This window comes from Mesoplodon bidens, assembly GCF_964165515.1.
Source record: "Mesoplodon bidens genome assembly, chromosome: 8".
Taxonomy (NCBI): domain Eukaryota; kingdom Metazoa; phylum Chordata; class Mammalia; order Artiodactyla; family Ziphiidae; genus Mesoplodon; species Mesoplodon bidens.
This window is the reverse complement of record NC_138165.1, coordinates 111,105,781-111,239,609: the sequence shown is the minus strand read 5'-3', so window position 1 is coordinate 111,239,609 and position 133,829 is coordinate 111,105,781. Positions and strand designations below refer to the sequence as shown.

At 52.2% G+C, this 133,829-nt stretch overlaps 4 protein-coding genes and 1 pseudogene across 12 annotated transcripts; all 5 read right to left on the bottom strand.

Annotated features, from left to right (window-relative positions):
- Positions 1-2,531: 2,531 nt before the first annotated feature.
- On the bottom strand, positions 2,532-30,033 carry ESPNL (espin like; the record flags this gene model as incomplete). Its single annotated transcript, XM_081243199.1, has 9 exons — positions 29,630-30,033; positions 28,134-28,324; positions 26,306-26,492; positions 23,203-23,385; positions 14,750-14,881; positions 8,476-8,593; positions 7,336-7,445; positions 6,258-6,452; positions 2,532-4,136 (listed from the first exon to the last, which is right to left on the bottom strand). The coding sequence occupies exons 1-9, from the start codon at positions 29,921-29,923 to the stop codon at positions 2,532-2,534; spliced, it is 3,015 nt and encodes a 1,004-aa protein (XP_081099325.1). The 5' UTR covers positions 29,924-30,033.
- Positions 30,034-30,921: 888 nt separating this feature from the next.
- On the bottom strand, positions 30,922-63,738 carry SCLY (selenocysteine lyase). Of its 6 annotated transcripts, none has more exons than XM_081242244.1 (12): positions 63,459-63,738; positions 60,544-60,656; positions 50,839-50,939; positions 46,193-46,373; positions 42,860-42,987; positions 42,515-42,679; positions 41,394-41,500; positions 37,746-37,782; positions 34,954-35,037; positions 34,386-34,485; positions 32,833-32,908; positions 30,922-31,972 (listed from the first exon to the last, which is right to left on the bottom strand). In XM_081242244.1, exons 1-12 carry the CDS (start codon positions 63,545-63,547, stop codon positions 31,819-31,821), a joined length of 1,335 nt encoding a protein of 444 aa, XP_081098370.1. In that variant the 5' UTR covers positions 63,548-63,738; the 3' UTR covers positions 30,922-31,818. The 6 variants fall into 6 exon arrangements, with proteins under 6 accessions (XP_081098370.1, XP_081098369.1, XP_081098371.1 ...); XM_081242243.1 differs by having other exon boundaries at positions 60,544-60,659; positions 63,459-63,737; XM_081242245.1 differs by lacking the exon at positions 63,459-63,738 and adding an exon at positions 60,991-61,218 and having other exon boundaries at positions 60,544-60,659.
- Positions 57,691-58,308, bottom strand: LOC308621816 (protein lin-28 homolog A-like; the record flags this gene model as incomplete). Its single annotated transcript, XM_081242556.1, has 1 exon — positions 57,691-58,308. One exon carries the CDS (start codon positions 58,306-58,308, stop codon positions 57,691-57,693), a length of 618 nt encoding a protein of 205 aa, XP_081098682.1.
- A 9,306-nt stretch (positions 63,739-73,044) lies between the features above and the next one.
- On the bottom strand, positions 73,045-128,208 carry UBE2F (ubiquitin conjugating enzyme E2 F (putative)). Of its 3 annotated transcripts, none has more exons than XM_081241663.1 (11): positions 128,073-128,208; positions 122,115-122,248; positions 112,823-112,852; positions 108,693-108,758; positions 95,313-95,380; positions 88,128-88,198; positions 84,304-84,361; positions 82,708-82,740; positions 80,401-80,463; positions 75,246-77,141; positions 73,045-74,243 (listed from the first exon to the last, which is right to left on the bottom strand). In XM_081241663.1, the coding sequence occupies exons 2-10, from the start codon at positions 122,230-122,232 to the stop codon at positions 77,091-77,093; spliced, it is 558 nt and encodes a 185-aa protein (XP_081097789.1). In that variant the 5' UTR covers positions 122,233-122,248; positions 128,073-128,208; the 3' UTR covers positions 73,045-74,243; positions 75,246-77,090. The 3 variants fall into 3 exon arrangements, with proteins under 3 accessions (XP_081097789.1, XP_081097790.1, XP_081097791.1); XM_081241664.1 differs by having other exon boundaries at positions 76,541-77,141; XM_081241665.1 differs by lacking the exons at positions 73,045-74,243; positions 108,693-108,758 and having other exon boundaries at positions 76,362-77,141.
- LOC308621346 (small ribosomal subunit protein eS19-like) lies at positions 123,629-125,711 on the bottom strand (annotated as a pseudogene). The gene is made up of 2 exons: positions 125,707-125,711; positions 123,629-124,169 (listed from the first exon to the last, which is right to left on the bottom strand). The product of its transcript is annotated as a small ribosomal subunit protein eS19-like (transcript).
- Positions 128,209-133,829: the final 5,621 nt, after the last annotated feature.

Sequence of the window (133,829 nt, the reverse complement as noted above, 5' to 3'; positions counted from 1 at the left end):
GAGTCCGCCTGCCGATGCAGGGGACACGGGTTCGTGCCCCGGTCCGGGAGGATCCCACATGCCGTGGAGCGGCTGGGCCCGTGAGCCATGGCCGCTGAGCCTGCGCGTCCGGAGCCTGTGCTCCGCAGCGGGAGAGGCCACAGCAGTGAGAGGCCCGCATACCGCAAAAAAAAAAAAAAAAAAAAAAGTTTGACTTTGCCTAAATCTATGCATTGATATGTGAACAGCTTACACTATTCCCATATTTTTCCCATACAGCTTTTTCTTCATATTTGTCCTGAACATATTTATGAGCCGGGGAGAGAGACGGGGTTCTCTTTCTCCACTACTTTCCCGACTCTTCTGGAAGCCCCTGGTTTTGCACCTTGTTTTGTGTCTGGTCACCTCACAGCTTCCGGATCCCTAGGTAGTGGCTCCAGGGTCCTCGGTGAGCTTTTGACAACTGGATGACAGGATTATAGGGTCCAAACAGGCCTTACAGCTGCACATGTGGCCTTGCCAGGGCCAGCCCTCGCCTACAGCAGGGGACACCTGCTTCCCACAGGAGAGTTGCTAGTGGGCCAGGGTTTCCCAGGTCGCTGAGCATCAGAATCACCTGGAATATCTTTAAAAAGAAACCCAGCTTTATCAGGCCCAGCCCAGGCCAAGGGACTCAGAATCCCTGGGGCTGCTCCCAGGACACCGTGGTTTTATAAGAAGGACCCCCAGGAAGCAGAGTGTCCGCAGAAGGGCATTTGGGGGGTCCCCCCGAGTGCCAAGCAGAGAAGTCCTCTCCTCCCTTCCAGGCCTCAAGCTTGGGTCTGAGCCCCCGCCTCAACCCTTGCCTGCCACTCACCTTGAGCCCAGGCCCTCCTAGACCCCAGGATACTGTGGGCTGCTCCCAGCTGGCCTTGGTCCAGTCCCTTAGCTGGGAAAGCGAGGGCATGGAGGCACTTGCCCAAGGCCATAGTGAGTAGGCAGGGACGCCTTAAGTTGGGCTGCTGGCCCCCCGCTCAGTGCTCTCCTGAGCACCCTGGCCGGCAGGTGACCTCTGGGACTGCGCTCTGTGTCTGCCGCCCACCCCCCTCCGGGCCTCCTCTGAACAACAGTGTCCTGCGGGAGGCCCACAGGGAGAGAGACATCGGAGTGCCCAGCACCTTCTGACGCCCGGCCCCCGGGCTCCCCCCACCCCCCTTGGACCTGCACCCCGCCAGCCTGGGCAGCGGAAGCACCCTGCGGACCAGCCCTTGTCTAGCTCCAAAGGTTGAGTTTTGGGTCTAAGCGCCAGGGCCTCATGACGGCAACAGCGTGTGGGATGCTCCCAGCTGCCTGGGGTTGGTGCCCTGCTTATTAGAACCTGCTCCTTAAAATACTGACACGGGATGGTGTCACTGTCACCCCAGGACAGAGACCCCCTCACACGGGACCTCAGTCCACCCTCACCAGGACGCTGGGAATGGGCGGTCGATGCCATACCCCCATTTTACAGATGAGGACGTGGAGGCTCTGTGGGGCTAAGGATGTTGCCTCTGTTGTTTCGGCCGAGCTGAGCTGAGGACTGGGGTCTCAGTGCCCACCAGGTGGGGCTCTCTCTCTCTATGGGCACAGGTGGGAAGGCCGGCCAGGAATGGATCTTTATTTAGCAAACTCACGTCCGGTGTCCGCCCTGCAGGAGGGTCTGGAGCTGGAGCCATTGCCAGCGCTGCCCCCCGCCCGGCCCTGGCAGCCCCGACTTTATATTTTCCTGATCGTCCCTCCCTGTGACAGCCTCAAGTCAGCTGGCTAGGAGGACCCTCTGTTCCATCCCACATCTTGTCTGAGCCCTCCAAGCTCTGTAGGCACGTAGGGACACCACAAGAGACCCCTATCCCAACGGGTCTGTCTGCAGGGAGGCGGCGGCCCGTAGGAGATTCCTGAAAACTCTCCCCCACACACTGCCTGCTGGGGCTGCGGCTCGGCTGCAAGACACCGCTCCCCTAAAGCCCTTGGTTTCCCTCCCTGACCCAGAGAATTCGGGAGTCTGGTCTCTTGCCCGTCGAATCCCGTTCTCTCCGACCCCCAGCGCCTCCGCCACCTCACAGGTGGGGAAAGGGGACAGAAGAGGGGGAGGGGCATGGCCCAAGGTCACCAGAAGGAACCAAGGCAGGACTCGAGGGGGGCAGGCAGAGGCTCGGGACGCGACCAGAGCCACCGGCACCAGAGGAACTGAGAGAAGGGACACCCAGGCGACTCCGGAAGGAGGACCAGTGGGAAACCCGGGCTGGAATCTCAGGTGCCTGAGGGAAGACCAGGCAGAAGCGCGCGGGCCGAGAGGGCAAGTCATCCAACTTCGGGACCGACGGGGGGACTGACTCTCGGGCCAGCAGTGAGAAGGGCTCTGAAGTGGATTCCTGCCACGGGGCAGACCTGGAGGGTGGCAACCAGCACGCTGAGGGTCCGCCGGCCTGCCCTCAAGGCTCACCTGGCCACCAGGTGGGCGAAAGGAAAAGAGAAGAGAGGACCACAACCACCCCGGAAGCCCCGCTGGGAGGAAGGCAGGCCGCCAGCCCTTCTCACTCCCCGAAGCTGAACATCTCGGCCTCTTTCTCCTTCCAGAAGGCGAAGCTCCGGTCGATGTAGCCACAGATGTCCTCGCTGTTGAAGCTGCCCTGCTGGGGGCCGGACCCCAGGCTCTGTGCCGCGGGCCCGGGGCCGCCGCTGGGCCCGGCATGGGGCGGGGGCCGGAGCGGGGTCAGGCCCGACTTGCGGCCGGGCTCTGCGCCCCAGGGGAGACTGCGGCTGGAGCCGAAAAAGCGGGCTTTGATGTCCTCGAAGCCGTCGGTCCAGGCACGGCGGCCGGCAGCCACCTCGTCCGTCACGGCCTTGTGGAAGGCGCGCGCGGCCTCCCAGCCGTGGGCGCCGAGGTGCTCGAAGACCTCGAAGCAGAGCAGGTGGCGCATCTTACGCTCCTCGGCCGACAGGTCGCACTCCAGGAGCTGGAAGTAGCCCAGCATGAAGAGGTCCAGCGTGAGGCTGCCGTAGGGCACCGGCGCCCCGTCCACGTGGGGCAGGAACTGCTCGGGGGACAGGGGGCCGCGGGGCCGCCGGCTCAGCCGCCGCAGCTGCCGGGCGGGCACGTGGGCCAGGATGGACTTCCAGTTGCCCAGCAGGTGGGCGATGATGCTGCGTTGCTGCCACAGGTGGCCCAGCCGCGGGCTCTCGCTGGGCGGCGGGGAGGGCAGCCGAGGGGCCCCCGCCGCCTCCCGGCCCCGCGGCTCCACGCGCCGGGCCTCCATGGTCCTGCAGGCCGCCGTCTTCAGGGCCGGCGTATAGGCCGACTTCTTCCAGTGGCTGAGGAAGAGCATAACGATGCGCTCCTTGCGCAGGCTGGCCAGGTCAGGGCCGGGCACGGCTCCCGCCTCCGATGGGGCCTCCTCGCAGCTGATGCCCGAGTCGCTGGCCTCCTCCGCGTCGCCCAGCCCCGGCTCCCCTCCGATCGGGCCGCCGCGGGGCTGCAAGGGGGAGGGCCAGCAGCCTCTCAGGCACGGCCCCGGGTGGGGCCCCAGCTCACAGGGGCCAGCGCTCCGGGCGCAGGGCCGGCCGGGGGCTGATTCGAAGTTGCCACGAAGTGTCTGCACCGACACCCCATACTCCTGGATCTCGCGCTGGGCCTCGCTCCTCGGAGGGCTGGCTGGGGCCTCCCTGTGGGCCTCCCTGTGGGCCTCCAGTGGGGGCCTCTCCTCGCCCTGCACCAGCCCGTTCACACCCTTCAGCAGCAGGGACAAGCTGCGCACCAGCCGGGCGACGTGGCTGCACCAGAAGGGCAGGGGCTGCGCGCCGGGTGTGGCCTGCGAAGCCCCCATGGAGCCCTCAGGCTCGACCTCGGGGCTGGGGGCTTCCTCGCCCTCCAGCCCGGGCGCGTGGGGCAGGAAATGGCTGTTGACAGTGATGCTGACGAGGGGCGCAGGCAGCAGGGCCTGTAGCTCGGCCGCCAGCCGGCCCAGCTCGCTCTCGTACTCCTGGCAGCGGCGCCGCAGCTGCAGGTCTGCGATCTGCTTCTCCAGGTACACCAGGTCGTCCTCGGTCAGCAGCTCCCCGAAGGGGCCCAGGATGGCCTGGTGAGTCTGCGAGTACCGCCAGGCCGCCTGCTCCGTGGTGCCTGCGCTCCCACCAGCGTCCTGGGCACAGGGAGGGCAGCTCAGCGGGGCCACAGCCCACATGGCGAGTTCCTGCTGGACACAAGCTCCCCTGCGTGGCCTGGGCCCGGGTACCCCTGGGAACCCCAGCCCAGCCCCTGGACACCTGCTGGCCGCTGCCTGGACTCGGAGGGCCAACGAGGTGAGCAGCCAGCCCCGTTTCCAAGTCTGAGGCTCAGGGCAGTCACCCGCCCTGGAGGGCCCAGGCTTCCCCTCAGAAGGGGTAAACCCCCACATCCTCCTCATCTCCTCAATGTTGATTTCTCTCTCCCCAGAGCCCCCCAACGCCTCCACAGAGTCTTCTGCGGTCGGACGGCGGCCCTAAGGATGGGCGGCCTCAACAGCTCTGCTCTCAGTTCTCGCAGCACGTGGCCAACTTCACCCCAAAACGCCACCCCTCGGGGCTTCCCCTGGCACCAGCATACAGCTCTGCCCCCAGCGCTCACAGTTTGCGGGGGAGACCGACACAGAGAGCCTCCGAGCTGGGCTCCCTCTGGGTGCAGCTCTGTGCCCACCTGATTACTTCTCTGAGACCCCTGATGGAGGTCCCGCGTCTGCCCCATTTCACAGGTGAGGGGACTGAGTTGCCACCTGGTTGCCAAGAGCCCCGGGATTGTCTAGTGCCAGGTGGCACTCTGCACAAGTAAGTTCTGATTCCTTGTCCCAGGAGGCCCGGGGAGGGGAGCAGGCGCTGGGGGTGGGGGGGCAGCTGCTGCCCTGGGCAGTGTCCGGCCCACAAGGGTCGGGCACAGGAACTCGCAGCCTACAGCCATGCTGTGACTGAGCCAATCCCCTCCCCCTTCAGTCTGTCCTTCCTGGTTCCCGGAGCTCTTCCCCATACCCTTGGCCCTGCCCCAGAGTCAGATTCCAAAGGGCTTCCCGGCTGTGGCAGGAGGCCCCGCCCACCCCTGCTTTGCTCCACCCTCAACCCCATGGGTGTCCATCCCGGACTTCGAGGACAGGCTGGGCCATTAGACCAGCGCCACCCAACACTTCTGAGCTGAGGGGATGGCATACCGAAACCTGTGGTGGCCATTAGCCACCTGGGGCTACGGGAGTGAAATGTGGCTAATGCAGATAACTGAGGGGCAGGGGGTTTATTTTTATTTCATTTTAATTCATTTAAATAGCCACATATGGCTGGCATTATTGTATTGACAGGGCAGCTCTAGACCAAGGGTGCAGAATACATCATTCAGACAAAATTGTATCCTTCCAGGATAAGACTCTACAACAATGGTCCATGGTAGCCAGAGGGAGCCTGCTGAAATCCAAGTCAGATCACAGCCCTTCCCTGCTCAGATTCTCAACGGTTCCCACCAAGGTAATATCTGCCTGACCCCTCTCTGACCTCACCTCTGCCCACCAGGCCTTATTCACTGCACTCCGGCAGTACCAGTAGCAGCATCCTCCTGCTCCTCCCCTGGGCCAGCCCATCCATATGCCTCAGGACCTTTGCACTTGCTGTTCCCTCTGCTCCCAATCACTTGTCCCACATTCCCATAGGGCTCCCCTCTCACTTCCTTCTGGCCCCTGCTCAAGGCCACGCCCCAGAGAGGCTGCCCCTGACCACCCGGATGGAATAGTCCCTCCCCTTTTCACTGCTTCGCTTCTCTCCTTAGCTCTTGGAACCACCCTCAGCGCAGCTGCCCAGTCACCCTGCCTTCCCTGCTGGAATATAAGCGCCAGGGGGCGGGGCTGGTCTCCTTCGCTGTTGAAGAAAGAGCTTGGCACACGGTGGGCACGGGATACAATCGTTAGATCCAAGAACATGTGGGGACCACATCGTTAGAGATGAAGGGTTACAGGTGAAGGGACACAGCCCTCTGATCTGGTTCAGCTTCATGGTCTGGCAGAAGAGGAAGCTGAGGCCACAGAGGGACACGCAGTGGGGTTCCGGGTCTCAGGACTCGAGGTGTGTGCTCAGGGAGCCCACCTTCCACGTCCACCAGCCAGTACAAAGCCTCCTGCCCCCGCCTCCGCCCTCTACGCTCTGGTCCCACCCGGGCCCCGCCCACCTCCCACAACGCCCCGCCCCTCACCCCGTCCAGCCCTGCCCTCCAAGCCAGGCCCCGCCCCCACCCTCTCCCCGCCGGGCCCCACCTGGGCCTCTGGCGCTGCAGCTGCGCCCAGGCGAGCCTGCAGCTTCCGCACCATCACCTGCCGCTTCCACTCGGGGATGGGCCGGCCGCGCTCATCCCGCGTGGGCACCAGCCCGTCGAGGTCGCCCAAGGGCAGCCCGTCCAGCTGCAGCGCGACCAGGCTGTCCGGGGCGCCCCCCGCTGCCGTCTCCGTCCCCTGTGTGGACAGGCAGGTCGTTCAAGGCCCCTATGGGCCTCTGGTCCGGGAGGGAGCGGAAGGGAGGACCGCCCGGGGCAAGCGCAGCTGAGGGAGGAGGGGCGGTGGAGGCTGACCAGGTAGGGCAGGGGAGCTGACCACTAGCGGCACCCCCAGCCTGTCTAAGTGTGAGTCTTCTGAGGGCAGGGACCCCACTGTGCCCTGTGGGACCCAGGCACGTGTTGGGAGGCTTGCTGGCTAAGAGAGGCAATCAGAGATTCCGCCCAGAGCATGCCATGTGGATGGGCAAACTCGTTTGGGGAACAGTTGCATAGACAGTCTGGTGGCCAATTCTGGACTGCAGGACTTGTCAGAGCCTTTAATGTGCTGTGTGCACTGTGACTCTACAAGGGGGCAGCGCTATGCAGCATTTCCCAAACTCAAAAAGAGCATCTCAGGGGCTGAGAGTTCCCAGGACCCATTCAGGGAAAGGGTGGGCTGGATTTAAAAGGGGCTGGTGCCCAGAAAGAGGAGAAGGAGGAGTGGGCCGCTGGGAGCCCCCCGAGGAGGAGAGCAGTGGGCGCCAGGCCCACCCTTCCCATGGACTGATGCTCCCCTGCACCGTGACAGCGGCGTCTGTCAGGATGAGGGGCTTGGGCCACTGGGAGCCCCTGGAATCAGAGCAGTGCCCCTCGTCTACTATGACGGGGAGACAGGGTGCTTCTGGCCTTGGAATCTCCATCTCCTCAGATGCCAGCCAGTCACCCCAGGGGCCTCCTGGAGGAAAGGGCCTGGCTGCCCCAGGAGTGACCTGGCTGGGGCCTATATAGGAGAACACGGTGAGAAGCCAGCCGGGCTTTGGCTGGGGTACCTTGGGAGACAGGGATATGGCGGGGGCTCTCACCATAGGGACAGCTGTGGCACCGGTGGTGACCCTCGGGGGTGCTGTGCGGGTCACGTGCTCCCTCGGAAGAGGCTGGTCAGGCTGGCCGGGCCAGGCTGGGCTGAGAGACGCTGCCACTGGAAGGAAGGGGCATCTGCAGTCAGAGAGGTCGGGGGACGGGGAGCAGGAGACCCCGGACCTGGGGCAGGACCGGCCGTCCTGAAGGACCACTGGACTTGGAGCCAAAGGCCCAAGCAGCTCCCTGCCAAGTGTCCTGGGACCTGGGCAAACTCATTCATCCCTGGAGTTCCAGAGGTGTCCTTGGAGCCCCCTCCAAGCCCTGCTGGTTGGGGACCCTGCATTTTACCCACCTCATCCCCTCCCCAGCCCCTCCTGTAGCCTACAAGGAGCCAGAAAGGGCATAGGGTTCCGTGGTCTGGGGATCTAATGCAGCCCCATCAGACCACAGACCTGTCCTTTCACTGCTCTTCTCTCCACTAAACACACACACACACACACACACACACGCACGCACTCACGCACCCCTACGTGTGACTGTATAACTACAGCCCATTCCATGAAGCGTGCTAACCTTCGCTGCACGTGGGGCCTGCTGGCATGTTTCACGCTCTTCCATGCCATTTCGTTTGGATAAGTGATGTCACAGTTCCCGAACGGGTGGTGACCTGCAGTTTGAGGACCGTTCCCCTGCCCCCTGCTGGAATCTCAGGCAACAGCAGCGGACTCGGAAGGCCCCTTCAGACACAACCTTTGATTTCCCTCTGGACAGGCTGAGGCCCAGAGAAGGGAGGAGGCTGCCCGAGATCACAGCGGCAGGAGGGTCAGGCCGCGGGGGGTTCAGGGCTCACAGAGAGATGCCCGAGGGCTGGGCAGGAGGCTGTTTAATTGTGGTTATGGAACACGTTTGTCCTCACTTGAAAAAGGCAACAGGACAATAAAGGAATCCTGGAAGAGTTGGGGTGCTGGCTCATGGGAAGGGGTGGTCCCAGCCCTGTCCTCAGTGTCCTGCGTGCCCAGCTGCCGAGTCTGCTGCCCCCCACCTCCCCCCGGCCCCTTCGAAGGGCCTCGGAGGTGAGGCCAGGAAGGCCCACTGCCAGCACCCACGGCCCAGGCCAGTCCTCCCTGGAGACGTGTACGCACCAGTGCGATCCCCGAGACCTGGGCCCCCTCTTCGTCCATCCTCCAGGGAGTGCCTTGCAGCCGACAGCGGAGGAGGGGGGAACGGCGGCGGCGGCGGGGGCGCCATCAGGAGTGGCACCTGGGGGCAGACAGGCCTGGTCACTGGGAGGCCCAGGTGGGCCTCGACTTGGGCTCCCAGGTGGGGGTGGGAGGCATCCAGCAGGCTAGCCCTGGCCCGGTCTCCCTGGGGCTGGGGCTGTGCATCTGAACCGAGCTCAGAGAGGTAAGTTTGCGGGAGAGAGGCACAGCGCCCCTAGAGGTTCTGTTCACCCCGCCACACTGGTGAGCAGGGCTCCCCAAACACACGCACGCACTTGTCTGAGGGCTGCCACCCCTCATCTCAAGGCCCGGCTCCCTCTGGAAGCAGCTTAACTCAGTGGCTCTGGGCTCTGGGTCAGGGTCTGGTGCCCCCCTTGTGCTCACTCACCACTCCTTGGCCTTACAAGAGACACGTGCACACTTGCACACACACACACACACACCCTCCCTGACTGTCCCCTGACTGTGCTGAGACACACTGCCTGGACCTGCCCCTCTCTCAGCCCTGGGCATAGGGGAGACCACAACGAACTTGCAACTCTTCTCAGCCCCGTAAACAGTGTGGCCGTGTGACCGCGCCTCAGAGCAGGGGCGCTGTGCCCAGGACCCACCATGCAGTGTCTAGGCCACTCTCCCAAGGGTCACCTGGAGACAGAGACCACCAACATTGGTCCCCGGCAGCCTGGGGTCAGGGAGATCCATCAGCCCCAGTCTGCGGCCGCAGGGGTACCCGCATTTCAACCCCATGTCTTCCCCGGGTCTGGGGCGAGGCACAGACCTGGCCTTGACCATCTCCCCTGCCCCCAAGCGCTGACTGGTGGGCAGCCGGAAAGAATCCTCGACCTGGAGGTGCCACTGCCCCCTGCATCCCCCCCAGCTGAGGCCTGCAAGGTCTCAGCTTTTGCATCTGACCGATGGGAGCTAAGAGTCGAGACTGGAGCGCGCAGGCTGCTGTGAGGCCGCAGGCGGTGACAGGAGCGGGACTGCCCTTGCCTCCCTGCTTCCGCCTGTCCCTCCCCAGGCGGCAGAGAAGTTCTCCGGGAGGACGCTGAGCTGTCCTCCAAGGACTCCAGAGCCGGGCTTGCTGCCTTTTGGTTTAAAGCTGAACGTCAAAAGGCTGGCCGGCCGTCTTTCAAATGACGTGGCTCCCGGCTGAGCCAGTGTCGCCTGGATGCCTGAGAGCACACGGCCTCCCCAGCTCGGGTCCCCAGCCGGGAGGGCCACTCACGGCGGTCCCTCTGGGCACCCACCGCTGGCCGTCAGACCGAAGCTCCTCGCACCCCTCCCTCCAGTGGGTAGCTGCGGCGGCGGAAGGTGGCCTCAGGGCTGCCAGGCGGGGCAGAGGGGCTGGTCCCAGCCCGCCGCCCCCAGGTGGGACGTGTGCTTTGGCACCGGCGCCGGCGTCACGCGTGGCTGGCTCGTGCCGCAGCTCTGCTGAAGGTTCTCCAGTCTCTGTCTTGAAATTCTTAATCAGTTGTTAACAAGAAGCCCACGTTTTCATTTTGCACTAAGCCCTGCACGTGATGTAGCTGGAGCTGTAGGGCCAAGTCCCCTGGCCACGCTGAGCGTCCCCTGGCTCACCCGTAGGTGGGCCCTGTCCCTCCCGCGGGCAAGGAGGCACAGGCATTAGGTGGCCTCCTCAGCCTGGGGGGTTCCGTCAGAAGAATCCCCGGCTCTGCAGCCACTGCCTCAGGCCCCTCAGTTGCATTCCCGTCCAGGACCCTCGGCCCGCTGGAGCCACGGGGAGGGGAACACAGCCCGAGCCCTCATCTGCCACCGCCCTGCACCTCATACCTCACTCTCTGCAGGTATCTGTGCCGAGAGCCCAGGAGCCCTGGTCCGGCAGTGTCCGCCAGCCCCCAGCAGGGAGGACCTTCAGAAGCAGGCGCTGGGCTGTGAGCACAGGAAGCTGTGGCCGGCCTGGGCCGTCGGGGGCTGTCCCAGCTGCCGCCCCCAGGAGCTGGAGGTGTCGCATTAATATTTGAAGGCTGAGGTGTCAGGTGGCCCAGCGGGCTTGGGCTGGGTGTGGGATCCCTTACCACTGTGCTTTAACCCTCCGCAGCGCAGGGGCCAGGGGAGCGGACCCTCGGGAGAGGTGGGGGAGACCTGAGATCCCTGGTCACGCAAGAAGAGACCACCCAGAGGACTCCTGCAGTACAGCCCCCCAGGCACAGATGGGGAAACCGAGACTCAGAGAGGCAAGGGGCTTTCTCAAGGGCCCACAGCTGGAACGGGGCAGAGTTGGGACCAGAATCTTACTTGAGACCCCCCTCCTTGCTCCTCCGAGGACTGAGAGCCCCTCGAATCGCTGCTCCTTTTGTCCAGGGGCATCAGCAGTGGAGGAAGAGGCAGGCAGGCGGGGTCTCATGCCCCTACCAAGGATGCAAAGCCCTGGCTGCTCTTCACCCGGCTCTTCCTCTGGGCTGCCTTTGCACAGGAGGGACCCAAAAGGAAGAGCAGGCTGCTCGCGACTGCTACAGAATACGGGCCTTCCCAGGCTCAGGGGTCCCCGCCTGTGACACAAGTGTGTGCACGCAGCAGCCACCTGGGCCCATATCTCCGACCTAGGAATCCCCTGTCTTCTTCCAGCGTCCGCAAGGCAGGAGCGAGTTGGCTTAGGAACTTTATGCAGGGTCGAGTCAGACCCCAGACCCCACGGCTGGCGCTGACAGTCTGATGGGCAAAGCAGGCTGAGTCCCAGGTCGGCCCCGGGCCCCTGTGCAGCCAGGACTGGGCTGTGAGGCTGCCACGCTCTCCCATGCCCCCTGCCCCTGCCTGGGAGCCCGCAGCCCCTCCCTGCAATTGAATCTGCTCTCGGGCTGAGGGGCAAGGGCCTCCCAGTCCCTGCAGAGTGAAGGGATCAGCTGGGGTGGCCGGGGCCCTCTCATTCCGGGGAAGATGGAAGAGGCAGGAAGTTGGTCCGGGGCCCAGGGGGATGGACTTGGCGCCAGTACAGTACCCACAGCCTGGGAGACCTTATGCCACCTGGTCCCTGAGGCTGAAGTCTGCTCCAACCCTCACCAAGGAGAAGCCTTGCAGAGTCACTCAGTGTCCCCCAGGTCTGAGTTTCTCTGCCTTTGCTGGGAAGATGAGGAGTTACTGAGGGCCCCTGGCAGGGCCTGGCACACTGTGGCACTCAGACCTCTCTACTGTTGTTAGCACAGTGGATTGATGATCTCTGCATTTCAGCCAGGACGGGAGTCGGCTGTGGTGTTTCCCAGGTGACAGGAGTATCCACATCCCGTGTCTCTCATTCAGGCCCTGGACACTAACCGAATCTACGAGGACCCGAGGGAGTGGCAGATGTTGGGTCCTGACATTTGGGGTTCTGACAGCTGGGCGTGTGCTGCCCCCAAAGGGGGCTGTTGCCCTAAGGTTGGCGGTCAGCTGGCCCTGGGCTGGTGCCCTTCCCACGGCCTGGTGTCTCCTTTTCTGTGTTTTTGATGAGATTTGAGCAGCGCCATGCCTGCCATGCATTATACATCGAGGACAGCTGTGGCGAGCCGGGTTACAGGCCTGTAATGCCACCCGGGCCGAGAAAATCATGACCCACAGATGGGCGACGGCTGAGATTCGGTTACTGGCTGCACAGCCAGGCCCCGCCCCTCCCTGGGGGAGGAGACTGCCCAGGGGAGTCCCTTGCCCTCTCTGGGCCTCAGTTTCCCCATCTGTAAAAGGAAGGGGTCCTAGGGCTCTTCTGGACCCAGGGGAGGGAAATTAGCACCCCCTGTGTGCTCAAGGCACACGTCTACTGGCCAGCAAGGCTCCTGAGTTACATTATACAGATAAGAACATCGAGGCTCACAGACGCTCAGAACTGGGGGTGCCACCCGGCTGGGGAGACTCACTCCGGCTCTGGTGAGCGCTGAGTGCCGGGCTGGGGGCAAGCTGAAGGGCTGGGCTCCCCGTCCTGGGCCCCTCCTCACTGTTGCTGCCATCCAGCGTCTCACTCTAACCTGGTCCTGCAGCCAGAAGCCCAGCTGCCCGGCCCACTCCTCGGGGGTCGGGATGCAGGGGACCCCTCTAGCCGCTGCCCCATTCAGGTCAGAGAGGCCCAAGCCCTCACTGTGCAGAGGGTTACCCCAGGCCCAGGGGGTGGCAAGACTTGGTCAAGGTCGAGGTGGTATGGCCGAGGCAGGGCCTGGCCTTCCCGAGCCTCGTGGAGGCCCTGCAATGGGCAGCGGGGGAACCCAGGCCCTGCGAAGCCTCCCAGGAAGGGGGCGCCTCCCACAGGGCAGGTCTCTGCTCCCCGTCCAGCCGTGCCCCCCAACGCTGCCTCTCTTGGGACCCACGGCTCCCTGGGGGCAGAGGCAGGTGGCCCTGTGGAGAGGAAAAAGATGGCTTTCACCACCTCCTCTGAGCCCGACACAGGGAGAGGCCGCGCGGGCGACCTCTGGATATTGTGTTTCCATCAATACTGCATCAGGCGCACAGCTGACGGCCTGCCGTCCGCGGGGCCGAGACTGCCGGTGAGGCGGGGGCTGGTGGGGAGCGACTCCAGTCAGCCCCGGACGCAGTGGATCTCAGGGAGGTGGCCCAGCCTGCCCACACTCCACCACTGCAGGCGGGGCATGTGGACGGGCTGGACACAGCGGGCCGGAAGGCCGGGAGAGGAGGCTACACAGACAGCCCAGCCCGGCTTGGGGAATCCTGAGTGGAGGGGATGCTGCCTTGTATCCTGTGGTGACACCAAGGAGACCACCAGGACCAGGCGAAACTGCAGGAAGCCTGACATGGGCTGGTTCCCAAAACCCTGGGGGCTCAGGAGAGTGCCCAGAGCCTCCACCCCCCTAGGAGAGCTGGGCACAGTGACCAGGAGGGGCTGGCAGATGTGCCAGGACCTGGGGATGGAGAGCAGGGGGCAGAGACGCTGCTTGGACAGAAGGCTCAGCCGTGGGCACCGCTATGTGGGCTGGGGACAAGCAGGGAACCCCAGCCAGAGGCCAGGCGGCACCTGCTCCCTGGCAGCCGAGCAGCTGCCCACCCCACCTCCAGGCAGGTCGGCCCCAGGGCCCACACAGAGGCTGGGGGGCCCAGGCGGCCAGGGCATCCCTGGCCGGTGGACTGCAGAGCTCTGTCTGCTACACCAGGAACCCACTGAGTTCCCGCAACTTCTGGAACCCAAGCCAGAAAGACAACCCTTATCATACAATAGCCAATCGAAGGGTTAGTGAATAATCAGTACATTGATTACTTCAAGCAGTGAGTATAGTCCTGTTTCTGAAACTAGACACCAGGACAAACCAGGGCTCCAACTCGTGTGCCCTGAAGCACCCCTGGCCTTTAACCCAAGGCCGCCTGGGTGTGTCTTTCAGGCAGTGGAGACAAGAGGCTCTCAGTGGTGGTCGGGTGAGGACCATCCCACTGGCCCAGGGCCGGGGCTCAGCCTCAGTTGGTCGCGGATGCCCCGGGGGATGCCCCGAGGGAAAAGGAAGCACAGCAGCCGCGGGTGACACCCGTTGTGGGGGGCACATCGCCCCTCTGGGCCTCGGTGCTCTCACCTGAAGGCAGGGCCAGGCGATCCCAGGGACGCCTTCCGAAGGGATGGCCACAACAGAAAACTGCGGCACGATCTGTGCAGGTTGGGACGAATTGTCGGTCGCCGCCCGGGGCCTGGAGTCGGGGGTGGAGGCGGCGCGGGAGGGCACTGGCCCTACGCTTCCCCACCACACACCCGCCCGGCCACCCTCACCTGTCCACTTGCTCACCCGCCTGTCCACTGCTCCACTCATTCAGCACACACGCGTGGCCTGTCACGTGCTGGGGGCTGGGACCCACGAGGTCCTTGCCCTTGCGGACCGAGGCCCGGCGAGGTCACGTGCCCAGATGGGAGGGCTGCACGGGGCTGGCCCGCCTCACTGGGTCACTCACCGAGGGCCCGGGGCCCTGCTCCCACCCCCGGGGTGTCTTCAGCCTGACACAGCGTCACCCAACAGCAGCCCTGGCCGGAAGCATGGATCCCAGGTCCCAAGTGTGGTTGCTGTGGCCCAGGTGGAGGGCAGACCTCGGCCGAGGTCCAGCCACAGCCCAGCCCTGGTCCCGGCTGTCACGGCCCTGGTCCCGGCACCGGCTTAGGTGTGGCCAGGACCTTTCCCCTGACGATGACACTGCGTACGCAGACGGCTCCCCAGCTACCCGCCATCAGTGCGGCAGGGGTCTGTCACCCGGCCCGGGGGATGGGGACCGCGAAGCTTACCGGCCGGCTGCTGTCGCGGAGGTACTGGGCGCAGTCGCGGTGGCCGTGGTACTCCGCCAGGTCTGCGGCCGTGTAGCCGTCCTCGTCCCGCAGGGCGGGGTCCACGCGGTGGGAGAGCAGCGTCTGGCAGCACTGCGGGGAGGGCGCACCCGTGGCCACACCGCCGCCCCCGCACCCCCAGCCCCGAGCTGGGGCACTGAGCCCGTTAAGTCTGGGGCATGGCCTGAACCCATGCCCGGACCCAGGCCACCCTGCCCGCGGGCACCGGCATGCCCCTGTCCCGGGCGGAAACCCCAGGCGCCCGCGCTCAGGAGCTCACCAAGGGCCCAGCTGGCCAGTCAGCGACTCAGCCGGATCCTAGCCAGGCAGCCTGATCCCGACTTTGTCCTTGTAACCCTTGCCTCGGGTTCAGATACGGAGCCGGTTTCCATTTTTACAGTGACCTTTGGAGGTGTGTGTCATTTTCACACGAAGAAACCGGGGTGCAGGAGGCTAAACAGCGTGGCTCCACCCCCAGGACTCCGGGCCTGTGCCCTTGCCCACCTCACCCTGCCCACTCCTTGGCCTCCTGGTCAGGCCTGGCACTCGATGAGCCCCTCTTCTTGGCCCCAAGCCTAGGCGAGCTCTGGGGGCTCCCACCCTCCTCCTCTGTGTCTCTCTGTCTGAGCACACAGCTCCACCAGCCACACGCGTGCTCCCTCCTTGGTCACGCCGGGCCTGGGCCCCCTTGTCTCCCTCCTGACTGGTCCTCTGGGCTCGTGTGAGGGGAGCTGGGAGGAGAGGAAGGCCTGGAGGCTCAGAAGCTGGGAGGAGGGGGGAGGAGGGAGGAGAGCAAAGCGAGAGGAGGTCGGGGTCTGTGAAGGGCCCTTTGTGAAGGAGGCTGCGGTGGGGTGGGGGGGAGGATACAGGGTGCTGCAGGAGCCGGCTGTGCGTCCAGAGCGTGGTGGGGGGGGGTGTCACAGTGGAAGCGGAGTGGAGCAGGGGGCACCGAGAGTGTCAGGCCTGGCCCCAGATGGGGCGGGGACAGCAGCCGGGGGAGGGAGAGGGGGAGGAGAGAACTTTCCCGCAGAATGATGGCGATTACTGCTGGCAAATGATGGTGACCCATCTGTGAGCAGAGGGTGGGTGGTTACAGATGACCAAGAGTTAGGTCTGGAAATCCATGACGTAGCCGTGCCAGCGGCAAAAACAGGTGGGCAGACGGATCCGCGTCAAGGAATAGAGAACCAGGCAGGTAACACCAATCCACTCTCCGGAGTCAACATAAAAAATGGACTAAATGTGAAAGACACCTTCCTAGAGCATCAGACAGGCAACAAGGAAGTGAGGACTTGTCAGACCAAGCTCGGGAGACAAGGAAAATCCTGAGGGATAAGCCCACCACTCAGAACAGCTTTCGCCCTAAGAGCAGGCTGATGCAGAAGAAATGGCTGTAACCAGAGCAGCTGTGTCACAGGCTCATGAGACTAGGGAGACCAGCAACAGCTCAGGGTCCACCGCAGGCTGGGCCTCCACCCTCAGAAAACGGTGAAGCAGGAGCCAGCCCGCCCTCTGCTTCCCGTCACGCGGGTGCCCCAGGAATCTCAAGCCCGGATTGTGGACTAAGATGATCCTGACCCACAGTTCCCACATGCGCCTGTCAGCCAGAAGCAAATAAGATGTCACCTAAGGCCATAAATAATGATGTGCAGCATAGAGTCAAACCAAACCAGGAGCACAAGGAAATAAGATACCAGAAACGAGAACCAGAGGACCCAACACACAAAGAAACAGACCCACCAAGTCCTGAGAAATAGCAGACGGTAACACAGCTGTGCTCACTGCTTTCAAAGAAGTAAAAACCAAGCTTGAAAATTTAGGCATGGAATTGTAAATTCTAAAAAGCAGCACAGATTTTAAACCATCAACAAAATGAAAAGACAACCTACGGAATGGGAGAAAATACTTGCAAACAATGTGACTGACAAGGGGTTAATATCCAAAATATACAAAACAGCTCATACAACTCGACATCAAAAACAACCCAATCAAAAAATGGGCAGAAGGGACTTCCTTGGTGGCGCAGTGGTTAAGACTCTGCACTCCCAATGCAGGGGGCCCGGGTTCGATATCTGGTCAGGGAACTAGATCCCACATACGGCAACTAAGAGTTCACATGCCACAACTAAGGGAGCCCTCCAGCCGCAACTAAGGAGACCACCTGCTGCAACTAAGACCTGGCGCAACCAAAAAAAAAAAAAAAAAAAGGGCAGAAGACCTAAATAGACATTTCTCCAAAGAAGACATACAGATGGGCAACAGGCACATGCAAAGATGCTCAACATCGCTAATTATTAGAGGATGCAGATCAAAACCACAATCACCTCACACTAGTCAGAATGGCCATCACCAAAAAGTCTACAAACAATAAATGCTGGAGAGGGTGTGGAGAAAAGGGAACCCTCCTGCACTGTTGGTGGGGATGTAAATTGATACAGCCACTATGGAGAACAGTATGGAGGTTCCTTAAAAAACTAACAATAGAACTACTATATTGACCCAGCAATCCCACTCCTGGGCATATATCCGGAAAAATGAAAACTCTAATTTGAAAAGATACTATCACTTTGAATTACTGGTTTCCTCATTAATTAATGAATTAAATAAAAATGTTTGACACAGGCTCATTTTATAGTTGAATGAAAGTCATGATTACCAGCACTTTAAAAAATTATCCTTTAACATGTGGAATCATTACAAATTCACAGTTAAAAATCAGACAACTGAAGACTCAAACATCAGGTTCAGCATTGCCACTGGTGATGTCATTTGCTCAAATAGTGATAATTTTTGGTAAAGTGCTAAATAAAACAAAATTCTATCTTCCCTCAATATATACAGGTGGACCATTCTTGGAAAACTCTTATGTAGGTTAAAACTATGAAGAAACATTGTTGTATGTGTACGTATATTTGAATTTAGGTTCTAAGCTTAGATAATTACATGTACTTGAGTTGGGTTCAAAGCTCAGGTAACTATGAACAGGTTTTCTACCTACATACATGTCCGATCCATTGGGAAGTTGCTTGGGGCACAAGACCCTTGCTCACTGTGCAGGAATGTTCTAGAATAGCGGGCCACCCGGCCTCCCCACAAGAGCACCCCAATCGTTGTAACAACAGAAACAGCCCGGAAATTTCCAAAACCGACCACTCATCTATTGCAGATATTCTCTGGTTCTCGAATCCTTGGTCACATACTAAGCAAGTGCTCAATAACTCTTCGCTGAATGAGTGAGTGTCTGCATGAAGGAAAGCGTGGACATGAATCGTTGACCATTAAAAACTCTAAAAAATTAGCCAGCACAGAAAGTTGACAGAGGCAATCGTCTGCTCGGAACGCCTTTTTGGGGACTCACAATACTCAGTAAAAATTCTCTCTTGAATTAGCAGCAATGTTAAGCTAGGTAGAGAACTACCAACGAGTTTTAACCGCATATCTAAACCTTGAAGGGACCTCGCTTACACCTGTCTTCTGCCGTTTCCTCTTCAACCTCATCAGCAAAGCCCCAGACCACACCCCATCTTATGGCAACTTCCCGGTCCACAGCTAGCCCTCCTCCAAACAGCAAAGAAATCATATGCCCTCTTCTCGGGATCCCACAGCAGCTCCCAAATGGCTCCTTACACAATATTAAACCTAGTTCAAGGTCTTCCACCACTGATCTCTCACTACAAGCCCCAGCTTCTACTCTCCACTCCGTCCTAGCACTCTGAGCACTTATAACCCTCTCTCCCTTGCTAGAAATCCTGCTCCTTCCGACATTCAAATCACTGCTTTAAGAATGACCGTCTTGGGCTTCCCTGGTGGCGCAGTGGTTGAGAGTCCGCCTGCCGATGCAGGGGACACGGGCTCGTGCCCCGGTCCGGGAAGATCCCACGTGCTGCGGAGCGGCTGGGCCCGTGAGCCATGGCTGCTGAGCCTGCGTGTCTGGAGCCTGTTGCTCTGCAACGGGAGAGGCCACAACAGTGAGAGGCCCGTGTACCGCAAAAAAAAAAAAAAAAAAGGGGCTTCCCTGGTGGCGCAGTGGTTGAGAGTCCGCCTGCTGATGCAGGGGACACAGGTTCGTGCCCTGGTCCGGGAAGATCCCACATGCCGCGGAGCAGCTAGGCCTGTGAGCCATGGCCGCTGAGCCTGCACGTCCGGAGCCTGTGCTCCGCAATGGGAGAGGCCACAACAGTGAGAGGCCTGTGTACCGCAAAAAAAAAAAAAGAATGACCGTCTTCCAATAAACTCTGTGTCAGTAAGTCAAAAAGAAAAGAATGACCATCTCTATGAATTCTTTCTAGATTAGCTCAGCTAACGCTACTCACATAGATGGTTCACAAATTTTATATATATTAGAGTCACCTGGGGAGCTTTAAGAAGTCCTGTTACGTGAGCTCCCCAGGACCAATTAAACCAGAATCGCTGGGGTAGGTGGAGCTCAGGTATTAGAATATTTTAAACCTGTTCTGGAGAGTTCTAGTGTGCAGCCATGTTTGAGAACCATTACACTAGTGCTATCTACCACACTTAAAATCCTAAACAAAATGTTAGCAAATTAAATTCACCTATGTATAAAAGAGATCGTTTTTCATGACCAAGTTGAGTTTACTCCAAGAATGCAAGGTTGGTTTAACATTCTAAAGAGTGATCAGAGTAGAAAGCAAGGTCTTGAAGAGATCGTTGCACACCCATGTTCATTGCAGCATTATTCACAATAGCCCAAAGGTGGAACCCAAATATCCATTGATGGATGAATGGATAAAGACAACGTGGCATAACATACTGTCGAATATTATTCAGCCTTATAAAAGAAAGAAATCCTGATACATGCCACAACATGAATGAACCTTGAGGACATTTTGCTAAGTGAAATAAGCCGGTCACAAAAAGATAAATACTGTATGATTCCACTTGTATGAGGTTCCTAGAGTAATCAAACTCATAGAGACAGAAAGGAGAATGGTGGTTGTCAGGGGCTGGGGAAGTGGGGATGGGGAGTTGTTGCTTAATGGGTACAGACTTTCCGTTTTGCAAGATAAAAGTTCTGGAGATGTGTTGTACAACAATGTGCATATATTTACACTTCTGCACTGTATACTTAGAAATGGTTAAGATGGTCAATTTTATGTTATGTATTTTTTACTCAATGAAAAAGCCAAGTAATCAGTGTACTTTGTGACATAAGAAGGACTGCGATATTATCGCAAAACAAAACACATACTAAACTGTCGCCATCCCCCATTGGGGTGCTAGGGCACCAGCCCATTATTCTGAAGTTTTGTTTTTAAAGGGTTGGCGGGGGGACTGCCACAGCTCGGGGGAGCCTAAGGAGACAAGGTGATGAGATGCCGCGTGGTGTCATGGAAGGGATCCTGGAACAGGAAAAGTACATCAGCTGAAAAGTAAGGAAACCTGAGTGAAGAATGGACTTCGGTTAGTAATATTGTATCAATTTGGGTACCTTAATTGGGACAAACATACCACGGTAATGTAACTTGTTAATAATGGGGGAAATGGACGTGAACTCTGTGAGGACTGTCTGCACTAGCGTCTCAAGTTTTCTACAAATCTAAAACTCTTCCAAACTATTCTAAACTAGAATGTATTTTAAAACGAGGTTGGGCGTGCGGTGGGAATGAAGCATTATCCTATACTTCCTGGATGAATATATTTCTGGAATTGCTAACAGATTAAGACCCAACAGACAAATCAATAATGTGCGGACTTTGCTTCCCTCCTGATTACAGCACAAGCAGGGAAATGGATATTAGATGGCTATTAGACAGACTGGACATTAGATGATATTAAGAAATTATTGGGAGCTTCCCTGGTGGCACAGTGGTTAGGAATCCACCTGCCAATGCAGGGGACACGGGCTCGAGCCCTGGTCCGGGAAGATCTCACATGCCACGGAGCAACTAAGCCAGTGCACCACAACTACTGACCCTGCGCTCTAGAGCCTGCGAGCCACAACTACTGAGCCCACATGCTGCAACTACTGAAGCCCACGTGCCTAGAGCTGGTGCTCCAGAACAAGAGAAGCCACTGCAGTGAGAAGCCCGCGCACCGCAACAGAGAATATCCCCCGCTCGCCACAACTAGAGAAAGCCCATGCTTAGCAACGAAGACCCAACGCAGGACAAAAAATTTAATTAATTATTTTCAAAAAGTAGTCTAATAAATAAATCGGGCCTCCCTGGTGGCGCAGTGGTTGAGAGTCCGCCTGCCGATGCAGGGGATACGGGTTCGTGCCCCGGTCTGGGAGGATCCCATATGCCGCGGAGCGGCTGGGCCCGTGAGCCATGGCCGCTGGGCCTGCGCATCCGGAGTCTGTGCTCCGCAACGGGAGAGGCCACAACAGTGGGAGGCCCGCATACCGCAAAAAGAAAAAAAAAAAAAAAAAAAAAGGTAGTCTAATAAATAAATAAATAAATAAATAAATAAATAAATAAATAAAAGAAATGATCATGAATTATTTTTAGGCGTGATAATGGTTTGAGGTTGTGATAAGAAACAAAGGGAGTCTTTGTCTCCTGGAGAAGTCCACTAAAGTATTTACGGATAAAAAGATGTGCCTTCTCTGACTTGATCTTAAATAATAGTGGGGTGGAGGGAATGGCCAAGAAAGGCCAACGAGCTGAGGCAGGAGGCTCGTGCTCTTGTGTGTTTAGAGTTTTCATAACAAACAGATTGAAAAGGAAAGCAGTTCTCAGCTTTGAGGCTTGAGCTATTTTATTTTCGTACTAAGGGAGGGTGAGGAGGTGGTGGTCTCTTGGCTTATCTGGTGAGCTTCTCGGGCTCCTATAGGCTATTTCACTTGAAAAAGATGATGCTGCTTAAAAATAGAGTTTTTAGAGTGCTGTTCCAGCCACCCTCCCGATTATGGAGCCGGAGGCTGGGAGACGGGCGGCTGCCTGAGCCACACTGCAATGGCTCAGGGCTCTTCAGGCCACCAACCGCCTGCGGGGACACGCCCTCCCCGCCTCCCACCCAGGGGCACCTCTGGACTCCCCATCCTGTCATCTGCTCAGCTTCTTCTTCTCTCGTGTCCAGGACAAAAGGGATGACTGTAGGGGTAACTGCAGGCTCTTCCTCTTCTCTGAGGACTGGCCTGGGCCGGACTGAGGTTCATGCCTGCCCTTCCCCTCCCTCTAGATAGGGGCAGATTGGGGGCATTGAGCCAGGGAGGGCGGAGTGGTGGCTTGCAGGGGTGAGAGGAGGGGGCTGGGGTGGAGGGGTGGAGGGGTGGAGAGCAGGAGGGGCCCTCAGGACTCCTGAGAGTCAGAGGAAGACAATTTTCAGCAGCACTGCCTTGAGCTGGATTGGGTCTCTTTCTGATTCTTCAAAAGGACCATGTGGGGTTTCCCTGGTGGCGCAGTGGTTGAGAGTCCGCCTGCCAATGCAGGGGACATGGGTTTGTGCCCCCGTCTGGGAAGATCCCACATGCCGCGGAGCGGCTGGGCCCGTGAACCATGGCCGCTGAGCCTGTGCGTCCGGAGCCTGTGCTCCGCAACAGGAGAGGCCACAACAGTGAGAGGCCCGCGTACCGCAAAAAAAAAAAAAAAAAAAGGACCATGTGCCTTCCCATGACTCTTGGTGGCTGCCCTGTGCTGCTTTTACACAACGCTGCTCAGACTGGGCCCCAGGAACACTTTGGGTTCCAGCTGGAAACAGCTGTCCAGAATGTAGGCCCAAAATGGGATACTCAGTTGCACCTCAGTGAAGCCCTCCCCCTTGACTAGCCTTTCCTGGACCAGGAGCACATTTCTCATGACTGCAGATGCAGCAGGCTGAGCCCTGGGGGCCGTGGAAATGACACAGGAAAGCCCGGGAGACGTCATGGGATGAGCTGACTCACTTCGGAGCCCTGCTGTGTGGGCCTGGGTGGGGCAGGTAGAGGAGCCGACCTGTACATTCCCCTCAGATGCAGCCTTGCCTTTACAGGAGGTCAGTGGGCAGGTGATGCCAGTGCGGGGCCAGTGGCTGATGGCCAGGTCTATTCCCAGCATTGGACCTTAAATATTTGAACACCATCCCTGCCTACTCTGGATTTCTGGATGCTGTTTCCTGGGAACTGGGCCATAGGAGCCCCCAGGTCTATCTGGATCATAGCGAAGGGGCTAACCTCACACCCCCGGCAGGGCTCTTCTCCCACGCTGCTCACATCAGGGGGCCAGCAGCCAAAAGGCCCTCCGGGGAGGACTGGCAGGAAGACCACTCCCTGAGCGGGCACCCAGGGAGTCTCTGTGCGAAGGGAGGGGCCCTCTGAGCCTCAGTTTACCTGTCTGTAAAAGGGGACTAATAACATCTATTCTACAGGGCTGTGGTGAGGGTTAAATGACTTATTCACAGGAAGCCTTCCAGCACTGCTGGCTCTCGGGGGCCCCCCAGCCCCACCATGCATCCTCCCCCGGCCCCTGCCTCACCTCCATTTGCCCATTCTCTGCTGCGTCATGGAGAGGGGTCCCACCCCAGGAGTCTCTCATGATGGGGGCGCCCATCAGCAGGAGCCGGTCTAGAATGGGCGTGTGGCCGCCTCGAGCGGCAAAGTGGAGGACGGTGGCCCCCTCGTTATCCCGCGCCGTCAGGCCGATGTCCGTGAAGGTGACCTGAGGGACGAGGAGGGGGGATGGGCCAGCTGAGGCTGGACGGGGGTGACCACTCCTACCTCGGGGCAGGAAGCCCTGGGACAGAGCTGGCTCCTCTTGGCGCGTCCCGGGCAACACGGGAGGAAGTGAGCTCGGGGATTTTGCTGGGAGGTTCCATGGTCCCCATATCTGCCCCAGCCCTGACCCTAAGCTGAACACCCCCAGGGGCTGGTTTCACATATCAAATAAAGAAATGCCTTCGGGCAGCACCTAAGGGACAGTACACAAATGTTTGCTGATGGAGGGAGGGAGGGAGGGAGAGAAAGGACATCCTGGCACCAGGCCTGTTTGTACCCTGATCACGTCTCCAGCACAAAGATGCAGGGGTGCTGGGAGGTGGGTCCTGAGCAGCCTTCCTCATGGTGGACCAAGCCTGGTCACCCTGTGGCTTGGGCCCCGTCCTGCTGGCAGCCACATGAGTGACTTCTGGCCAGCTCTCCTCACGGGCCCTCAGCTGCCCCTCTGTGAGGGCACCGGTGGGCTCTGGTCCACGGCACCCGGCCAGGCCTGTGGGCACGCAATGGACTGCGTGCAACCGGGGCAGCTGTGTAACAGTGAGACGTAAGGGGCTCTTCTTCTGCCTTCCTGATAGAAGGGGCTGGTGGATGTGGGGTCACCCCCTTTTCTCCCTCTTCCTGCCTTGAACGCGGCCAACTTTCACCATGAGAGAGAGGCCAGGAGAACAGCAGAGATGTGACCCAGTGTCAACGGCCTCTAGGTGGGAGGGACAACATTTGTGGTTTAGTGCACTGGTCACTGCAGCCAAATGCTGGCTGATCCAACATCCAAACGTGTCTGTTAGAAAAAGGACAGTGAACCGGGAACAGAGACCCTCCCATCAGCCAGCTCCCCGAAGGGAGGGGATGCCCGGCGCTGAGTGGGTGAGCCAGGCTGGACGCTGGCCCCTCCCCTCTCGGTCCATCCTGCAGGAGGCGGGGATGGGGAGTCACATCTGGAAAAGCCTTTCTGGCCCTGGGACCCCGTGGCCCCAGCTGTTTTTTCCCAGGATGAGCCCTTGTGGGGCTCCATGGGGCTTGGTGGACATTCTTCCCTCCTGCCCACCCTCCCCCTGCTCCTGGCACCCCCGCTGCTCCGAGCTGCTTCTCCTCGCCCTGCACAGCCCAGTGCCTCACTTGCACACCGTTTGCTGAGCACCTGCTGTGTTTGTGGCCCTGCAGCCAGAGATGACCAGGACTCAGGCTCCTGCAGGGCGAGGAGTCCAGGTCTGGGGACAGGCACATTTCTGGGAGGCCAAGATCTGAACTACAGTGACGGGACATAAGGACAACTCCACCCAACGGCCTGGGCGGGGCCCAAGACAGGAAAGTTAGTGCAGCAGGAGCCGCAGAGCTTTCTCCTGCGAGAGGAGCTGGCCGTGTAGGAGGGGCTGCAGCGAGGGGGCCCAGGAGGGGATGCAGCCCGGGAGGGGACGCAGCCTGTACTAAGGTGCGGCTGCCTGAGGGGCTAAGGCCAGCCTGGGAGATCCAGCAGTGAAGGGAGGCTAGAGGCAACTGCTGGCGGCCTCTGAGGCCAAGGTAAGTGGCTGGAGGCCAGATTCCTTCCCTCCTTCACTCACTCATCAAACATCTCTGGAGCCCTTACTATGTGCCAGGCACAAGGAATGCAGCAGCAGGGCTGCACCACTGCTTCCTGGAGCTGCTGGAACTTACAGCCTGGGGTGGGAATAGACAACCACCAAGATGAAGTCAAACACAACGTTTATCAATGTTGGTGCAGGAAAGACAGCAGGAGAGCAGGACGGGGTGCTGGGCCAGGTGGCTGCCATCCTGAACAGGTGGACGAGGGATGCAGTGGGGGGGAGGCACACCTGGGGCGCTGTCACCAGGCAGAGGGTGCAGCACGCGCAAAGGTCCCTGGGGCAGGGAGGCCGGCCTGCTGGAGGGAGGGCTGGAAAAGCAGGCCCAACGCGAAGGGAGGGAGGTTCCGAGTGAGGAAGGGCTCTCCCTCCTCCACCGGTGACCTGCGTGACCTTCAGAGATGCCAGCAGACGCTGGCGCTCCCAGCTCGCAGCCCTTCAGCGGCTCCCCAGTGCCCCAGGAAAGAGCCCAGGTCCTCCCGGGGCCTCGGCCTGCCTTTCCGCCTCACCCCGCCCCACGGGCTCTCCCAACTGTGACTGAGCCGGGCCCCCGCTCCTCCAGGAACCTGCTCTGGGGCCCCCACCCCCTGCCCAGCCTCAGTTCCGCCCCTTCCCAGAGAGACCTCCCCACTCTGAGACGTGGCCGGGTCTCTGTAATGGACCCTCAGAGCTCCCAGACCCCCCAGCAGGCCAGGTTTTTGGTGGCAGAGCCGGGAAGTCCTCAGCCCTGGAAGAAGTCTTGGTGGAAGGCATCCTCCCCAAGCTGGGTCACTCTGTGTTCCTTCTGGAAGGAGGCCTGGGTGACCCTTCTGTGGGTCCAGAGGGCAAGAGGGGTGGGGTCTGGCCCTGGGCTCCAAATGGCCAGGGCCAGGCACTGCCTGTGCCAGACAGAGCAGCTGGGTGCCATCGACCCTGAGAGCACCCAGGAGACCCACCAGGACTCCTGGGGGAGGGGCAGGAGAGTCCCCAGGGGGCCCTGCACACGCCCACGGTCCTGCAGGGGCTGACTTTCAGTCCGCAGCCACCTCCAGTCAAAGCTGTGGGCTCCGGGCTGCACCCCGGGGCCGAGACTGGGCCTGGCATGGGGGTGCTCCGAGCCATGGGCCGGCCCATCTACTCTCCTAATCACTGTGTGGGTCTTCGGACTTCCTGCGGGCAAACTGAGACCCAGTTTGGGTGTGCCGCGCCCACCCCAGCCGGGCGCCGCTCGCTCGAAGGCGGTTCTGCAGGCGAGGTGCCAGCCTTCCCGGCCCTCCCCTGACCGCGCCCCCGGCGGCCCCTTACCAGCCAGACGACGAGCGAGTAGTGGCCGCGGGCAGCGGCGGCGTGCAGGGCGCTCATGCCGTCGAGGGCGCGCAGGTGCACGTCGGCGCCGCAGTCCTTCACCAGGAACTGGGCCAGGTGCAGGTGGCCCTCCTGGCAGGCCAGGTAGAGCGGGGAGGCGCCGCTGCGCGTCCGCCGGTTCACGCCACTATGGGGGAGGGCGGGGTTCAGAGGGCGCTCGGCCCGGGGGTCGCGGGGAGCCGCTCCAGCCAAGGGCCCAGATTGGGAAGGGGCGTCCCGGCACCTGGCTGAGCTGTTGCGGCCACCCCGCTTCCCGGCTGAGGTGAGGGGCCCAGCCGGCCACCTGTAGCGTTGCACAGGTTGCGCATGGCGCAAGGGCACGGGGTCGAGGGTGAGGTGGGAACGGGCCGCGGGAATCCAGCTTCCTCTCCCCCACACCCCCTCTCCATCAAGATGTGCGCGCCGCCGGGGTTTGGCCGGCAGGGGGCGCTTCTTAGGGGGTGACTAGCCCAGCAGGGCCTGCAGTGGATGGGTCAGGGAACCTCCAGAGCTGGGGGCTTGCTCTGTACAAGGGGCCAGTGAGCAGGACACTAGCCCTTCTGTGGTGCCCAGCCCTGGCATCAGAATTCCAGGCCCCCACGTGGATGGACTGGGGCAGGGTCGTCAGATTTCCTGCATCCGGCTTTGCCTCTGTGGTGCTGCAGGTCCAGGAGAGTCCCCAGGGCAGCCCCCTCCCCAAACCGGACTCGCCCTGTTGACAAAGACTTCACCTCTAGGTCCTGTGGTCGGTGCCGGTGGGAATGTGGGCCCTGGGGCGGGGGACCTTCCTGTGTGCTTGTGTGTGCTTTAATGTGAAATCTTCCACTTTTCAAATGACAGAAACTGCTTCTAAAACTGCGGGTCTAAGAGACACTCTGGCCGGCCGGGCCCGGGGCAGCTGGTATGGACGCTCTGGGGAAGATCCGCAGAAGCGAGTCCCGAAGGCCTTTGCCGAGGGGTCGGGATGGGAAGGCCCAGGAACAGGAACACTGTTCCACAGCTGAGCTGTCCGGCCTCGTCCGGAAACAACCGTGGGGTGGCCAGGACAGCCAGCCGGCCAACAAGAGGCCCCGCAGAGGAGAAGGGGTGTGGTTACAGAGGCAGGTGGGTTTGGGGGACAAAGGCCAGGTCAGGTGTGGGGTGGACACAGAGTCTCACCCCCAGCCAGGGCAGTAGCCCTGAGAACAGACGGTGGGGGGCAGGCCTCGTGCACGGCACCCTAGATGGCCCGTTGTGTGCCCAGGGTATCTTCTGTGGGGGGCAAGGACCACAGCGGTGCCCACGACGGGGAAGGGGACTCCTGCTGCCCCCTGCCCCCACCTCACCATCCACCAACTCCAGGCGGTGGGACAGGGGTTCGCAGTGTCAGGAACAGGACAGTGTGGAGGGAGAATTCAGGCCGACCTGATGGGGCCCCCAAGTCCACTGCACAGCCTCTGCTCCCTTCGGGTGACTTGAGGGGGCCACCTTCCCAGCCAGGGGAAGCCGGGCCCTGAGACGCCCCCAGGCAGGGCCGGGAGCTGCCTGAGCATATAGAGCGCCTCCTGCTCTGACTGCTGTAGCAGCTTCCTCGCCGTTCTCACTGCCCCCTCCGCGCTCCGAGCCTCGCTCCGAGCCTCACCCCGAGCGCTCTCCGCCCGCGCCTTGGCTCCAGACTTGTCCCTCCACACTCCCCTCCCCCAAGGCCCGCCTCCAAGGCGGCAGCCCCTCCTCCTCCGCCCCCTCGGTGCGGCCTCCCCAGCACCTGCACCCCCCGGACTGCCCAACAGGCGGCGCTGCGGCTCCTCACCTGCCGTGGGCGGCCGTCAGGAGCTTCAGGCAGGTCAGGTCCCCGCTGACGGCGGCGTGGTGCAGCGGCAAGGCCCCCTCCAGCGTCTCCAGCGTGGCCGCGTGGCCCTCTCGCAGCAGCCACTCCACCAGCACCGGGTGTCCGAAGCGGGCGGCCAGGTGCAGCGGGGAGACGCCCGAGGAGTCTCGGTCCTACGGAGGCACGGACGGGGCGGTGAGCGGACGGCGGGCCCGGACCCAGCCCTGCCGGGCAGCACCAGCGTGGCCAGGGCCAGCCGCCCAGGACCACAGCGCCCGGGACCCCGCCGGAGAGCTTCCGCCCCGGCCCTCCCTCCGGCGTGCTCCATCGCGGGGCGTGCGGAGGGAGGTCTCTGGGACTGAGCCCGGCCACCTGCTCGAGGTCGGCGGCAGGGCCAGGATCAAGCCCAGGCCTTTTGGGTCCAACCAAGTCCCTGATCCTGAGCATCCGAGCTCCCTCCCCTTCTCTGCTCGCAGTCAGAAGGGCTTCCGCTCGCCCAGCTGCGCCCGCGCCGGGCCGGTGGCCTGCCCCGTGTCCAGGGCTGCATCTCTGGGCCTCTGCCCCACCCCCACTGAGCGCCCACCCGCCGGCCCCCGAGTCCTCTTGCGGCACCCTATCCACCGTGGGCCTCTGGCAGACCTGGGCGTTCTCCCAGCCACAGAAGTGGCCCTGCTCCCGCCCTCGGGGTTGTGGGAAGAGCCGCTGAGGATGAGGACGGCGGCTCGGAGGCTGTTGGGACACTCAGGCTGTGACCGCTGAGTCCTCCCCATCCCGGACCGAGCGGGTCACGGTGATGCCCCCCCCCCGGCTCCGGCCTCTGGGAGGACGTCCTTACACCGTCAGAGCTGGCTCACCGACCTCCCGTGGTCCTTCACCCACACACGGAGCACCCACCGGGCCGGCAGGAGAAGGGAGAGGGGGGCCGGGTAGAAACGAGCCTGACGAGACCGTCACTGAGCCCCGAGACTCTTCTCTTTACATCCAGGTTCTCGTCCCACTGCCCCCCGCAGCTGCACCTGTGCTGTCACCCACCGGGGCCCCCGGGCGTCCAGGCCGGTGCCCACAGCTCCCGAGCCCAAGTGCCCACCTTGCTTCTCTTCATACGGACCCTTTTCTAGACCCTTCGGAAACAGGCCCCACGGATCAGGCCTGAAAAGCGCCCCGTGAGGTCGCCACTGGCAAGGCCAGGCGCTCCTGGGTGGGACGCAGGGAGAAAGAACAAGGGTGGCCACTCTGCTGGGCGCTGGGGAACGCGAGGGGGTTTAGGAGGTGCCCACTTTGGGGGCGGAGGGATGTGGGGCAGAGACAGACGCCGCTGACTGTGCCATGGGGCTCGCGTGGTGACTCCCCGAGAGGAACAGCCCAGGGCCGAGGTGCCCAGGGGAGGCCGAGGGCTCCGGATCCGGCTCTCGGCTCACGCCTCCCTCGATCCCCATGAACACGGGTCCCCCCGCGGCCACCGTGCCCACTCGGCTCACCTGCAGACCGCAGCCCCCTTCGCGCACCAGCCAGCACAGCTCGGCCAGGCTGCCGGTGGCGGCGGCGTCATGCACCGGCGTGGCCCCGTTATGGGCCCGCTGGTTGCCGGGCAGCTGGGCCCGCTGCACCAGGAACTTGACGCAGGCCAGGTGGCCGGCCCGGGTGGCGTGGTGCACCAGGCCAGCCCCCAGGGCGTCGGTGATGCCCGGGCCCAGGGCGCCCGCCTCCAGCAGCCGCTCCAGGGTGGCCAGGTCCCCATCCTTAGCGGCCGCGAGCGCCCGCTGCTCCTCCATCCACCCGGCCGGCTCTCCTCGACTCGCGCACAGGCCCGGGCTTCCTGTTTCAGGCGTGGACGCAGCTCCCGGCTCCGGTTACCTGATAAGCGGCGCAGAGGGCAGATGGGAGGCGGCGGGGGGTGGGGGGACGGGCCTTGGGGACCGGGCCTCCGCAGCCCAGCCCCAGCCGCTCCTGCAGTGCCCGGAGCTGTAGTGGGCAGAGGGCGTGGGGGAAGGGCCCACACCGGGTTTGGGTTGGGGATGGGAGCTGGCCCATGCCTCCTTCTCCCGTGGAGCGAGGGCTGGGATGGACTTCCCGCGTCGAGCGGGTGTTCACAGTGACAGTGTCCTTTCCAGAAAGTGGTAGGCTCCTGAGCGTCTGCTTCCCCCAGGCTGGGGGCAGCCGCCCTGAGGGCTGTGCTGGGCCACGGGAGGCCACCTGGGAGACCCTTCTCACAGGAGGGCAGACCCATCCAAGTGGAGCCCTTCTTGGGGACCTTAAGTGTTTGGGACGTGTTGTCACCCACTGGGAGCTGGGGGCCTGCCTGGCCCCTGGGAGATCTATGCTGGATCCTGGCCTCAGCTGGCCTTGGAGGCTCCGTGAACCTCTGGACAGCAGCTGCTCCCCAGGGCTGGTGACGGGCACAGGGCCCTGACTGAGAGTCTCTGGGGCTGCAGCTAAAGGTCCCGAGTGCATTTTTCAGAGCTGCCAAGCATCTTTTTCCAGACTGTTCTCTTCCGTGGGGCTGGACACCCATGGTTCTTTGCTGGGGGAATCGGGACACCACAGCCTCTGCCTGGCGGAAGCAGGATGCTGCATGTTAGGGACCTACTTTCTAGAGCTCCCAGAGACACAGTCGCAAGCCGAGTTCCTGAAGCTAAAGCGTGATTATGCAGTGAGCAGGGGGTCTGACCCCACCCCACTGCCGGCGCAGACACACTGGTGCCCCCAAGAGAGCACCCACTAGAAGAACCACAAAATGTCCAAAACAAGCATTGGAAGCTTTTATTAGTTCATCTAATTTCTGACGGTTGTTTCCTCAGTGCCATCACGAAGTTCCTTGCACCTTTCAACCACACCTTAAAAGTGTTATTCAATTAAAAAAAAAAAAACACTCCTATGTAAATGTCTCCATAGACATGACATTTGATGTGAATCAGACACCACAATGCCTCTGTGAAGATCAAAGAATCCTCCCGCAAATACAACTGAGATGGGAGCTGAGCGAGGGATGAACGATTTTCCGCCTTGGCAATGAGCCAGCATAACGCAGGCGCTGCCCCCCGTGACTCTGATGGCTGAGCTGAAACCCTGAGTAAAATGATCGAATGGAAGGGACGGGAGGGGCCTGCGGACTGGGAGAGAGGGCGCCCAGTGGTCGATGGCCCGAGTGCCCAAGTGATCAGGAGGATGGGCAGGCCCAGGAGGCGGGGGGACGCCAAGCAGGGAGGGGGCCTGACCGCAGGGGCCCCCACCCTCTGGAAAGGGCTTGAAAAGGGCCATGAGGGTGAGGAGGGACCGACCTCTCAGCCAACAGGTGCAGAGGCCAGGACAGCAGCCAAAAACCAGGTCTCCTATTTCCATGAGAGCAGCTGACAATCAATTATAAATACTAGGATTTTACCTTTCAGATAAAAATGCCACCTTCTAGGAAGGGCGTGCTTATAACAAGCTCACCCCACTTCCCAGAGGGGACGGTGGACGCGGCTAAAGTGTTTCTAATCCAACTGGTGCCACTGGGCAGCAGTGAAAGGGACGGTCCCACGAGGGCATCTTGTCCTGGGCCCCTCAGCACCGGTGGCGTCTGTGGGTCCAGCAGACCCGCTCCCTCACTGACCAAGGGACGAGAGGGAGCCCGGAGCCCACACGCTCTGGGACAAGTGGAAGACTCCTTCTGGCACCGCCCTGGGCACTAGGCCTGGCCCTCCAGCTGGGCCACCGCCTGCTTCAGGTCCTGCACGACGAGGTCCACTTCGGCTCGGGTGGTGCTGCGGCCCACGCTGAGCCGGATGGCGTTCCTGGCCAGGTCCAAGGGGACGCCGCAGCTCAGCAGCACCGGGGATGGCCTGTGGGGCGGGGCGACGGGCCAGCCGTCACGACACAGGCTTTCCCGGGCTGCCACGTGTCCTCGGCCAGCTCCCCACTGGCCACGCACACTCTTTGGCCCACCGTCGCCAAGGGTCGGCTCAAAGCCTCCCTGCTCTCCAGCCGGGCCTGCCCCGGCACAGACCCTGACCCCGGGAGCACAGAGGTGGCCGTTGGCCCCTGCACCCGAGAGCCGGAGCCCGGGGTACAGTGGCAACTCCCGTCTCCAAGGAGCTAGCGGGCTCGGTTCCCGGAGGGGACGCAGAGCCACACGCGAGGCAGAGGGACGGCCTCCTGCAGACACTGGAGCCTGCGGCCCGCCCAAGTCAGTGCTGAGTTTAGTCCCGGTGCCCTGGCCTCGAACGGAGGCCTGTCGCTCATCACGACCACAGCTCCGCTCTCTCCAGAGCCCAGGCGGCCGCATCCAGCCCTACTCCCGCCTGCGGGGCCCCACAAGAAACCCAACCCCCTTCTCCTCCTCCAGCAGGGCTGCTCCCAACGCCCATGTCCGAGGCTCCACACCCTCCCCTCCCGCTTCCGCCTGCTCCTGGCAGGGGGCGTGATCTGAACCCAAATCTGGTCACAGCTCGCGGTTTTCTCGAGGCCGAAGTGGGCGCCCGCAGCCCGGCCCTCCTCCCCTCTCCCTGCCTCACGTGGAGCCCTGCTGCCCGTCTCCCGGTCCAGCCCGAGGCCCCTGTAGGCTGCAGCTCCCACTCGTTCCTCCCGAGGGCCTGTGCCGTCTGGTCACTGTCCACGTCCCTGCTAGGCTGCAGAGCTGCCCAAACCTAGAGCCTGGATGCGCCCTGGACACCACGGCCAAGTACGTGGAGAGCACACTCACCAGTCTCCACGGTCCGAGTGGCACGCGGCCCCCAGGCTGGCCAGCAGCGTCCGGCACTGGGCCAGCACCACGCGGCCTAGGAGACATAGCACAGGGCCCCTGAGGTGGAGGCCGGTGGGGGCTGCCTCTCTTCCCTGCTGCAAGTTTGGAGGCTCCCTCCCTCCTACCACCTGACGGAATCCCAGGGCACAGGTCCTTCTGACGGCAGGTGAGAGAAAGTACAGCAGGTCCCAGAGGAAGCGCTTCCTCTGCCCCTTGGCTGCAGAAAAGCAGATACGCTTCGGCCTCATAAGACTGGCCTTGAGAATGTGGTATCCGTCAGCTGCCTGGCAGGACACGCAGAATCTTGACGAGCTGCCTTACCGAATAACGTGTTGTCCTGGTCATAACGTCTAACCTGACGTCTCCGTTTTCTAAAGGGAGAGACACTGGGAGCTGTCCTTGTTAAGCTAGGAGGCACTTCCCTCTTCCTGCACAGGCACAGAGATTTAAAAAAATACAATGATGGGAATTCCCTGGCGGTCCAGTGGGTACGACTCTGCCCTCTCACTGCCAAGGACCCGGGTTCGATCCCTGGTCGGGGAACTAAAAATCCCACAAGCCACGTGGCGCAGCCAAAAAAACCCCAAAACATAAACAACAACAAAAAAAACCCAACACCGATGACTGCCGATTTAATTAAAACGAGCAGCCTGTCTCATTTAAATTAACACAGGTCATCACAGAATATAAAGTCTGCCCCAGAAAAAGGGGCGAAGACACTAGAGGGAGGAACTTCCCTTCCCACAGCAGGGAGATGTGGAGAGTTTGCCATGTGCTTCCCTCCCAATGAGGATGCACTGCAGCCCCGGTGACGGCCACCCCAGGGTTTCTTCATGGTCTAAACACGCTGCCCCGTTTCTCAGAGTGACCACGAGGCAACGACCTCTTCTTCTAAGAGGTGAAAACTGCCCTTCCGGTCGGCTCTCCCGTGCTCTCGGGGCCATCGTAATCTCCTCCCAGACAAACAGGACGCTCTACACCCTGGACTCAAGCCTCAGGGACTCCGGGCAGCCAAGTCCTACATGCGCATCTGGGGTACGAGTCGCCCTAAGGCTAATCCTAACGCTAACCCCAAGCCTAATCCTAACCCTAACCCTAACTTTTCCAGCTGGGAGGCAGAGATCACAGGTACTAATGAAGCCCACAGATCTGCACTTCAGCCTGACTCTGAGAGAGTTTTCAGTTGGTTGCCTCTAATTTCCCGACTCTCATAAAATGTTTTTTAAAAATAGCAAAGATGGACCAACTAGCCTAAAATTCAGTTCACTTTATCTCCGTCCCTCACATCTTTGGGGCGGGGCTAGGACCCTGTGAGAGCTGAGCGCCGCTGTGCTGTGTCCAGGGCCTTAGCACCCGGAACAGGTCAGCAGCTGTGCCCAGGGTCCCACCACCATGGGACAGTGCCTGGTGGGGTGACCCTGCCCTCGGCCAGTGCCCACACCTCCCCACAGCTCAAGCTGTGCCCAGCCCAGCCCAGCCCCCAGCCAGGGAGAGCTGGGGGCAGTCGTCACCTTGCAGCTGGGGTCCCTGGATGGAGAAGTTACAGGTGTTGGGGAGTCGCTCAGTGCCTGGAAACTGGCTGTTCAGGTGGATTCTCTCACCAAACTCAGCCTGGAAAATTAACAGAAGATGCAGTAACATCTTTGAAGCCCCCTCCCGCCAACTGTTTGAACTTCAGACTTTCTGGAAAACAAAACCTCACTCTCGGGAGTTCCCTGGCGGCCCGGTGGTTAGGACTGCACTCTCACTGCTGAGGGCCTGGGTGCAATCCCTGGTTGGGGAACTAAGATCTCGGAAGCCACACGGTGTGGCAGGAAAAAAAAACCCTCACCCTCAACACACAGAATGATTATCTTACTGATAAGCATCTACTGATAATAGTCAGGGAGACTGACTATGGACAGCAAAGGTAATTGGGAGAAACAACTTCTGAATGCATTTGGATCGTCTTCACACAACCCTTAGATATTCCGTCTCTGGTATTTCTGTCACGTGTCTGTGAGAAAGTCGCCTGGTCTGCAGCCGTCCTTGGGGGTCTCAACCCCCCTGTCCCCAGAGCTCCGGGCCACGGGCACTCACCACCAGCCTCTCCTCCAGGTAGTCGCGCACAGCCCGCATGTGGGCTTCGTAGGCCTCGCACTTCTCTGCCACCAGCTCAGCGGCCTAGGGACACAGGAGGGCCCCTCAGTTACGGTAAAACAAGGGGAGCAAGACAGCTTTAAGCAGCAGAGGTGATTCTCCCCGAAGACAGACAGGTGACATGGCCTCAAATTGCTCATTTTCTGGAACCTCCCACACACACAGCATGCGCCGACCGAGTGACCGGGGCCGGGGTAAGTGCCAAGTCCCCTCCACTTGTTAACAGGAATTTACTTTTTCAGGCTTCCGGATACCCCAGGCACTGGAGAGTCCCTAGCCGGTGACCAAAGGCAATCCCAGTCCTGAAGGCACATCCATCCCAGGGACAGACACACCAGGGAAGAGGTGACCACAGTAGACCGACGGGTGGGCGCCGTGACGGGAACTTAGGGCAGCGGGGAAGGGCATTCCAGGCAAAGGCCCTGCAGGGGGAAAGGCGAGCGCTCCTGGAACAGAGTGCGCGAGGGGGACAGCGCCCCAGAGGCCCCAGGACAGGCGGGATCTGAGCCTAAACACAAGGCAGATGCACGTGGATTCTGAGGAAGGGGTGAGCTGCTCTGATTTGTGTATTAGAACTGGATGCCACGTGGAGAATGGATGAGGCGTCCACACACAAGACGTGGGATGACCTGGCCTAGAGTCGGTACAAGAGGCAGGTCCTGGACCTCTCGTGGAGACTGGACAGGCCCGGCTGCTGCATCAGGTGCGGGGGACGGGGCAGGGCAGATCAAGGGCACCTCCTAGATTTCTCAGCTGAGAGCCTGGGTGGCAGGAGGCACCACAGGGAGAGACGCCCACGATGCAGGAGAGCAGGACACATCGTGGGCTCAGAGGACACGCTGAGGAAGCAGGTGGGACGCGGGCCTCCCAGCAGGTCAGGACCTGCCCTGAGACGTCAAGTCCAAGACCAGAGCACAGGCTGGCATCAGAGCCACGGGACAGGGTGAGCACAGTGAGAGGGAGAGGAGGCTAGGCCAGCACCCAGGAGGCTGACAGGTGAAGAGGCAGAGAAGGCACCTCGGGGGGGAGAAGCGGTCCCACAGCTGCAAGAGGTCACATGGGGACCCCCTTGACCAGCTTCTACGGAGCAGAGGTGTCTGGAGAACAGGAGGGGGTGAGAGTGCGTGCGGGCTGCTCCGCGGGGCGGAGGACGCGGGAAGAGGCCGGAGTGGCGAGGACTAGGGGAGGACGGTTTTCAAGGCTGGGGGAGGAACACCCTGGCAGAGGACTGAGGGTGCAGGGCAGGGGGCAGCCGCAGGGGGGTGCCTTTCTCCAGCCGGCACACGGGGAAGGGGTGAAAGGCAGAGGGGAGACCTCGACTCGCCCCAGGGGGGCCAGGACACACCTCCCAGGGGAGAGGGGGTGGGGCGCGTCCCGAGCCAGACCACAGCGAGGAGGGCCAGGCTGCGCGAGGGGAGGGGGCGACAGTGGTGTGCCACCCCCCTCCCCCCCCAATGACAGCAGGGTCAGAGGGCCTGGGCAAAGCTGCAAGCCAGGAGCGAGGAAAGGGTCACGGCTGCAGAAGGAAGCGGAGGGGCCTGCGGCTGCTGCGCCATCTAATCCTCACCAGGAAGACCTTTAAGAAGCTGCCCCTGTCCCCATCTCAGGGGGCGGGGTGGGGGTAACTGGACCCAGGGGATGAGCAAACCTGTGGTCATGACGTCATTGCTTTTAATATTAGAAGAGACTTGAGAAAAGATACTTCCCTTTTAAATGCTAAGCGTATGAAACCCACTCCACAGATCTTAAAAAGCGCATCTCCAGGTCGATAAATAAAATTCAAGGTTCCTCGCATGTTGGCCTGTTTCTTGGGATCATGAACGTGATCTCTCCTAAAGTCAGGAAACCTATTAAAGCTGCTGGGAAACTGATGTGAGATCACAGAAAATATGCGCTCTGGTCTCCGCCCTGGACCGGGCACAGAGCTCCTGAGACCCTTGGAATTTCCTAAGCACGAGGAGCAGCCTTTATTCTAATATTCGGTCTTGGGCTCTGCTTCCTGCTGCCGAGCTCCTAAATCCTTTGGAACTTCCTGGGTGACAGTGTCTTTTGCCCTAATGAGGCGACCCTGGGTGGGCTCCTGGATAGGGGCTGGTCACCGAGCCCTGATTAGAAGCCTGGAATTTTTGTAGAGACGCGAGACGGGCTGGAAATGGAGTTGATGACTGATCAAAGCCTCCATGGAAACCTCAACTATGTGGGTTCAGAAAGCTTCCAGGTTGCTGATCACAGAGGTGCTAGGAGGCTGGTGCCTGGAGAGGGCATGGAAGCCCCTTCCCACATCCCCTGCCCTACACTTCTCTTCCTTCTGGATGTTCACCTGTATCCTTTATCATATCCTTTCATAATAAACCAGTAATCTAGTTTCTCTGAGTTCTGTGAGCTGTTCTAGCAAATACACTGAACTCAAGGAGGGGGCCATGGGAACCTCTGATTTACAGCTGGTTGGTCAGAAGTGCAGGTGACAGTTGGCATCTGAAGCTGTGGGTGCCCACAACTGAGCCCTTAGCCTGTGGGCTCTGACACTAACTCTGGGTAGACAGTGTCAGAATTGAATTGTAGGAAACTCAGCTGGTGCCACAGAATTGCTGGGTGGGGACCCCCAACCCCCGCACATCTGGTGTCAGAAGTGTGGTGAGTGTGGCAGTGCTGTGAGAGTGAGGCGGAAACACAGGAGGAAGACATTGATGGACAACGCAACGGCTTCAGCTGTCGAGGTCACCAAGGCTTACCTTCCCAAGGCCGGCAATCATCGGGGTGTTTTCTGTCCTGTAAGAGACAAGGGATTCAATCCTATTTCCATGCAAAGCGATTAACAAACATCCCCGGAAGGAATCCTGTGTATCTGAAAGTCAGGTGTTCAAATAAAAAGTCACACCAACATCTTTCCTGAACAAGGGCAGCTGCCAGCCCCCAAACCCTCGTCATCGCCCAGAGACAGTAGACATGGCTCATTGTGGGCAATATACAGTAGGTGTCCAAGTGACAATTCTACCTGGACCCACCTCCTACCCAGGAGAAAGCCCTCCTCCGACTGCAGGCCCCAGAGCCCCCATCTTTGGTCTCCCTGCCAAACCAGGTGAGGGTCTGAGGAACTCACTCCCCACCCCGTTCCCTTCAGCTGATGTTTCAGCTGAAGCCTCTCAACTGTAATATGGGATGAATCTTTTGTTACTAGAGACTTGGGGCGTAGTGTGTGTGTTCAGGGGGGCTGCGCAGGAGGGGACAGGAACACCCCCGAAGACCAGTGGTTCCCGTACACTGATGTAACAAACTGAAACACAACTCTTCAGTCTTCCCTGGTGGCGCAGTGGTTGAGAGTCCGCCTGCCGATTCAGGGGACACGGATTTGTGCCCCGGTCCGGGAGGATCCCACATGCTGCGGAGCGGCTGGGACCATGAGCCATGCCACTGAGCCTGCGTCTGGAGCCTGTGCTCCGCAATGGGAGAGGCCACAGCAGTGAGAGGCCCGCGTACTGCAAAAAAAAATAAATAATGTGTATTTTGCTGTTGTTGGGTGGAGTGTTCCAAACAGGTTGATTAGATCCTGTTGGTTGATGGGTGTTATTGCGTTCTTCTATACCTTAGACAATTTTTGTCTAGTTGTTCTATCCGTTGTTGAGGGAAGGGTGTTGAAGTCTCCATCTATAATTGTGGATTTGTCAATTTTTCCTTTCAGTTTAGTTTGGTTTTTTTTTCCTCACATATTTTTCAGCTCTACTGTTTAGTGCATCCACATTAGGATTGCTATGTCTTCTTGGTGGACTGATTCTTTTATCATTATATAATTCCCCCTGCCTCCCCCACCCCCGGTAATTTTCTATTTTCTCTGCTCTGGAGTCTCCTTTATCTCATGTTATATAGCCATTCCTGCTTTCCTTAGATTAATGTTAGTGTGATATACTTTTTTCCAACCTTTACTTTCAACTTGCCTCTTGCTATATTTGAAGCAAGTTTCTTATAGACTGAATATAGTTGGATGAGTTTAAAAAATTTTTATTCTGCCAATCTCTGCCTTTTAATTGGTATATTTATACCATTTACATTTAATGTAATTGTTGATGTTCGGGCTTAAGTCTTCCATTTTATTTTTTCTGTTTTCTTTTTCCTACCTTTCTGTGGGTTAAACAGTTTTCAGAAGTTCAAGTGAAGAACAGAAACCTTACCTCCTTTTACATCCCTTTACTCTCCCCCATTTATAATATAATTATCTTAAATATTTCTTCCACATACATTTTGAACCACATCAGACAGTGCTATGATTTTTGCTTAGGCCATCAAACATAATTTAGAAAACTGAAGAGAAGGAAAGTCTATTTTATTTACCCATATTTTTGTTTACCATGCTCTTTCTCTCTGATGTTCCAAGGTTCCTTCTTTTACTGTTTCTTTTCTGTGTAAAGAACTTCTTTAGTCATTTTTAGCATAGGTTTTCTGACAAATTCTGTTAGTTTTGTCCTTCATCTGAGAATGCCTTGATTTCCTCTTTGTTCCTGAAGAATATTTCTGCTGTGTTTTTAATTTGGCTTGACAGTTCTTTTCTTTGAGCACTTGAACATTTTTGCATACTTCCTCTGGCCTCCATGGCTTCAGATGAGTAATCTACTGTCATTTGAATTATTTTTTTCCTATAGATAAGGTGTTATTTATTCTTTCCTCTGGCTGCTTTCAAGATTTTTCTTTGTCTTTCATTTACAGAAGTTTACTTTTTATGTCTTAGGGTAGATTTCTTTTGGTTTATCCTGTTTGGGTTTTGTTCAGCTTCTTGAATCTGTGGGTTTGTGTCTCTTGCCAAATTTGGGAAGTTTTCAGCCATTATTTCTTCAAGTTCTTTTTCATCCCACCCTCTTTCTCCTATCCCTCCAGGACCTCAACGAAATGAATGTTAGATCTTTTGCTACAGTCCCACAGGTCCCCGGAGGCTCTGTTCAATCTTCTTCCAGTCTACTTCCTGTCCGTTTTTCATATTGGTTACTTCTATTGTTCTTTCAGTTCACTCTTTCCTCTGTTGCCCCTATTCTGCTGGTGAGCCTGCCCACTGAGCTTTTTACTTTGGCTGTTGTAGTTTTTAGTTCTAAAATTTCTGTCTAGTTCTTCTCTACATCTTCTTCTTCTTTGCTGACACTTTCTATTTCTTCTGTTTCAAGTGTGTTCATAATTGCTCATTAAAGCATTTTTATTGTTTTTGCCTTAAAATCTCTTATCAGATAATTCTAACATCTTTGTCATCTCAGTGTTGACATCTACTGATCGCCTTTTTTCTTTGATTTAAGATCTTTCTGGTTCTCAGTATGATGAGCGATTTTCAGTTGAAACCTGGACAGCCCTATGTCATTATGAGTCTGGATGTTTCTTAACCCTTCCATATTAGCTGTCTTTTTCTGACCTTCCTCTGGCAGGAGGAGTGTGCCAACTGACTACTGCCAAGCGGGAGTAGACATCCAGGTTCCCTCCTCGGCCTGTGTCAACATCCAAGAGGAGAACTCACCTTGTTAGTGATGAGTATGGGTGGAAGCCCAGGGTGCCCACGTGGTCTCCACTGACACCTTGGTGGGGTGCACGACTGTGGTGGGGCAAAAGTCCTGGCTCTTCACTAGGCCCTGTCTGACACAGGAGGGGCGTGGGGCTCTTGTCACAGCCTGTGTGGGTGAAGTCTGGGCTCCCGACTCTCCTTTGTGGCACAGGTGGGGATGGCATCAGTTTACCATGGTGACTGGCTGGGGAAAAGCAAGTATTGTCTAAAAGTTCTCTGTATTGCTAGGCTCTCCTTTCCCTGGTCCACTGGCTGGAGAGAGAGGGCTTTCTTGGGCATTTTTCATCAGCCCTTATTGGTGTTTCTGAGTTGCTGGCTTCTTCTGCTCTAATTCTGGAATAAAGGAAGCAAGAGAAACCCTAGGGAACTCACCACATGTTGTCTGTTTCTTCCTCCCATTATCAAGTTTCTGACAACACGTGTGGTGCTGGTGCCACCTCATTCCTTGGTTAAAACACCCCTGCAGGTCATGGGGACACAGGAGCTTTCAGAGAGGAAACCAGGTGCTTCTACGTGGCCCTGCTCACCCCACAGGCAAGAGAAGGACAGCACATCTCAGCCGGGGGGCTCCGGTGGCACCTCTTTGGTGGGCTGGGCCAAAATAACCAAAGGAACTGGATGCTTTGAAGCAGCTGAAAGAGACTTCCTTCATCTACTTTGAATCATCCCCAACGAGACTGCATATCTGTGAGTCCCAAGTGTAGAACCGGCCAGTGGAGCCACGTCTGACTCAGTGGAGATGAGAGCGCTGTGCTACGACCGTGCTTCCAAGAGACAGGAGAGCCACTGCCCTACATACAGACAACACAGCCAGAGGGCCAGACACCTCGTTCAACTTCTACCTTACCCCGGCCTGAAATTCCGTTCTTGTCCACCTCCAAACAGCATGGGGTACAGAGGGGTGAGCTCACCGAGCCCTCGGACATAAAGTGCTCCAATCCTGGGGCCATAGAACTGAAAGAAAAGTCAGTCATTTATTCAACAAGAACCTTCTGGGGACCTTCTCCATACACGTATTGAGAAGCCCACAGAGATACTCTACGACGTCCGGGCCCACCTCCTCTGGTCCCGCAGGTGGCCACCCATCCCCACTGCAGACACGCGGGGGTCACAGAAGCCTTCGGGTGGGGGCAGGTGCTGGACTCTGGCCTCCAGCTCAGGGGCAGCAGAGCACCTGCCCGGCACTGGGAGACCCTGTGAAGGAGGAGGGGCTGGGGAGAGAGATGGCCAAGGGCCGTCCTGCGGAGGACTCCACGCTCTCACATCCACATGAGCTAGAAATCTTGAGGGCCGCCGTGTCAGGCCAGCACCTCACTCCCTTGGGAACCAGCTGAGGGGAAATTACTAAAAATATTCCAGCTCTAGTCAGCTGCTGGAAAGATGAGCAAAAGCTTCAGAAGGGTCTTCACTGTTAACTATTTCCCCAGCACACCCCAGAGATGAGGGCCGTGAAAACCACACCCTCACACTCAGAGCCACACTTTAAGTCAAGTTAGAGAGGCCATCATTCCTGAATCCTGCATCTTCCGTCCCTGGGTGTGGGGGTGCGTGGGCTGAGGAGGGGTCTGCACGCACGCTCCGGGCTGCAGAGATCACTCACTCCTGGGCTAAACCCACCTGTGACCTCCACTCCCCCCATCCTCCCCCCGACCCCGCCTCTCCCCCTCCCACTACCACCTCCCCCGAAGGCCTTGCCTGGCCTCCCCTCCTGCCCCCTATGGGCTGCGCTGCCCAGCATTCCCGGTGGGCACTCAGCCCTCGGCATCCTAGCTCTGCCGGGCTCTCGTCTGAGCTGCCGAGGGCAGGGCTGCAGTCTGCCCATCACCATGACCCAGGGCCTCGCTGGGCATGTGCGCCGGGTGCACCGGTGATGGAGGATGAGCGGGGCCACGGGCTCTGCTCGCAGGTGAGCCTCGCGGGCATCGAGGTGTCTCCCCGGCAGGAGGGCAGGAAGGCGGATGGACGCACCTTGTGCCCCACGACGGTCAGGAAGTCCACGCCCAGGTCCCGCACGTCCACACGCCGCTTCCCCAAGGCCTGGGCGGCGTCCGTGTGCACGAGCACCCCTGGCAGCCCACCCGCCGCCCGCTGCTGGTTCAGGGCTCGGACTCGCCGGCTGATCTCAGACACTGGCTGGAGAGGGAGAAACACACGGCTGAGGGTGTTGATGTGATGAAGACGGAATGAAAGAAATGAGGAGTTGTTAATGAGGATGCACCAAAAAGTTCCCGGATTGAAGAACAGGGGAAAGAAGAGGTGGGGCTGGGAAGCCAGAGTCCCCACTCCATCTTCCTAAGAGGGACAGCGACTCACCATGATGACGCCTGTCTCGTTATTGGCCAGCATGATGGTCACGAGGCACGTGGCCGGGCGGACGGCCGCCAGGATGTCCTCGGCCTCCGCCTGCCCATTCACCTTGGACACGGGGACAAAGGTGACCTCTGAGGAATAAGACACAAGTATGAGGTCAAACCCACAAAGTATCCTTTCTGGAACGTTTACTTAGACACAGTGAAAAAAGCAATTTATCATAAAGGTTCAGAAAACTATGAAGAAGGAATATGAGCCCCCTTTATCGCCCCGCCCACAGACAACTGGCTTGAAGGCTTCGTCAATGAGCTTCAGTTGGGGAGCTGTCTGGGGACACCCTGTTCCGCCTCTAAGGGACCCGCAAGCAGCTGAGACACCCTCAGTTCGTGGGAGCATCTCGAGGTGCTAAGTACTTAACCTTCCCTCACTCGGCACTGACCCAGCCTTTGTTAAGCACCTACTGTGTGCCAGGCGCTGCTCTGGGCACCTAGAATCCTACTACTGCAGATGGAAAATAACGAGAGGTAACCAAATCGAAGTTTTGGGTTCAAAATGGTGAAGACAAACACACCCACTTTCCCCTCAAGGTCCCACTGAAACAAGAGAACAGATATATTTCTCAATAAGGGCGACCACCTGTGGACAAGGAATTTTGAACCATGCCCAGAATACAGAAAGATGATGTCATTAGACTAACAGCATCAGGGAAAACCCACCCCGGACACTGATAGGTGAACACTCCACAGAAAGTAGGAAAGGATCCAGAGGCCACCCACGTTCAGGGTGCACTTGTGGAGGGCAGGGTGGGGGCCGACTGCTGAGGCAGGCAGGGACCAGGTTCCGACGGACAAGGACCCCCGCCTCCTGCCCAGCAAGTGGAGGGCAGCAGCGGTGGCCTCGACAGCAGGCGAGCTCCGGGGTGGGCGGGGTGCGGGGCAGCAAGAGAAGGGCGGGGCTGGTGCATCCACGGCGGGGCTCAAAGGGGAGCAAAGGAACGGCGACTCCGGCCAGGACTTCTGCCTTCGTATTAAGTGTGTGAGCACCTGCTCAACAGCATCAGCCCTCAGGGAGACGCAGATCAAAACCCCCATGGGCTCTCACTTCACACCCGCTAGGACGGCTGTTACAGAAAACACAGACACTGACACCTGTTGGCGAGGACATGGAGAAAATGCAGCCCCCAGGCACTGCTGGTGGGAATGGAAAATGGTGCAGCTACTGCGGAATACAGAGGTTAGGGTTAAACACCCAGATACTTCAAAAGGGGAAACAGAGTTACCACGTGACACAGCAATTCCACTACCGGGTATATACTCAAGAGAAACAAAAACATTCGTCCACACAAAGACTTCTACACAAATGCTCACAATGGCATTATTCATAGTATCAAATGTCCATCAAATGTTCATCAACTGACGAATGGATAAAATGTGAATATTATTCACCCATAAAAAGGAATGGAATACTGACACAGGCTACAACGTGGATGAACCCTGAAAACATGAAGCTAAGTGAAAGAAGCCAATTACAAAAGACCACATATCATGTGGCTCCATTCATATGAAAGTCCAGAATGGGGAAATCTCCAGAGACAGAATGTATTAGTGGTTGCCCAGGGTTGAGGGAAACAGAGTTACAGTTAACAGATGCGAGGTTCTTTTGAGGGTCAGGAAATGCTCTATAATTGACTGTGGTGATGGTTGCACAACTCTGTGGGTTCACTAAAAACGACTGAATCGCACACTTCAACCGGGTGAAGAGTATCGTACGTGAGTTCCATCTCCATAAAGCTGACACATATATAGTAAAAAACAACAACAGCAACAACTGGACAGTGTGGAGGTGGAGGGGTGTGAGACAGTTGGGGTCAAGCCCCCATTTTATACCAGGGAGTCAACCAATAGATGCTTGAGTTAATAAAGTAAGAAATGAAGATTATGTGTGTAAGGTATTAAGTATTAAAGTGGAAGTAATTAAAGTGAAAATGCCACAACCACGAGAAAACCTGAAGGCAGACTTGAGGGGCGGCTGCCTCTGAGGGGCGGGACTGGGGGTGGCGGGGAAGAGCCTGTACTTTATAGCAATGCTTGAAGCCCTTCTGTGATCTTTAGGTGCACGTCTATTCTTTGTAAAAATGTGTACAACTTTAAACAAGAGGTAAAATGTAACAGCAACTAATAACAATGTATGAAGTTGCCCTTTCCTGTACCTGAGACACAGAAAAAAAGGCACCAGGGATTAAAAGCAAGGACAGTTTAAACAAGAAGTTGGACCTGACTTTTTTTTAGTTAGAGTGGTGCATAAAGAGAAAAACCTTTCCAGTGGTCAAAGGGGAAAAGTGGTAACAAGGCTCACAGTCAAACCCAGCAGTTCTGGCACACTCCTTTATCTTTTTTTTTTTTTGCGGTACGCGGACCTCTCACTGCTGTGGCCTCTCCCGTTGCGGAGCACAGCCTCCGGACGCGCAGGCTCAGCGGCCATGGCTCACGGGCCCAGCCGCTCCGCGGCATGTGGGATCTTCCCGGACCGGGGCACGAACCCGTGTCCCCTGCATCGGCTGGCGGACTCTCAACCACTGCGCCACCAGAGAAGCCCCCCTTTATCTTTAAGATAAGAACACTCTCCCCTGCCTCCCCTTCAGGTTTCCAGGCAGATTAGGTAAGAAGGCAAATGCTTCGGAGAAAACCAGTCTTATTCCAAGGAGAGGTCAACCCTGGCAGTCCTGGGAAAAATGTCCCTTACGTTTTCAAAAGCTAGTATCCATACCCTCTGTCTTGAGATGTCACATCACAGGAAACATGAAAGGACCAGAAGTAACCAGGGCCACTGCCACTGCTGGGCAGGCTCCACCTGCCCCTCAGACTGCCTGGCCAGGTGCACCTCCCAGTGGGGCCCCAGCACCCCCCCCCCACCTCTGCTCTCCTCACCCCGGGAGGCCCTCACCTCCTCTCTCTACTGAGATAACAGGCTCCCAGCAGGGGTGCACCTATTCTTGTTTTTACCACCAGAAATTGAGGTCTATTGGATCCCTTTTCTTTCTACCAGAGGGAGTGCAAGCCAACATTCAATCATTAAAATCAAACAATGAAAAGCACGGGTTAGCATTTATAGGCATGCTAGTAAATATGCACGTATATATCATGTACAGGAGTCTGACGTATCATGCGGTGATAAATGACCAGTTCCACGCACTGGTGACTGATTTCTCCCTCAAGGAAAATCTGGAAGGACAGGCCTTGTAACCTTCGCCCCTGGGCACAGCCAGGCAGCCCAAGCGCCAGAGGGTAAGTGATTCACGGGGCACCCGGGTCGCCGGACCTCAGCCGGCCCACTCACCGGCCACTTGTTCTTCCACCAGGTGCTCCAGGGGCAGGCGGATGGAGTCGTGTTCCACGGTGCAGGTGACGATGTGAGGCAGGGTCCCCTCCACTGGGCTCGGATGCTCGGCCGGGTCCCCCACTGCGGCATGGACTTTGTGGAAGTGTTTCACCACAGAATGGATGACTAAATTATTTGACTGCAGACAGAGCAGAAAAATCATTGACGAAAACTATCCTAAGGGGAGACTTAAGAGTAACAATCTCTCTCATTTGTAGTTTCCTTTGTAGCTAACATTTAAAAAGAAAACAACCAAACAAAAAAAATGGTCTCAAAGAAAATCAGCTCCTGAGCTGCACCTTCTGAAAGGCCTAACTACAAAGATTTGGGGGTTTTCAACTCTCAAAAATAACAGAATTCGTTTCCGGTGGATTACGCAAGCTTTTTGTTAAGCAACATTATGCATTTTTAAAATTTTCTATATCTGTCAAAAAAGAGTATTTTGCCCAGGCACCCATCGCTGGTGGGAACGTGAACTGGCACAACCTCTGTTAAGGGCCATCTGGCATATCTATCAAACAGGCCCTCTGACCCAGGAAGTCTAGTTCTTGGACTTGATCCTACAGCTACACTTAAACAGAAGCAAAATGATGGATGTAAAAGGTTACTGGTTAAGCGTACAATGACGTAACAGCAAAACCTTAGGAAACCCTTCAACGTCTATCCATAAGGGGACTTGTTCAGTGGACGCCAAGTGGACACCAAGCAGATGTAAAAGCACAGAGGGAATGCCCTAAGGGCTGATGCCAGAGATCTCAGAGGAACTTGTTAAATGAAAAAAGGTAGCGAGCATTATATACAGCATCATACAATTTGTATAAAAAGGGCGAGATACATACACATTTGCTTATACATCCCCCAAATCCTTGAAGAGGTAAAAAGGGAAGGAGAAAAGAATATATAAATCTACACACCTAATCTGTTTCTAAGGCAAAGGCTATCTCTGCAGGACTCGACAGAAACTAACAATGCTGGTCTCCTGTAGGGAGAGGAAGTGGATAACTGAGGGGATGGGTGGGAGACCTTTGTTTTTAAGGACCTTTTCTCTTATTGCTAAATACAACATATACACAGAAAAGTGTATAAAATAGAAATTTAAGTTTCATGAGAAAGTATGACAGTGAAGGCCTGAGTAACCGTGACCTGGGTCAAGATGAAAACAGGACCCACACCAGGGAACACCTCCCACCCGCCCTCAATCACTGCCCCACCCCCATGCCAGCTAACCTCCACCCTGATTTGCATGGTAATCGTTTCCTTGCTTTTCTTTATGCTTTTCCTTCCTAGGTAAGGATCCCTAAGTGATTTTGCTTATTTTGCCTCTTTTTGACCTTCAAATGAATGGAACTGGACTGAATTAATTTTTTTCTCAACTGAAGATCCAACCTATTCACGTGTCTGAAGGCACCGCCCAGCGGGAAGGCGGTGGCTGCTGCTTGTCCTGTGCTGAGGAACCCACACAGGGTCAGCCGGTGCTCAGAGGACTTGAAAGGCACTGAGAGTCCAACAGGTGGCCCTGATGGAGGACGAGGCGGCCGACGGCAGGGCTCACCCAGGTCTGAGACACAGCAAACCAGATGATGGGGAGGAGACGGCCAGGATGGAAGGCTGCATGTGTCCCTCTGAAGGTGGATGGCCCTTGAAAGCCCCAGGTCAGCCCCTCGCAGAAAACACAGCGACTCCTGGTCCGGAAAGGAGGGCCTTCGGGGGCCGCACACCTCAGGTCAGAGCTGAGCCAACCCACCGTGAACGTGACAAAGGTGCCTGGGCCCCTCCCATGTGCCGGCTCCACCTGCAGGTACCAAAGGGCACAGGACTCCACGCTGAGCGCCCAGGTGGCACTGGGGGCACAGCAGCCTCTGTCGGAACCGGTCAGTCACAACTAAAAATGTACCACATGCCCCCAGGCACCCAGGCCCCTCAGCACCTGGCCCCAGGCAAGACCAGGTCGGCCCACAGGGCAGCTGGGGCGGCCCCTTGCGGGGCACCAGAGTCTGGTCCTGGGGGGTGGTCGGTGCCCAGGGGCCTGGCGGCAGCTCCCCTCCCCTCTGGTCAGCTTGGCCCGGCCCGGCCCGGCTCAGCACAGCCTCTGGCTGACACCCTCCGCTCCACACTCACCATCCCTCCGCGCGGCTGCAGGGGACTGTGTGGTACCCTTCCACCCGGGACTGCAGCAGAGGTGTGAATATTGGTCCGTGCTACTTGGAGGGACATCTGCGCTGTCCCCAGTCTCTGGCTGTCGTGAACGCTACCACTGACAGTCCTGCCTGCCCCTGCGGCCCACGTGCCCCGTTCTTCTATGGTACGTACCTGAGAGGAGCTGCTGGCTGATAGGGCGGCGTGGCCTCGACTTCACGAGGTGATGCCAACCCACCTCCCAGAACGGTTTCCAGTCTACACTCCTGCCAGCGCCGTGCGTGCTCGCTGCTGTGCATCCTTTGCCGATACTTCCTGCCGTTGGACTTCTTAATTGTTACCATCCTGATGGGTGGGCAGAGGCGACCCATGTTGTTGTTTACCTTTGTATTCTGACCACGTAATGAGGCTGAGCACCTTCTCCCACGTAGAAACCACAGGGGTTTCTCTGTGAAGTGCATGTTCACTTTTCTCGCCCATTTTTCTACCATCTTCGCCCACTGTCAGGCTGGTCTTCTGATTTCCTCCAAGGTTCTCTGATGAACTACAAATTGTTTAGTGGTGGTGGTGGTGGTAGAATTCATCGACCTTTTCTTTTATGATTAAAGTTTTCTGTATTTTATCTAAGAAATCCATCTCTTCAACATCACAAAGGCCAGGCCTTGTCACGTGACAAGGACCCATCCAGGTATGGATGGCCCTGTTTTGGGCCTCGTGTCTCTCCTTGCCCTAAGACCGTCTGCCTTAATTAGTACAACAATTCACTGTGTTCTTAATCTTGAAGATTTGGCTATTCTTGGCATTGTGTATGTCCATATAAATTAGTTTGCGAGATTCCATCAAAGAAGAGTCAGAATTTTGACTGAAGTTGCTTTCAATCTACAGATCCATCTGGAAAGAGCTGACATACTTATCATACTGAGTCTTCCCATCTGTGAACGTGGTATATGCTGCATTTATTTAGAACTTCTTTGAAAGCTCTCGGTCATGCTTCTATTCCTTTCCCAACGTGTGTGTGCAGATGTCTTACAAAAGCTTTTTTACTAGATTTATTTCCTAAGTATTTGATATTTTTTGGTGCTCTGGTAAATACCGGTTTGTTGCTGGTACATAAAAATACAATTGATTTTTTTATCTAATGACTTTGCTGAACTTACTTACTAACTCTGATAATCTAGCTGCAGATTCTCTTGGTGTTTTACGTGGACAGTCACATTACCTGTGGATGACCTTCTTCTCCAATAAGGAAATGAGATGGTGAGAATTACTACTTGAGTAGAGACCCTGACATCATCACACTGCCACTGAGTATCTTCTATCAATTTAAAAAGAAGTACCTTTGAAATCGGGTCAAACCTCAAGCTCTCTTGTGTTTTTTTTTTTTAATTGAAGTATAGTTGATTTACAATGTTGTGTTAGTTTCAGGTTACAGCAAAGTGATTCCATTATATATATGTTCTTTTTCAGATTCTCTTCCATTACAGATTATTACCAGATACTGAATATAGTTCCCTGTGCTATACAGTAGGTCCTTGTTGGTTGTTTATTTTATATAAAGTAGTGTGTATCTGTTAATCCCAAACTCCTAATTTCTCTCTCCCCCGTTTCCCCTTTGATAACCCTTAGTTTGTTTTCTGTGTCTGTGAGTCTATTTGTTTTGTAAATAAGTTCATTTAAATCATTTTTCAAGGTTCCACATATAAGTGATATCACATTGTATTTGCCTTTCTCTGTCTGACTTACTTCACTCAGTATGATAATCTCTAGGTCCATCCATGTTGCTGCAAATGGCATTATTTCATTCTTTTTTTATGGCTGAGTAGTATTCCGTTGTGTATATGTGCCACATCTTGATCCATTCATCTGTCCATGGACATTCAGGTTGTTCCCATGTCTTGGTTATTGTAAATAGTGCTGCTATCAACATTGGGGTGCATGTATCTTTTCGAATTAGAGTTTTTGTCTTTTCCAGATATATGACCAGGAGTGGGATTGCTGGGTCATATGGCAGTTCTATTTTTAGTTTTTTAAGGAACCTCCGTACTGTTCTCCATGGTGGCTGCACCAATTTACATTCCTACCAACAATGTAGAAGGGTCCTCTCTTCTCCACACCCTCTCCGCATTTATTATTTGTAGATGTTCTGATGATGGCCATTCTGACTGGAAACCTCACTCTTAACAAGGTAAGCAACTTAGTGGGATTCAAAGGAATGATTACAGGCCAAAATGAAGGGGAAACTCTCTTTATTGAAATAGCAATGCAAAGCAAATTAATTTATACGTTATGTAACAAATATCCTATCAGCCCCCTGGAATTCACTTATAGGATAAATGTTGGCTAATTATATCAAGGACAAAGCATTACTCTTTCTTTAAAAAACAATAATACCAAGAGGCGGCCACCTTCTACTTTAAAAAAAAAATAACTTACAGCTAAAAGAACGTGAGACTGTTGAGACTGTTTACCTCTGTGCCCCCGGAAGTGAAGATCATGTCTTGAGGTCTCCCACCTAACATCTTGGCAAGGTTTTCCCGAGCTGCATTGATAATCTCCTTGGCCTTCCTACCTTGAGGGACCAAAGTGGAAATTCATTAACTTTGCTTCACCAAGTCCAGTCAACACATGTTTAAAAGAACAACCAGACATGAAGGAGCGAGAGATCTGAGTGGGCAGTTCTAAGACAAAACGTGCTCCACCTACGTGAGCTACAACCAGAAATCACTTGGCCAAGGGGCAGCTGTAAGATGTGAGCAAATCAGTGAAAACTACTGAGATTTCAGTAACTTAGTAAGAGCCAGAAACAAATATGGGAGGATGCCTGGGAACCCTAAAATTCCCTGAGACATGGTTTCCTTCTTACCGGATGCTACGGGAGAGGGGAAGCTGTGGCCATCTGCCTTGCTTCCCATCTGTCAAGACAGGAGAATGAAAGGGTGGAATAATTTGCTTAAGATCACGCTGCAAAACAACAAAAATAAGCAAAAATAGAACTTGTGACTCCTCGACACAAAGCCCAATGCCATATGTCATACTGCGGGTCCCCTAGGTAACGAGAAAGGTCACCGCCTCAGGGACACGTTTGCTTTCAAACAGCTGCTAGGAGCCCAGCTACTCCCAGTTTCACTGGAGAGCAGGAAAACAGGAACCAAACTTCATGTGGCAGAGAAAGAAAGGCTCTGGGATGGGAATTCTGAAAATTTTGATGACCATTTTTAGTCTGTAGACCAGTAGACTCCAAACTTTTTTGACTATTCAGTCCTATTTATAAAAATTTTTTTTTGAGCAGGTACCACTAAAATAAACATATAAATAATAAAACATACGTAAAGAAAGAAATGTAAAACAATGTGGTAAAAATAAACATACAAAGTAATCCACACACTCCTTAAGACTACTGCGTAGGTTCTAATTACAAGCAATGAAGGTCTGGGGTGTCTAGGAAACCCAGTCCTTTCAATCAGTGATACTTTAAAAGACTGCAGTAGACGTCAATCAGTTTAGCCAGGACCCCGGCCCGGTACACTGTTAGCTCCTCCTGAGTGCCGCTCAAAGCCCGTCCACCAGCTCACGGCCCACTCTTCTCCCAGGATTCTGCTGAGAAGCCCTCTCTGAGGGGCTGCTGGGCTGGTCCCACAGCAGCAGGTCCCCTGCCCATGCCCCACTGCCCTTCCCAGGACAATCGGGTGGCCCATGTGGCGTGTAGCCCCCGGAGCCTGTTTCGATGTACCTGTAGACCTGCATATAAGCATTTCACAGGGTTTTCTTTTTCTTTTTCAAAAATGGGTTTCAAAATTTACAAACTGGTTTGCAAAAACTTCCCTTTCCACTTGTCGACAAGTCTTGGAGACCCTTCTACACAAGGATTCGGGGGGCTACCTCACCACCGTGATGTACCTATTGGAACGGCTAAAATGAAGAGAATGGCCAGTCCAAGTGGTCGGGAGGATGTGGAGAAAATGCAACTCTCATTCACATCAGTGGGAAGAGAAACGGGTACAAGCACTTTGGAGAGAGCACAGCAGTTCCTTAGGAAGTCAAACTTACACCTCCCATCTGACCCCGCCGTTCTGCTCCTAGGTGTTTATGGCAAATAGTGTTTACCCAAGAAAAAAGAAGGTGATGTCCACAACTTGTACATCAACATACGCCCAAAATTCCAACCCAGACCTTGTTCTGGATGCCACTCACCCTACCTGGATGTCCAACAGGCATCTGAAACTACACACATTCAAAGCTGAATGTCCGGGGGCTTCCCTGGTGGCGCAGTGGTTAAGAATCCTCCTGCCAAGGCAGGGGACACGGGTTCGTGCCCCGGTCCGGGAAGATCCCACATGCCGCAGAGCAACTAAGCCTGTGAGCCACAACTACTGAGCCTGTGCTCTAGAGCCCGCGAGCCACAACTACTGAGCCCACGTGCCACAACTACTGAAGCTCGCATGCCTAGAGCCCATGCTCCGCAACAAGAAAAGCCACCGCAGTGAGAAGCCCGCGCACCGCAACGAAGAGTAGCCCCCACTCGCCACAACTAGAGAAAGCCTGTGAGCAGCAATGAAGACCCAACACAGCCAAAAATAAATAAATAAGTAATAAATTTAAAAACAAAAACAAACAAACAAACAAAAAAAGCTGAATGCCTGCCTGCCTCTCTCCCCCCAAACTGGCTCCTTTCTCAAAGGCTCCCAGCCTTTCCTTTCTCAGTAAGTAAATGGCATCTCAATCCTTCCAGGGGACCAGGGTGAAAGCTCCTGTCTTTCTCCTACCCCATCACCCAACCCATTATCAAATCCTGTAGGATCTGCCGTCAAAAATATCCAGAATCCAACCCTACCTCCCCCTGCCCCAGCCACCAGCTGAGTCAAGGCCACTGCTGGGATACTCCCCTGGCATGACCCCAACTCCACGGACCCCACTGTGGTCCATTCTCCACAAAGCAGCCAAAGTAATGCCTTGAAAACCCAAACATTCTTTGTGCTCTGTGCTTTTCCCTCGCCGGGAACAATGCTCGACACACAGTAGGTACTCAACCAATATTGGTTAAATCACCTGTGTTCAAAGTGTGGTCTGGGGAACTCTGGGGGTCCACAAAGTCAAAACTATTTTCATAATAATACTGAGACATCATTTGCCTTTTTTACACTCATTTTCTCGCAGGAATATAAGGAAGCCCTCCAGAGGCTACGTGATGTGAATATTGCAATGGACTGGATACAGAGCCAGGTATGGAACCCAAACGTCTTCTATTTATCCAGACCTTGAAGATTTTCAAACATGTACAACAGTGCCATTCTTCTCACTAAATTTGTTCTGTTTTGGAAAAAATAGTTTCTTTTTCATAAAAAAAAAGTTAACATGTAATGGATTTATTACTGTTACTTTTAATGAATAGATACATATCTATTTAAAGTTTTTAGTGTTAAGTTCTGATATGGCAAATATCTGCAAAGCGTGCATAAGCAGAGGCTCTTTGGGGTCCTTAATACGTTTCCAGAGTGTGGGGTCTCGTGAGTGACCTCAGTTATGTCACCCCTCTGCTCAGGCCCTCCAGACACACTCCACCCCAGGCCCACAAGAGCCGGCCCTCACCTCACAGTGGCCTCCACAGCCCAGCGTGGCACTGCCCCCAAACCCCTTGGTCCCCCGAAGCCCCTGCTGTCACCCACAACCCTCTGCCTGCAGTGCCTCCCCAGGTGTCCCCTCCTCATGTCTGCAGATGTATGTCATCCGAGATTAGGATCATCCTCCGCAAAGCAGGACCCCTCCCCCAGAACTGTCTGCCCTTTATCCGGCTTCACTGCTCCCCACAGGGCTTTGTCCACCTCACACACTTCCATCTGTTAACTGCCCGCTGCCCCCTCCCAAGAGCAGGACCTTTGTCTGTTGGCTGCTCCACCCACCAGACACAGAGTAAGCGCCCTCCAGGCACGCTGAGTGGACGGCTCACAGGGGAGGACTGGAGCCCTTGAAGGTGAGCCCCAGACCCTCCCTCCTGAGGGAGGGCTGCCCTTGAGTGCGTCAGAAGACACCTGGGGAAAAGGCCCTAGGGAATCCCTGACTGCAGCAGGAGGGGTGATGGTGGGAAAACCCCAGAACCCAGGGCTAAGAGAGCTGGGTTCCATCTGGGGACCAGCCCGAGATGCTGCAGGCCGCTGGTCCACTCTGAGAGAGGACGCCCTCAGCTGTGAACCTGAGCTCTGATCCCCACCCACCATGCAGGTTCTCACTAATAAGAGACGTGGGTGCGTGCGAGAGCACGGTCAACCTAACTCACTGTGCACACAGTGACCCTCCCCGCATTTCCACAGCCAGAGGCACCCACAAGCGCTGGGGGGTGAGCCAGGGAACGTCAGAGCACAGCGTGTGTACTGCTGTGTCAGCTAAGAAACAGAGTTTTTTTTTTTTTGTTTGTTTGTTTTTCAGTACCAATAAGTCTTTATTCATTGTATTTTCCCAAGGAAAAGAAGGGGAAGGGAAAAGGGTCAGCATGTGTGTTACAAAGTGATAGCAAATGGGAAAGGAAGTACCTGGCACAGCAAAATCAACCAACAAATAAACACTGCCCAGATGGGGTCGCCAAAGCCCAAGGGGGCTCAGTCTCCTGCAGTTCAGTAATGAGGGGAAGGGATGAAGAACAGGTACATGCTTTTCTACCCTCCCTCCCTCCCCATAAATTCAAGATTTCACACAAAGCTTTGGTTTCTAGCAGTAAACATGGAGTTACATTCGTCCGTCTCCTATTAAACAATTTTGTGGCCACCTTGACATAAGTTTCCTGCACCTGCATAAAAGTTCCTGAGTGACTTGGCTATACATTCATCTTTCCCTTCATGGTCTCCCAACCCCACTTTCTACATGGAAGGCCCCCTCGTTGCTCCTCTCAACCCTAGGATTAGAGATTAAAGTAGGTTTTAATCCATCCAAAGACAGCAGTCTGTTTGGCATGAATCAAATCAAGGAATGGTCATGACTCAGGAGACTGAGAACAAGGGATGGTGAGTTCTTAGCTTCTTCAGGATTTTTGCACAAACTGTTTAATCACAGACACCCCACAAATTAAACGTATAGGTGTATGGACTATTTTGGGGGAGGGCACGAAGGGGGAAAAAAGAAGGGGTAGGAATACAGTTTTTAGGACAGAAAATCTTGTTCGAAATAGGCAGGGGAAGGGGAACACAAAAGAAAGTGTAGTTCAAGACCTCCCACTTCAGGAAGAGGGGCCCCCAAGTTTATGTTTCAGATCTTTTTGGCTGGTGCAGACCTTTTGTCAAAGATGCTTTGGCTATTTTTCTCAATATAAAAAGAAGTTTGTAAACAATAAAACCCCAAAAGAACACGGAGAAGACCAACACATTATATTTACACAAACTAGGCCACCTAGCAATCACCAAATCAGCTACTTGTGAAGTCCTACGAAGTCCAGACAAATACAATAACTAGAGGGGGGCAGCAACTGGGGGAGACAAGAACCCAGGATCAGACACACATCACCCAATGCGTTCTATTGCATTTGCCCCGTTACAACACAGTGAGGTAGGTTTGCAGTGATCTCACAGCATGTAAACGAAACCCCCTTTTCTCCTTTAGCTACCATGACACTAATTACTGCTGCAGCAGGGCAGGACACTGGCTCTGGAAACCACAAAGAAGCCATCACTGATGGTCTCTCTGGAAACCAAGGAGGAAAAGTCCAGAATTGTTAAAGATTAAGGATCTTGTCCTTGCTTCATATATCCATCTCTGGGCAGCTCAAGATGGGTACAGAGGCATCATTCTTTTTTTTTTTTTTTTTTTTTTTTTTTGCGGTACGCAGGCCTCTCACTGTTGTGGCCTCTCCCGTTGCGGAGCACAGGCTCTGGATGCGCAGGCTCAGCGGCCATGGCTCACAGGCCCAGCCGCTCCGCGGCATGTGGGATCTTCCTGGACCGGGGCACGAACCCGTGTCCCCTGCATCGGCAGGCGGACTCTCAACCACTGCACCACCAGGGAAGCCCGAGGCATCATTCTTAAAACCTGTCCTTACCAACTCACAGTTTTTACAAAAACGCATACAATACACCCTGTTGTGTATGTTAGGCCTAGCCCAATCCACTGAAGGATGGACCTGGTATGTAAAGCGAGTCCTATTCCCTGGGATTAGAGGTCTGGAACAGGAATCCTTTATCACGCATACAGATGACCTCTGCCTAATCTTGGCTTCCCCTCTCTGCACCTTTTACCTGGCCCAGCCTCTCCTAACCTCTCTGTACCACCTTTACCTGTTCAGACCAATTTCCAATCTTTCAGTAGAAGGAGACCAAGTCATGAGGCAACCCAGTTAAAACCTAGTCTCCCATGAAACATTGAAGATGGAGGGGTTTCAAGAGGACACTGTGGCAGAAAAGCCAGCTCTAATTGGCAAAAATGAGGTAGTTCAATAGGCTATACGCTCCAAATAGTTGTTCTCTCTGGTGATAGAGCAACAAAAAGTATTCCTGCTGTGCAGACCCGGAGCTGCTGCCGACTTATCCCTGAGATTGCTCACGTACCTGAGAACACAGTGCAGGAATGAGGGCCTTAGATTAAAATACACAAAAATACAAAACCAGAATATTTATATTATGAAAAAAAAAGTTAAAATGCACAAGATACGTCATTCGCACACAGCTAGTGCAGTTGGCATCCTGAAGAAAGTGGGACCCAAGGTACAGTCATCCAAGGGAGCAAATAAATAAAATTGTATTGGCCCAGAATGGGGTGGGAGTGAGCTTAGAAGCAGCAGGTCTGCAGCTGTTCCCTCAACCCCCCTTTTGCCTATCATCACAACCCACTGCTTGGGACAGTTCTCTCAGCACTCTCTCCCAGGAGGAGGTTGTGAGCAGACAAGATGTGGAAAACCCTGCCTTACCCCTGAGATATTTCCTCCCACAGAATGTAGTGGTTTGTGGGTTGGGTCCATCAATCTGGTCTCATGCTTAATCTTTTCACTCTGGCACGGGAAATATTATCCCATATCCTTCTTGAAGAGTAAAACAACTTCCCTATGCAGGCCACTTTCAAAAGCTGGAGATTCTGGGGGTGGAGACTCAGATAAAGCATGCAGGAAGGGTTACCCCCCAAAGCCCTCATGTGCATTTGGATAGAACATGATTGGAGTTTCTTTGCCTCACCCCTTCCCCCCACCAAGAGGGAAGAGGGGGTGACGCTTTGGCTCCCGGCCTGAGATATATGGCAGTGCCATCTGCCCCCTACCCACCCTATCCCCACTTTCTCCACTCTGCCGATTGATGCCTCTTCCTCAAAACTTTCTGATCACAAACGGATTAGCCCCCACCCACTGTGGCTCAATTCTGGGCCTCTGGGAGCATGGCAGGGCTATGGATCTCTTCTTCCTCCTCCCGAAAGTAGGCTGGCTTTCCCTGTGAGCTGGGAGCTTGCTGGGCCTTCAGTGGACACGAGGCTACCATATGGTTGATGCTCTGGCAGAAGTGGCACTTCTTGGGCTGGGGTGGCAGTTCGCATTCCTTGGCATGATGGTCTAGACCTCCACAGTTGTAGCACCTGTCTCCCTTTGATCTGCGTTTCTGCATGTTCTTCCCTTTGGGCCGCCTCTCACTCCCAATACAGAACACCCCACCAGGGCCGGTGACTCGGATAGATTCCAGGCCCTTGGCAGACTTCTTAAAGGTGAACTCTACGGCCTCACCCTCCTTCAGGCTCCGGAAGCCCTCCATGTGCAGCTTACTCTGGTGCACAAAGACATCCACCGGGGGGTCGAGTGCGACCCCGGCGCGGGCAGTCATGGACAGGAAGCCGAATCCCATGCGCACGTTGAACCACTTACAGATGCCGGCTCCGTGCAGCAGCTGCGGCTCCTCGGCCGCCCGGGCCGCGTCCCCCTGCGCCTCCTCCGGCGCCTTGGCGCCGCCACCTGCGAACTGCTGGTTTGACACAGAGCCCATGGTAGTCGGCTGAGCCCGCGGCCCCGGGCCCCAGGTCGGCCGGCTGCTGGCCCCAGAGAAGTCCGGAGGCCAGAAACAGAGTTTTGAAGAGACAAAAGCTTGGCTTTAGTAAAGTTTTCTTCTCATTACAGTAGGCATGCTGATTGTAGAAGAATTAAATACCGTGATACAAAAAGAAAATACTCAAAACCTCCTGCAATCCCGCTACTCCAAGATAACTGCGGCAGGAGCATCTGGCGGGCGTCCCGTCTGCGCTGGGACTGCCCTTGCTGCCACTCTCCCTCTCTCTACCACCGAGACATTTTCAGCTGGAACACATCTTAATCAAGGCCACATATAAATGAAGAAAGTCTTAGATGAGTTAAGAATTTAGACCCCATTTCCCAACTTCCACTGCAACTGAAATGCCAACGCGTGGCCATGGGACCAACCTCTGGCAATGGGTTACGGGCCAGAGTGGTACTTGCAACTTCCAGAAGTGTCTCTGAAGGACTCAGGCAGCCCTTTCTCCTCCTCTTTCTCTCCGTCCCACAGGCCGGACTGCTTACATGATGGCTTGAACTGCAGGAGCCATCTTGACCCAAGGGGCAGGTGCATGTTAAAGATGGAAAAAGTTTTAAGATAGAAGGAGCTGGGTCTCTGATAGTGGCTGAGCAGCCACATGGGCCCTGGACTGTGAGAGAAATAAATTTCAAGCTGTTTAATCTACAGTTATTTGGGAGTTTCTGTCTCTCACAGCAAAACTATACATTTTCCATACTTGCTCTACAGAATTTTTTCTTGGGTGGTGGGCAGGGGAAATCAATCACACTGCACATTTATAACGTGCATTTTCCACTTGGGCCAAATGCCGCAACTCTCCTCCTAGGTCATCAATATAGTCCACACCATTGCTTTAAGGGGGACCAGAACTCACGCCAGGGCTTCTGCATACTTTATGTGATCCATCCTTGACTGATGGACACTGAGGTTATAAGCAAGGTAGTAAAAAACATCTTGGGTTTCTAAACTCTTCCCATACCGCCTTAATATCTGCCTTAAAACAGATTACCCTCCAAGGAATTATTATCATTATTAAATCATAATATTGTGAAAATAATTAAACCATTCTATCATACAGGTGATTTTTTCTTTCTTTCCTTTTTTTTTTCTTTTCCATTTCTACCTGAGTGTCAATAGAGAATTACTGCAATGCATTTTTAGTTATGGTTCTTAATTTGTGGAAACAAAGGCTGTCAAGGCAACATGCAATCCACAGACAGGCTTCATCAGGTCTAGAAGGGTTATTTCTCCCTGAGGGTTATTCCTAAATTTCTTCATGATAAATGCTTTTTATTAGCACTTAACTGTTCTCTGGGTTCTCCCGTTTTATGCATCAGAAACTTCAGTTTCCCTAGAGGAAAGATTAGCTACAAGGCAACTTCCAGAAGATTAGCCAGAACATATGTATAAGATAAACCAACAACAAAGTTAATGAATGACTAGTATCTGATTTTGCAAAAGCTTTTAGTTATCAAGTTGTGAAGCTTTCAATAAGCAAACCGACATGAAAACCCACAAAAGCCTATAAATTTGTACACAGGTATTGCTAAATCCTAGGGCATGGCAGTAGTCTGAAAGTTATTTTAGATCATCGTGATCCACAGTTAAGACAGTTCATCTTCACTATCCCTGATAAAGCATTAAATAAGACACAGCTTCAGCTCACTGTCTGAAAGACACAACGTGACTCTGCCATGTAACTCCTGATTTGAAGCAAATTCTTTTCTAAGACCTCCAATTTAATGCTCTACATTAAAACAAGAATAAACGAGAAACATAGAAGAATATTTATAATTAAAGAATTTGAAAGTCATTTTTATTTTTAAAAAAAGGAGACCAGGATTCTATGTGATCCTGATGTTGCAAAAGATCTATTTTGTAAATTTTGTAATGGTTGACTGAGACAGATACGTGACAGGGTTTTAATAGGCACTGTCACTACAAACAACTCTTAATAAGACAGCTTTTTCATCTGGGAAAGGAGGACAGGAGAGTATGTTAAAGATGAAAGATTATGGCATCAACAAGACTCAAATTTGGGCTTCTCAGGAAAAAACTACCCAAAATCACAGCTAAAGATTTGCCGTGAACAGAAAATCTATCCAAAACCGAGTCATACCACGTGGTACACAATTTCTCTAAGAGTACCTCTGCCCCCCACGTCTCTGATCTGTGTGTGTCTTCCAGAATTACCTGCCGGGTAAGGGCTGCTGGGATTTCCCCAGGCTTCCTGCATGGCTTCAGTCATGGCCTGGATGACTTCTGGCTCCAGGGGGGTGGTTGCATTATAGTCCATATACACTTTCCTGCTGGAGAGAAAATAAAGACGTGCCTATTAGGGAAAAGAAGGTGAAATCTGGAAACACAGCTGCACCCTATCATATCAACAGGAGCAAATAATGTCAAGGTTAGGGTGCTTCTCTGCATTTACATGTGCCGGATTCTACAAGCTGCGCTCAGAAGTCTCCACATCTTCATTACTTATGGAAAATGTATACGTGTTTTCCAACCATCTATCAATAGTATTTGCTAGTTTCCTTTATCACTGTTAGGAAATTGTCCCTTTGGACTTTCAAAACTTTCAAAACTTCTTTCCACCGCTTGGTAGGAGGGGTGGCCCGCTGGGCCTCGGCTACCTACCTGACTCCGGCCTTCCTCCTGAAGGAAGCAGGGGAACCTTGCAGTCCCAGGGAGCCGCACATTCCCCAGGGCTTTTTCCCTGGTTTTTCAACTTCACCACTTCACCAGTAGTTTTCCTTTGTTTCCCTGCAGTGCCTGCGATGGCCGTGAGGCTCGGGTGATCTAGGCGACCACTGCTCCCCCTCTCCCCACTCTGCTTCCCCTGAGCTGCAGTCTCCTCTGCGGGGTGGGGGGGCATGTGCAGGGTTGCTTCTCCTCCCTTTGCCCTTTCCGTTTTCTTCGCCTAGAATGACCACACCGACACACCCCCCCTTACTTTTTAGGTCTTTGCTCCAACTTGACCTTCTTGTGAGGCAAACTGGGCTCTAAATACAATTGCAGCCACCCATGCCCTCCTCCCCAGGGCTGTGCCCCCTGGCACCCCGTTTCTCCAAGACACCCCATCATCTAACACACTAGACTTGTCCCTTGTTTATTCTCTGTATCAACAGAAAGTAACAGAACAACAGCTCCACAAGCTCCCGTTTTCCTCCCAGCTCTGTCGCCAACACTGAGGACAACGGCTGGCACACAGTAGGGGCTTGGTTTATAAGGTGACAAATGTCACAGCAAGTGCACAGCCCCTGAAAGATCCCTAAGTGAAATTTATCCGTATATCTTTTTACCAGTATCAAAAACTTTCAGAAACTTTCGTGAATATGTAATAGTAGGCAATCCTGCCAGATACCATTAATTATTTCACCTGACTTTAAAGTCAGCAATAGCATTTAAACCAACCCACGTGAAAATTCAAGCATAATTTCCAATGGTGGCTGTTAAAACACAGGTTCTTTAACCCATGGAGTGTTTTTCTTTTGGTCGCGCCTTGCAGCATGTGGGATCTTAGTTCCCCGACCAGGGATCAAACCCGTGGCCCCTGCAATGTAAGTGAGGACTCTTAACCACTGGACCACCAGGGAAGTCCCCCCATGGAGTGTTTTAATGCAGCATCTTGTCTCTAAGATGCCCAAGCACAAGGCTTTGGGGCTTGGGAAGTCTGAGCAGCCATCCTTGGCCACCCGGGTATTAGGAATCCCTGGGTCCTGTTGCGTCTTAAACCTGCATGTGCCCCTAACTCTGCTCACTTCCAATGATAAGTATTCCAAAATTACTCAAACTACTAGTGACCACAGCTCTTCAATCTCCTGCTTGGCTAAGCTCATTCAAAGCCTGAATTTCAGAACACTTCAGAGATTACTCCGCCCCATTATTTGTTACTTCTTTAAAGTGCTATCAGTATTGCACGGAAAGCTAAACTTTATTAAGGTCATAACCAAAAAGAAAAAGACATCACGAATCTCTTCTCCACTCAGTACATTCTCCCAGCTCCCTTTTCTCAGTTCCAAGCAAATGAGACCTAACGAAAGACATGGCAGATTTAGGCCTGGACCCACATTTTAAAGACACACACCCGCTCCTCATACTCAGGTAGAGAGGATTACCCTTCCTACCCAGAAAGTATTTAACAAATTCCTGGATTGAGGGTGAAGACTCACAAACAAACAAACAAAGATGCATCCCCCCCCCCCCCACCTAGGGGAAGGTCCCAGCAGGCTGGAACAGCTCTGTGGGCTGGAGTGGCCCCCTGTCTTCACCCCCACTCTGCCAGGTGCTCAGGCCAGCAGCCTCGGGGCATCCTTCTTAACCCCACCTCCCCCCTACTCGGAGGACGCATCACAAGTGCGGGTTTATTCTCAGTACAAACCCTCCTCCCGCCACCCCTGCCACCACTGCGGTCCACACCGCCTCTCCCTCCTCGATTAGGACAAAAGATTCCCAACTGGCTTCCCTGCTACCTGCAACCCCTACTCCCTACAAAGCAGCCAGAAGGATTCCTTTAAAATATAAAGTAGTAATTTGTAATATAATTAAATGACGTCACTCCCCTCTCAAACCTCCAGGACACCCCAAGTCCTTCCTGGGCTCTGCGGCTCTGCTCGCGGACAGTGGCCCCAAGCCCCTCCGCTCCGCAGTTTTCGCTGCCCTGGACGCCGAGGGCTCGTTCCTGCCCTCGGGTCCTTTGCTGCGGTTTCCTCTTCCCCGCGCGCTCGCTCCCAGAACTTGTGCGGCTCACTCCTGGATGTCACTCAGGTTTTAGCCCAAGCGTCACCTTCCCGGAGCCCTTTGCAGGCCACGCCTCGCATCCGCTCGTCCTCCCAGCGCTCATCCCTGCTTTAGGCCTCCCGCGCGGACAGCCGGGCGGCGCTGCATCCCCGCGCGGACCCTCATGCCCGCGAGAGACCGGCCAGCTGGCGGCCCCTCTCCGGGAAGGACCCCTCCCCTGGAAAGTGACCACCACCTGACCGCCCCCTCCCTCAGGGAGTGACCACCGGCCGGCCGCCACCCTCAGACCTCGCCACGCGGCGCCTGGAGGGCTTCCTGGAGGAGGGCGCCGACGGCTTCCCCTGCCTTCCGCTCAAGGAGCGCACCTCTCCGGCGGGCTCTTCTCTGCTCGGCTGCCAGGCTGACTCGCCGCTCGCCCCCGCGCGTCCCTGCTCCGCGGCCCGGCCGCCGCCATCCCAACACCTCCCAGCCCGGCCGCCCCGGGCTCGGCCCCAACCCGCAGAGCATGTAGCTGCCAGGAGCGCCACCGGGAGGAGGCGGGGCCGCGAGGGCCGGGGCGAGTCCGGATTGGCTGAGGTGCGCCCTCCCAGCCAATCCTCGCGCTTCAGTGGCGTTCCGCCGGGAGGCGGGGCCCCGGCTGCGCGCGGTCAGGGGGCGGGGCTTCAGGCGCGTCACAGGGGGCGTGGTCCCGGCGGCGGAGCGCGGATGGAAGTTCTGTGCGCGGGCCCTGGGCGGTGAGCGGGTAGGCGGCACCGGGAGCGAGGGCGGCGGGGGCCCGGGGGCGGCCGGGGAGCGAGGGGTCAGCGTGCTTCCGCCCGGCTGGAGCGGGAGCCCCGGTCCTCCGAGGCCGGCGGGCCACGCCCTACGTCACCGCTGTCCCGGGGGGCTCTACCATGATCCGACCCTCTGCTTGGGTGACTTTGGGTGAAATTAGGGCTCATTTCCTGCGGGTGGATCTGAGGGGTCTGGAGTGGAGGCTGTTACAGGAGCCAAGGCAAGACACGAGGAACACCAGGCCCGGGCGCAAAACGCAGGAAAGATGGATCCGGGACAGATTTAGGGAACGGGGTCTGCTGAATGTGGGGCACGCGGGAGGGTGAGGGAGGAGGATGTTAGTCCCTTTACCCGGACAGGAAGGAGCCCCGGAGCGGGGAAGGTGATGGGCTGAGTTTCCGACCTGTTGCTTTGTCTGAGAGGCAGCCAAATGGACATGTCTAGCATTCGTGTATCCTGCCAACCATAACACAAGTCAGTTGCGAAAGCGGTGAGAGAGGGCAAAGATCCAGATGCTTGAATTCTAATGAAGCCACCCCCCGTCTCGCCCTTTTGACAAAATAACAATTTCTGAGTTTAATTGAGCCCTGAGCATGTGTCAGGCACTGTTCCAAGCGCCTTTCCTGTATTCACTAGTTTCCTCTTGATAACACCCTTATCAAGTGGGTGCCTTTATCCCCACTTTATATATGAGGAAAGTCAGGTACAGAAAAGGTCAGCATCTTGCCCAACTTTACACGGGGAGTAATGGAGCCAGAATTTGAATGCAGGAATGCTTTGTCAAGAAATTGAATTTTGGGGCTTCCCTGGTGGCGCAATGGTTGAGAGTCCGCCTGCTAATGCAGGGGACACGGGTTCGTGCCCCGGTCCGGGAAGATCCCACATGCCGCGGAGCGGCTGGGCTCGTGACCCATGGTCGCTGAGCCTGCGCGTCTGGAGCCTGTGCTCCACAGTGGGAGAGGCCACAGCAGGGAGAGGCCCGCGTACCGCAAAAAAAAAAAAAAAAAAAAATTGAATTTTAATTGGATGTTTGTAGACTTGCTCAATTTAATCTCCTGTTGGGGTCCAGAAGAAGTTGTTTTTTTCCAGCTCTTCAAGTTTCCATATTTCTGGACTCCTTATTTCCTTTCATTCTTGCTTGCAAACCGAGCTCATTTCTTGCCAAATGCGGCCAGGAGCAAAGGACACACCAACATTTAAGAAGCAAATAGAGGGCTTCCCTGGTGGCCCAATGGTTAAGAATCCGCTTGCCAATGCAGGGGACACGGGTTCGAGCCCTGGTCCAGGAAGATCCCACATGCCGCGGAGCAACTAAGCACATGCGCCACAACTACTGAGCCTGCGCTCTAGAGCCCACAAGCCACAACTCCTGAAGCCCGGGCACTTAGAACTGTGCTCTGCAACAAGAGAAGCCACCACAATGAGAAGCCCTCGCACCGCAAGGAAGAGTAGCTCCTGCTCGCTGCAACTAGAGAAAGCCCACGTGCAGCAACGAAGACCCAGCACAGCCAAAATAAATTAATTTTTAAAAATACCCTTTTGGGGCTTCCCTGGTGGCGCAGTGGTTGAGAGTCCGCCTGCCGATGCAGGGGACGCGGGTTCGTGCCCCGGTCTGGGAGGATCCCACATGCCGCGGAGCGGCTTGGCCTGTGAGCCGTGGCCGCTGGGCCTGCGCGTCCGGAGCCTGTGCTCCGCGACGGGAGAGGCCACAGCAGTGAGAGGCCCGCGTACTGCAAAAAAAAAAAAAAAAAAAAAAAAAAAAAAAATACCCTTTTGAATTAAAATAATAATAATAATAAAAAAGAAGCAAATAGATATACAGGAGCTCAAGGCCAGTCAAAAGAGGAGGAAAGGAAAGGGAATGAAGGAAGTGTCAAAATACAGAAGGTAGTGTAAGTGCAGCTGAGAGGAAATCTGAAGTGTCTGCTGATACTCAGTAGTGAATCAGGAGACACTGATGGTTTCAGCGAGAGGAATTTCAGTAGAGCAGTGGTCGGGCAGGGGTGATTCAGAGCTGAGGAAAGAACAGGACAAGAAAGAGTGGAGAAGGCAGTCAGCTCATCAAAAGGTGGAGGAAGGAGGGAAAAGGGGTACAAGATGAAGGGGAAATGCTTTAGAGGCTGAGCATGTTTATAGCTGACGGGAGGTAGCTAACAAGGAAGCTGAAGATAAAAGAGAAAGAAGAGGTAAAGTCCTGGAGGCAGTGAGCGGGCACGAGGTCAAGAGCAAAGGTGGGGGGCATGTTTCATTCTCTAAGTCTATATGGAAGGCCATAAGGGTGGGAGCTGGAGGGGCCCAGGGACCACTGACAAGGGGGTTGATTCATCTCCAGCCCCCCTTGGGCCAGTTAGGCAGCGGTTAGAGGGTTTGTGTTTCCAGGTGGATATAGTGAGTGTAGTGGTGAAGTCAGAGACAAGACAGCGCCCCATGTGGCTGGCGATACCCACACACAGAGGACCAGTGGCCTCTTCTCCACTCTTCCTAAAAGCGGTAGCAGCCACCACGATTCCAAGTGGGCTGGTCAAACAGATGCAACAGGTGCCCTAACAGGGTGTCTTAACTATGAAATCAGTGCCCAATAAAGACAAACATTTGAGGAATGCCATCTCCATGGACATGAGGTAGTAACTGCACCAAACAGCGCTCACACCTAAGGGAAAAAAGGCATACAGCACTCAGTGTCTTCAGTACAGGAAGGGTCTACAAGGAGAGAAGGGCGTATATCTTATTTTTTTAAAAAGGCAGTCATAAAACAGGAACAAACAACAATTAAAAAAACATATCGGGGGCTTCCCTGGTGGTGCAGTGGTTGAGAGTCCACCTGCCGATGCAGGGGACACGGGTTCGTGCCCTGGTCCGGGAAGATCCCACATGCCGCGGAGCGGCTGGGCCCGTGAGCCATGGCCGCTGAGCCTGGGCGTCCGGAGCCTGTGCTCCGCAACGGGAGAGGCCACAGCAGTGAGAGGCTCGCGTACCTCAAAAAAAAAACAAAAACATATCGGGACTTCCCTGGCAGCCGGGTGGTGAAGACTCTGTGCTTCCACTGCAGGGGGCGCAGGTTCAACCCCTGGTTGGGGAACTAAGATCCCGCATGCTGAGTGGTGAGGCAAAAAACAAAAACAAAAACAAACCCCATATCGGACAGAAACTATAATAATCGAGGTTTAGGGCTTCCCTGGTGGCACAGTGGTTAAGAATCCTCCTGCCAATGCAGGGGACACAGTTTCAAGCCCTGGTCTGGGAAGATGCCACATACCGTGGAGCAGCTAAGCCCGTGCGCCACAACTACTGAGCCTGCGCTCTAGAGCCCGTGAGCCACAACTACTGAACCCACATGCCACAACTACTGAAGCCCACGCACCTAGAGCCCATGCTCCACAACAAGAGAAGCCACTGCCATGAGAAGCCCACACACTGCAATGAAGAGCAGCCCCCTCGCTGCAACCAGAGAAAGCCCATGTGCAGCAACAAAGACCCAGTGCAGCCCAAAATAAATAAATACATAAATACATAAATAAATAAATAAAATATAATTGAGGTTTAAAAACAATAGAGTTGCCAGGGATTGGGGGGAAGGGAAGGATGGATAGGTAGAGCACAGGATTTTTAGGGCAGTGAAACCATTTTGAATGATACCATAATAGACAGATGTAATTATACAGTTGTGAAAACTCATGTACAACGCCAAGAGTGAACCCCAATGTAACATGTGGGGGACAATGATGTGTCCATGTAGGTTCATTCGTTGTAACAAATGTTACCTTTGTGGGATCTCGGTAGTAGACGAGGTTAGACATATAGGGACAGGGTTATACGGGAACTCTGTCCTGCTCAGTTTTCCTGGGAACCTAAAACTGCTCTGAAAAATAAAGTCTGTTTTTAAAAAATCAATAGAGGGACTTCCTTGGTGGTCCCGTGGTAAAGAATCCACCTTCCAATTCAGGGGACACGGGTTCAACCCCTGGTTGGGGAACTAAGATCCCATGTGCTGCGGGGCAACTTAGCCTACACGCCACAACTACTGAGCCCGCACGCCTCAGTGAGAGAGCCCGCATGCCACACACCACGGAGTCCACACGCTCTGGAGCCTGCACACCACGACTAAAGAAGAGAATACCCGCACACCACAACTAGAGAAGCCCACACGTCACAATGGAGGATCCCACATGCTGCAACAAAGACCCAGCACAGCCAAATACATAAATATTTTTTTAAATCAATAGATGGGCTGAATAGAATAGGCATAAAAAATGAATTAATGCACTAAATGCCTGAGCATAGGAATTCTCTCAGATTATTGCTCAAAAGCATAAAGAGATGAAAAATATGAAAGAAAAGAAACATCCATCTAATAGTGATTCTCAACTGGGAGTGACTTTCCCACCAGGGGACATTTGACAATGTGTAGAGACAATGTTAGCCGTTGTAACTGAGGGTTGGTGCTTCTGGGATCTAGTGAGTAGAGGCCATATATGCTGCCAACCACCCTACAATGCACTGGATAGCCCAATTTGGGGCCAAATCTGGCCCCAAACGTCAATAGTGCTGTGGTTGACAAACCCTGATGTGGTTCCATATTTCCACTTGGTATCATTTCCTTCTGCCTGAGGACTTTGTTCAAAGTTTCTAGCAGTGCTAGTCTGCTGGTATGACTTTCAGCTTTTGTACATATGAGAAAAATCTTTATTTTGCCTTCATCTTTGATATCTTCCCTAGATATAGAATTCTAGCTTGAGCTTTTTCTTTCAATAAAGATTTTTCTCCACTGTTTTCTTGCTCGCATTGTTTCCAACAAGAAATGTGCGATCACCCTTTAAAAATTATGTGTCTTTATTTCTTGACTGCTTTTAATATTTTTGCTGTCACAGATTTTAAGCAACTTAGAATGTGATTTGATGTAATTGTCTTCATGTTATTGTGCTTTGAAGCTGGTATCCGTGGGTTTGTAGTGTTTATCAAGTTGGAAATTTGTCGGTAATTATATCTTCAAATAGTTTTCTCTCTCCCCTGCTCCTTTGGGAAACTCTAATTACAAGTTGATTGGGCTGTATGAAGTTTTCCCACAGCTCACTGAAGTTCTGAGGGTTGTTTTCTTCCTAGATCCCACCCCGTTTTTCATTTTGTTTTTATAATTGCTATATCTTCAAGTTCATGAATCTTTTCATCAATATGTAATGTTGTTAAACCCATCCATCCAGTGTACTCTTCATCACACATTTGTGTTTTTCTTCAGGAGGCTTATTTTGTGTCTTATATTTTCCATCTCTTAACATGAATAATCTTTTCTCTACCTTATGGAACTGTTTTAATGCTCTGGTCTCTAACACATTTGTCATTTCTGGGTCTGTTCTGACTGATTTTTCTCCCCTCTAGCCATGGCTCTTGTTTTCTTGCCTCTTTGCATACACTGAAATTTTGTATTGATTACTAGGTATTGTCAGTTTTATCAATACCTTCTAGGGTGCTGGGTATATAGTTTAATTTAAAATTTTATTGAGATCCTTGTAGGTTTCATGCAGTTGTAAGAATGATACAGAGTCCCTTACCCAGTTTCCCACAATGGTAACACCTCTCCACACTACAGTACTCCACTCTGTAAGTCTTCGTCTTTGGGTGTATTAGACCATTTACATATAATTATTAAATGGTAATAAATCTTAAATCTACCATTTTATGATTTGCTTTCTATCTGTTTCATCTGGTTCTCAACTCTGTTTCTTTTTGCTTGCCTTCCTGTGGGTAATTGAACATTTTTTAGTTTTCCATCTTAATTTCTCAATAATGTTTAAAAACAGATATAATTCACATACCATAAATTTCACCCTTTTACAGTGTAAAACTTCATATTCACAAGGGTATGCACCTATCACCATCTACTCCCACAACATTTTCATCACCCAAAAAAGAAACACTGTACTCGTTAGCATTCAGTCCCCTCTTCCTTCTCACCACAACCCCTATCAACAAGCCACTTTCTATCTCTATAGATTTGCCTTTTCTGGGTGCTTCATACAAATGGAATCATACAGCATGTGGCCTTTTGTGTCTAGCTTCTTTCAGTTAGGAAAATGTTTTCAAGGTTTCAGTCCAGGTTGTAGCATGTATCAGTAATTCCTTTTTGCTGACGATTACTATTCCTTTGCCTGGCTATACCACATTCCGCTTTTCCATTCATCACTTGATGGGCATTTGGATTGTCTCCAGTTTTTGACTATTATAAAGGATGCCCCTCTGAGCGTTCATGTACAAAGTTTTCACGTGGAGATGTATTTTCAGGTCTCTTGCTTATATAATTAGGAGTGGAATTGCTGGGTAATATGGTAATTTTATATTTAACCTGAGGATTCCAATTTCTCAGCATCCTCAGCAACATCTGATGCCTGGTTGTTTTGTTTTGAATTTAAAAACTTTTATTTTTTAAATTTTAGCCATCTTTGTGGGTGTGAAGTGGTCTTGATTTGCATTTCGCTAATGACTAATCATGATATTGCAGTTTACAGTATGCATGGTTCATCTTTGTCCCTGTTCCTAGTACACAGAGATTAATCCAGTCCTGTTGCTCCATCTTAGCCACAAGCACGAGTCCCCTCTGTCCTGTAATCCTCTGTCTGCAGATGGCTTTTGTCTCTGTTGTCCCCATCTGCATTCTGGGAGAATTAATCAAGTTTGTCTCCACATCATTGCTCTGTTTTCCCAGGATCAGTCCTGCCCTGTACTGTTGTGCATTTATTATTATGGTTATAGTTTCATTCTGTTGCCATTTCATCCTAGCCTGTAGTCTCCTTATGAATTTTTGATTCTGGGTCAAAGGTGCTGTTTACTGCATTTTCCTAAACATGTGGACTTCTTTTCCCCTGAAGAAGTTTCTTTAAAAAAAAAATCCTGGGGCTTCCCTGGTGGCGCAGTGGTTGAGAGTCCGCCTGCCGATGCAGGGGACACGGGTTCGTGCCCTGGTTCGGGAAGATCCCACATGCCGCGGAGCGGCTGGGACCGTGAGCCGTGGCCGCTGAGCCTGCGCGCCCGGAGCCTGTGCTTCGCAAAGGGAGAGGCCACAACAGTGAGAGGCCCGCGCACCGCAAAAAAAAAAAAAAAAAATCCTACACTTCATTCCCAGCTTCATGTTTATCCTGAGTCTGCTGGATATTTTTCCTTCTTTCTCTGCAGGATTTTCCACGGAGCTGTTTACTCAAGCTAAGCAAGCAGTTCAGGCATGGCATCTGTCAGCTGAAGGGCAGGTGGTCTGCCGGCCCGTGGGGCCTGGGCCTGCCGGCGTGCCCCGTCTCCGGGCAGGGGCCTGTCCTGAGCAGGCCTGCCTCTGGCGGACTCGTGCTCTGAAGCTCCTGCTACATCTACTCAACGTTAGTCATCACAGCGTAAGAACCTACTCAGTTACTGCCGGGTGACTTAAGGTGAGGCTGTGCGCTCCAGGTGCTGACCGACGCCCGGGACGGGTGGAAATACATCTGCGAGCCAGCGTGGACCACTTCCTCGGTGCTTCCTGAAGCCTGGGCGAGATGAGGACACTCCAGGAACTGCCCATCTGCCTGTGAGACAGGCTTCACGGGGGGCACCACCTGAACTGAATCCTGAAAGGAGTCCCAGGAGGGAAGCTCAGAGTCTGGGGAGACCGGGCCTCACCACAAGGTGGGAAAGCACTGCTCTGAGGCCAGGGTCCCCGGCACAGTGGCCGGCAGGGTGGACAGGCCCAGTCACAGTGGGCTCCGTGTGCCAGGCCCAGGTGCTTCTTCTGGACGCGTGGGAAGACGTGGCACGGGACGGACTCTTGTAGGAAGCCCTCTGGCAGCACGTGAGGTGGCCGCCCCACGTCTGCTTTGGTCTCAGCCGGCTGTGGCCGGGCCTTCCTCCGCTGCTGCTCTTCTGCAGAGACTGCGGTCCGTGTCACACCCCGGTCACTGGCCTGGCGAGACACCAGCGACCACACTGGCTCCACAGTCACAGCGCTCGCCCGGGACACAGGCTTCCTCTGCTCAGACTGTAACCCGAGGTTGACACTGCTTCGGCATAGGCTGCAGCAAAGGCTCTTTTTCCCCGAGCGCTGCCCCCAGCTGTGGCTCCCAGCCTCATCCTGGTTGGGGGAAGGGAGGACGCAGGTGAACAGGGGCACTGAGGTTGGAACAATTTTTTAAAAAGAGCTGTTTGGTAACGACTGGCGTAAGAGACAAAACTATCTTTGGCCATCAAGCACCGCGCATCTCCTGGGAATGATGCGTCGTGCGGAAGGTGAGGGCTGACACCGAGGCGATGAGGATCCAGCGCCGAAAAATACGCAGATGAGTTGAGTCCTGCCAGGCGGAGAGGAGACCCAACAGGCCTCACTCGGGTACAGAGCAGGGGGAGCATCCCTGGATGTGACCTGTGGGGGGCCACACGAGGTGCCGGCCCATGCGCAGCCAGTGCTAACACTCTCTCCGGACCCCTGGCCCCGGACCAGCATTTGTCCTCGACTGCAGTGCACAGGGCCTGTCCGTGGTCTCCCCTCCAGCACCGGGAACTCGTGGGACATGGATTATTTCTTCCAACTGGCCATAAGTTAAAAACCAAACCAAAACCAAACCTAAAGGAACAGTGAATTTACCAGAAGGGCTCTGGCCCAGTGCATTTGGTAATGAAAGTGAATGAGACCTAAGATGGATATTTAAAGAGATGATAATTCAGTTTATACAGCTTGACATGAATAAACAGACATTCTTAACAATGCAAGGTCCCCAAAGGCCTCTATCATGGAGTTTTTTGAAGAACTTTTTCAAACTACAATTCTTTCAATAAATCAATTTTGGTAACCCATGGGACCCCAGGGCATGAGCGGTAACTTCAGCAGGTGATATGGACCCCTCTGCAATGGCCCCTCCAACCTGCTGGATTTGCTTGAGGCCAGGCCACGGGAGCATGGGGAAGAAGGGTGTGACAGGTTTTCTCATTTTCCGAGTTCTTCTTTGGCAAAGGAAAACATTATTTTACTACAACTATATATTAGCATCTTACTAGACACTTTATGAAGAATAATGAACTTGTAGCAAACCTGACTTTCCAAGATTAAACATTTTTAGGTGGATGGAAGTGAAACCACCCCGGAACAGATTGCACCACCTGGGAAAGGGTCTCGTTAAAGCTGCCATTGGTGGTCAACGTCTTTTTTTTTTTTTAATTAATTAACTTATTTATTTATTTATGGCTGTGTTGGGTCTTCGTTGCTGTATGCGGGCTTTCTCTAGTTGCAGAGTGCAGGCTTCCCATTGCGGTGGCTTCTCCTGTTGCGGTCGTGGGCTCTAGGCTTGCAGGCTCTAGAGCACAGGTTCAGGAGTTGTGGCACATGGGCTTAGTTGCTCTGCAGCATGTGGGATCTTCCTGGACCAGGGCTCGAACCTGTGTCCCCTGTGGTGGCTAACATCTTGTTGGACTTTTTTTTTTTTTTTTTTTTTTTTTGCGGTACACGGGCCTCTCACTGTCGTGGCCTCTCCCGTTGCGGAGCACAGGCTCCGGACGCGTAGGCTCAGCGGCCATGGCTCACAGGCCCAGCTGCTCCGTGGCATGTGGGATCTCCCCAGGCAGGGGCACGAACCCACATCCCCGGCATCGGCAGGCGGACTCTCAACCACTGTGCCACCAGGGAAGCCCCTGGGCTTTTTATATGAAAAAAATTCTGCTTGATCTGATAATCAAATCAGCAAAAAGTCCGATGGTAAGAGGAATTTGGTTTTTTTCACAGCAGTTCTTTAAAGAAAGAAGGGTGGGGCTGACGGAGCAACCCAGGGGACAGTGGGATTTGTCCCCTGAAGACAAGTGACACACGGTGGTGATCACCACTGCCTGGGAGTTTGCCCTCCGAGATCGTTTTGCTACGCTCCAGCATCCGGCAGGACTGCCGAACCCGCTTCTGCCGCCCTAAGCCTCTGCCCCCAGCTGGCCTGAGGGCGGCCTGGCCGCGGCCAAGCCACGGGGGAGGGCGTTGTCGCCTCCCCAAGTTGTGACTCTTCCCAGACGAGCGTGCAAGCCCCGGGAGTGTCACGAAGGGCAGAGGAAGACGTGCACGGACACCCCGGAGCGCTGAAACTGGCAAACACGAAGGGACGTGTTTCTCGCAAAGACTACGTTCAAAAGAGTTTAGCTACTGCAAGTGGTCTGAATAGGGCAACGGTTTAACATGAAGTGTGTACTGCGGACTTCTCCAGCCACGTGCAAAGCCCGGCTTATCTGAGGTCGGTCGATCAGACAAACAGGCCTCTGAGGCTTTCAGTGCTTGGAGGTGAGGGCAGGTGAAGCTACCCATAACCCACGACACACTGCTCCCTGGGGCCAGCGTTCTGCAACAAGGCACAGCGGCTGAAAACAACACACAGGAGGTGCGAAGACCAGGACTGCAGGGAAAGAGGAGACACAAAGCCGGGAGGTCAGTGCTCAACACCCGAGTTACACTCGGCCCAGCTCCTTAGAAAGGCTGCAGAAGAGGTAGCCTGCAGGTGGTGTGTTTGAGGGAAGGTGAGAGGCGAGATGTGAGCCTTCTCTTTCTGAGAGGGCTACCCTGGGGACCTGTTTCCTTCCAAGTGTGCCTGAAAAATACGCAGCGGACATACCCAATTTTTTTTTTTTTTTTTTTTTTGCGGTACGCGGGCCTCTCCCTGCTGTGGCCTCTCCCGTTGCGGAGCACAGGCTCCGGACGCGCAGGCCCAGCGGCCATGGCTCACGGGCCCAGCCGCTCCGCGGCATGTGGGATCTTCCCGGACCGGGGCACTAACCCGTGTCCCCTGCATCGGCAGGCGGACTCTCAACCACTGCGCCACCAGGGAAGCCCAACATACCCCCTTTTAAACAGTAGAGTCGTGGGGATCCAACTGACCTTCAGAGTCAGCTGTGCCACAGCTTCATGCCCCAGGCCTGCCCCGCCCCACCCGGCCCCAGGGCTAGTCTGGCTGGCCAGAGGCTCGGCATCCCACCCCCCGGCAAATCAGAAATCATCAACTGTCTCTGGGCTGGTGGGGCACATGGACAGCAGCCAGAAATGTTACTTTGGCCTAGGAGTGGGAAAAAGACCCCAGGAAACCAAAAGTCCTGGAGATCAGTGTCCCGCAGCCACCAAAAGGTGCCACGGGCCCCACTGGCCAAGCACCCAGCACAGTACCACTGGCCCACGGAGACGAGCCAAGCTGGGTGGGCTCCTTAACAAGATGGGAGGGGGCAGGGATGTAAAACACCTCTGAGATCGCCACTGCACAGAAAGGGATGATCCAGTTACGTGGAAATGTCCTTTTTGAAGAACTGCTTGACCCCTGATAAGCAAAGTATTTTTCTATATTGTGTGAGGTCAGAATTAACAAGGGATCCTCTCCCTCTCAGTCTGGTGCAGAGGGCACAGTCCTCACCTGCATCGCACACGCTTCCATTTCACTACGGGCGCTGCCGTCATTTCTTCCACCTCTGTCCGCACCACCAGGGGAGGGTGCCGCTGAGACAGCTGGGGGATGTGAAATGGCTCCGGCTAGAGCTGGCAGAGGGCAGCGCGCCCTGGGTCACAGGGGCACCAGTCAGGCGTGTGGACGGCCAGCTGCTGCCCTCCTGACCCACCCAGCAGAGGATGGCTCTGAGGCCAGCTGGTGAGTTGAAGTATGTGAACTGGAGCACCCCTCCCAGGGTGACTGTGCCTGACAGGCTCTGGGCCGCAGAGACGCCACCATGCCCTTAACCAGCCCCATCCTTCCTGCTCTGCACACCCGACGGAGTGGCCCGTCAGCCAGGGTCACCCTCCAGTCTAATGGGCATGATTCCTGGTTACAAATGGGAAGCATGGCCCGAATTCCTCCCCTGCTGATCTCCAGGACAGACTGATCTCATAATCTGGGATTATGTTATAAATTAAGAAAAACAAGCCAGACTGGTTAGCTGGTAGACAGGGGAATCCAGAGGCCTAAGGAGGCTGTCAGGTAAACTGGAGCGTGTTAGGTGAGCAGCAGACGAAACCATACAGATATTTATTTTGCATTTGATTCTAAGGGTTCAGATGTCCAACGCTGTAATAAAGCCACTCACCTCTCCTCGGTGTTCTGACTCTGAAGTGCACTGACCTGACCCGGGAATGGCTAAGTGGTGCCACTGATTCCTGGCCCTCCAAGGCCTGGGAGACTCACCCCCGAGACAGGGCCCAGAACCAGAGGAACTCGGAAGGCCACAGGGGCGGTCTCAGTGGCATCAGACATTGTTTGGGCCGATTCCTGAGGTCTCTCTCCCGTCCCCAGAACACGAGGGTCTGGCTTTCTTGCACAGTGGCTCACAGACACATGACCACGGCAGCAACACCACGCCCTGGGTGGGGCTGCGCTCCAGCCAGTTTCCTCGGGGCAGCACGTGAGAAAGGGCTCCCTGCTATGATTTTTTTTTTTTTTTAATTCATACAGATCTAGCTTTAAAGGGTCCCTAAACTTCTTTGCCCCATCTGGACCTGGAAACAGGAGCTGATTTTCAAAAGCCAAATTCTCGCTGCATTTGGAGAGAATGAATACTGTGTCTTTTATATTTTCTTTGTATTTCTCTTCAATAGTTGCTTGACCCAACATCTTTCTGTCTGCTCTATACAATGAAAATACAAACTAAATGAGAATAGAAAAAAATAATTAAAGCATTAAATTGTACAAATTACAAATCTGTTCCAAAATATACTTACATTAAATAAAATACGCATTTCAGTAAGAGATCTACAGTGAATGACTATGCATTCTGGGAAGCTTCACGACATCTAGGCAGGGCCAACATTCGTGGAAGGAGCTAAGAGAATTCGCGTCCAATCACAGTTTGTAGCGGGTTTCTGGTCGCCAATCTGCGAGCTACACTGAGCACATCATTAGCATCACCTGTGCGGGGACTGACTGTGGGGAAAGGGGAGAAGCAAGCTCTAGCCTCAATGCCGAGTTCATCACAACTTCTCGAGAATCTCATTAACAGCCTATACAGTACAGTTTCAAAAAAGTAAACATGTTAAGGTAAGCAGACAACTCTTTAGAACCCGAAGCACATTTTCTGGCTGTATTTATGTGGAACTCTCTGTCTACAATGGGCGGTCGTGAAGAGGTTCTTCCTCAGGACAGCATGGTCGCGGGACTGGGGCGGCCCAGCGGGACTGAGGGGAGCCGAGGACGGGAGGAGACTCCCTTCTCGTTTCAGCTGGAGACAAACTGGTAACGCACGGTCCACGGCCCCGCAGCCCTCTCCTCCTGTCATCTGGCGTAGCGCTTAATGTAGTCTTCAACTTTATTCCGGAAGTCCTCCTGGGGGGCAGAGGGGAGGAAGGGGGCGTGAGTCAGCACAGGGCGACACTTCAGGGACAAGCTGCGTGCCCCCGAGCCAAGGACCCCCGCCAGCTCTCGGGAGGTGTGCAGGGTCCGGCCTCCAATCCTCCAGTCGCCAAGGTGGCAGGAGACTCAGAGACCCACAGGGCTAAGTGCCATCTCCCTGCCACTCTGGGTGCCGGGAGGGGACACAAACAAGCTCGGGGCAGAAGGGAACCGAAGACCCTTCGTTGTGCGAACGGGGAGAGTGAGATTCACCAGTGTGGTCAAGGTCACGATGTGGGTCCGGCCGGGACTCTGGACCACAAATGGGCATGAGCCTTGGCTGCTGCTCTCAGGAAGGCCCTTGTGTCCTGATCTGTCTCCCCAGGACCCTGCTACTGTGGCCCAAGTGCAGTCCGCCATCCGGGTGATCACCCTGCCTGAGAGGAGAGGCGGGCTTGCTACAGAGGGCCCTCCTTGGGCATTAAGCAGAGGCCACCTGGGGGCCTGGGCTGATCCCTCAGGTGTAAAAACGCTGTGTGGATGCAGGTATCTTCCAGGCCAGCGCGGACGGGAAAGCCATCTCAGATCTGAGCCAACACCCCAAGTGTGTCCCCAGGTCTTTTCTCTCTAAGGTCAGGAGCAAAATTCCCTGGCCTTATAGGACTAGGAAGGGCCCCTGGGACTGTCTGAGCCATGAGTGACTTGGAGCCTGTCCACCTCAGAACACCCGCCCGCATTGGTGGCGGGACAGCCTGTGGCCTGAAGGTGGGCTCTCAACCCTTTCACTCCCACCCACAGCTGCACACAGGGTCCCAGGCTTCAGTCCCGTCCAGCAAGAGGCACAGCCCCGGGCCCTGCATGCTGTAGGGGCCACCCTGGGAGGTGCGGGCGGAACGGGCCTGCTCTCCTTGGCCACGCTGAAGTCACTCTTTCAGGGTGGGGCAGGTTCAAGGAAAGGGGAGAAGGGGACACCTGTGGTCGCCACCAAGTGGCCCAGGACTGTGCTCAAAGGCTCCCTCACAGCAGTCTGCCCACAGCCAACACGGCCTGCAGAGAAGCCCTGGCTGCCTTCAGCAAAACTCTCACAAGGTCACCTCCACAGTACCCAGCTGCCGACATACCATCGGCTCCCAGGGAGCGCGGCCAAAGCCCCCGGGATGTGGAGTGACGATCCCAGACACCCCTATAACCCCTCAACGTCTGACCCAGGACCACAGGTGCCTCCGCTCAGCCCTAATCCCCTTTGCTCTCGGCAGTGAGAAGACCACGAGCTCTGGGGCCAAACAGCCCGGGTTCAAATCTTGGGCCCCGCCCCTTCCTGGCAAGTCCTTCACGTCTTGGTGGCCCTGCTCCCTCAGCAGCATATCAGGGGCAAGGGTCCCTCCTTCGTGGATTGTCGGGGAAACAAATGTGTCTGGGAGCAGGTATGACACTGCCTGGCACCTGGAGGGCCATGCAGGGCTGCTGCTATTCCACGTCACCACTGCCCTCCTGCTGCCCTGCCCCAGTCACACGGGGCCTCTGGAGCATCCCCGAGCACCAGGAGCACAGTCCTGCCTCAGGGCCTTTGCGCTGCTGCTGAGGCCTCTGGAACACTCCTGCCTGAGGCCCACGTGGTTCACAACCGGCCTCTACTCACATCTTGTTACCAGAAGGGCTTTCCCTGAGAACCCGACATAAAGCAGCAACACCCATATCTGCGAAGCACAATCAAATGAAGTCTGCCTGTAAGGTGCAAGCCTCTTCCTATTTCATACAAAGAGCAGGAAACACCCTTCCAAGCACAATAAAAAGTAAACAATCGTTAACATGTTTTTTCTCCTCCTGGCTCTATAAGGGTGTTCCCTCCCCCACAAGGTTTAGTCCACAGGGGCTACAAGAGTTAGTGCTGAGTGGGGACATCCTTGTCAGGCAGATGACAATGACAGGTGGAGTCAGAACATGAACAGAGCCTCCTGGGGGCCCGCCTGCAAGGCTTGTCAGCATGGGCGGACAAACGAAGGCTCCTCCCTGCCAGGGCTGCCCCAAGGGTGCAGACAGCTGACTGCCGGCGAGGCGAGACTTAAGACCTCCGCTGCCTCCGGCCTGCTCAGCAGGACATGGCCTCCTCTGCCCGCCCGACCAGAGGCACCCGCTGACCCTCCGGGGCCGCCGCCTGGCTCTCTGCTCCCCGCATGCCGGGACATGTGCTGGGGGGCCCTCCTGCCTGCGCTTCAGGGCCCTGATAAGGCAGGCTGTGGTGAACACCACACGTGGCACGTTTAAAACGCCCGCGCGCTCTGGCACACAGTAGGTCTTACATAAACAGAAGCAGCTGCCCTCAAGATTAAGCATGGCATTTAGATCCAACCTGATGGCCTTTGGAACGTCCTACGTTCAGAGCCACGTCAGCCGATCCAGCAGTGTTAGGTGGCTGACTCCTGGGCGGGGCAAGGATTCGCAGGAAATGTGACTCAGAAAACGAAACATGAGGTCCTGTGACTAAACGGAGTCAGCGCCGCAGAGCTGTCTGCTTAGGCCCGACCAGCTCCGAACAACCTCCAGCAGCCTCCCGGGCTCCCGCCCCAGACCCTGTGCCTTGTGCCGCACGCTGTAAGGACGTGTGTACGAAGGGCATTACTGCAGCGCTGTCTGTAGCTCGAACATAATCCCGTGGAAAAACCTGAGTGCCCAGCCATAGGAGAATGCTTGAGAAAAGTACGGCAGAGCCACACCTCGGGATATTATTATTCAACAGCTCCTAAAATGAACGAGTGATAGTTTATGCACTGACTTGGAGGGAAAAAGCGAAAATACACGAACAACAAAACAAACACGACCCCATCGCCATGGGCTCGCGTGCGCCTGCACTCTGGGAGGGTGTGGAGGGCGGTCAGCCCGCTGGGTGGCGGCGGAGGTGGCGGGCGGGTGGCAACACCCTTCGTTCTCCCTTCTGTGCTCCTACGCCGTCATGCGGTAAAGCGACAGCCGCCTGTGGTAGGTCTGTAGATCACTCATACTGAACTCTACCAGGAAACCACACCTAAAAACATTTCTGTCTGACCCTGAGTCAAACGCTTTTCTGAGACCACTCACATGTATTATAATACATCACTCATAAATTGTTTTACATTCTAGTCCCATTTAATTCAATGGGATTTAATTCTAGTTAAATTCTAGTCACCATTCTCAATGTCATACTTATTTAATCAAGGGGCAGTAATTATCTTTTCACCAAATACATCAACCTAGAATACTCCTGTTCCTAGCTTACCTTGTCCCTCAAATGATGTTCTGCAGCTTCAATATTCAGTGGGTCATCAAAATTCAAAAGATCCTTAAAAAGAGAGAAACTCAAAGTAAACAATGGGAAGAATCTGTGTTTCTGCTGTTGCAAGTCTTCATTTTATGAAGCAGGCAACAGAAACCTAATCAAATGACAGAACGACCTAGAGAGTTGAAAAAACTCCTGAGAACTAAAGTTCCTTTTGATGCAGGAGCACTGAACGTGAGATACTTTTTCAGAATGGTGATTAATGGTCCACTGAAAGAAGGCAGGGATGTGTTTACTCACGATTATCCACCGTTTGGTGAGGAAACAGCGATCACACTAATTTCTAATGCTAGTTTTGATACTTGGGGAATGACAAACCACTCTTATTATGAGCATTTCTAAATAAAAATCCTATTCATTTTTCCTTAAAAATTCATTTTCTCCTTTATTTTGTGATTAACAACTCTGCCTTCTAAGTCTATGTTTCTATTCTGACTTTGCCTAGACTCTCCCTTCACCTTTAACTCACCTCCACAAGCACGGCACTCACAATCCAGTAGGAAGGATGTCTGCAACCCGACCTAACAACGCAGGATGGTGCCATTGGGGCCAGTGCTCCCTGGCCCCAGGGAACCAGCACCAGACCCTTTCCACCTTAGAAGAGCCCTGGAATGTTACTCCCCCCCCCAACCCCAAGAATAACGACGGATTTTAGATTGAAGACCATGTCTTTCCTTTATACTACCTATTCCTCTTCTTAAAGATCAGGGTAGAAACATTGGTTATGATGAGTCACTGCTTTCCAAAGCCATTGATGGATCATTGTAAAGACAACTGTTATTTCTCCTCAGGAGAAATGTTTAATCTGGGGATTGTATTCCTGATTTGGAAATAAATATGGGTGTGACCAATATGTCACAAATACAGCCAGGAAAAATTATAAATCTCTATGATCATTAACAGCTGGGAAATTAGTTCCAAGTCCCAGAAATAGGCAAAAATATAAAGCACATATTATATGAGAATCCCAGTGCATATAAAGACTTACACCAGACCTACAGAATTCTTCATCTTCTTTACCATATATTTTACCTAAAATGAATATGTGAGTTGGAATAACCATTATAGACTTCATTAGCAAGTCTGATGGGCTCTTTAGAATTTGGAAGGTTTGGAGTGCTTGGAGAGATGGGGACCCACCAGACGTCCTTCAAAAGAAAAGCAGCACAACTGCCAGGCAGGTTTTAAATCACGCTCCAGCCTCTGCATCTCCAGAAGTAAAACTTCATTCACTTCAATGGAAAAGCCAAAAACAATCACAACAAAACGGCTGAGACCAGCAGAAAACTGTCCAGATGGCCTGGTACCCCTTGGGTATTGCCTTCTCCTGGAGATTACGGCAGGTCCTGAAATCGGGAGGTGTTACCGGACCACCTGGTGACATCAGCCGAGAAGGCAGGGGGGGCAGGCACTTAGGGATCTCCTCTGAGGCTCTGCTCTGCTGTTTTACACTGGCTGAGGACGGCAGGGTGAGGGAGCAGTCGCGCCGTCCTGGGGGCTGTCCAGGATGGGCTCGTTCTCATGGTGGGGGGGGAGCTTAGGTTTTACCAAAAGTAGCAGAGATTTTTTTTTTTTTTTTTGCCCAGAGACAGATCCCTGAAGCTTATTTCTTTCAGAGCTTCTTTATGATCAAAAAGCCAAAACTCAAAGGAACAAATAATACATATAAAAATCCAAATACCAGCTTTCCCCCTTTCCCCTTCTCCTATGCCTCTTTCCGCCCTCCAGCCCCTGCCTGCGAGGTGCTGTTCTCTGAGGACAGCAAACTTCACTGATTAAGAGAATAATTCTAAGGTTCTGGGTTTGTGAAAAGCCTAAAGGTTGGTGACTACACACTTCTTCTCCCAAACCGAGCCCCTGGGAGCGAAGGAAGCTGTGGACTGGCTGCCGGTGAGAGCGGACGGTGTGAGGTGGGCCAGGCGCTCCCAGAGGGGCCTGCGTGGAGGAGACCACAGCGAGCAGAACTGGCCCGTGCCGGCCCCCGGGAGCGAGGCGGCCACGACAGCAGGGCGGAAGTGGGGACGGTCTGCTCCCGCCCCTCCCGGCCCCAGGACCTCCCAGACTGTGGCTCCAAAGCCCCCTCAGCTCCTGTCTCACTGCTCTTCTGATTCACAGAAGTGCCAAAGAAAAGAGGGTTTCAGTGCGCCCACGCCGCTGTTTGATTCCCTCGTGTTATCCTTGACGTGATCTATAAACCAGGAGGCAGAGGAATCAAGAAAAGCTTGGGATTCTGGTCAACATACTTACAGTAAACAAAGAGTTTAATCCCCAAACAACATCCTGAAATGAGAAAGAAAGACGAAAACAAGTTTCAGGTGGGGATGGTCTCTAAGAGATGAACCAGTTAAGTCAGCAGAGTGGAGGAGGTTAGTTTTCTGCAGGAGTTATTTTAAAAGGTAGGGCCTAGGGCTTCCCTGGTGGCGCAGTGGTTGAGAGTCCGCCTGCCGATGCAGGGGACACGGGTTCGTGCCCCAGTCCGGGAAGATCCCACATGCCGCGGAGCGGCTGGGCCCGTGAGCCATGGCCGCTGAGCCTGTGCGTCCGGAGCCTGTGCTCCGCGACGGGGGAGGCCACAACAGTGAAAGGCCCACGTGCCGCAAAAAAAAAAAAAAAAAGGTAGGGCCTAGAAAGTCAATCTCAGGCTCCCCCTTGCAACCTGGGGGACAGCATCCAGCGCAGCAGCTGTTACCAGCCATTGCTCGCTTTTTGTGCACTTGGCACAGACTCAGACCTACGAGTGGTTTTAGTTGGGACAGCGTTTATAATCCATGCCTGACTGAGCCAAAGTGCACATGTGTGGAAAAACGTTACGAGAGAGAGAGGCAGGGAGACGGCACGTGTGATACGCCACGCAGCTCTCAGAGCTTCACAAACAGGCTGACTGGACGCCCGTGGCCCTTTCAAGTTGAAAGGTGGGACCATCAGCGTCAGAGCAGCAGGACGGTCACCAGGGAAGACGGGCCTGGCTCAGAAGACCATGCCTTTGTGCTGAAGTGCAGGCTGGGAGCACGGCTGCCCCAAAACCCAGTCCCAGGCGATCGCTCTTCTGGGCAGGATCGATCCCTCAGCAGGCGGCAGAGGCTACGACCGTGTGGGCCCAGTTCACCACTCAGTCAAAGAAGATGGCAAAAGTCAGGTAGCTGCTTACTACTAGGTGAACACTGGCCAAAAGTCCCGACTCCTTCTGATAAAAGGTCAGGCATGGGAAGAAACTGCAGGTGTCTATGGACAGCACCATGGAAAAGCCCTGAGGCGAAGCACAGCCGGCGGCCTCACGTGGGTACCCACGACACGCACCCCTGAAACCCACTCAAGCCGTGTTGGAGAAGCAACTGGGGCCACTTATTTAGTCCCCGTGGCTCCCCTTTCCACCCTCTGCCCCGGCAGAGGGGCCCCCGTGCAGCACAGCTGGCTGCACCCTGCCACCCCCTCTCTGTCCAGTGTAACTCAGAGCAGACACAGAACATCCAGCCTTTCCTTCCTCCGTCTCTACCCACGCCTGGCGAGTCTCCACTGCTTAAAGGGGGAGACAACTATCAAAGACTGGGGCGAATAGCAAGACAAGGGTAGAAACAGTAAAACACCGAAGCACAAATGGTAAAGGGCAGAGGGGAGAGGAGAGGACCCGACACCCCAATCCCCGCCCCCAACCGAAGAGGAGTGGGGACCGAGGAGCTGAGCAGGGCCAGCGCTTGGCCAGCAGCCCCAGGCGGGGGGTGGCGGGTGAGCAGCGTGGGCCCGTCCACCCACGCAGACGGGACAGCATGGACATCGCTGTCCTTACAGGAGGCTGGTTGCCGACGGAGGGGCATCCGGGGAGGCTGTGGGCAAAGGACACTCTACCTTCAGTGTCCTCGTGGGGGCCCAGCCGGTGCCATCAATCGAATGTTCTCTCAGTAAACTGAAACAGACACAGAAAGGCATAGCGGTCAGCAGGGAGCAGCCTCCAGTCCCGCGAGCTGCTCAGCGTGATTTCTGTCGGAACGGAGGCGCATGTCTCATGCAGTCCGTCTCTCCTCTGTGGCTCCACAGTTTCCTGTGTCGCTGCAGAAGGCCTTCTCTGCCTCACGCCTGTACGGGTCCTCCAGTCTAATCGCGAGTGTTATTTTTATGTATTGTACACTCAGCAGGGGAAAAGCATGCTTAAATCACAACATACAGAGCGCATCTGTCAATTTAACATTCGGAAAAGGACGGTGACAACAATGACAGCAGAGCTTCCTGTTTGTGTGTCAGCAGGACCCAACACTCACCCAGTGCCAAGACCAAAGAGGGAGGGGTCCCACGCTACAGAGGAGAAACCAAGGCACAGGGCAGCACCCGCCCCAGGGCACGCGCCCCCAAATGGAGCTGTGGACTCACACCCACGTGCGCACCTAGCACATGATTTTAATAGCTGTTTAAAAAATAAAAGCAGATTAACACAAAATTCTGGAAGGTGCTCACCCGTGGGTGGGAGGACCATGCTCAGGGAAGGTCACGTGGGCTCCAGGGGTACATGATATGAGCTGACCTAAGAGTCATTTTCATGACTGTTCTATCAACTACAAATGCACAGCATATACTCTCATATAAATAACCATTCCATACTTTGAAAAATTACCACTTACTGCCTGCCTAGTTTCCTTCTGGTGAAAAAAGGAGCTTGGCATTGTTGAATTATATCACACTGTTGCTTTCACCTGAAGCTAACAGCTCCTAAGCTAACACGTCAATATGAGGCTTTCCAGGTCATACTTGTTACTGTTAAGAAAATTTTTGAATCAGAACACATTCAAATTCACAAAAATCAATGACGATCAGGAGAAAATACAAATATGCAGAATTTGAATCAATGCCATAATCTTAATTGCCCATGAAGATCAGTTAGAATAAATAAAACTAACCTACAGCTTACTTCGAGCACTAAAAAGAAAACTCACATCATGTACCCTACTCCCATCTACCCGGGGGACGTCCTTCCACCCTGCAGAGGTATCAGTGAGTTGTTGAGATAAAATCTCTACAACTTTTGAAAAACTTTTTGGGAACCAACTGCCCAATCCTGGTGGTTTATATGATCCAACGAGAGACTTCTTTACTAAGACAGGGGAACGAATTATTTCTGATCTAGCTTACCCTTTTCATTTATAGACCTTATTGCAATTTCAGCTGTACCCTTGCTTGTTTACTTGTTTAATGCCTGTCTCTCCACCAGTTGGCAAACCCCATAAAGCAGAGAACTGCTCCCCACTGTGTCTGGGCTCAACCAACATTAGCTGATGGAAGGCAGGTGGGCAGACTGGGCGACCAGTCAGCGCCCTCTGAGCTTCTCTGTCAACAAGCACAGACAGAGCAGGAGGCCTCTGCCCCTGGAGGCCAGGTGTGCCCATGTCTGGGGGCCACAGATCTGGGCAGGGTGACACCATAGAGGTTCGGGCCCAGCCTGAGCAGATGGCGGTCCCGAGGGAGCTCAGGTGACAGCCATGTGGCCATCAGAGAGGGTACAGGCAAGGGGACAGAGGATGCCCCAGGGACTACACTGGAAACTCGGGTTCTAGGAGAAAAAAAATCTGAAGTGGAACCGCCGGGTTCATGGCCCTGGTCCCTCCAATCCCACAGACACAGCACTGCTGGCCCTGAGCCAAGTGCAGGGTGTGGGCCCTTGGTGGGAGCAGGGCAAGTCTCACTAAGAGAAGCAAGCACCCCTGTGACTAGACCAGGCCCCGTGGAGTGCAAGGCACGTCGTTTCCTTTATTCAGGAGATGCCGTGAGTCGGCTGTGCCCAAAACCATCGCTGGACACTGTCTAGTTTTTCACAAAGAGGTGGTCTTTGTACATAAACCTGGCACATTACTTCCCTCAGTTAAATTCCCAGAGGTGTAGCTGACAGGTCTGAGGGTATATACAAGTTAAATGTAGGCCTTATGGCTGAAGGACCAATGAAAGGTGTACAGGTACATGCACCCTCCAGTGGAATGAGGGAGCCTGTTCTCACACACACTTTGCTTTTGTATCTGCCAGTCTGAGAAGTGGTGAGCGGCATCCCCTTGCTTCCATGTGTCCTCTGATCACCAAGGAGACTGAGCATCAAGCAGATGCTTATCACCCACTGTATTTCTCCTTCTATGAATCACCTACTTGTAGGCAATGCTCATTTTTCCAGTGGATATGTCACATCTTTTTCATATTGATTGAAAGGACTGTTTACATACAACGGATGTAATCTTGCTGATCTTTTCTTTCGATTTTGTGCTTTCGTATTTTTAATTTTAATGTGGCTAAACCTATCAATGGTTTTCCTTTAAAGTTTCTGTCTTTTGTAGCAGGCTACAAATTTAACCAAATTTAACTACAAATTTAACCAAATTTACATTTAACCATCTGTTAAATTCCTATTATACTTTGCTAATAATCTGATTTCTCAGAAGACTGCAAAAGTGAGTAGAGAAATGCCCTCTCTGGACCTAACTCTGACTGGAGAAGGGGACATGACAGGAAGTGGAGTGTGGGGAGCCCCCAGGAGAGTGGGCACAGGTGAAAAGCCTGGGGAGACAAGGCCGGACCAGAAACCACTTACAATCTGGACCTGAAGATAACAGATTTTTAAAGTTTCAATACTTAAAGGACAGATACTTAAAAGGGAAGATGACTGACTTATAAAGTGTATTTTTAACTATCTTTTTTTGGGGGCGGGATCGTGGTTCCCAAACGGGGACTGAACCTGGGTCCTTGGCAGTGAGAGCATGGAGACCCAACCACTGGACCACCAGGGAATTCCCGTTAACTATCTATTAAAAAATGAAGCTGATATGAAAGAAAAGGGGGCTCCACATACAAAATAAAATGGGGAAATGAGTCCTAACCGTCGTCCTCGCAGGGAGGAGCGGTCACAGTGCACGTGTGGGGAGAAGAGGGTAAAAGGACAGGATACAGAGGCAGGGCCTGAGGAGGGACTAGATCACAGTAAGAAAGCAAAGGACACGCCGGAGAAGCCCTGTCTGCCTGCTCTCCAGGCTCCCGCAGTCCCGAAGCTGGCAGCGGTGGGGCTGGGGCTTGGCCCGGGGCTCCAGCACCAGAGCCCCTACAAGTTGACCTCACTGCCCTACCAGAGAAAGCGCAAGAGGCAGAAAAATAAAGCCCGCAAGCTAAATTTACTTAAAAACGACAACCACCAACACCCCACACAACTCCTCCAGTTCTCTACGTTAGTGACCAGCAAGCTTAAGAGGCAGGAAGTCACTGACCCCTGACCATCTGCCATTGGAAGGATGGGGACCCAGGCACAACTGGGAAAGCTTATCCTGCTACGGAAGTGCTCCTATGCGCATCAAGACTATTTTGGGAAAGAGAAGACATTTAAATACAAGTGCTTGGGTCTTCTGAAGCCTCCCATCCACATTTCCCCCACCCTGGATTCCATTACTCACATTTTCCCCTCTTAGCTAAAATCAGCCACATGGAGGGAAAAGGGTAAGGGTCCTCAGAGGGGGGCACCTGGGTGGACTGCAGAGGCCGGGCTGGGCTGGGGAAGCTGGGAGGCCACTCCAGTTACTTGAGTGCAGCCAGAAGCCTCCCTAACCTTGGCCCAGCCTCAAAATCTCCCCTCGGGGGAGATACCACGTAGAAAGCCCATCACTCACACACGGTCCTCACAACATGGAAGACGGGAACGGAGATAAACTCACCTGAGACATATCTCGCCTGTCTCTGTGATATTGGGGTGCCAGATCCTGGTCAAGCATTTCACTTTAGGAGGCTGCAACACAGAAGGAAGAGGTCACAGGCTCTCCAGAGCCTTCCATGTACCCCGCCGAGTGCCTGTCTCACCACTCACTTGGCTCATCAGGCACCGGCTCCGTCACCCCCGCAGCAGTGTCTGCACACTGCACGCACCTTGCTGCTCTCACGGGTAAAGCCTGCCCGCACCCCTAACAGGACCCCTCTACAGGCCCCGGGGCTGCCAGGGGCTGGTGCCGGCGGCTGGGCTTCTGCATCCTCTGACCCCGCCTGTGCCTAGGCTGTGCAGGAGGAGCCACAGTGCCCTCCGGGGAGCAGCGCTGCACCCTCCAGGCCCCACTGCCTACGGGAGCCCACGGCCTCCTTGACGCTACGTTGCTGAGCTGCGGCTGAAATATTGCCCCTCACAGCAGCGTTGGTTCCCTCTGTGGGTGTTTCTGAAGGCATTATTGTCATTTACTTTCTTCTAGATGCAAATCCTAGTCCACTTTATATTTAAAGGAGGGAGAAAGAATGAAAACAAGTACATGGGAATAAGGCACATCAACATTACTTAGGGTGAAGCATGTTTGGATAAAATTGTTCTTTTAATATTACTCTGTTTTAAAAGCAATCCATACTCATCTAAGAAAAAAACAAAAAGGAAAGATATCTATGTATATAGATATAGAGATATATAAAACTCTACCCAGAAATAATCTCTGTTAATACCTGATGCATATTTTGGAGCCTCTTTTCTAGGCGACACACAGGTGTGTGTGATGCACATTCATTTTTCTTTATAGAAGTAGGGAAATGTGCTATATATTTATTTTCCACATTAATTTTTGTCACCATTTCAGGTGACTTTGGGCTTCTATGCATTCCACGGTACAAACACTAGTATTTAACAAGCCAGTTCCCTATTATTGGACGTTTAGGTTGCTTCCCACTTCCACTACAAACCTGCTAAATCAATGCTGTCTTCATTCGCATCCACATGAAATATTTCCCCAGGATGAAGGCCAGGAAGGGGAGGGGCTGGCCAGAGAGCAGGCTGCGGATTCAGCGCCAAGTACCCTTGCCTCCAGAAAGGCCGCGAGCCCACCCCACCTGCAGCGGGTGCGCCTCTTCCCCAGGCCCAGTTCCACTGCGAGGTGGCCTTGCTTTGAGGAGCTTGACAGTTGTCTCACAGAATCTCACCAGACAGGTCATCTCACAGATACGAAATCTTTGCCATCAAATTTTTATCTTTGATACCAATCTAGAAAATATTTCACCATCCAGATCTTCTCCTGTACTATTTCTAGTACTCTAATAGTTTCAGCTTCTTATTTGTATAAAACAAACATATTTTTCAGTACCCTCCTAAGTTTTCTTCCTGATTTCAAAACATCATGACATCAGAATGTCAAATATGTCATGTCACCTACACTCCCCCAAATGATTAATCCAACCATGAGGATGTAGATGTCTGAGGATTACAGAATTTAGGTTCAGAGTGAGTTGAAATCAACTGAATATGCTAATTTGCTTTTCTGCAAGTAAATAGGAATGCATTCCACAGAAGGAATGCTAACATGGCCTGCACTTTCAGCAAGGCCTTCAGGCTGAAGAGGGAAGGCCAGCCTCACTGGCGCTGTACATATTGGTAAATCTCTCTAATGAACACTGAACACAGGTAACCTACTGGGTAGAACGCGTCACCAACTCAGTATCTGACGGGACGGAAGGCTCACTCCCTCCCTCCTCTGAGGCCCCGACACACAGTCGCCCCGCCGAGTGTCCACGCGGCTCCAAGGGTCCGACTGCACTTGCCCCTCTCCTCCTTGTCCCTTCACACCATCCACAGTTAGATGTTGGTGCAGCCGCCTCCCGGGCCAGTGGCCCTCGTAACAGCGGTCCCCCACAAAGAGAGCAAACCACTGCACCAGAACTGTGGTCCTGGATTCTGACACACACTTTCCAAAGTGAACCATTCTTGTAGACCCTTACCACCCACAAAGCAAGACCAAGAAATACCAGCTCCACCTCCTACCTCAGTGGTGGCATAACTAGTCATCCCATCACACAGCTAAGGGTTTAGTATATGACAAAGACTGCAGTGCAAATCAATGGGGAAGCAGGGATTCTTCAGTGGACAACTGGCTAACCATTCGGAAAAGTACAGTTAGATACTCACTTAGAGCTTTATTCCACATAAACGACACAGAACTCTAAGAGGACTAGAAGAAAACGTGGATGAGTTATCTTGGGGTCTGAAGGCCTGTTTTAAGCATTTCACAGCATGAAAAATTCAATAAGGAAAAGTAGATTTGACTACAGTGGTGAAACAAAAAAACAAAAACTTTTATAGAACAACAACAAAAAAATGAAAAACAGGAAAATGTTTACAGCACAGCAAAGTAAACTAAGAAAAAAGTTTCATATAATTTCTATATAAGAACTCTTATAATAAAAAAAATACCTCAACAGAAAAAAAGGGCTAAGCACATAACAACAGCTCATAAAAGACATAAAGAGCTAATAAGTAGGAAAAAAATTTAGCAGCCCACTTATTTAAGAAATGAAAATTCAAATGACATTTAGATACCATTTATTTCCTCCCAAAATAGCAAAAAGAAAAAAAATAATGAAAATATCCCATGTTGGTAAGGGTTTAGGAAAAAGGGAATTTTCACACACTGATGGTGGGGATGTCGACTGGAAAAGCTCTCTGGAGGGTAACTGGACAGTTCTGATAAAACACCTTAAAATTAGCATCAGCTACTCAGTACCTATAATTCCACTTCTAAGAATTTATCCAAAGACAAGAGGCAAGCATGCACAAGCCACTGTCTGGGACATGTGTCACAGCACTGCTTATTCCAGGGGTCAGTAAACTACAGCCCATGGACCAAATAAGGCCAGGCTTGTTTTCACGTGGTCTATGATCTAAGCATGGCCTTTACAGTTTTAAAAGGTTGTTTTAAAAAAAGAATATATGACAGAGACCATATATGGTCCACAAGGCCTAAAATATTTACTATTTTGCCCTTTACATAAAGTCTGGCTCATATAATCAAAATATTGGTCAGCCAGTGATCAACTATAAAGGATTAGTTTAAAACCATGATACATCATACAGTTAAGTGTTCTTACTAATGATGATGTAATTATATATTAATTGGCATGAGAACATATGTTCTCACGATATGATGACATATTGGCCTATACTATAATGTTAAAAAACCCCAAGTTACCAAGCTATGTGTAGCATGATCCCACTCATATGTATGATTATATATTGTGCATAACATACATCAAAAAGTTAACGGTGATCATCTCTGGATGGAGAGATAACAGGTGATTAATATTCTATTTTTGCATAGTGGTATTTTCTCAATTTTCCACAGAGTATAATAAATTACATAAAAAGAAGAGGGGCGACTGGGTATTCAAGTGTTACTTGTGGTACCTCCGGTTCTCCTCCTTCTGGAAACGTGGCAGGGCAGCCCTTCCTGACCCCTTTCAGGGCTGGTCACGGTCACATTACTCGATTTGGTCGCATCACATAACCTCACTTCCAGGGGGAGAGAAAAGCCGCATTCCTTTCTCCTGCTTCAGCACACGGTTTCCTCTGACCACTCACAGCAAAGTGCCATGGGAGCATCATGAGGCCTGGGACTGTGTCCCATCACAGCCAAGCTGCCATCTGCACTCAGGCCTCCTCCTCCTCTGGGCATCCCCATCACCTTGGTTCGTCACTGCTTCTGTGTCTGTGTCCAGAGACTGAGCTTCTTCATAGGCCGCTCGACTCTCCTCTCCAGCCTACAGTGTCTGACACAGAACCCAGAGCATTTTAGGAGCTCATTAAACGTCAGTCAATCATTGCAGCCTATTTCTAGGACTGAGAGAAATTATGAGGCAGCTGGAGGCTGTGAGATAAAGTTCAGGGAAAAAAGGACAAAGATCCAGAGGAAATATCTGCCTTTCAGCTGCTGGGGCAGAGGGGTGTGAGGGGTGGGGGATACCAAATAGGTGTATTCTTTCTTTTCTAAAAAAGCTTATTCTAAAATAATGATCTACTTTACTGCTTCAAAGGTTTTCATTCACAACCTTAATAACTGACCTTAATTATAGGAACTATAAGTGTTGGGGTTAAAAAAAGATTCCTTATGAAGTACAGAAATCATGTAAATTATGGCATTAGAGCAAATGCATCCTGAGAAAGCTCCACAAAGCCCTTTCAGGCCGACCTGCTAAAAACTGGCTGTATCTCCTCCTCCAGATGAAACATGAATTCCTTAAAGTCTGCTCTCATAATCTCTACCCCAGTTGCCTGTAACCTATGTATTTTCATATGCTGGTTGAATCTGCAACGCCATAAATTGTTGAGGGACAGAGAGCATGCCAAGCACTGGACAAATGCATACGGCATGCCTGGTGTGGCAGCCCCCGCCCAGCACTGGAAATACAGGGAGATTAAGACACCTCCAGACTCTTCCTTCAGGGAGCAGATGGTCTAGTGAAGAAAGACGCTAAGGAGAATTCTGTAGATAAAGCTTAACCACAGAAGAGGTGAACACAACTACCTCTGTATCAGTGAAGCACTTCACCTCACGCTCCCTGGGGGCAGGGCTGCCCTGTGCGCCCTGTGTGAGCTTGTGACCCTCACCGGCCTGCTGCTAAGGCAGCTGCGCCACCTCTGCCTGGATGAGAGGCAGAGAGGCCCTCCCGGTGGCAGGGTGGCGTGTGGATACAGCCCCGAGGGCCTGGCCGGCCTCTCAGTGCTCCCTGGCTGGAGAACATGGGTCTCCTTCCTGATGAAACAGGACTAGCCCATCATTCAGAAATTTCCCAAAGGAGACAGAAACTAAACCATAAACATGTAAGGTCTTTATACGCCACCAATTAATACAGGAACAGTGACTCTGAGGCTCAGTGGCTTTCTCTCCTCTTACTCGTCTGCTTCTTAAACGGGGCCGTAGGACAAACATCTTCTCACTACCAAGTGGCCCCCAGGGGCGGTGGGAAGGGCACACATTAGGAAGCCGGGCAGCTCTGGACAAGAATCAGCTTGGGCAGTTGAGCCACCTAGACCGGCAAAGCCAACAAGTTCTTAACTTTACCTTTCTGAGCCCTAACTTCCTGATGGGTATGAACATTAATGTCACCGAGAGAACTACTGGAGAGTGACATAAGGTAAAACTGAGGGGAAGCACCTGACACACAGGAGCCCTCAACAAAACTCTGTTCCTTCCTTGACGTTTCCGAGGTTTGGCTTTCTCCTCACACTGGGAAAAAGACACTCTGCCACTAAATGATGCCGACGCACCCGAACTACGGTTCTCAGCCCCGCCAAATTCACTGCTTTTCTGAATGAAGACTGTCACAAACTCACCGCCCTTTAATTTTAACATTCTTTAGATGAGTAACCCACAGATATGGCATATGTCCAGAAGGTTAGAGAGTCTAGAGTTTTAAGTACCGCACATCGGGTTATTTCCAGAAACCCTCATAACAGCCCCAAATCCTTACTATGTGCACTTAAACCAAGTTCTCCAACTGCTCTCACCTGAGGGAGTGCAGTGCTGTGTCAGGCCAGGTTCCCCTGTTGGTGATCAGGGAAACAGGGGAAGTCTCAGCGGGTGGCTGGCTGGCTGGATTGACAAAGACCTGAAATGCATATTTTCCTGTCTTCACTTAAAAATTAAATTTATTTTTTGTTTTTCTTGGATTGCTAACTCTTCCATCCTCATAAATTACGTTTCCAAAAGAATGTTTAATACAGTAGCCCAGTAAAGATCAATTTCCATAGATAAAAATTTGGCTTTAAACAAACAAGTGTTCCAGCCACTGAACTAGACCTGGGCGGTGGAGATGGGCCGAGGTCGCGGGGAGCAGGCGATTCCCACTGTCAGAAAGGAGGGAGCAGTTACTGCAGGGGAAGCAACGGGACACACGCTGTGCCCGATTCCCACAGCCTCAGGTTAACAGGAGACTGAACTTCACCGTCAGATTTTTCTTTCCTAGTCGACAGGCCAGAGAAGGCTGAGGAACATCAGGGGGGAAATGATGTACATAACATCGGCAGAGCTGGCCACGTGCCAACTTCGGCAGCTCAGGGACGGAGAGGGCCCGCGTACCATGCCCACTCCAGTGCCCGACTCAGGGGTGTGCGGTGCTGTTCCGAACCTTCAATGATTTCTCACAGCCACAGGGAAAATGCCCCCAAACCCCCAAATCTGAGTTTTCTCACCTCTTCACTATTCCCCAACCCTGATTCTTCATTCAAGTAGACCTGGTCAACTTGACCTGTACACAGGTGGCCAGCTCTCATTTCCATACCCGCTGACACCGTTGCGGAGACGTCCTCGTCACCTAGGACACCCGCCCCAGTTGTGCGTGAGCCAACCCTAGGCAGGACGACTCCAATTCTAGCTCTCCTCAGAAGCTTAACTGGCCCCGACCACTTTCCAAAAGTGACCCTCTCCCTTCCTTCTCTGAATTCCTCTAAAGCATTTTCCTATTATTAACCAATATCGCTGTCTGCACTTCCCACTTTTATCATTTTGTGGTAACTTTCTACACTTCCTCTCACCTTCCTAATGGGTCCGCACGTTCCTTACAGGCAAAGACAGATGTGACGGCACCTGGCACGGTGATTACTGGGGGGTCCCGGGGGGCGACACGTAGCTAGGGGCGTAAGTCACCCATAAGTTGAAACTACAGGTCATTATTCTTTTCCAAAATTCTAAAACGCACATTTTATACACTTCTGGAATTGTGGTGTTATACCATAAACAGAACTACAGTTTTAAATAAAATGCTCTTTTCTCCAGCGCCAGAATCTAACAAGATTTGCATGAAATACCCAAGCAGCCCCCTGTAAAGGTGCCAGCCTCGGGGCGGTAATTCCAGCCTCGGCAGAGCTGCACCTCAGCACGCACTGGCACACGGTACTCGCAAACACTTGTTGAGAAAAGGAACCTCTCCACTAAAACTCTCAATAGTGCTGATGAGGGGCATTAACCACACAAATGTCAGCCATTTCGTGCTCAGTCCCAGGACCGGGTGGGCTGCACTCGACACAACGCAGGGGGACTGCCGGGCCCTGTGACGGCCACCCGCCACAAGAAGGGGGAACAAAGGCTCAAGCGCGGGCTACTCACCACCATGTTGTATGCATCAGGAACTTCAGTTTCAAACTGAAATTTTCCACCCTGGTAGTAACCCTCATCTATCAAAAAACACAAAACAAAACAAAAAAATCCTTTAAATTAAAAAAAAAAAAAAGGAAACAAAAGGCAAACACTATGTTAGCATATGGCAAATACAGAGAATTAAGAGTTGAAAAAGAGGACTGCAGGGCTCCTTTGTTACTTCACCAGCCTCACCCCTGACCTGACGGTTACAACTCACACTGACTGGCGCCTGCAGTGCTCTCCTCACTGGCCATGCGCCCTCGGGGAAAGGGGAGGCCTCCCCTGGGAGACTGGCCCCCTCCCTCCGCTCAGCCCCTCGATCCCGGCCCGCAGCACCCAGTGCCTCCCCTCAAGCACAGCTCATGACAGGTAACCACCTTGCTTCAGCGCTTGGTCACCTGTTTGCCGCTGGTCTCCCCATGAGAGGTCAGTTCCACGGGGGAGGCAGGCTTGTGTTGACTGCTTTTTTCCCGGTGCCTGGCACGTGGCTTCCAGTCACTCGGTAAACACTGACTGAGCATGGACCCTCTGCCAGGCCCTGCTCCAGACCCTGGCCGGGGACACAGCAGTGAACCAGACAGACAAAATCACCATCTCAGCAACTGTGCCCGGTCAGCAGTAGTGGGTTGGCTGGCCGAGTGCTTGGTACAGCCTTCAGAACAGAGCAGGCCCTCTGGAAAGGGGCTGGAGGGTACGCAGAAGAATGTCCAGGGTCAGAGCGGCACCGCCGTGTCCCCCCCGCCCCGCCAGGTCTGCAGACCCCACAGCTCAGTCCCACTCCCTCGCTGCGCCGCCCACCTCTCTGCCTCTCCTGGAGTCCGCCGGCGGCGGGCTCGGCTGAGTTGCAAGCGCTGCTGGTGTGGCTGCCAACAGAGGGCGCTCCAGCATGAATGCCCCCCACAGGAGTTAAATTACTCTGAACTTCACAATTTGATAAAATTACCACTTTCTTTAAAACGAATGTTCAACTTCCTCTAAAATATTATCATCGTGAACAAATCAGCAATATTTCATTTATCACTTCCCTCAGCTTTTTATATAAAACGAACATTTAATAGGAAGTTGTTGGTCTCAAACCAGCCACCACTAAAAAACCATTTTTCTTCTTTATGGGCGTTGAGATTGCGTCGACATTTATGTCTGTCCCGCAGTTAGAACTCGCCTTATCTCGCTGTGTTACACAGGGAGCCCTCTGTGCCCTGGAGCCTACTCCCCCCCTTCCTGCCAGGAACCATACGCCAGTGTCTTCCAGCCAGGGTACGGGTACTGTGGGGAGGACACACTCTCCACGGGGTCTGTGGGCACTGACGGCTTTAAGAGAATCCACTTCTAGACGGCCAGTGTCCGTGAGTGCCCTATCATGAAATGAGTCTGCCCAGCAGTACTTGTGAGGTCAAGGAGTCCCGCCAGCTGTCCCTTCCCAACTCCCCTTCCACTGTCTTTCTCGCACTTGTAAAAGAAGGCCTACTGCTCATCCAGCCTCTTCCTATGATGCACTGCACCAAGGTGTGATGCACTGGTCAGAGTAAAGCTCCTTGAATCGAGGCACCATGCGGGGCTGTGTCTTTCCCTATCTTACACCCATTTCTGTAAAGGGCAAAGCATGGCATTAAAGATAAGATGTCCCAGTTCAAGCTGGAATGTCTGGAAGTTAGACACACCGTGGAGCCCGATGGCAGGGATGATTAGATTTCATTTAGTACCGTCAATCATGGGACTACTGGAACAGAATGCCTCACCCCCACGAGACGCAAGCAAAGAGGGTGCCAAGAAGCAAGAGGCCCGTGCCTTCCCCCGCGTGGTGCCAGCCCCACACCTCACCTCTCCACTAGGGGTTAAACTCGAAGTAAGGTAGCTGTTGGAGACACATCTTAATTTAGAGCCTTTGCCAAAGAGGGAGTCTGGGCAGTTAGAACTGGTCCTGCCTATTGATGCACAAGGCAGAAATTTCTGATACACTGAATAAGCTAAATCTGCAGCCACGAGTTTTTGTAAAGCCTAAGTTTTTAATATTATATTGGTAGGGGTATGAAGAAATTAATATCACAATTTTCTCAATGCTTTCTGAATATTTCAGGTAACATGAGAGGCCGTCAAGTGAACAATGATGGGTATGATTAGCGGTCAGTTGGCAGGTCTTAGGAAAGTGGTTTTGGTGCGTACCTCGGAAAATGCAACACAAAGGGATTCTGATGACTGGGTTTGTAAAGCCATTTTCCAACCAGGTGGTTCCCAACTCTTTGCTTTCAACAAAATATAAGAAGGAACCTAATCTAGTAATCAGCTGAAAGACCACAGTAAAATACCTTGTATGATTTTTGGCCCCTAACTTTGAAGTCCAGGGACACAAAGACGTAGTGACAACAAACACCTTCCGTGCCTGCCTACTTATTTATATGAACAAGCAGCTCTCAGTGTCTACACCTACCAAGACAAAAGGAATAAAACTGATACTGACCCCTTCTTTCTGGCATTAAGTAACATCGTTCACAAGCACATCAACTAAATCAGAAAAATGCTAAGAGTAGCCTCTCATTCTCAGATACATTTCCGATGAAATGCTATTTTGTTTAGTAACCATCACTGTTTATCCAACAAACATTTGATGAATGCGACTATGTGTCAGGCACTGTTCCAGGCACCACCAGCAAGAGACCTTCCTGCCCTCAAGAAACTTACATTCTAGTGGGAAGAAACAAAGTAAGTAAGCTAATCATATAACAGAAAGTGAAAAAGAGCTGAGGGGCCAGGAGGTGGGAGGAGCTGCAATTTTAAATAGGGAGGTCTGAGAGTGAAGGCTTGAAAACGGAGGGTATCCGGGAGAGGAACACTCCAGGTGTGGAAGCGTGGTGAGAGACCCGTGAGAGGGCCTGATGCATTCAGGGAACACGCAGAGGCCAGAAGGCGAGGCAGGGGAAGGGGAAGCTGCGGCTGCAGAGGTAGCAGCCCTGGCCTCGCCGGCCACTGTCAAGTGCGCTGGCTTTTATTCAGCAAGGCAGGGAGCCACAAGAGGGGCCTGAGCAGAGGAGGTGCAGGACCACAGAAACATCATGCTGGTTAGGAGCAGGGTAGGAGCAGCTGGAGTAGAGATACTGTGATGGTAGCAACACCAGGATTTGCTGGCAGATTAGGGGTGGGGCGGGGAAGAAAGGAGTCGAAGCGCTGCGCTGTTTGACCCTGCAATGGAGAAGGGCAGAGCCGTCACCTCGAAGATAAAAAGACTGCAGAGGGCACAGGTGCGCCAAGTCCAACGTCGTCGGACTTGAGATTAATTTGAGATTTCACGTCAACAACCAAGTGGAGACCCTGATCGGCAGCCGACAGAGCTTTCTGGGTAGAGCTTTCTGGAGTGTAGGGGAGAGGTCAGGGCTGCATGCGAGGTTCAGGAGCTGTGTATAGGAGCATCCAGATTTCATGAGCTGGCGAGGTCCCCAAGGACCTGACTATGGAGGTCCAAGGACAGTGCAAAGCCTCGAGGCATCCCCGACTTGGGTCAGGAGACGGGACAGGAGGGGCAGTGGCAGCAACAGAAGAAAAGTGGGAGCCAGGAGCTGGTACAAACAACGGCAACAATCGTTCAGAAGAACATGCTCAACACCCAGGAGTCTCACGGTGATAGGAACTTCTTAAATAATTAAATATAAATATATAGTTACAAAACAGTACGACAGGGTGAAAAAATTCTATGAGACAAGTGAAATAAAAATATATGGGTGCAAGGAGAAAAAGCAGCCACGAACATTTTCCAACCATTAAAGTGGAGCTTGTTCATATATATATGTATTTTTTTAATGCATGATGGTGGGTGTAGCCATGGTATTTAGATTCTACTGGAAACATTTTAAAGAGTCAAATAATACTTTCCCCTTTAAATGTCAATATTTACAGCACACTGGAAATTACACTCTATGCAAATTTTAAACTTAAGGGCAGGAAAAACACAATCCCTGCCAAGATAACCTTGTAGATCGGGGGTTGGCAAACTCTCTCTGAAAAGGGCCAGGCGCTACGTACTTGGGGCTATGGGCTACAGGCCTCTGTCATGTACTGTTTTATTTTTTATTTTTTTAAATAGCCCTTTAAAAATGCAGAAACCATTCTCAGCTCGAGGGCGGCACAACAACTGGCTGGGGTGGGCTTTGGCTCACAGGCTTGGCTTGCCCACATGCAGGTGAAAATATAGCAAAACAAAACTGCGGCGCCAAGCTGAGTGACACGGAGCACCCGTGCAGCGGGCTCACTTAAGAGGGAGAGCCGCTGTGGGCTGGGCTAGTCAGGGGAGCCTGTGGGGCGGGCGTTAGAGAAGACCTGAAAACAAGCACCAGCAGCAGCACAGCAACAGGCACGCGGACACGTGGAGCGTGGACCATGTGCAGTCGCCGGAAGCTCTGCTCACGGCCCAGTCAGCCACACCGCGGCTGCTTTAAAGGAGCCACTGAGGCACATGGACTGAGTACCAGCTGCTCCACAGCTGGCGGGCCGCTTCACATCAGGCGGTGCCACAGGGACCTGGGGATGAGCGGGTCAGGGGAAAGGAGACAGAGTTGGGGGCGGGTGGTGAGGGGTGCGTAGAGAGGAAGGCCGCTGGGAGCAGAGAAGGAGCCAGGCCGGGCGGAGCTGCAGACAGACCCCGAGTCAGCTGTGAGAGAGGGGTGCTGAGATTCAGAGGAAACCGCGAACATGAGGAAAGAAATGGAGAAGACTTTTTAGATGTAGTAAACAGAATATCAAGAGCTAAAAAACATAATATCTGAAACGAATACTTCACTGGATGAGCCTCAGAGTCAATCGAATGCTGCAGGGATTTCCCTGGCGTCCTGTGGTTAGGACTCGGAGCTCTCACTGCCAAGGGCACAGGTTCAATCCCTGGTCAGGGAACTAAGATTCCACAAGCTGTGCAGTGTGGCCAAAAACAAAGCAAACAAAACTCAGCAGAAACAGAAATGACCACAGTGAGGCACAGAGAGAAAAGTGAACAAAACCTTGTGACCCCAATGGAGGTCTAGTTTATATGTACAGGGAATATATAGGTAAGAGATATATCTTTTTTTAAGTTTTACTTGGGGATATGCATACTTTTTAAATATTTATTTTATTTATTTATTATCTTTATTATTATTATTTTTTTGGCTGTGTCGGGTGTTAGTTGCGCGTGGGCTCTTCGTTGTGGCGCTCGGGCTTCTCTCTAGTTGCAGCATGCAGGTTTTCTCTTCTCCAGCTGCGGCACACGGGCTCCAGAGCACGTGGGCTCTGTAGTTTGTGGCACACAGGCTCTCTAGTTGAAGTGCTTGAGCTCAGTAGTTGTGACATGGGGGCTTAGATGCCCTGCAGCATGTGGGATCTTAGTTCCCCGACCAGGGATTGAACCCGCTTCCCTGCATTGGAAGGCGAATTCTTTACCACTGGACCGCCAGGGAAGTCCCTAGGTAAGAGATATTAACATTCGTATATCTAACTGGAGTCCCATAAAGGGGTTATAGATAAAATACTGAAAGAAATGTTGGTCAGTTATTTCTAAATTTTATGAAAACTGTAACTCACAGATCCAAAAAGGTCAATAAACCCCAAGTGAGATAAACAGAAAGAAAACCACATCAAAGCACATCATAATAACACTGCTAAAAACTGTGACAAAGCGAGAACATTAAAAACAGCCAGAGAATAAAATGCACATCACATAAAATGAAACAAAGAATTACCACTAACTTCTTATAAGAAAAAAAAATGTCAGAAGGCAGTAGAATGATATCCTTAAAATGTGGAAATTGTCAACTTAAGAATTCAATATTCAGCAAAGCTGGCAGAATTCATCATTCAGAAAATCTGCACTACAAAAAAAAATCCAAGAATGTTCTTCAGGCAGAAGAAAAATAACAGATGGGAACTCAGATCTACAAAAAGGAATGAACGTTGTTAAGTGGTAATTATGTTGATAAATATATGAAGAAAATATATCTAAAACAAAAATAATAACGTATTCTGGGTTATAACAAATGTACAGTAAATGAGACTATAAGATAAAGGGTTGGATGGGGAAATGGAAGTATAGCAATATTAGTCTAAGCTTCCACCTTAAGAACTAAAGAAAGAAGAGCAAATTAAACTGAAAACAAGCAAATATGAGCAGAAAACAAAAAAAAATATTAGAGGAAAGTCAATGAAACCAAAAACTGGTTCCTTGCAGAGACCAATAAAATTGATAACCTAGGGCTTCCCTGGTGGTGCAGTGGTTGAGGGTCCGCCTGCCGATGCAGGGGACACGGGTTCGTGCCCCGGTCTGGGAAGATCCCACATGCCACGGAGCGGCTGGGCCCGTGAGCCATGGCCGCTGAGCCTGCGCGTCCGGAGCCTTTGCTCCACAACGGGAGAGGCCACAACAGTGAGAGGCCCGCATACCACAAAAAAAAAATTGATAACCTCTAGCTAACTTCATCAAGAATACAGAAAACAGAAATTTTCAATGGCAGAAATTAAAGAGGGGATATCAACACAGACTCTACAGAACTTAAAAGGGTCAGAAGATATTAAGAGCAACCTTATACCAATAAATTTGAAAATGTAGATGTATGAACAAATTCTTTGAAACATACAAATCACCAAAGCTCACTCAAAAATAAGAAGTCCAAGTAACCCTTATCTATTTAAGAACTTTTATTCATAGTGTACTTAAACTCTTACCACAAAAACAAAACAACAAAATACTAGACCTAGGTGGCTTTACTGGCGAATTCTACCATTTAATAAAGAATTAATAGTAATTCTACATAAAACTCTTCCAGGAAACAGAAGGTTACACTTCCCCATTCATCCCAGGAAGAGTAAGGAGGGGAGGGGAAGGAAAGAAACTAGAGCCTTATCTTGCACCATATGCAAAAATTAACTCAAAATGACTCACAGACCTAACTTTAAAACCTAAAGCTATAAAATGCCTTAAAAAAAAAAAAAAAAAAGGAAATCTTTGCATTTCTTAGACAAAGATTTCTTAGGACACAAAAAGCACTGCATTAGTTTTGTATTGGTTGCTGTAATAAATTACCACAAACGTAGCAGCTTAAACAATAAAAACTTACTATCTTTTGTAGGTCATTTGTCCAAAACGAATCTCACTGGGCTAACATAAGAGTTGGCAGGGCTGCATCTCTTTCTGGTGGCTCTAGGAAAAATCCATTTCCCTCACTTTCCAGCTTTAAGCAGCCACCTGTATTCCTTGGCTCACAGCCCCTTCCTCCACCTTCAAAGTCACTGACGGCCAATGGAAATAATAACACATGCAACAACATGGATGACTCTCAAAAGCACTGTGCTCAGTGAAAGAAGCCATGGACAAAATGCTACATACTGGTTGGGGCCATTTATATGACATTCTGGAAAAGGTAAAACAACAGGGCAGAATTCAGATCAATGATTGCCAGGGGCTGGGGGTGAGGAGAGGAAACTGACTACAAAGGGGCCCAACTTTCGAGCTGATGGAAATATTTTATGTGTATCTTGATTGTGTTGGTGTTTACACAACTGTATGTGTCTGTCAAAATGTAGAGAACAGTACACCTAAGAACAGTGGCTTTACTGTCTGTAAATTATACCTCACTAAACATGATTTTTAAAAAAGATAAAGGTCAAGCCTGCTACATAAAAGGCACCAGCAGGTGGTCCAGGAAAATGAAGGAGCGCTGGCAATTTTTACAATGCCGAAAGCTCAACATTTAAACAGTGTGTCATTTTTAAATATTTTATATAATTATACACGTTTTTACTGGTAACCATAAGAATATATATTTAACTGTGGTAATGAATGGCTTCTAAAACAGTACGTCAGACATTTAATATCACACCCACTCCTGGAAACCTGAGCATCCCAAGAGAGAATTTGCCTCAGTTTTACGTGCGAGGCAGAGGGCAGAAATCAGTGGAAGAACGGTATACGTCGGACAACATGTCACCTACTCGGCAGTAAGCAGAGACATATTGCTTCAACACAGTTCTTGCGAGCAGCAAGGAAAAGAGCAGTGAATGTTTCCCTAACAAAAGTTAGCTGATGTGAAGGCAGGTAACCGACTGTCTCAAGAGCAAAATCACCACGTATCTATTATACATGAGAGGGAAGAACTGCCACCTGCACTTCCAGGATTATTTGCAAGAAAAGACGCCATCAGGAAAAGGTCTGTCCCTCATGATGGGTATCCATATAAAGCTAAAAATCAACCTAGAAAGAACCAGGGATGAGAGTACACATTCTGTGTCTGAAACCGTGACATAGTAACAGTAAAATACACACAAACCACTATGAGACTGGGGTGGTGGTCAAGCCAAAGGCCTGCTTCAGTGCTCTGACCCATTTCTGTATCTTTTAACACGTCCATGATTATTTAAGTGTTGTTCCAAAATGTTCACGTGTGGAACCAAACCTGTGTTTCAGGCTCACTAACCATATTTCTTTGCTCAGAAACTGGGAATCTTACTTTATTTCACACTAAGAAATTTTTCCTTCTATAACTCCAAAGCTCTGAAACAAAGCTTAGAATAACTAAGAACCAAACATAATGGGGATAACAGATAAAACAATTTAAATTTCATGACTCAGTGTAAGGCACACTTTTATTATCATGCTCATCAGTTAGGGAGTTTTTATAAATTAAATGTTAAATTTAAGAAAACATGACAAATCTAATAATCAACACATTTAAAAACATACTTACGTGAATATACACATAAATATACAAGATTTACAATGTAGCTATAGAATTCCCTAATCAGAATTTTTAATATATGTAACAATAATAAAAAGGATGTTATTAACCATTAAAAAAACCTCTCACAGGGACTTTCCTGGTGGCACAGTGGTTAAGAATCCGCCTGCCAATGCAGGGGACACAGGTTTGATCCCTGGTCTGGGAAGATCCCACGTGCCACGGAGCAACTAAGCCCGTGTGCCACAACTACTGAACCCGCGCGCCTAGAGCCTGTGCTCCACAACAAGTCACCACAATGAGAAGCCAGCGCACCACACTGAAGAGTAGCCCGTGCTCACCGCAACTAGAGAAAGCCCACGTGCAGCAACGGAGACCCAACGCAGACGAAAATAAATAAAACTAAAAAACAAAAAAACAGGGCTTCCCTGGTGGCGCAGTGGTTGAGAGTCCACCTGCCGATGCAGGGGACGCGGGTTCGTGTCCCGGTTCGGGAAGATCCCACATGCCGCAGAGCGGCTGGGCCCGTGAGCCATGGCCGCTGAGCCTGCGCGTCCGCAGCCTGTGCTCCGCAACGGGAGAGGCCACAACAGTGAGAGGCCCGCGTACTGCAAAAAAAAAAAAAACCAAACAAACAAACAAACAAAGAGACAACCTCCCATATCTAATAAAGAACTTATACCAGGTATATAAAACTTACAACTCGATAATGAGACAAGCAATACAATTTTTAAATGGGTAAAATATTTGAATAGACACTTGAACAAAGGAGATATACAGAGAGTAAACAAGCTTGGGAAATGATGCCCAACATCTTTAGTCACTAGGGAAATGCAAATTAAAGTCACAATGAGACACATGCCTAACAGAATGGCTAAAATTGAAAAGACTGATAATACTAGCTATTGGCAAGAATGTAGTGTAACTGGAATTCTCATTCATTGCTAGCAGGAATGCAAAATAGTACTTTCGTTTTGGAAAAGAGCATGGCAGTGTTTTATGCAGTTAAACTTACTCTTATCACATAACCTAGTAATTGCACTGCCAGGAGAAATAAAAAAACATTGGCAAACGAAGACCTGCCCACAAAGGTTTACAGCAGCTTTATTCACAATGGCCCAGAAGTGGAAATAACACAAAGGTTCATCAATAACCTGTTATAAATAAACTGGAATACACCCATACAATAGAATACAGCCCATCAATAAAAAGATACAAAATACCACATAGATGAAACTCAAAAGCATTATGCTGACTAAAATAATGTAACTTATACCTCCATCAACATTGCTTAAAAAATTTTTTTTAAATCAATCTAAGTTTCCACCTTAGGAAGGTAGAAAAAGAAAAGCAAATTAAACCCAAGGTATAAGGAAGGAAAGAGCAGAAACCAATAAAATGGATAAACAACTGAGAAAAACAAAAACTTGCTCTTGTAAAAGATCAACTGGATAAGCCTCAAGCTAACATGATCAAGGAAAAAAAGAGAAGATCCAAATAAACCAACATCAGGAATAAAAACAGGGACATCAGTACAGATCCCACAGACATCAGTAGACTAATAAGAAAATATTCCAAACAACTTTGGATGGTATGAGAATGCTAAGAGCAGTGTTACTCATCATAGCCAAAAGCTGGAAAGAATTCAAAGGCCCATCAATAGGAAAATAAATAATTACATCATATTCATACAACAAATACTGCTACCCACCACAATACATATGAATTTAAAAACATGTTACATGAAAGAAGCCAGAGAATAAGAATACATAATATGATTCCATTTATATGAAATTCAAGAACTTACAAAACTAATTTATGGTAAGAGAAATCAGAAAGCAATTTTGGGTGGGTAGCAGGGAGTGAGGAATTGACTGCAAAGAGGAAGAAGGGAACTTTGGGAATGCTGGAAATATGTTTACTGGGATTGAGGTTACACAGGGATGTGTATCCATTTTGCAAAACTTATTACACTCTACAGTTCAAGTTAGTACATTTTATTGTTTGTAATTTTATACCTCAGCAAAATTTATTTAAAAAGTAAAAACTAAAATTAAAAAAAAAAAGGTCCATGGTCCCCTCTGCCTACAAGCCACCATGTCACAGTGGGAGCAGGCTGAGGGGACCTCCACAAGTCAACTGGGCAACTCTGACCTGGCCCAGTTTTTCAAATCATCCCTCTAACTTCACAGAAGACTCAGGTGGTATTTCAGCCAGTCTTTAGGTTTTTGCTTTGTTTTGTTTTATTTTACTTTCTAGTATTGTTTCTTGTTTTGTGAGTTGATGTGGGGATTTTTTTCTTCTAAGTTCATTTCTTTTCTTTTCCTCTATCACCAAATTACATTTTCATCTTTTCTCTGAAGAGTACATTTATTCCCAAGCATGAGGGACATTCCAAAAACAAACAAAACTATGAAAATGTTACCAAGTACGAACAGGAACTATCTTGCCAGGAGCCAGATAAAGAAGAGCTTTGAGCTTCAAGCGCAGATGCAATTCTTCCACCCTGACCACCTAAATATCTAGATCTCTATATTATTGAGTTTTCAGACTCAGCCCCAGTATTACTGGCTGCAAATGAGCCAGTTTCAATACCATCTGCTCCATATACTGTTAAAACTTTACTACTTAGACCTATCTCTATAGTTTTCCTTTAATAACTAAGAAGAGCATGACTCCAAAAAGTTTTTTAAAAAACCAGGATATTGGGCAAGTTTTTAGGGTTGGCAGATCTCTGCCACGCTTCGCTTAATAAGAAAGGACAAGAGCCACAGCAGCTTTCTGAGTCACTGACACCACAAAATATGGGAACACACACAGCACCTAAAGAGCACACCACACAAAGCTCCATGTGTGCACTTCCACAAATATAAATGCTCAAGTACTAAGCAGTTACAGGCACCAAAACACAAATTCCTTTTTTACCTGATGGAATAGTGAACACAAAAACTGTAACAAACAATCATGCTGCAGTTTCAAGAATAATAAGAATACCAAAGATGGTATCATAGACATAATCTCAATAAGAACAACATCCATGTAATTTAGTAAAAAAAATTCAGTTAAAAAACAAAAAAAAGAAAGACTTATCCAGAGGTTGGTTGGACTCCACACAAACTCACTCATGTAAGACAGTAATAAGCCTGGCAAAAGCAAACAAGGTCTCCGAATAGCTGAGAATCACAAAGCTCTCACAAATGCCCTAAAAAGGCAGAGAGAAGAAAATATTTTTACTACAAACACCCAAGTGTGAGACTACTTAGTTAACAGAGACCGATCTTAATTGCCACAATTTCTGAAAATACCCTGCATTGCTTAACAGTAATAGTAACTGACGTTCATAATGGTGACCTCTGGTCACCTGGTAACAGAGTGTGCTCAGTATCCCTCACTAAAAAGGGCAGAACTTGCAATGTGTTTATGAAGGTGGTCAAAGAATGGTTAGAACCTCCATCACTTCACAGTTAAAAGTCCTGAGCTTCAGTCCTCTCTCGAGGTCAGGCTTGTGGAACGCCCATTTCTGAGAACGATGATCTGATGTTAGTATCTCTACCCTAGTACTCACTCATCTTAGAAATGGAAATGGTACCAGACTGAATTTATGGATACGCCCCAGAGTCGTCTGTAGAACCACCACACAGACTAAATGAATTATTTCAAGTTTTCAAGCACATTTTGAAAATGGTATTTCTCCTGTTATAATACAACATATTCCATGGAAAAAAAAACCATCCTACCTGCAGGGAGACAATGCCAGGGCTTATTTGTGGGTTCATTACCACCTACTGAAATTCTGCATTCTTTCACTTTTTAATTAAATTAGCTAGTGACTCATTATTCTCGGTTTCTCACTCCCTTTCCCTCCCCCAAATAAAATAACACCCTCTACTTCCTCCACAACACTTTTTCCCCTCTTGTTAATTCCCTCTGTCCTGCTTTCTTCCTTCACCACCCAGCCCACAGCAGCTCCACTGACCATGGCACCCATTGTCAACATAAACGCCAGAGGGCTGCACTGTTGAAACGTGCAACTCCCAGAGCTGCATTGTAACCAGGAAAAACCCAAGCCCTCCCTCTAGCTGCGCAGTGTGACCAAGGAGAAATATCTACCAGCTCGGAGCACTTGGAGCTTGGACACTTGATCAGTGCTAACAAGGACAGCTGGTAATCTGCTTGCTTCCTGGTGCCTGTAACAGGCCGGGCTGAAGTGCTTCACACCCATTATCTATTTAATCCTCACAACGGTCCCATGAGATAGGTTCTATTTGATCCCCACTCTGTATAGCTGGGTAGGCTGCAGCTGAGAAGTTATTAAGAAATTTAACCATGGCCACACTGTTGCTAAATGGCAGAGCAGGATCTGAATCCAGTTATGACCTCAGAGCTCATACTCTCCACCCTACACCAGGAGCCTTCGTTGTCATTCGCTGGGGGCGTTAATGTCTGCACCTAGTTACTGGGTACACGCCACATGCCTCAGAGCACTTCCCTATGCTTTATTGGACTAGAGCATGTATCTCGTCTTCATATGGAATGGTCATTACCGTCATAACTTTCAAAAAGTTGGAGGACAAATCAAACCAAATATTATAGATTTCAAAAGCCTTTGGAATTTGCTGTTTGAAAATCACTTTAATACTTACACATGTAAGAATATTACCTGGGGTGACAGTTAGCTGAAAGCAATGAAGCTTGTTTGGATCAGGAAAATACACTTTACACGTACCTGCAAAAGAAACAGGCCGTCATGAAGGTCTGACAGTTAGCAGCAGTCCTTACGTTGAGGCTAACTTTGAAACACATGGGAAAGTTTAACGGTGCTGAGGAATCTACAGACTAAACCGGTATATTTCCCCTATCTGTTTAATAATAATTATGCCAATGTGCTGAAGTTGCAAACCAGTGATATTTGCTTTGTGTTTTCCTCCTTACAGTTTTTTATTAGTTAGTTCCAAATTGGGATGTTATCTTTAACCCTTTAAATGGTCCCTAAAAATAGAGATCTTTCCATTAATTTCAAGAATGATGCTACTTTACTTTGAAAAGAAGAAACCATACCTCAAGGAGATTAATGTATGTGGGTAAAGGCTAACTAAACACAGAAAAAACAGAAAAAGAGCCCAGGCCAAACTTCTGGTCTGTTCACCCAGCACCACAGTCATCTGTACCCACCACAGCAAAGAGAAGTTAAAACCAACTGTGCCAGCTAAGGTAGCTCACACCCAGACCACGGCTTTTCTTTTTTCTTTTTTTGCAGTACGCGGGCCTCTCACTGTTGTGGCCTCTCCCGTTGTGGAGCAACAGGCTCCGGACGCTCAGGCTCAGTGGCCATGGCTCACGGGCCCAGCCGCATGTGGGATCTTCCTGGACTGGGGCACGAACCCGTATCCCCTGCATCGGCAGGCGGAGTCTCAACCACTGTGCCACCAGGGAAGCCCTCTTTTTTTTTTTTTTTTAATGTCTTCACAACCCGACCGATAGTTCAGCTTGGTTCTGCTGGTGACAGGATGCTCTGCTGACTTGGACAGCAACACTCTAAGCGTATGTGCACTGCACCAGAACGGTCTGGATCAGGAGACCCAAGTAGTTCCACTGGAGAAGAGCTACTGCAGAGGTGCAGACAGGGCAAGACATCCTACATCTGCCTCCTTCAGACAAACGATGCAGAAGAGGGGTAAATACCCAAGGGATAAATACTGAAGGAATGTGGAGGGAATATACGTAGAAATTGTCTGTATTTTATAAACCTGGAAAATATTATGCTAGATTCCTTGGGTTGTCTGCTATTTCTTACAAGTCCTGATGAAAATATTTGCCTAGTTTTACATGGTATGAATTTTCATCAAAAATAGGACAATTCAAATTTAGCCTTGGAAACAGCCTTAGAGACCACCTAATCCAACATCATCAATTGTGAGAGATGACATGAAGGTCCAGAGAAGTTCAGTGACCAGCCCCAGACCACACAGGTTATCAACAGAAGGAAGTTTAGTTCCCAAATTAAAAACTAGTTCATGCCTCATTTCATTACTTCATGAACATGCCAGAGATGACACATAAAAACAATGCAGAACTGTTAGTGGGATTTCTTTTTCTGACTAATCCCTCAGAAAAATCGCTGCAGAGTGAAAGGCAACTCCATCTAGAAGAACAGGAAAGGGTCTCAGAGGTTACATTGTCATTTTCCTTGTTTTCAAAATAAAGAAACCAGGGGCCAAAGAGTTCAAGGCTTTCACCCAAACCACACATTTGAACTGTGTGGAATAATTTAAATGGCATTCGTTTTTCCTAATCTTAACTTGGAAAGATAAACACCATTTTTCTAGTGAAATATATGTAACAAAAACATATGACAAGGGCTTAGGAAATGTTTCATTGATTAAAGTTGGCAGCATCCATTTGTTTTTAATGTCTAATATTCTCCTTTGTTTGTTTTAATAAAAGTACAGATGTAGAAATCAATCCTTCTAATATAGACTGGCCCACCAAGAATAAAGAAATTATTGAGATGGATTAAAAATAACAATAAAACTTCTAAAAAGAACCAAACATTTTAAAGCTAAAAAGAAGTCTTAAGTTCTAACAATGACAACAAAAGGTTAAAAGTCAGCTTCTTGTTTTAGTTCAATGCAGCAGCTTTATTAAAACTCCAGAACCTAGCTTTTCCTCTCTGCAAGCACAGGCTGAGGCTCTCACAGTATCTCCGTCCATCTGAAAGAGATGTCTTCTACTTTTTGCAAACAGAGAAACCTCTACAAACATGCATGAACAGAGCTCCTGAACTAGTTCTGAATCATTACTAAGCAGCACTGCTATATGGCAAGTTATTTTGTTTGCCTTAATATTTTAGAAAGATTATTAATCAGATAGTAAAGATGTATTCTTTGGTGGTTTCTTGTTTCCTCTTTAGTGAGTTGCATACTTTTGGAAAGCCTGGCTTACTTGTATAAACTGATTTACATGTCCCCTCAGTTTGAGAGAATAGGCAGGGAGAAGAAGAGAAAGGAAGCATATAGCATGTAGTTTTTAAAATCTGACATCTTAGCTATAAGGGCAAGTAAGATGGGGCACATGCCTTTTTCAAACCTAAGGTTTTTAGTTAAAGTCCTGGTTTGAAAGCCAATTACAGTTTTATTGTTTTTAAACCAAACATTTAGATAACGCTAAACTATACTCTATTAGTTACAAACCAACTATCTCTGTAAGATTAACATACAAGGACAAAATAAACTGGGTGTAAGTTGGAAGTTTTTTATGGTCTTTGATTATATGTCTGCATGTGTATATATGTTCAAGATGGAGGGCCGGGGGAAGATATGATGGGGGTGGAAAATAGAAGGATTACTTCATTTTCCTTTTTAATTGGACTTTATTAGATTATTATATAATCTGAAAAGAATAGAAAAAAAGAGGGAGAACAGTATAATGAATCCATCACCCAGCTTCGGTATTCTACTAATCTTGCTTCGTCTGTCCTACCCACACACACAGTTATTTGTTTTCCTGGAACGTTTTAAAGCAAATCATTTGTAAATACTTCGGTAGGTGGAAAGATAACCTTTTAATAGAAAGCCAAGATCTTTCCTTCTAGTTCTGACTAGAAGAAAACTTTGAAGTCAAGCAACTTTGAAGTCAAAAATCCAGACATTTTTGACTTACACTAAAATATATTTTATAGCACAACCCACTATACTCATACATAAATACTATATATTAAAAATAATTTTTCAAGGAACAATATGTACTTACCCTTACACACTGATTACACAACCACTTAAGGGTTGCACCCCACAATTACCTTTCCAACTTTAGGTGGAGGCTGGGATGGGCCCTCTCTCACCCTGTGTCAGATGGCCTCCGTATCAAACTCTCTCAAGCATTCGCCCAGACTAGGAGACCCACGTATAAAATAGTTCACTCATATTTTTTTTTTTTTTTGGTACACGGGCCTCTCACTGCTGTGGCCTCTCCCGTTGCGGAGCACAGGCTCCAGACACGCAGGCTCAGCAGCCATAGCTCACGGGCCCAGCCGCTCCGCGGCATGTGGGATCCTCCCGGACCGGGGCACGAACCCGTGTCCCCCGCATCAGCAGGCGGACTCTCAACCACTGCGCCACCAGGGAAGCCCAACAGTTCACTCATATTGATAAATATATTCAGCCTTAACCAAGTATAATGATAAAAAGTTCTAATTTCAAAAAATACTAAAATGGTCGAAGCTTTCAGACTTTGATGGTCTTACAAAGTATAATGGCTTGGGAAGGCATCAATGATAGGGAAAAAAAGAAACACTGACACGTATCACAGGAGTTAACTGGCTGGTAAGCGAGCCTGCTCACGAGTGAGGCCCACAGTCAGTCCCTGTGTGCTGGGGCAAGAAGGACCTAGCAAGGTGAGGCGACCTGGAGACATCAAGGCAGCACAGCTGTCCTACCTTGGGCACAATGATAAATTACAAATAAGCACTTTTCGGGCCAAAAACATGGTATTGTCACTAACAAAAATAGGACTGTCCACCATTGATTTACATGCCTTTTCACCAGAAGAGGACGTGGGACAGAATGCTGTGTAAGAGGAACAAACCCTAACCAAACGCACCTCTGCAACAGGAAGGAGAGGAAGTACTGCCGTGCTACATTCTCCTTCTTATCAGAGCCTCGAAAAACATCCTGTTCATTCCTAACATACATATACAACGGGCTTTTTGCTATGCAAAGTTATCAAAACATAAAACAAGCTTCTCCATGCAATTAGTTTACAGCATTTAATGTTTGGGGATGCTATACTTACAAGGTAAATTAGCTTCAAGTTCTGCAACCTCTGTAGAAACAAAGAGATTATTGTTAATATTAGTCAATTGCTCCACATAAAATCACCAGCTCTAAACTGGTAATTCCCTCCAGAACAATGAAGAAAACAAACAAACAAACAAAAAACTGAATTAACAGAAATCTACACTTGGTCTAAAGTTTAGACTTTAAGCCATGAAGTTGCTTTCAAAGATACAAAGTGACTTGCAGGATGCCAACAAGTGCAGTCAAGGGCCCTTGAAATTTTACTTCAGCATGAATGAAAATTACTCAAAATTAACATAGAAATTATCTATAGGTAAACAGTCACTAAAGCGTTTTTGAAAATCTTGTTCCCCCAAGTAGTGGAACTACTGCCCTCAAAATCTGATTTATATTTATATCTCTGCCTCTTCCAGTTTTTCCGGATTTGTCTTCCCGTGAGGGCTTGCCCAGTTTGCGCTAGAACTTTTCCAGAGAGAGAAAACTCTCTACCTCCTGCTGGGCCCGTGTGTTGCCCCTGCCATCTGATACCCAAGGAAGCCTGGGCAAGCTGATACCCAAGGAAGCCTCCTCCTGGGAGCTGCATTCCTCAGCCCTAGCGCTCTCCTCTGGGACCTCTTCTATCAGTCACTCATTCGGCATTCAAGCCCAGCACCCCTCCGCCAGGACAAGCTGCAAGGCTCCCACCAATCCTGCTATTAGCGAGCTGAGGTCTGGGGGAGCACCCATAAGAAACCGGGCAGGCAAGTCGTCTGTGCCTCTGACATAACATAACGTGCTCTGGCGACTCTCCAGCTGTGGAGACTAAAGGAAGGAGGAGGTTTTCAAGCTGGGCTTTAAAGAACCAGTAGAATTCAGTCCCACAGAGGTGGGGAAAAGGGTATTTCAAGGAGATAAGTTAGCAATGTGCAGAAGCATAGAACGCAGACAAGCACAGAAACCAGATGGTATGCAGTGCAGCCAGAGCAATGGGAAACAAGGTGGAAAACCAGGGCCAGGATGGGGAGGGCCCAGAATTCTCAACTTTATTCTGCAGCAATAGGGAGCCCAGGGAGATTTCTGAACAAAAGTCCCTAAGCTTTGCCTCAAGAGGACACCTTTAGAAAGGGAAAAGCGGAGGCCAGGTGACCCGTGAGGTGGGTGCTGGGAGGCAACAAGGACTCAGCAGAGGTGGGGAGAGCCAGTGTGCCTAACGGCAGAGGACGAAGGCTCTGCCGCGCGCGCGCGTGCGTGTGTGCGTGTGTGTGTGTGTGTGTGTGTGTGTGTTTGTTTGTTTGTTTTTTAGGGCTGGGGAAGTTGAGGGGGGCGGGTGGGGGAGTTGAAGTCTGGGTGCACGACCAGGGCGGGGGCTGGGGAGCCCTGCAGAGTGATGCCACCTGACGTCATGAGACCAACAAAGGGGAGAGACTGGTGAGAAGAACGAACTTTGGCAGAAAGCAGAGGACAGGAGCAGGGAAACTCATCGATGAGAGACAGAAGGAAAAGTAGGAATGATTCAGTAGAGAGGAGAGACTGGTCCGAGGGGAATGAGGCCTGAGGCAAGGCCATGGGATGTGGATTGGACCCTCCTGAGGGCATTCAAAACAACAGGGAGGTAAGTGGAAAGACGAAACCAGTCTACAAAACACTAAGAAGCAAATGACTCCTTCAAGTGCAGGGCGGGCGTGGCGAGGGGGGAATGGGTGGGAAGGGAGAGGCCACAATGTTTGCAAAGCTGAGTGCGTTAGTGGGGAGACTGGCAGATGGCTATTTTGAGGCTAAGGGTTTAGGAAAGGCACGGGCCTCTGACATCAGCTAGTTGAGAACCTGGGTAGAGACGGGTGGCCCACTAAAGGTATTAGCTCTGGGTTCCAGGCGCTCGGGATGGGAATCCAGACAAGTGAGGCGAGGCAGAGGAGGGAGGGGCTCAGGATGCAGCCCTGGCAGTCTGCTGTTAGGGATTATACTAGAATATATGCGCTTCAAACAAAATGACGAAGAGCCTATGGAAGGTTCACTAGCATCACACTTCCAACGACCACGGCGATCTTTAGTTTCGCCTTTCACTCTAGCAGGGCACGGGGTGAAGACACACTCTGAAGCCACCCACCCCAGCCCTCCGACCAGGATGGGGTCCGAGCCAGGCTCTTCTCCAACAGCCCACACAGGGCACGCATTTTATCAAAAAAGCACACCTTTTGTCAAGTGAGTCATGTGTATTAATCACTTTTAATAAATGTTATCCACATAATTAAATCTAGATGGTTTTAAGATGAATACTATTTACATATTTATTATACTAGTACTTAACTTTTTGTTGATAAGAGTTCACAAGAAACTCTTCTTGAGGACCCTTCTTTTGAGAGACTGATGCTGGCCACTGGAACCCGGTTTTCTCTGGCGGGCCTATCCTGACTCCTGTCATGAGAACTCTGGTCATTCAGTGTTACAAAAACCCAGTGAAATAGAAAACATGCCCAGAGGATGTGAAATGGGGCCACATGACGGAAGTGAAAAATTTGAGAAGACAGTCTACTGCCAAGGAACAGGGAAGAGGTGAGGCCCGGACATAGGAGGGCAAGGATGCACTGACCAGGGTGTCGTGATGACCGAGCAACAGAACCGGATGCTGCATTACAGGGACCTAGTGTGGGGATGAGAGGCTCTAGGCCAGAGGACGCCTCACTGTAGGACAGGGATTCTCCGCCCTGGCTGCACACAATCATCTGGGGAATTTTTTTGCTTTTTTTTTTTTTAAAATAAACAGCTTTGGTGAGGTACAATTTACATACTATAAAATAGACCAACTTTAAGTGTATAAGTCAATGATTTTTAGTAAAATTTGGAGCTGTGTATCCATCCCCACAACCTAGCACCTGCTGAGCAAACCCTGCCACCCCACCCTATCCAGACCAATTACCCCAAAAGTCCTAGCTGGGGCCTAGGCCTCTGAATGTTTTATTCCTCCAGGTATAGGAACTGCTGTAGGCTACTTTGCCAAGCTAAATTATTTACACAGACGGATTCCATAATTTCACACTGTGGTCTAGAATTAAACTCCAAAGAGGAGAGCCCTCAGACCTAGGCCAGTGATGACCCCCACCACAGTCAGGAACTCTGCAGACTTCTGGTCCAAGAACCAGTGTGAGCAAGGAATATGACCTTGGAGGCAGAAGGATTTCATTAAAGACGCCTGGCATTTTAGTCCAGCCCAGTATAGAAGATAAACGACCTACAACGCAGTGTTCCTCTCAGGGAGTTGTCACAAATGACAAGTAGTTTGATGGCAAATAATAATTCATTGACATCGATAGTAATAACCTCAGAATCCACCTACAAGTAGACTATGACCAAAGAAACCAGTGATTTGCTTTACATGCTCAAGAGGCCTCTTGGCAGAGCAGCAGTCCTTCCGTGTATAACCTCAATGCCCAAAGGACACTACCCCCACCTGGAAGGTAACAAGAAGTTCAGATATTTTTAAGCTGCTAAAGTCTCGCCTGTTCCAAAGATGCTAACACCTCTCTGGCTCACCGGCCCAGCCTTTGGGGAGGCACCTGGCACCTCGCACAATTAAGTGGCTGCACAACTTCTTTCCGAGAAATTAGATGCTTTTCCTTTCTAACTACAGATCAAACCACAGAGCCCACTTGAAGCATGACTGCCCTGAAATATCAGATTACAAAATCCACCCCATTACCACAATGGCCCCCACACAGCACGTATTCACTCCCTTCTGCCGTAGGCTGCCCACAACACAGCGCTCTAGCTGTTTCCGCACCACCTGCCACTCGAACCTGTGCCCTTTTCATGGTGGGGGCTGTAGATTCTGACCCAGCCCTGGGACCCCAGTGCCTGGGCCTGAGCTTGGCACACTTGGAGTGCTCAGGAAATGCTCGACAAACAAGCACACTTGCCAGCAGGGTAGCAGTACTCTCAGTGTGAAAATCCTGAGACACAGGGAGCCTTTCTCCTCAGACAGTTGGGGACTGAGGCATTCCAAAGGTGCTGTGGACTGAACCGTGTCCCCCGCCCAAGTTCTTATGCTGAAGCCCTAAACCCCTACCCACCATGTGATGGTATGAGGTGGGGCCTTTGGGAGGTAATTAGGGTCAAATGAGGTCAGGAGGGTGGGGCCCTCATGATGAGATTCGTGCCCTTATGGGAAAAGACACCAGGTGCTTACAAGCCAGGAAGAGGGCCCTCACCAGGAACTGCATCTGCCGATGCCTTGATCTTGGACTTCCCAGCCTCCAGAACCATGAGAAATAAATGTGTATTGGTTAAGCCCCCCAGTCTATGGTATTTTATTATGGTAGCCTGAGCTGACTAAGACAAAGGCCAATCACAGATGCAGATGGTTCTTAGCAAGAGCCAGCTCCGAGCCCCATCAGGTAACATCAGGCAGGGCAGCTGTGCCCTTTGACCCAGGTAGAGCTGGCAGCTATGTCCCATGAGACTTGATTACCTCTTTCCACCTGAACCACTACCTCTTCGATTTCTTGAACTAGAACTTTATCTCTTAGCCTCCTGTCTGTCTTTATGCCTTGAGCACCTCTTCTGCACCACCAGCATCCATGCACAGTGCCCTTATGGGGGAGACACTTGCCCCAGCGGCATCATCCTATCCCCAGAGATGGCATGGCTACTGCCCAAGAGTCCCACCAAGCCCCACATCAGCCCTTCCACTCATTCCAAGGGCCTTCTAGCAGCACACTGCAGAGTGCAGGCCCAGAGTACTCACTGCCCCCTCCCTCCACACTGTGGGGAAGCTAGGATGTAACCCCGAAAGCCAGCACAGCCCCGTAGCAGTCTCTGGGAATGGAGCCCCAAGGCCTCGTATCACCCACTTTCAACATGAACAGACAAAGCTGACTTGAGCCCTCATGTGTCTTCTACAGATCCTCCCTGCCCACCCCCATTCCTGGGCTGTCTGGCACACCTGAGGGCCACCAAATTCCCTGAGCAGTTTCACTGGTGTTTAACCCTGCAGCCAAGCATTTAAAGGTTAGGCTTGGGCCAGCTGCCTTACTCCACGTTAGCAGGACTCCTCCTCTTTGGGCCACTGCCCTCGTTTTTAGAACACATATTGGAACACACAGCCACAGCTTCAAACGCTGCTAAATGCTCTGAATACCCTGCCAACATGACAAGCCAACCCTGAGCCCACCTCCAGAGTCCTGGGCAGGGCCTGGCATGGAGAGAGAAGCTCTAGAGAACAATAAATGGTTCTCTTTCGCCCATTCTTCCAGGAAGCGTCCTGAACCGGAGCCGTTCCTATACCACATGACCAGACCGCTCATGTGGACACAGAAGTGCTCACCCAAAGGAGGCCCTGTGAGGCACCTCGTGGAGACACCTGCACCTTGAATGCTGGGAAGCCCATGCAGGTGGGCAGCCAGGCCTCTCTGCTCTGCAGAGTGGGCTCAGAGTATGGAGAGCCGCCACAGCTGCTGAAACAAGAGAACACCAGGAGCCACACGGAGCACAGGGGTTGATTGGACAATGGCTGTAGGTTCATTCCCAACTCCAGACCTGGCCCTGAACTCAGTCAGCTCAATTCCAAATCTCCACATTTAGCGAAAGCTTCCTGCCAGCCTGCCTGGAGCCCCTTGAGGTACTCAGGGGCCACTAACAGGAGGCTGGCACACACCAGGCACTAAAATCTTTGTCACGTGAACAGGTCAAAGGACAGGGAGACACACAATCATGCTCCCATTATATGAAAAGTGCCAAGCTTCAGACAGACAAGAAAGTAGGTCATTCTGCCCAGAGGCTTTTTTGGAAGGTGGGGAGCATCATCAGACTCAGAAATTGATGGACTCGGCGGAACCACAAGGGTCCACCAGAAAAGCAGTGCCATCTGCCCTGTGGCTGAAAGCACTGGTGATGGCTCCCAGAGAGGCCCAGACCTGAGCTGGGGCCAAAAGGAAATGCGCAGATCGGAAACTCTCTCTCCCCAGTGTCCCCAGCTCCCAGGATTCAGGGCAGACAGCAGCCCTCAGTCCTCGCCCAGAAACATCTGATCGTTCTAGACCCTCCAGGGACTGCTGCTGCAAGCATCTCTCCAGTTCCAGCCTGGAGGGTGTCCTTGAGAATGACCCCAGGGGTGCCAATGAAAAGCTGGTATGGCCCAGGTGCCAGTGTGGTAGCGCCTCACACTGGCCAGCTGCTCCGAGGCAGGCCACAGTATTCCAGGGACAGCTGACTCCACCTGTCACCTTCAGAACTGGGCCCACTATCCCAAGGAAAAGAACAGGGCTTCAGTTCTGCAGCTACCACTGGCCCTCACCACTAGGGGCAAGTGTCCCTGTCAACCTCCGATCTCCCACGTTAACCTTACAGCCATCCGCACCAAGCCAGATCTCCACCATGTATGGTCAGTCAAGCATGGCAGTGGACCAGCTAAAAACATATTTTTGCCTCTAAGTGTCTGTGGTCTTTCCTCTGGGCGATGGACGCATGGCCCAGATGCCCTCTCGGCGAGGGCTCTCAGCAGATGGCCTTCCGCTCTCGACCCTTCCAGGGACTGTGTGGGCTGCCCAGAGCCCCACCTCAGGCCAGACCCATATGACGACTGGTCGAGCAGAGCAGGAAGGCCTGACCATCTCACCTGAGTGGGGACAGCTGTGAAGGGCCACGCCTGCTCCTGCTCCCTTCACCACCCTCCACAGGCATCAGTCCCGAGGATACCCTTTAATAACGACCCCGCACGCCCAATTCCCCACTCCCGGGAACCCAGCCCATGGCACCGAGCCCCAAAGACACATGACTACACTGCTCTACTACTCATTGACCCTCACGAGTGACATTCTCACGTGAGCCACAGCCAGAGCCCCAGCCCCAGATGACAGTCCCAACTGCAGCAATCTCACTGAACTCGGATAACCGACTTTTCTCAAAGTCCCCAAGGGGAGTTTCAGCTAGAAGGGACTCTCACAATAACGACCCCTCCAAGTGCCTCTCCAGGCCCACGACAGCCGTGGACTCCGCCTGGCCCCACCGGACCATCAGAAATCCCCAGAACGAAGGCCGCTGCCACCTTCTGAAGGAGCGCTCTAGGTGCCGACCAAACAATCACCAGCAATCAGAGCGTTCTTTATTACGCTGTTACACTCTTGTTACAGCTTCCTCTCTCAGGTCAGGCCCACCCTTCCTCTCCACCTACCCTCCGCCACGAGCCCAAACTACTCACCACTCAGTCAGCCCGGCCCACACTGGCCTGGCCACCCCCGAGGCAGACGGAGAGAGCAGGCCACACAAGGGGCGTGTTACACTGAGCCTTGCTGCACAACCGCCCGTCAACTGCAAGTGCTCTGGGCCCAGAAACCTAATAACCCCCAGTGTCTCTGAGAGAATGGAAACAGGTGGCTCTTGTGGAGGTTTTGCACCTCTCCTTGATAAGCCTCACAAAATCAAAGGACCTCAGCTGGGTCCTGTAAACCCAGGCAAAGACATCTCCTGTCCTAGGCACTGGGGCAGAGTCCAGCTTCATGGGCCTCAGTGGGCTCCCCTGGGCCGCGTGAGGGCCCCGAGTCATTTGAGAGCTCTCAGGGAATCCCTGAGGAGGAGGGCGTGTGGTGGAGCCTCTGTGCCTCCCCGAATTCTCTCTTCTGGGGACTCACGCTTCTGTTCTGCTCCTTCGGTTTCTGCGTGCTCAGTCTGTTCCCCAAGTGCCTGCCCTACCCCAAAATGCGGGTCTGGCTGTCTTGCTGCAATAAAGCTGTGACCTGGGCAAGTTATTGAACCTCCGAGTCTCAGTTCTTGAGCTGTAAAATGAACCACCCACCTGGCAAGGCTTAGCGAACGTCAAACAAGAACTGCCCCTATACAGTACCCAGCAGAGGGCCTGGCCCCAAGTGCTCAGCAGACAGGTGCCGCTGTCAGCCATGACGAGGACATGGGAAAGAAGATGGCACCGTCTACTTGCCAGCTTCCCACCCGCTCCTCCTCAGCTGCAAACCCCCTCCTCACCGCAACTCCCCGGCATCAGAACACCCTCCCCTCGAAGGACTGTGACCCACGCATCAAACCCCTTCCCTGGCTTGCTTGGCTCCTGGCTTCCTCTGCAGGTGGAACCCTTGAGCCAGCATCCAGGGAAGAGACTCCAGTCCTATCAGACCACCCAAGTGAGGGGCTGCAGCCCGGGCCACAGCCCCAGACCCCGCAGGGTAAACCTTCCTGTGTTGTAACCAACTAAATACAGTCTAACGCTCTCCCTAACACAGAAGGTATTTTGCCAAAATGTCAAAAACGATTCTGACTCCATCTTTAACCTATCACCCATCAGGCTGGGAAAGCCAGAGCTCAGTCACGATCCAGGGGCAGAGGGAGAACAGGGAAGAGTACACCACTGACGTCTCCCTGAACCCGGCATCTCCTGTCCCCACCCCTTCCCAAATGCAGCCGTGTTTTGCTTCTGAGAAGGCCCAACAAGGGGCATTCATTAACGCCAGGTCTCCCACCATCAGATCTGTTCCTGGACATGCAGATGCCAGCCACCCCCACCGTGTCCACCTAACACAACATGAAAACAGACAGTTCTAACAAATCATTTAACCCTCTGTGCTTCCTAGCTCCTTATACTTAAAAAATGTAAACACGTGTCATAAAGTAAAGAGTGCTCCTTCAAGGCAGAAACTGATCTTTCGTAGTCCTCATGACCCTAGGAAACTGCCTTTGCGCTCAATAGTTGTAAATCTGTTCAACGAATACATGCAAAAGTTCCACACAAACACTCGCATAGTCACACACACACCACGTAACCCTTCTCCAAAGACTACTGCTCTAGGACACTCTATTATTAATTCTGGGACAAGAACCAATTTTGCACAAGACTGTCCTCAGGCTGTGAATAAATAAAAGAGAGAAGGATCCTAAGAGATTACCGAACTCCACTCCCTCCCTTTACAGGTCAGACACTGGTGCTGAGGAGTCCAGAACGGAAGAACCTCCCCAACTCCCCAGCCCCACCCCCACCCCAGCCGGATAATGAGAGCATGAGACCAGAGCTGTCAGTCTGCTGGTTCCTAGGACCTTACTCCTTCCCCTAGCATCCCGGCAGCCCATACAGAGAGTATCCCAAGTGTATAAGACACACCAGTTTTAATACCGTTTTCTTGCTATCAGCATTCCCATAGTGTGTGCAGAGTACAAAGTGCTTCTGTTGTATGTGAGAGCAATTATATTTCACAATATTTTCAAAGAGGTACTTCTATTCAGCAACAGGCTGCTTCGTATCCCAGAAGAGCCTCCAGCCAGACTTCATTTTGTTATGGGATAGAAAAACAGCTCACGTGGATGGTCATTACCTTTGACAAGCAGCCTGTCTCTCACAGAAACCCGCCGAGTGGAGTCAGAGGCTGTGGCTGACGCCCGGGACCCTTTGAGACCGTCATCCCGCTTCAGTTTGCTTGCCAGCGTCAGCATCACTGCTACCTTTATCCTGAAAGGCCAAAAGCAGGTTAAGACAGTGACTGGACAGCGAAGACAATGACGTAAGGTGGTTTTTAATATTTTTCCCATAATTTAGTTATAGAAAAATTTAGCATGTAAGATACATTAATAACACTGCATTCCTTCATAATGAATTTGGATAATCTCTGTGCCTCTCTAAATCTCATGTTTTAAAGTATGAATGAAAATTTAACAAGGGAGAGCCAAGCATTTAACACTCACTGGGCACCAGGCCCTGGGATGTAGCAGTGGCAATGCTCCTGGGCGCTCATGGTCTAGGGCAACCTCCGCTGACGGGCCTCACATAGGCCCACCGCTGTCCACTGGTAAGTCTGCCCATCCCTGCTGTGTGGACCGTGCACCTGAGGGTGTGGCCCCAGGGCCTGGCCCAGCACAGACTGAAGGGAGTGTCCACCTCTGGTGAGGAGGGAGCACGGCAATGCTTTCTTTCCTCCTTCCTTTAATAAAGGTGTGGCTAGAACCTTAATAAGTATCTTCACATTTATTTACGTTGCATTGTATTTATATTGCTAGGCAATAGCAACATAATTAAGTTATAATTAATGCTCCAAACTAGATTCTTTTCACTTGGCTACTTCCAACCCACCTATGTTTCAGGTTCCCTCACTGACAGCTCACTGGGAAGGATAATAAAGACCAAAAATAGGTGATGCACCTGACTGCTTCGGAGAGAGGACTAAAGATGTCAGCAATGTTTACAGATAGAGCTGTCCTCTAGAATCTGCCTTCTGTTTCTAACATAAACCGCCATTCATCTGACAGGCCTCCTAACTCTTCCTGCTTGCTTTACCAGTTGGAGAGGAATTCTGGAACTTTTTTTTTGTTGTTAATTTTTAAATTTTATTTATTTTTATTTTTGGCTGTGTTGGGTCTTCGTTGCTGTGTGTGGGCTTTCTCGAGTTGCAGCGAGCGGGGGGCTACTCTGCATTGTGGTGCACGGGCTTCTCACTGTGGTGGCTTTCCTTGTTGCGGAGCACAGGCTCTAGGCGCAGGGGTTCAGTAGTTGTGGCTCATGGGCGCTAGAGTGCAGGGTCAGTAGTTGTGGCGCACGGGCTTAGCTGCCCCGCGCCATGTGGATCTTCCTGGACCAGGGCTCGAACCCGTGTCCCCTGCATTGGCAGGCAGATTCTTAACCAATGCTCCACCAGGGAAGCCCTGGAACTTCTTTTGATTGAGGACAAAAATTGGTCACTAGCTCAATATTTTCATAATTTCCTTTGTTGCTTTAATGTAATTTCCTTTCAATACCACTCTGATCATTTTCAAAAGAAAATGATCTAAAAGCTTCCAGATGAAAAACATGACCTAAGCACAGAACTTTTAGTTTGAAGCCAAGATCTTGTTTGTTTGTTTGCTTGTTTGCTTGTTTTTACGAATGAGGCAATTTATTAACCCAGCATCATTTGTTCTGATGCTTCTTCTTGGCAGCTGTCACCTGTCCAGCGATTCTGTCCAGATTTCTCTGTCCCTCAGGTGTTAGTTTGTGGCCCCCATCTTGGTCCTTTTCCACCATTTTCAGCCCCTCCAGGGCTTGGAGGACCCAACGGGCCACGCTCTTGGAGCCTCTGCTGAAGTGGCTGGGCATGGCGCCATGTCTCTGACGCCCCCCATAGATCTTGGTCATGGCACCAACCCCGGCGCCACCCCGGAGGTACAGGTGCCGTGCTGTGGAAGCAGCTCGTGTGTAGAACCAGTTCTCATCGTAGGGAGCGAGCCCTTTATGCTTGGCCAGCTTGACAGTGTCCACCCATTCAGGGACTTTCAGCTTCCGGACTTTCTGAGGAAGGCTGCCAGAGCTCTGACGAACTCCCGCTGGTTCACGTCTTTTACAAGAAACTCTAGGCATCATGCAGCCTCTGCACTGCCAGCCAGGGGCTGAAGCCAAGATCCTGAAAGCCAAACTATAAGAATAACTCTCCTCCCATCAGTATTTTTAACCATTTAAACCCAGGTCCCTCACAGAGCTTTTCACACCATCTTCTGTGTATTCCCCCAGCCCACAAAGGCTGTAAGATTTAATTTTCTATTATTTGTACCATGAAAACAACATATTGAATGTGATCTTCTCAATTGTACAGGACCTACGCACAAACACACACACACCTAATCCCTTTAAGAGTCACTGGTCTAGGGACTTCCCTGGTGGCACAGTGGTTAAGAATCCACCTGCCAATGCAGGGGACACGGGTTCGAGCCCTGGTCCGGGAAGATCCCACATGCCACAGAGCAACTAAGCCCATGTGCTACAAATACCGAACCTGTGCTCTAGAGCCCATGAGCCACAGCTACTGAGCCCGCGTGCCACAACTACTGAAGCCCGCGCTCCTAGAGCCCGTGATCTGCAATGAGAAGCCACGGCAATGAGAAGCCCGTGCACCACAGCAAAGAGTAGCCCCCGCTCGCCGCAACTAGAGAAATCCCACGTGCAGCAATGAAGACCCAATGCAGCCTAAATAAATAAATAAACGAACAAATAAATAAATAATTTTTAAAAAGAGTCACTGGACTTCCCTGGTGGCGCAGTGGTTGGGAGTCCGCCTGCCGATGCAGGGGACACGGGTTCGTGACCCGGTCTGGGAAGATCCCACATGCCACGGAGCGGCTGGGCCCGTGAGCCATGGCGGCTGAGTCTGCGCGTCCGGAGCCTGTGCGCTCCGCAACGGGAGAGGCCCGCATACCGCAAAAAAAAAAAAAAAAAAAAAAAAAAGAGTCACTGGTCTAAATGCTTCAAGAGATAGTTCTATTACACATAAGCGCTCACAAGCTCCTAGAATTTCAAATCTGCGAAGGACTTCTCCCCTGACTCCCACTCTATTTTATGGATGTGGACTCTGGGACAACCAGGGCCCAGGAACTGGGTTGTCTGAGGCCACTCAGCTGCTAGAAGAGGTCACCACGAAACACTGGTTTCCCTCATGTAGATGATGGGAATGTTTTTATCCTGAATGTGGTGATGGTTTCAGGGGTACATACGTACATCAAGACTGATCAAATTGCACAGTTCAAGTATGTACAGTTTAGTGTACTTCAGTTATACCTCAATAAAATTGAAAAAAAATGTGAAACCAAACCATCGCTAGTTTCTTTATTCCCACTCTACCTCAGGTGGACCCATGGAGAGGACCATCACCGACGGACACACATCTTCCCAGCTTCACCCAGGGCAGGGGACTAACGGTTCGGTTTACCAAGCGCCCTCACAAGGGAGGGCGGGGGGTGGGAGGGGCGGAGTCGGGAGCTCCTGTGGAGGCTCCAGCCCACAGGCTACCAGACACAGCAGCACCAGCTAGAGCCAGCCCCCCACTGCTCAGCGGCCCCCAAACGATCCTGCCAGGAATCCCTCAAGCAGATCTGGATCCCAAAGCAGTGTCTGCCTCCCCAGCAAGCCCACTGCCAGGCACCCACACCTGAACACATCACTCTCACCACATCGACGGGGTCACCTGATGGTGGGCCAAGATATGCATCTATCACGAAGCCCCCTTGGTTTCTATCCTCTAGCTGACCTTGGTAATACAAACACGTCAAGCAATAAAAGCACAGCGTGTGTAAAGAGAGTTCTGTAGGCAGTACCCTAGGACAGTCATAATAAAGAGCCCCGTAGAAAGGCGAGTCCTAGGGCACATGGCTGGTCCGCACCCAGCTCCCTGCAGACCCGCACCGAAGGAGCTGCTCAGAGGGTCCTGGCAAGACTCACTCATACAAAGAAAGGCTCACACCAAGACACTCTTCTGTGTGGCTGCAGTCTGAGGACTCTGCTTAATTCTCTTATACTCCTACCCCACACCGAATTCTTCCCTGGGGGCAGAGTATGCCCCATACTCAATTCCATTTAGCGTCAGATTCCTGGTTTTCAATCTTCAACAAGTTTGTGGCCCTTAATAAAATACACTGGCCACTGACTATGCAAGATATAAAAGAAAACACTGTTGTTCTGTTTTCGGTAGAAAACAAAACTTAGTTTCCTAACATTCTAAGAAATCTAAGTATATAATGACCATCTATTTCTCCATCATCTGTATCATTTTCACACACCACTTTAGGGATAAACCAAAGGCCTAATTGGGGGATGCTACACAGCTGTTAATTTAACTCCATACAAAGAGATCTGAACGAAAATAATTATTCAAGCTGTCAGGTTAGCTGAACACCTGCAGTTTGCTTCAGAATTCTCTTTTCTTTCTTCAGTATGCTTCACCCCTTGAAGACGTGATTTAAAACTAAACTTCCCCTTTACTGCAAATTACACTTTGACTATGGCAGCATTTTCGGCAACAGAACCCTCAGTCCCTAAATTCCACAAGTTGTAATTGGCCCATTTAAGTTCTTCCTCTGGGTGGGACCTGCTTGCAGACTGTTCCAAGAAGATTCTGATGTGCCGTATTTACTAGGCTCATCATCGAGCAGTACTGACTCAGTGTTCCTGCCTCTAGTGGCAAAATCAGGCCCTGTCACCCGTGCAGGGGCCAGTCAGCTCACGGGGTGAGGAACTCCTCATTTACGATTCTTCCTGCCCTGGACAAGTCCCAATCTAAGTGTAAAAGATGGAACTGCAGGTCACTAGGGGACAACCAACTTCTCCAGCCAAAGAGGCCCAGATCAGGACACAAAAAAGTCCACACCCCACCCTTCTCCTTTAGAATGCCAGGGCCCAAGGAACCTCCCACCTGGCTCCATGGCTGGCTGACTGATGACCTTTGGAGCCCAACCCTTTTACCTGAGCAGTAAACCTGCCTCCTCCTGCATTGCCTACTACCTGAGCAGCAGGTATGTCCAGCCCTGCACCACTGAGCCTGGTGATGATTTCTGTCTTTGAACATCTCCCCCACCCGTGCCCTTCCCCTGCCTTCGTCCCCTTACTCAGCCATGAATCCTCTGCACAAGGTAGGTGGGCCTCCTCCCTGTTCCTCAACAACACCCCGCTCATTTCTGGAAGCTTCTGCTCACTCTGACATTCAGGTCTGGAATGCCCTCCCTTCCCTTCACCACCTAACCCTGCTGCTTCCTTAGGATAACAGATGACTATCCAGATTCCTACCTCTCCTCCAAGAAGCCTTCTCCGGCCACTCCAGTCCATCCTGACCCCACTCCGGCGCTGGAGGGAAGGCAGAAGGGCGGACCCGATCCCCTCGTGGGACGGATGAGGGAACTGAAACCCAGGGAGGGTGGGGCCACACCCAAGATTACACACCAGACTTGGCCGTACGGATCGGTCCAAGATGTCCTCCCCGCTCCTCTGGCCCGGGAAGACCCTCCAAACCAGCCGTGGTCGCCCCCGGCTGTGGGGAAGTCGCAGGCAAGTTGGCGAGGCGGCAGCCGGGCTCCTCCTCACCCTCAGCGTCCCCCTGGCCTAGCCCGATTCCCAGACGATCAGGAGTCCGGCTGCCCGAGTCCGAGTCCCGTTGCCTCCGGCCACGTCGGGCCGGTGACCTTGGGCCCACTCGGCGCTGCGTTTTCTCCCGGACAATGCGTCTCGCAGCTCCCCCGCGACGGCGGGCGCAAGCGAGGCCGTGTGTGTGCCCGGCACAGGTCCGGGCTCGGGGCGCGCTGCCCCCGGAGCCCGGCCGCGGCCAGCGCCCCGGACCCAGCCCCGCGCCCCCCGGCCCACACGCCGCAGCGTCCGCCCGCCCTCAGGCCCCCGACGCCCGGCCGTGAGGACCCGCACGGCCTGTGGCGGCCCCGGCGCCGCCCGCCCTCCGGCCCGCCCGCCGGGTGCAGCGGCGCCGCGGGAGCCGAGCCACCCTCCAGCCCGCGGCAGCCCCTCGCCCGCCGCATGGCCGCGCGCTCCTCACCTGGGCACCCCGAGACAGGCGAGGCGGGCCCGGCGCCCAACACCATGCCCGGCCGGCCGGCGGCGGCGAAACGCAGCCCCTCACAGCCGCACCGGCTCCGGACGGCGAGACCGGAAGTGGCGGGGCGGGGACTCGGCCGCTCTCGCTCGCGGCGGCCTAGACTGCAGAGGGCGCTTTAAAAAAAAAATTCAAAGCCCCGAAGAACTTTATTTGGAGCCTGACAAGCGAACAGCAGAGTGCGCCGGCCGGGGCTGGGCTCGGGGTCCGGCCTCTCGGGCCTCTCTCATTGGCTGCGGGCGCGGTCTGGGGCGGGCATGGATCTAGCGGCCCGCGTTGATTGGCCAGCGGCGACCGGGGGGCGAGGTCGCCCAGTCAGTTTCCGAGCCTGCGCGCCGAAGGGCCGGGGGTCTGCGCGGTGTTTCTACCTCCATTCGCTTGGCCGTGTGCTAAGTCTAGGCCTGCGGCTGCGAGGATCCCCGCGCAGCGTGGCCTGCAGGGGCTGCTAGGCTGGTACTGACTGCCTCGGTGGATGGGGCGCCCGCTGTGTTCCCATCACAGTGCTCAGGATGCAGAGGAGCGGCCGCCCCACAGCCCGCAGTGTCGGGAGTGAGCGGGGCCGGGCGGTGAGCCGTGCAGCCACCAACCCCCGGGGTGCTCCGGGGAGACTGCAGTGGAATGGGTGGGCGCTTTCCTGTTGTCTTACGGTTTTCATGCCTTGTTTAGGCTCTTACACTTTTGCAAAGTACTTACTTTAAAAAATCTGTTTCAAATTGTTCTAATTTCTAGCTCGTTGAATACAAATTATTCTCACGTCCATTCGCGTCCTGGTGTGGTTGGTAATAGGCGCTCTGGCAGGGTCAGTTAGGGCTCCTGGAGGAGTGAGCCATCTGAGAGAGGAGGTTCACTTCGTGGACAGGGACAAGAGCCAAGGAGTTAGAATTTTATTTCCAGAAGCCCCACTGATAGGTTTTAAACGGTGGAGTGACAATATCAAGTTTCCTTTCTGAAAGAGGCTTCTGGCTCTGAGAGAGCTGGTGGGAGGGGCGCCAGACAGAGAGGAGACCCGAGTGAGGAAGACCAGTCATGGACAAAATTCACGGTATTCCTTCTGTCTGGGAACAGTTTTCTCCTTCTTCACCTGGCTAACTCCTAAATTTTCCTAAGTTTAGACACCACTTGCTCAGAGAGGGCCCAAGGTCTGGGAGAGGCAGGTGCCCCTCTGTGACTTTGCTGAAGCCCAGTGCTTCCGCATTCCTGGTGCTCAAGACACTGTCAATGCCTGTTTCCCTGAGCTCAGCTCCTCATGTCCTCCTCTTCTGTGTTTCCCATCCTTCTAACACTCCTCCCCGATCCTGGCGACAGGTGGTCAAAACACATCTGCCGGATAAGTATTGCATGAGCTTGTGTAGCAGCAGTCCTGGCGAGAGAAGACAAGGCCTGAAGCAAGGCAGCAAGTTAAGGTACAGTGCATTGGCTTGAGTATTTGTCTTGCTAAGGAACACTGTCTATAGGACAGCCTGAGCGCACATGGGCCCGTGATGGCCCAAATCTCACCACTGTGGGTAAATGAAGCTTCATTTCATGAGGCTGCCTCATGCCTTCACCTGAGCCTTATTTAGGGTTTACTAAGTTATTGACTCATGTAATCCTCACAACAACCTCATTAAACAGGTGTTTTATTATCCCCATTTTACAGATGAGGAAACCGAGGCACAGACGTTAAGTAGTCTGCCTGATAAGGCAGAGCTGGGATTTGCCCTCAACCAATGCACCATGTCCATTAGGTGGCAGGAGAGGGGCAAAGCTGGCCCTCCTGCTTCCTGAAGAAGCAATTTATGTTCATCTGCGGCTCCTTCAGACCCGAACTTTCACTAGCTTAAGCACAAAAGATTGAGAAGACAAGATACGCCCACAGGATCTAAGGAGGCAACTGGGAGCCCGGTCTCTAGCTCTCTGTGGCTCCATCTGAGTCCTGGCCTCTGGGGGCTGGCCTTGTCCTCCCAGATGCCTCAGTGGAGCTGGGGCCTGGCCTCAGATACATCTTTACAATCCAGGCCACAGAGGGGGCCGTCCCTTCCCTTCCAATGTCACATTTTCCGGGAGAGAATGGCTGGGCTCAGATCATGTGCCCGCCCTGTGTGTGTGTGTGTGTGTGTGTGTATGTGCGTGCGCACCTGAACATATGAGAGGAAGGGGTAAAGGACCAATCGTAAGCCTCTAATAGGGAAGAACCTTTGTATTTTATTACAAGTTAATCACGAAAGGGATGTTGCCTAGAAGCTTAAATGACACGTAATGGCCCATCTCTGGGAACCCTGCCTCCCAGGTAATGAGCATTAAGCTACAATGCCTGTGTTTAGCTCACAGGAAACATCCTGACCAGGCCCACCTGTGAATGGCTGCAGAAAGGAAGAAATTAACACATCCCTTTGGGAGGCTGACCAGAACCGGGACTTTACCCCCTCCCTTTTAGTATAAAAGAAACCTGAATTCTAACTTGGGTGAGATGGTTCTTTGGGACACTGGTCCACCACCTTCTCGGTTTGCTGGCTTCCTGAGTAAAGTCGCTATTCCTTTCCCCAACAACTTGTCTCTTGATTTATTGGCCTGTCGTGCAGTGAGCAGCATGAGCTTGGACTCGGTAACAAGCCTCCCAGGATAGTACTGGTGCCAGGGGATGAGCCGGTGGACACAACTCATTAGGTGTCTTTCCCACCTCCTTCACCCCTACCCTGAGAAGCTCAACCCAGGGCTTCTGGCTGGAACAGGGAAGGGGAGATGTCCCCTAACTTTTCAGCCATTCCTGTCTCTGGACACAGCTGCACAGGCTGTCCCAGAAGCTGTCCAGGCCTGGCCTGGGACTGACCTGGGTGACATGCTACCACCAAGCCAGGGCTCTGGGCACTCTTCAGCCTGGGGCAGCCTGCCAGCTGGTTAACATCGTCTGGTGCAAGGGCCTGGGTGCCTGCTGTGTTAGGGCAGGGCTTCCTAGGCAGGAAAAGCCTAGGGAAGCCCTAAGGGGCATATGCCTTCCTTAGCCATTGCCTCCACTCGTCCCTCCTGCACACGCCGTGGACGGAGCACAGCTCTCCCACACCAGTGGCACCCGATCGGGGAAGACATTCCCGGCTCCGTGTTCCAGTGGAAGGCTGCTCTGCCCTGCACCATCCCGTGGACTCGAAGCCTTTGCCAGGGCGAGCCCTCAGCGATGTTCCAAACCCAGCCCCTTGCGTGGACTGGGAAACTGCACGGGCAACACTAGGTGTGGAGTAGACGTGGATGGAAGGGTCCAGCTCAACCCTCAGCTGGTACCTGCTCCAACCTGTTCTGTGTTGTTCCAGGTTATTCCAGGGCGTGCATCCTACCCTCCAAACGGGCCCTATTCTCCTAGGGAGTAAGGCCCAGGGCACTGAAGAGCAGGCCTGGACACACACAGGCCCGTGTCCCTACAGGTTCTTCTGAAACATGTGTCAGTAAGTCAAGAACTGTATCATGAGCATCTACCAAGTGCTGAGTGCTGGAAGGGGACAGAATGTATAAAGCACAGACCCTGCCCTCCCAAACCACGAGCTCCTTGGAGAACTAGTACTGGTGAATTATGATAGAATGAGGGATACAACTGGGACTCAAGGTTTGCTCTGCACACAGCAGATCAGCGACTCCGCAGTCCCACTTGAGTTTAGAGACTGTTGGGGGAAGGAGGGAGGGAGGACAGCTATGCCTTAGAGTCCAACTGGGGAGGCTGAAGATGAATGGATAAAACCCAAGGTCCTCCTGGCGCTTTCTGTTGCTAAAAGTAGAGATGGTACGTTATTGTTAGGAAAAGCTTTATTGGGCCTTTTACGGTGAAAGGTAGTGCCCTGGGTCTAATTTGGAGAGGAGAGGATGAAGCAAAGACGGACGAGACCAGACAAACAGTGGCTGGCAGTGGTTGTGGCGTACCAGGAGAGGTCGTCAACCAAGACGCATCAGCATCCTTGTTCAACCAGTTCTGGGATCCTTTGTAACATGAGGGAGGGGCAAGCCCCTTATAGTTGGGCCAGATCGGGGCTTGGATGATGGTGATGATGATGATGATGATGATGATGATGGTGGTGGAAGCAGCTATCATCCAGGCAGCAGACAATTGGATTCTAAGTAGTATGACTCTAACTACACATCTAGTATAATTAACTTTTGACTGCTCCATAACTGGCCTCCAGGGAAAGCATCATGTTTCCTTTTATTCCTTTAAAAAATAATAAATGAGCCGTGACAGCTTTCCCGAAAAGGGACTGATTCAAAGCAGTGTTTTAAATATTACAGGACTGAGATTTTCTCACTCACCCTAAAGCCACACTGGGCACATTTTAACGAGGGTTGTGCGTTGTAACTGGAATGGAGACATCGTACAATCAGCTCCCCGTGGTCCCTGCTGGCCCTTCCTGCAGACTGCACTTCTGTGATTCTTCCCCCTTCAGGTCACCCCGTCAGATCAGGCCCCTACGTGGAAAAGCCCTGGGAACATTACACAAGAGAGAAGCTGCCTTTCTCTGAGGCTTTTGCTTTTACTTTCTCAGGAAAATATATTAAAATCATCTGGCTTTGTCACACTCTCTCCTGTTTTGCATTGCATATTCTTTTGTATTAGCCACTGACTGAAGTCTGTTCATGTTTTCAGGTATTTTTATGCTGCTGACGAAAAGTTTTTATAGTTCAGTTCTGGTAGGGGACATGAATAGTAGGGGTGTGTGTGTGTGTGTGACCATACATGCTAAGCTGACTAATAGCCCCCTGAAGGCGTCCTTGAACTAATTACTAGAACCTGTGAATATGTTACTTTACATAGTAAAATGGACTTTGCAGTTATGATTAAGGATTTTGAGATGGGGAGTGCTACACATGGAATGTTTATGTCCCCCCCAAATTCAGATGTTGAAGTCCTAGCCCCCAAGGTGATGATATTAGGAGGTGAGGACTTCGTGAGGTGATTAGGTCATGAGGGTAGAACCCTCATGAATGGGATTAGTGACTTTATAAAAAAAAGTCAGAGAGTTCCCTTGTCCCTCTTGCCATGTGGGGACACAGAGAGAAGGTGGCCATCTATGAATCAGAAAGTGGAACCTCCCCGGTTACCAAATCTGCCAACACCTTGATCTTGGACTTCCAGCCTCCAGAACCATGAGAAGTAAATTTCCGTTGTTTATAACCACCCAGTTGGTGGTATTTTGTTATAGTAGCCTAAATGGACTAAAATGGGGATTATCCAGGTGGGCCCATCATAATCACAAGGTCCTTACAGGAGAGAGTCAGGACATCAGAGTCACTAGTAGAGGATGTGACAATGGAAGCAGAGGTGGGGGTGATTGGAGGAAGAGGCCTGAGCCAAGGAGTACAAGTGGCCTCTAGAAGCTGAAAAAGGCAAGAACATGTCTCCCCTGAATCCTCTGGAAGGAACAGGGCCCTGCAGACACCCTGATTTTGGATTTCTGAGTTTCAGGACCGCTAGAGAATAAATAAGTGTTTTAAACCACTGTTGGTTATGGTACCCATAGGAAGTTCATGCACAGTATCTCCAGGAATCGTGCCAAGAATGGTGGTTGGTGGCTTCAAGGGCAGCCTGGAATCTGGGTGTTAAGGAGACTCCCTGGAGGACTGGGCAGGTGCCATCAGCCCAGGGCTCATGATGACACATTCATAGGGATTCAGGATGCTCAGACCACTCTTGCAGTGAGATGCTGCTGCCTGGGTTTTATATTTTGTATAATACCTATAGTT

Bases quoted from the DNA above. Each gene is read 5' to 3' on its own strand.
- SCLY (XM_081242243.1), bottom strand. From the start codon at position 63,547: ATGGCGGCGGCCGGGCCGCGGAGCAGGGACGCGCGGGGGCGAGCGGCG. The intron at 46,374-50,838 runs GTAAACAGTCTC...CTCTGTCTGCAG, and splicing joins TCACTTCCGGGGGCACAGAG to TCAAATAATTTAGTCATCCA. The intron at 35,038-37,745 runs GTAAGCCTTGGT...CTGTGTCCCTAG, and splicing joins TGATTGCCGGCCTTGGGAAG to GCCGCTGAGCTGGTGGCAGA.
- UBE2F (XM_081241663.1), bottom strand. From the start codon at position 122,232: ATGCTGACGCTGGCAAGCAAACTGAAGCGGGATGACGGTCTCAAAGGG. The intron at 112,853-122,114 runs GTAATGACCATC...TTGTTTCTACAG, and splicing joins AGACAGGCTGCTTGTCAAAG to AGGTTGCAGAACTTGAAGCT. The intron at 95,381-108,692 runs GTAATATTCTTA...GTTTTTTGATAG, and splicing joins TCAGCTAACTGTCACCCCAG to ATGAGGGTTACTACCAGGGT.